This window comes from Gorilla gorilla, chromosome 9 (assembly GCF_029281585.2).
Source record: "Gorilla gorilla gorilla isolate KB3781 chromosome 9, NHGRI_mGorGor1-v2.1_pri, whole genome shotgun sequence".
NCBI lineage: Eukaryota > Metazoa > Chordata > Mammalia > Primates > Hominidae > Gorilla > Gorilla gorilla.
Window position 1 is genome coordinate 122,302,276 of NC_073233.2, and position 141,806 is coordinate 122,444,081.

Consider the following 141,806-nt stretch of genomic DNA (forward strand, 5'->3'; position numbering starts at 1 on the left):
AGTAAACAGTTATGCACACAAATTATTATACACAATCTGAAGCTCAGGGAGATCTGGATTAGAGATTTGATCTGGGAGTCCTCAGCATATGGATGACATTTGAAATAAGAATGAATATGAAGAAACAGAAGAAAAGAGAGCATGGAAGGCTTCTGGGAGGAGGTAATAGCTGATCTAAATTTTTATGTATGATTAGGCGTTAGCCTGGAAAAGGAGCTGAAGATATAAACAGGAGAATTCCTAGGAAGTTAGGATATAAATAAACTACTTGTTTTGATTTGATTTGAGGCTATGTGCATTTCTAAGAATCCCCTAGCTAAATGATAAAGTTCTCAGTCCATCATGTACCTCCTCCAAAGGCTATCCCTGATATTGTGTTAAAAGGATAAATGAAATTACTACATAAAAATAAGCATAAATATTTGTGCTTAATAAAGAATATATATGCAGCAAAAAATTTATTTTTGCAAATAGAAAAATTAGCAATAACAAAGTAATTGGTAATTGGTAACAATGTTCTATACCTCCTCAAGCCCTCTTTCATAAGCCAAGTGGTTGGAGAAATAGGTATTTTCACTCAGCTGCCTCTTTCATTTCTCTTTATGTGTCCTGGTTGCTACATAGAACCTATATTATAAATAAAACTGTAATATTTATATATTGAATGATGTATTAAAAAGTGGCATCAAGAATACCTGGAAAGATTTCAGAGATGAGTTAGATTCTAAGAGTCAAATAAGAACTACAGAGCTAGCAATCAGGGAAAAACGATAGATATTTAAAGTTACTCTGCCATTTGATTAGCCCAAATGGCAAGGGTCTGTGTTCACAATTCCTGTGTTCAATGTTCAACAGAAAAAAAAAGGAATGTGTTTTCTTCTCTGTCACAGTCATGTGAGAAAGGATTAACTCAGCTACCTGACTTTTGAAATTTAATGGATGTATTTATGGAGGGATATTAGAGGTGACTGGTCTTGATTCAAAAATGTTAAATTTCCTAAACCTGGACTATGTTTTCAAAAATTCAAGATGCATTTAGCAAAGCAAGGAAAAATAAATTCAGGCTGCTAGCTTGGCAGCTGGTCTGGATACAGTATTTTGCTCTGTTTACTCTGTCAGGAAGCCAGTTCCATTTGATTAAATTCTGAAATTAGAATGCATGCACTCTGGAAGATACTAAGCAGCTTCATGCTTTTACCCGTATGGAAAACGTGATTAAGGAAATGAACTCAATGGCTGTAGCATCAGAAGAGATCAATGCAACAGCTGTATTCAACTGGGCTCAATGGGCTAGACCTTTACTTTATTAAAATGGATGGCTTTAGCATAGAAACTGTGTCCACATCACAAAACTGCCATATTGCTCTGAACTCAGGCCTAGAAAGGAGCCAAGTGGAACTGCCATCAAATATTATGGCAGCAGTGGAAATGCAGATCTGCTCTCACACCACAAAGCTAAAATTTAGCCAAAATGAGAGATAATTAAAGAATTTATATGCAGTATTTCCACACCAACATATTAGATTGTTTCCGAAACTGCTGGAATGTCATCATTTGGCAAGTTTGCCAGAAATCCCCCAGAAAAATCTTGAAATTTCCTGTGGCGTGGCAACATCTTTTGCTTTGCCTGAAATGAAGTAGCCTATAAATATTAATTTATATGTAAAATATTGTCAGAGGCCAGCTACACCCAGATAACCCAGCAACAAAGACCTCACTGTGTCCATTTACCTAGTTAACAGCAAGAAAGTTGGGATTTTATTGGAAAATACTTACATTGTTGACCTATGATTGCCAAGTCTTCACTTTGGCCATATAGGCTTGTTAATAAGTTGAAAAATGAAATGGAATTGAGGTATTATTGTATCTGTGAAGTGCAGAGGATGTAAAGGAAGTATGACCTAAGAGATGTTGAACTGGAGGATGGTCAAGAAAGGACTTTCTAGAAACAGAAGTGCATTAATATAGACACTGTGCTCGAGGAGCTGATCCTCAAGCTTCAGATGTTAAGGAGCTCTTTGTAAGGGCCTCCAAATATGATGAGGTTCTTTGGAACTGTCTCATACTAACCAAACTGACAAGAAGTTGGTACATAAAGCAGAATGCCAATAACCATATGCTATGGTTTGAATGTCCCCTCCAAAACTGAAGTTGAAATTTAATTGCAAATGTGATAATATTAGGAAGTAGGACCTTTAAGAAGTGATTAGGTCATAAGGGCTCTGTAGTAGTTTGGCACGTTTTTCTTTGTCTCAGCTCTTCCTTGCTCTTCTGCCATGGGATAACACATTGCACAGCATGAAGGCCTTCACCAGATGTTGGCACCATGCTCTTGGATTTCCCAGCCTCCATAACTGTTAACCAAATAAATGTATATTCTTTACAAATTACTCAGTCTGTGGCATTCTGTTATAGCAGCAGAAAATGGACTAAGACACCTTGGGGCTTGGAATGCTCAGATGAACTAAGTACACTCTCTCCCTGAAGACATGCTAGATCGATGTTTGCTTTTACAGCTTGGAGCAAGGGCAAAACAACAACAACAACAACAACAACAACAACAACAACAACCACCACCAATGGGTTTCACTTGGCAGTTTTATCTGGCCAGGCATCCATCTCTACCAATGAGATGTTAATGTTCTCACATTGGGGCACACACTTCCCTCAACAGGAGAAACCCTGGCAAATACTTGCTTATAAGATTGTTTCTTTATAAATACCATGTAGACTACCCTTTTTGCAATAAAATATTTTTGTTTATTTTCCAATTTTATTGAAATATATAATTTATATACAGAGCCAGGTGTGGTGGCTCACACCTGTAACCCCAGCTACTCAGGAGGTTGAGGTGGAAGGATCACTTGAGCCCGGGAGTTTGAGGTTACAGTGAGCTATAATCACACCACTGCACTCCAGCCTGGGCAATAGAGCGAGACCACATCTCTAAGTAAATAAGTAAATAATTTATATACAATAAATGCATCCATTCAAAATGTACAGCTTGATAAGTTTTGACTGTTATATATACCCATGTAATAATCATTACAATCAAACATAGAATATTTTCATCACTTTCCAAACAATTTCTCTGTGTCCTCTCTTCCCAATCAATTATCATCCTCAAGCAAGCCCCAATAAGCTTTTACCTATATACATTAGATTTGTCTTTTCTAGAGTTTCATCTACGTAGAATCATATGTATATAGTCTTTTGTGTCTGGCTGCTTTCACTCAGCATGCTCTTGAGATTTATTGATGTTGTGTGTATATCAGTAAATAATTCCTTTTTATTGCTGAGTAGTACTTCATGGCATAAATATACTACAACTGTTTACCCACAGTAGCCTTAGATAGTACTTTCAGAGTAAGTTTATAAGGTGCACTCCTATTAGAGCCAATTATGAAATGGAACTTAATATAAGATGCAGTTAATTTTTGTTTTTTTTATAGCCAGGGTCTCACTCTGTTGCCCAGGCTAGAGTGCAGGGGTGGGATCACAGCTCACTGTAACCTTGAACTCCTAGGTTCAAGCAAACCTCCTGCCTCAGCCTCCTGAGTAGCTGGGACTACAGGTACACACCACCACATACTAACTTTTTATTTTTTGTAGATACAGGATCTCACTAGGTTGCCTAGGCTGGTCTCAAAGTCCTGGCCTCAAGCGATCCTCCTGCTTCAGCCTCCCAAACCCCTGAGATTATAAGCGTGAGCCTGTGCCTGGCTAGGGTCTATTTTTAGTAGCCACATATAAAGAGGATTTAGTGACATCATCTTAAGACCTCATATATGATTTTACACATGTATATTTTGCACAATGATCAGAATGATGACCTCCCAAGTCATATTATATACAGGCTCACACACATAACTTAGTTTTACAAATATATTTTAAAATGATTTAAAACAAGCATTGAAAAAAGGGCTTCCCAGAATTAAACAACGAAAAAACAAAAACATGATCTGCACATTTTAAATAAGGTTTTATATCTAGGTATTTTATAGATGTAAATAAACACACGTTAAACTAAACAATGCCACCTTCTCCAGTTAATAAAGAGACTACTTGTGCTCAACAAATTCATTGAGTCCAGGGACCATAATCTAACCCACTATTGTATCAATATGAACCATCTTTGTTGTTTTTTTTTTTTTCGAGACGGAGTTTTGCTCTTGTTGCCCAGGCTGGAGTGCAATGGCACGATCTCAGCTCACTGCAACCTCTGCTTCCTGGGTTCAAGTGATTCTCCTGCCTCAGCCTCCTAATAGCTGGGATTATAGGTGCCCGCCACCACACCTGGCTAATTTTTTGCGTTTTTAGTAGAGACAGGGTTTTACCATGGTGGCCAGGCTGGTCTTGAATTCCTGACTTCAGGTGATCCACCTGCCTCGGCCTCCCAAAGTGCTGGGATTACAGGTGTGAGCCACCATGCCCCGCCCAGAAAATACTTCTAAAACTTTAAATTATCTGTAAAATATTTAAATAAAGCTATTACTATTTCATTTCTTTTTTTTTAATTAAAAAAAATTTTTTTTGTAGAGATGGAAGTCTTCCTATGTTAACCAGCTGGTCTCCAACTGCTGGACTCAAGCAATTCTCCTGCCTTGGCCTCCTAAAGCACTGGGATCACCGGTGTGTGCCACAGCACCCAGCCTCTCTTTCTTTTCTTTTCTTTTTTGGAGACAGAGTCTCACTCTGTTGCCCAGGCTGGAGTGCAGTGGCACGATCTTGGTTCATTGCAACCTCCATCTCCTGGGTTCCAGTAATTCTGCCTCAGCTTCCCAAGTAGCTGGGGTTACAGGCATAAGCCACCATGCTTGGCTAATGTTTGTATTTTTAGTAGAGACAGGGTTTCACAATGTTGGCCAGGCTGGTCTCAAACTTCTGACCTCAGGTGATCCACCCACCTTGGCCTCCCAAAGTGCTGGGATTACAGGCGTGAGCCACCACACCTGGCCACAGTCTTTGTTTTGATAGAGTTTAACAATCTTTGTTTGACAGTGTTTAAGAAAAATGATTCAGCAGAGCTAATGCATTTGTTCTTTGGCCTAGGCTGTAGCCCCTATACATAATTTATTATTATTTTGAAATGACCTACTGGGAGGACAATGCAAGAATTGATTGATTTATGTTAAGTAGTTAATAATAGTCTAAACTTAATATGATTAAGAGATACAGAGGCCAGGCATGGTGGCTCACACCTGTAATCCCAGAACTTTGGGAGGCTGAGGTGGACGAACACCTGAGGTCAGGAGTTGGAGACCAGCCTGGCCCACATGGTGAAACCCTGTCTCTACTAAAAATACAAAAATAAGCTGGGTGTGGTGGCTCATGCCCGTAATCCCAGCTACTCGGGAAGCTGAGGCAGGAGAATTACTTGAACCCAGGAGGTGGAGGCTGCAATGAACCAAGATTGTGCCACTTGCACTCCAGCCTGGGCAACAGAGCGAGACTCTGTCTCAAAAAAAAAAAAAAGAGAAAAGAAATAAAGAGAGGCTGGGCACCGTGGCTCATGCCTGTAATGCCAGCGCTTTGGGAGGCCGAGGCAGGAGAATTGCTTGAGGCCAGGAGTTGGAGACCAGCTGGTTAACATAGGAAGACTTCCATCTCTACAAAAAAAATTTTTTAATTAAAAAAAAGATATAAAGAGAAATTGTAATAGCTTTATTTAAATATTTTACAGATAATTTAAAGTTTTAAGAGTATTTTCTGGGTGGGGTGCTGTGGCTCACGCCTGTAATCCCAGCACTTTGGGAGGCCGAGGTGGGTGGGCTACCTGAGGTCAGGAGAGCAGCCTGGTCCAACATGGTGGAACCCCGTCTCTACTAAAAATACAAAAAAATTAGCCAGGTGTGGTGGCAGGCGCCTGCAATCCCAGCTACTAGGGAGGCTGAGGCAGGAGAATTGCTTGAACCTGGGAGGCAGACGTTGCAGGGAGCCGAGATCGTGCCATTGCACTCCAGCCTGGGCTACAAGTGTGAGACTCTGTCTCAAAAAAATAAAATAAATAAAAAATTCTGACTGGGCATGGTAGCTCATACCTGTAATACCAGCGCTTTGCGAGGCTGAGGTCAGAGGATCACTTGTAGTCAGGAGTTCAAGACCAGCCTGGGCAACATAGAAAGACCCCATCTCTACAAAAAGTAAAAATAAAATAAATATGTTTCCTGATTAAAATTTGCAATTATGCATTTGGAAAAATATAATGAGCAAAGTACAAATCACAAAAAATGCCATCACTTAGAAATAACATTTTGGCAATTCTAGTTTTTTAATGCATATTTCATTCATATAGGTAAGATCATATAATACATACAATTTCATATCCAATTTTTATCTTAAATAATATAAATGTAATTATACCACAAATGAGTTCATATTACTAAAATTTCAAAAATATTTGAATGGCTGCATGTTGAACACCATCTTAAATCAGGGGTTGCAGACTCAAATAGCTTCAGGGTCCAGGTAGTAACTAAAATACACAAAATGGATGAGTATAAGATGGCAGGGAGTGATGGTAACCAAAAATGCATGTCCCAGCAAAAGGGATTCAAATTTATTTTATTTCTAAACATGTGCTGACAAAATTCAGTGGGAACAATAAGCAAGTCACAAAAGAATATGTGCAATATAATATATTATGTTGTTTTAAAACGTGTAAAACAATTAGATATTACACTTAGGGATACATCAGGGATAGACACGTAGTTAAAGCTGTTTTTTAAAAAAATAAAGCATGGGAATGCAAAACACCAAATTCAGCACAACGATTATGTTTGGCAGGAAAAAGTGATGTGGGCAGATTATCAAGCTGAGTTAAACCAAGGGGATTCAACATGTGGAGCAATATTTTACTTGAATGGTAAGTATACAGGTATCGGTTGCATTTTACTTACACTGTTTTGTACATATTAAATATTGTGGCCAGGCACAGGGGCTCATGCCTGTAATCCCAACACTTTGGGAGGCTGAGACTGGCAGATCACTCGAGCCCAGGAATTCAAGACTAGCCTGGGAAACATGGCGAAACCCCATCTCTACAAAAAAATTAGCTAAGGGCTGGGTGCTGTGGCTTATGCCTGTAATTGCAACACTTTGGGAGGCCGAGGCGAGCGGATTGCTGGAGGTTAGGAGCTCGAGACCAGTCCGGCCAACATGGTGAAATCCCGTCTCTACTGAAAATACGAAAATTAGCCAGGCTTGGTGATGGGCATCTGTAATCCCAGCTACTGAGGAGGCTGAGGCAGGAGAATCACTGGAACCCGGGAGACGGAGATTGCAGGGAGCTGAGATCATGCCACTACACTCCAGCCTAGGTGATAGAAAGAGACAAAAAAAAAAAAAAAGAAGAAGAAGAAAAAAGAAAAAACATTAGCTGGGTGTGGTGGTGTGCGCCTGTAATCCCAGCTACTGGGGAGGCTGAGGTGGCAGAATTGCCTGAGCCCAGAAAGCCGAGGTTACAGTGAGCCATGATCACTGCACTGCACCCCAGAGCCTGAGCAATAGAGTAAGATCCTGTCTCAAAAAAAAAAAAAAAAAATTGTACAATGCATCTTTTTCAGGAAAAAAAAAAAAAATCCTGTTAGCCACAGAAAACCCCGTGCCAGATCTGCCCACTGGCCACTCTAGCATGGTAAGTGGTATTGCATAGCCAACAAGTAAATACTCCCTCCACCACTACATAGTTAGGCAGTTACTAAAATTCTCTGCAAACTAAGGCCTGAAGGCTAAATCTAGCCCTCTGCTAGTTTTGTAAAGTCCTCCAGCTAAGAATGGTTAGTACATTTAGAAATGGTTGGAAAGTAAAGTGGTACCTTTAACCTGTTACTGAACTGTGAACGGGTTCAGCAATTAGCTTTTGCTGCAGACTTATGTTTCTCAAACCTAAAATTATAAGGCAAAACAGCTCTTACGTGCCACACTTATAGGGTGGTAAAGTCATTTCAACAACAACTTAACATTGTTTGAACACCAGCATCTCAAGCTGCTTTATGCCTTCCTATCTGTTAAAAGTTAAAACAAGAAGCAAGATCTCCGTACCCACACATATTTGCAGTAGATAAATTTTACAAGCTCAAGGTAGAGTTCTAACAGTGTCTTTTAGACCTGGACATAAGTGCAAAGAATATGTTCACAATTCAAAGTCCATTTAACTCTGCAATTGAGGAGCTTCTACTTCAATCGGAAGCAATTAATTTGCAATGTAATGACAGGCTAAAAGGCAAATATCAAGAGAAAAATGTAATAGAATTTTATAAATGCCTTCCCAATGATGAATATGTTCAATTAAAATCATATGCCTGTGGATTCATATCAGTATTTGTCAGTACCTATCTGTATGAAAAGACATTTTGAAGATGAAATACATAAAATCTCATTAAAAATCAGCATTTATAGATGAGCATTCGCTATTGATTTTGATGATAAAGAACACTTAATTTTGTACTTCAGTTAAGTGAAATGGTATCCCTCCAAAAAAGAATTTCATCTTTTCCTTGAAAGCATTAGCACTACAAAAAATTGTATTCAATTAGTGTTATACTTTGAATTTCATTTGAACAAATTTTGTGAAAGTTTGTTTTCTCTCTTGTTATGTAAGTATTTACATAAGAGCTTCGATTTTTACTTGTTGGACCACAAAGTCTAAAATATTTACTACCTAGGTCTTCAGAAAATGTTTGCCAATCCCTGTCATAGCATGATTGTGAGGATTAAATAAAAGAATCCTTGTGAAAGTGGTTAGCAGCAAACTAGAATATAACTTTTTTTCTTTTTGAGACAGAGTCTCGCTCTGTCGCCCAGGCTGGAGTGAAGCCGGTGCAATCTAGGCTCCCTGCAAGCTCCGCCTTCCGGGTTCACGCCATTCTCCTGCCTCAGCCTCCGGAGTAGCTGGGACTACAGGCGCCCATCACCACCCCGGCTAATTTTTTTTGTATTTTTGGTAGAGACGGGGTTTCTTTTCTTTTCTTTTCTTTTTTTTTTTGAGACGGAGTCGCACTCTGTTGCCCAGGCTGGAGTGCAGTGGCACGATCTTGGCTCACTGCAACTTCTGCCTCCCAGGTTCAAGCGATTCTCCTGCCTCAGACTCCCAAGTAGCCGGGATTACAGGCACCTGCCACCATGCCTGGCTAATTTTTGTATTTTTAGTAGAGATGGGGTTTCACCATGTTGGCCAGGCTGGTCTCAAACTCTTGACCTCAGGTGATCCACCCACGTTGGCCTCCCAAAGTGCTGGGATTACAGGCGTGAGCCACTGCGCCCAGCGAGACGGGATTTCACCGTGTTAGCCAGGATGGTCTCCATCTCCTGACCTTGTGATCCGCCCTCCTCAGCCTCCCAAAGTGCTGGTATTACAAGTGTGAGCCACCACGCCCAGCCAGGTATTGACTTTTTTTAATCCATCATCTATTTTGGGCATAGGTTTCCAGGGGTTTTTAAAATTATAAACAGAAAAATGTTAAATGCATTAAATATTTATGTTCATAAATATTTGTCCACATCTTGGATTAGGATCTAACTTTAGGTTGTATTCCTAGCGGCAGGTTGATTTCAAACTGAAGTAATCCTTTAAGAAAAATTTATCTTACCTTGTTACTCTTATTTGCCCAGGCAACTAGATAATTGTAGACCAAAGAGACTACAATTTATGCCCTTGCCTTCCTGACATGTTGTATTTTTGGATTTTGATTCCAAGGAGACATAGCCTATCCATGAAGGTTATTCATTCATTCAACAGGCATTCATTAAATATCTACTCTTTGGGCACAGGATAAATTTAGACATGTTGCCTACCCTCAGGGAGCTTCTACAGAGGAGAGATAAGACATAGATTACACCTCTATCCCTGGAATTAGCAGTGAAGTCTCACCCAAATACTTGAACACAGAGTGAGGAGGTGCCCTCTGCCTTCCCAGCTCTGTCAGTCAATATAGTTCATTTTTTGCTTAACCTGGTTAAAATAAGTGTGTTCTTTGAATGTAAGGAGCCATTTACTAATCTAGATGGATAAAAGTTTAACCAACAGAAAATGAGAAGGACAAGCAATTTAGTTAAGGGGACTAGAATAGGCATTGCCACAGAGGCAGAGAAGAACAGCAACCACCTGGGGGAATTAAGGAGGAAAGGCTGGCAATGCAGCTTGGTCACATTATGGAAAGTCTTAAATGTTTTTGGAGTGTGCAATGTATGAGAGTTGCACTGCTTCAGTGACTCTCAGGTCTTTGGGAAGTTGAAGGCAATATTTTCTTCCTCTGATAGAAGTGCATTTTGAAGTAGGGCAGCCTTCAGATATTCTAGTGAAATAAGGAGCCAAGTAAACTGTTACTTTAAAAAGAAAATACATCATTAGCATTGTTAAGAAACACTTGCACTCACCTGTATTCATCAGTGGATGTTCCTAACGTCTGTCATGAGTAATAATGCCAATTTTGATCCTCAGTGCCTAGGGAATCTGCAGCTGCATGCTTGCCTCCCTTCTCCCACCCACTTGCCAAAGACATTGATAGGTATGGGTCATCATGTGCAGTCAAGATAGGGTTGAACCTTATCAAACCAGGAGTGAGAAAACCAGCCCATCTGCCTAATTAGTAACATTGTTTGTTTAGAAAGAGTCTCCCTCTGTTGGCCAGGCTGGAGTGCAGTGGTGTGATCGTAGCTCACTACATTCCTCCAACTCCTGGGCTCAAGGGATTCTCCCACCTTAGCCTACAGCCTGGGACTACAGGCCCGACCAATCGTGCCCCACTCCTAAAATTCTGGAAGCTTACCAAAGTCTGACACACTATATAAAAATCCATTTCTAGTACCTGAAAAATTGGATCCATTAGGGAGCCAGTGGAGCTTTTTAAGTAAGGCATTTCTAATTATGTTTCTGTAGAAGAGAGGCTCCCCAGGAAGGCAGTAGTATGCAAAGATTTTAAATTTATGGACAAATAAATTTGTGAAACACAAGTTGAAACATCATCAAACAGGTGTCTTTTTCTGAATCTTTAACATGCCCTTACACATTATGACTCCCTAAGAAGGTGATAAAGCATGTGCTTGTCAAATTTATTGGCCTCATGCCTTTTTTTCAAAGGTGTATCTTGTATTTCTAGTGAAAGTTCTGTAGAATATACTTTGGGAAACACTAAAATATTAGTTATGTGATCAGAGATGTGCTTTAGGAATATTAATTTGGAGGCTACACACATTTAGGATGAAGTAGAGAGACAGAGGCAAAGAAAACAGGCTACATGTCCACGTAAATATAGTCTAGGTGATGAGAGTGATTACAAAAAGGTAACATAAATATATTTTGAATTTCAATTGGGCAGGACTTTGCAACTGAATGGAAATAGGCAATGAGGAAAGGACACAGGTGGTACGGAGTCATAGGTATTCAAACATACATTTTGTTGGCTAGAAAAATTGGTACACTCTTCATAGAAATTAAGAAAACAAAAGCTGCACCTTAGTGGGATCTGGATAAACTTACCAAGGGAATGAAAGACATACAATTAATTCTGCTGGAAAGAAAGTTGAATCTTACTCTTTCCTCCTATCGGACTTTTCACCCTCCTTTCTTCTTTTCTACCTTCTAAGTCAGCCCTCTTAAAGTTACCTTTATCACCAGATTGGCTACTGAGGGAAGCAATCTCATTGGTCTTTTTTTTCAATCTCCCAAATGGATATTAAAACAACACAAAACAAAAATAACACAACTCTTCTTTTTCAGAGTTCTTAAAACCGCTTTTTAGGAGTTTTAGTGCTGATGAATAGAGGAAGTAAATATCTTATTAGGGCCCCATTTCAACATATGCTAGCCAGTTGCTTAGTATGATGTAAGAAGTAGAGGCAGTAAAAACAAACTGAAAGTTACAATGGCTTTTTAAAAACTTACAGAAGTATAATTGTTTGGGACAATTCTTAGAAAGCATCTATTTTAGAATGACAACATGCTATGTTTAATCATTGATACTATATAAAAATTCATTTTGTGCACTAATATATGGATGTTTAATAATATGGTCTGCTCTTGGGAAACTTAGTTGTCCCTGCTTTAGATAATTTAATTAAAAAGGGGTTTATGTTGGTTTGTGCTTCTACAATACAGTCTTTGTGACTCGAGGGTCACATTGTAACTTGAATGCTACTGCAGATGTTAAGAACAAGAATTTAGATATCCATTGACTCAGATTTAAAATAATGGAGCATTTATGTGAACAAGGTTCTCTCTTGCCAAACAAAACACAAACCACACCATTTTCTTGTTTACTGCACATACACTATTATTCAACCAAAGCCCTATTCTTGATGACCCCATTCCAGAACAAACAGAAATGAAGTCACTCCCACTTGGTCCTCCCTTGCTCTTGAGCACTTTTGTGCACTTTTGTGTACTTTTGTTCCTTCATTTCACAAATCTCATCCTCTTTTCCCTCATAAGCTAAAAAATATGCTTCCAAGGCATATTTAGTGCTGAATCATTTTGTAGGTGATAATTACATGAGCCAACTGGTCTGCCTGTCACCTCGGCATAACTGATGGCACCCTCTTCCACTCCCAAGTGCCCTCATTTGCTGATATGGTCACCCGATATGTCATACCTAATTTTTCTCTTCTCATCCCCCAACTCCCCATTTCAACTTTAACCGAGTTTATTTTTTAAAGCATAGGATTATATACTAAATGGGAAAAAATGAAGAAGTCATCTAGTCATATTTCGCACTATGAGAATTCCTTTGACAAAATCCTTCACAAGATTCAGCCTCTCTGAACTTTCTGGCAGCTAATTCATTACCTTTTGAGGTGGTATTTTCCACTACTAGGCATCTCTAAGTTTTAAGAAAGTCTTCTTTATCTTCAGCTTTAATTTTATTCTTCTTCCCCAGTCTAACACTCTGTTTATAGTTTGGAATTCCTTTCTCAACCACGGGTTTTTGTAATGCCCAGATTAAGCCATCCCTTGTATATTACAAACTAACTTCTTTTTAGTTATCTGAAAAAAATATTAGTTATATATTATCCTTGGGAAAATTGAGAAAATAGTTACTCAAGTCATTTTTTTTGCATTCAGATGAGGAACCTCATTTGAAAGGCTGCAGGGCTCTATCATTTACTAGCTATATGACCTTGGAAAGTTTATCTCCTTCACGCTGTTTTTTAGTAACAAAATGAAAGTAGAGTACCCCTCTTATGGGCTGCTGTGAGAATCAAATAACATATAAAGTTCCTTAGGAACACATACTTTTATCATGTTTACCACTTTATTCTAAGTGCTTACCGCAGGCAGTAGCAGGTACAGAGTAAGTTCTCAATAAATATCTCTATAAACAATAAAAGTCCTAGCACACTGACTTGCACATAGCACTCAATAAAAGGTAGCTATTACTATTCTTTCAATCATTCTTCCTATGATCTGGTTTCTAGAATTCTCACTATATTAATCACCCTCTTATGGAAGCTATCTTGTTTACTCAACATTCTTCTTAACATGTAGTTCTAACAATTCAATACTATGTGGTGTATGGAGATTTTGCTTTATTTGAAGATAATTATTTTAAGGAAGTCTAAACAGACAAGCGTCTGCTGGGAAAAAGCTAGTCTACCTGCTTATATAAAGAGCTGGCACTTACAAAACCCATTAGCTTTCTCACAATTCCACCCTTTAAACATTGGGAAATGTATGGTTTAAGAGAACAAAAATATCAGCAAATAAGGAGTGATAAGCCAGGTAGGAGAAGAACCAGGATAGTGCAGTATTATGATGAAAAAAAAAAAAAAAAGCCACTGCAACCAGTACTTATGTTTATTGCTGTACCTAATAAACAGCCCAGTGTGGTGATTCCTATTCACTTAGTAGCCTCCCCATCTAGAATATACTCCGTGATCTTTCTTGATGGCCAGACTGTGTAAAATTCATACACAGTGTTTACTACAGGGATCCCCAAATATTGTTAGTTGAATGAATAAACACACATTTCAAGGAGGGCACTACAGTGAGTAGATGAAGTTTTCCGAAGGAGATTGTACAACTAATGTTTTCACCAGTGTATTTTAGGACAGCAGATTCAGATTAAGGCGCTGGGACTGAATGCAAATAGTAAAATTACAAATATAAAGTAAAAATTTGGAATCTTTGCCAAAGTAAGGAATAATAAATTGATTTAATAATTTGAAAGAACTGTAAGGTTTAGGTTTTGTTCTTATTTTTAGTGCGACTGAGATTGGAGTTTGTAGACATATCTGAAAAAAGTGAAGGGGGAGATGGAAGATGGTAAATGCCAAGGAAAAGATGGAAGGATAAATCAGTGTAATAAAAAGGAGCACTTCTTTTTCGCCAACAGAAGTAAAGGTAAAGGTTAAGTGTCTGAGTTAACGAATGGATTGTTGACCTCTGGGGAGGGTGGTCCCATCAGCTCAGCTTTGTGACGACCTAAGAATATCCCTTCCACACCTTTCCTGATCCAATCATTCTGGCTGCATAAAACCACCTAAATCAATCAACTGTTACACTTCCCTTAGTGCTAGGACATATTCATATAACTCCCACGTATTAAATGAAAATACATCCATCTAAAAATAAAACAACAAGATTGCTGCTACACCAAGAAAGGATTTTAAAAAGGCCTATTCACAAGCTAAGTGAGGGCCAGAGGAAAGGTGTTCGTTTAAACTGAAATTCGAGCTGCGATAACACCTCCTAATGCAATCAAACGCTGTTGCAGCACACTTCTTAGGAGATCGGGTTCAACGGCAGGGATTGGGTAAGGTGAGAATCTGGCTTGGCGGCTCCGGCCCCGGCCATCTGGTTCCCTCCCATTTATAAAGCGTGTTGGGCTCCGGCCGCCACCATTCACTCGACGGCTCTCGGCCCGAACGCTTGGTCGCACCGCCTGCCGAGGTCCTGGATGAATCGCTTCAGGCCTGGAAACGAGGAAGCCGTCTCCGGAGACCATCGCCAAAGCTGACGCCCGCGGTCTGAGGTCGCCGTGGGAAGAGCGGTAGGCCACCCTGCTCCTCTGATCACCGGAGGACAGGGACACATTGTTCAGGGCCATATTCAAACACTGCCCGCAGTACTTGCGTTACGTCCCTTGGTCAAGGCAGGCCCTTCGCGGCTCCCCAGATCAGTCCAGCCTGTGTCGGACCCGATGACTAACCACACCAGAACCCATAACTGAGCCTGCGGAAGAGCCAGAAGCCGCCTTGCCTTTAACGAGGGTTACCCTGGCGAGCATGCGCAGACCGTCCGCGCACGTCGTCGCCCGCTGAGAGCAAGCGCAACGGACGTTTACGTTTGTGACGCCAGGGAGCGTGAGGACGTGGGGCTTCCGTGAATGCGCAGTGGGTGCGTCGGCCACGACCTTTTGGCCAGGTTAGGGAGGGGGCGACGCTGAGATGGGGGCGGCGGCGGCGGAAGCGGATCGCACTCTCTTTGTGGGCAACCTTGAAACGAAAGTGACCGAGGAGCTCCTTTTCGAGCTTTTCCACCAGGTAAGCGGCTGGGTTCGGCCCTTTGCCTTTCGTTTTCCGTCTCGCCTAGGGCCTGGCCAGCGGCCACCCCGTTTTCTTTTCGTAGCCGTCAGGGGACCCGACGGGTGGCTGTTTGGGGGTGAAAGGCGGGTCTGGGTTGCGAAACGCTCGCTGGGTGTCGCTTTCCTGGAAGATCTTGGTTCGTTTAGGCCGAAAGTGACGACTAAAGGTGGTGGAGGGATCCTCGATCAGGTTTCCCGTGGTAGAGATCCAGGGGTCCTTAGGAACATAGTGTGTGTGTAGGGTCTTCGTTGAGCAGTGCTTTTTCTTATCCTTCCTGTTCTCATCTTCCCCTTAGGATAATTTGTCTTTCGTTTATCTGACTGGGAACTTAATATTTTAGTTTGTGTCTGTTTTCCCCTAAAGTTTGCTTATCAAATTGCAGCATTATTAAAATATGTAAAATAAAATGGTTAAGTACTCCGTAGAAAAACAGCATTTTAGTGTTGATGTATTAAAAAGTGTGAAAAATTCTGAGTATCCTATTCCCCCCATCCCTATCCCCTAATAACTGGTATTGTTTGATTAATCAATACAAAAGTCAGTTTTTAGTTAAAGAAAATCATTCTCTTGTTCTTGATAAATGTTCATTTTCACGGAGGGGCAAAATAATGGCGATTGGTCACTATGTTAAGCCATACAGTGCTGTGAATTGCAAAAGTGATTGTGTTTCCAGTTCCTTATGGCCCCCTTCCCCAAATAAATCTAATGTTCAGTCATAACTAGGATGTTTACTGTAGCCAAAATGGAAATCCGTGCATCATTTTCAAAAGAAGTTTCTGATTACGTTTCTGTTGTTTTTAAACTTTGTCATATCTTATTTGTAAAATTTGAGTATTTTCCCTTAGTTGCTTTACTTAAATTCTAAACACCTTTTTGTTTGTAGGCTGGGCCAGTAATAAAGGTGAAAATTCCAAAAGATAAGGATGGTAAACCAAAGCAGTTTGCGTTTGTGAATTTCAAACATGAAGTGTCTGTTCCTTATGCAATGAATCTACTTAATGGAATCAAACTTTATGGAAGGCCTATCAAAATTCAATTTAGATCAGGTAACTGCCCAATGAGGTTCGGGGGGCATTGTTTCCTGTTGTTTTTAAATTTATTATTCAGTTTTAAAGAACCTCTTATTTGTAGATGAAACTTCTTTCTTAAGCATTGTGAATAGCAAACTTTATATAGCAAACTTTATATATCCCTGAAAACGGGTAACATTGACACATGGATTTTGAAATTAGAATTTTAAAACTGAGCTTAAAGTTTCATTTTGGGTTAGTGAAAAGAACATAAACTGTATCACTAAGAGAGCTGGGCTTGGGTACTCTGAAAAGAGCTAGGTTTATTTTCTGAAAATACTTCTCCTGGCTGCTTTGTAATTTTATATATTTTGGTTCTTGATCATGTGAGGATGAAACTGTCCATGTATCCAGTCTTACAATTTAGGGTGGAGATCAGAAAATTATGGTCAGATTGGATATTTATGGAGTGCTTTGTTTTGCTTATCTGATATTATACACTTATAATTTTCACCCCGATGAAGCCGTAAAGCAGTCTACAGCAGCTTGAGATTTTTTTTTTTTTTTTTTTGAGACGGAGTCTTGCCCTATTGCCTAGGCTGGAGTGCAGTGGTGCAATTTCAGCTCACTGCAACCTCTGCCTCCCGGGTTTAAGTGATTCTCCTGACTTAGCCTCCTGAGTAGCTGGGATTACAGGTGCACGCCACCACGCCTGGCTAATTCTTTGTATTTTTAGTAGAGGTGGGGTTTCACCATGTTGGTCAGGCTGGTCTCGAACTCCTGGCCTCAAGAGATGTGCCCACGTCAGCCTCCCAAAGTGCTGGGATTACAGGCGTCAGCCACCGCGCCCGGCCAGCAGTTTGAGATTTTTCTCTTTTAGATTGTGTTTACCTTTTTGGAGTGATTTCAAGTGGGGAAGACAAAATTTCAAATTAGATTTTCTATCAAGAATAATTTTTCAAATTGTTTCATTTTAGGAAGTAGTCATGCGCCGCAAGATGTCAGTTTGTCATATCCCCAACATCATGTTGGAAATTCAAGCCCTACCTCCACATCTCCTAGCAGGTAATATTTCTCACTTATTGTTAAGATCATTTATCAGGAATTCTTATAGGGAATAGCCTCAAAACACATGAGGAAATAGTCTCCATTATTCTCTTATCTCTTCATTCTGCCGTTATTACTTGCCTTTTGGGGTTGTTGTTATGTATCTATTCTAAGGGGGCTATAGACAAACACATTGTATATAGTCCCCTTAGAATAGATACGTATATAACTATTTGTTCATTTGTAGCGACATAACCATACCCACATATATGTACAGTACATGTATACAGTTGAAACAAAATTTCTCAAAACATTATTTACCCTCACTACTTGGATTACTTACTATTTCATTTAAAACATTTTAAAATTTATTTTACAGTGATTAATTGGTTGTTACTTACAGTTGAAAAATACCAGTTAGTCAACAGTCTATTGGACTAAGAATTCCTAAAATTGGATTCTAGGTCTGCATCTATCAATTGTGTAATCTTGAGCTAGTCTCCTTTCTTTAGTCCCATCTCCCCATGTGTAAGGAAAATAAGTTGAATTAAATGATTTGTAAAATCTCTTCAGGTACTGAGTATTAGAAAATATCATATTTACTTAAATGATTTTATTTGCTTTGGGGAGGTTCATATTTTACCAGGGACAGTTTTTCCCGGTATATCCATAAAGGTATTTAACAGTCATTTAAGAAAGATTTAATAAATACCTGCCATATGTCAGGTTCTTCACCATATCTTTTACATATATGATTTCATTTATTCCTCACAGCAGTTTTATGAGGGTAGGGATTATTTTTATCTCTACCTCTTATATGAAGGGAAATGAAAAATGGAGGTTAACTTGCTCAGGTTCAGTGGGCTGGGATTCAAACCCAGGCAGTGTAGTGTGATTGAGCCCAGCCACTATGATGTATTATCTAGAGGAGCTCAAAGTCTAAATGAAGACACATATATATTTTTGTGAATACCTGTTCAATTACTGTAATAAGTTCTCTAAAGAAAGAGTACAAAGGGCTTTGAGAACATTTTAAGAGAAGGAGATGATATAGATGAATGTGGAACTGAAAGAAGCCAGTGTACCTAGATCATAATGAATGAAGATGGAGAGCAGTAGGGGATTTTGGTAGATAGGCTGGAGAGGGTCTTTTAAACTATAATCAGGATTTTGAGATTTTACCCTAAAATGGAGTAGGAAGGCAGTGAAATGTTTTAGGTAGGGTACTGATAGGAACAAGTTTATATTTTAAGAGTTGTTTGGTTGCAGTGGGAGAATGGATTGGAGGGGACAAGAGTGAAAATGGAGCAGTGAGGAAGCTTTTGGTAGCAAGGCATTGATGTTGGAAGCTATTGATGGATGAAGTTGATAGTTTAGATTAAGGTGGTGCCATGAACTGGAGAGAAGTGGATGGATATGAAGAGATACTAGAAGGTGGAATAGTGAGCCAGCAATAGTGCAAAAAGTGTACCCTCCCGGTGTTCTTTCTTGCCAGCTGAAATTAATTAACAGTGTTTAAACATTTCTTGGTAAAGTTGGAATTTAAAGCACTTCCAGCCTCTTTAATGGAGTCTTCAAAGGCATCCTAGGTAGAGGAAAATAAAAAGTTTTCCTTCTTAGAATTTCTTGGGGAGAAAAAACCAGGTGCAGTGACCTATTCGTATAGTCCCAGCTACTTGGAAGGCTGTGGTGGGAGGACCACTTGAGGCCTTGAGTTTGGGACTAGCCTAGGCAACATAACAAGGCACTCTCTCTATTTAAAGAATTTCTTTGAAAAAAAAAAAGTACAAGTAAATACTTTGGTTTTAATCAAAGGCTAGAGAGTTTATAATTTTTATACTATAAACTAAATTGTACTCCCCCCCCAGCATACAGATAATATAACCTGATTTGAAAAAACCCAAAATTAAAATATCCAAAGTGTAAGACCAGCCAATTGGTTATTTGATTCTAAAGACATTTTAAAATAATTTAAAACATTTTTAAAGTGAGGTTTTCTGTAGAGCAAGTTATCCCTTTCATAAATAGGGAATAAGGTATAAATCCTCAAAAGTAATATCCTATGTATGTTACAGAGCTCTTAATTCCTTACCTCCCAAAACCTCCTTCTCTTTTCTGTCTCGGGAAATATCTACCTAATTGCTCAAGCCAAGTCTAGATTTGATCCTTTGTTTCTTCCCTCATTCCACATATCCAGTCAATCAAATTCTTTTCATTTTAGTTTTCAATCTAGGTCTTTGCATTAGCTCAGGGACTGACAAATTATTTCTAGAAAGGACCATATAGTTAATATTTTAGACTTTGCAGAAGATACTGTTTCTGTCTCTGCCATTGTAGCACTAAAGTAGCCATAGATAATACAAAAACAATGGTGTGGCTATGTTCCAGTAACACTTTGTTTAAGGAAAACTGAATTTGGCAGTTTGGCCCACTGGCTATACTTGCTCACCCCTGCACTAGTCCTTCAGCTGGGAAGTTTTTGCCTCTAGGTAACCTTGGTGTTCAGTTCTAACTACAAATGTCACCTTTTTAGAAAGGCAGTCGCTCACCAGCTAAAAGATAGGGGAACCTCCTATCTGTTTCACTTCCACTTGATCTTTAATCATACGTTTTATCACTTAAAATCATGAGAAAATATCCTGTTGTCTGTATTCTTATTCTAGCTGCATGAGAGCAGATACCTTTTCTGTCTTGTTCATTCCGACCTTTGAGAAATGTGTTCTGCTCATGGTTGTTAGTTAGTAAATATTTATTGAATGAATGGTTATATGTTGGTTTTCTTTTTAGCAGGTACGAAAGGACTATGGATAACATGACTTCATCAGCACAGATAATTCAGAGATCTTTCTCTTCTCCAGAAAATTTTCAGAGACAAGCAGTGGTAGGTTGACTATTTTTCAACTTGAATTGCCAAAAAAAATTCATCCTTAGTTAAAATGTTCACATTGTATCAAATAACTGGTTTTTAATTAACTTTGTTAAGTTGGGGGTTTTATTCCTTTAGTCCTCAAGGCGTAAGTGAACTTTTTACATAACTTTTTCTCAAATTTTTGTTAGACTAGCATGATTTGTAGATTGAGCACTCATTTTAGTTTTCACTGGGCTGAAATATATACTTAAAAGACTGAAGATAAATAGAAGTAAAACTGCTTTTACATTTGTTTTTCTTTTCAACCATCATTTACTCATTGTCTGATGCTCCTGTACCCTATCCTGAGTGACTTATCATAAACTTGGGTCTTCTAGACCAGTTCCATTTTAAACTTAACCTTTTTTTTTTGGTGGTGGTAACATCATCATGAGACTAGGCTTAAAATCTTAGCTATCTTTTACTGTTTCATCTTTGTCATCATTTGTTCAAGTAGGAAGCTGTTGGTAACTATTTGGTGCCTAAATCATGATCTTGACTTGTAGTCCCCAGGCTTTTGTATTTCATAGGTCTGCAAAATGAAATATAGAAGTCAAAATAAATGTGAGAGACCAGTATAAAGGATGTTAACTTTTATGTACATATTGCCTATTTTTCTAATTTTACCGTAGACTATTAAAATAAAAATGATCATATGCTAATATTTATCCAGAGGCAGAATTTGGGAACCACCGGTCTAGTCAATTATGCCCCCATTTTCCCCTCACTAGTTCATCTTGCACACCATTTCAGAATTAATATTACAATTCTGTTTTGCTTATCTTCCTTGCACATTGACTTTCCATTGTTTGTAAGATGAAGTCAGATTCCTCTAGCCCAATTATTAGGGATTCTTATTGTCTGATTCCAGTAAACCCTGTAGCCTTACCTTTAATTGTTTACTGCTTATTAAGATCTGAAGGCCGGGTGCGGTGGCTCACGCCTGTAACCCCAGCACTTTGGGAGGCTGAGGTGGGTGGATCACGAGGTCAGGAGTTCGAGACCAGCCTGGTCAAGATGGTGAAACCCCGTCTCTACTAAAAATACAAAAATTAGCCGGGCGTGGTGGCACATGCCTGTAGTCTCAGCTACTTGGGAGGCTGAGGCAGAAGAATCGCTTGAACCCGGGAGGTGGAGCTTGCAGTGAGCCGAGATCTGTAATCTGTCTCACATAATTACTTGGTATTCTATGAACCTGTTCTGTGTTTCCCTGTTATTTTTGTTTGTGCAATTTCCTTTTCTTGGCATATCTCCCCCTTAAAATATTAAAATATTCCATCCATTGTTTTAATACCCAGATCATATGCCACCTTCATGAAACCTTTCCTAATGATACTGATCTCCTGATTCTTTGTTTTTTACACAGTGATTTTGCATTATAGTCATTTTGTGTGACTTATTCTGAGTTGCATTCTTGAGGACAAAGAGTAGTATTTATGTATATATATGTATCTTGTAGGTATACATTGGAATGATTGAAGCTATTGTACTGCTTTAGTTGTGGATCCATCTAGGCAAGAGTGACTTTATTTTCTTTCATTATCTGTTAACTGACCAAATACATATTAGCTTTGATATCTAGAAGTATTAACATTTCCACTTTTCCTATTCCTCAGATGAACAGTGCTTTGAGACAAATGTCATATGGTGGAAAATTTGGTTCTTCACCTCTGGATCAATCAGGATTTTCACCATCAGTTCAATCACACAGTCATAGTTTCAATCAGTCTTCAAGCTCCCAGTGGCGCCAAGGTACACCATCATCACAGCGTAAAGTCAGAATGAATTCTTATCCCTACCTAGCAGATAGACATTATAGCCGGGAACAGCATTACACTGATCATGGGTCTGACCATCATTACAGAGGAAAGAGAGATGATTTCTTCTATGAAGACAGGAATCATGATGGCTGGAGCCATGACTATGATAACAGAAGAGACAGTAGTAGAGATGGAAAATGGCGCTCATCTCGACACTAACACATGTTAAAAGGACATTGTTTTTATAGGGTCATTTTAGGCCCTTTGACTAAGTTGATACGGAAATACTTTGTTGAAGAACTGTACAGAGCAGCTTTACAAGTTGTCACATTTCTTTGTACATTTTTTTAAAGCTACAGTTCAATACAAAATGAATTGCGGTGTTATTACATTAATAACCTTTCACCTCAGGGTTTTATGAAGAGGAAAGGGTTTTATGCAAAAGAAAGTGCTACAATTCCTAATCATTTTAGACACTTTAGGAGGGGGTGAAGCAGGTATTTTAATTATTTGTTATCTTTTTGTATTGCAAGAAATTTCTTGCTAGTGAATCAAGAAAACATCCAGGTTGACAGTCTAAAATGGCTACTGGTATTTTAGTTAATTCAAAAATGAAACTTTTCAGTGATTCACTTTACTAACATTCTATTTGAGAAGGCTTATTGGTAAAGTTTGGGGATAAAGGCATTGCTTAACTTCTTATATAATTTAGATATAAATTCTGTGACATGCTCTTGAGCTTTACCCTAGTTGAACATACATGTGTAGATTTACACATACTGTTTCATTCTAAAATTTAGAAATTGTTCATTAAATCACATTTGAGGTATAAGTCACTCAGGAAGTTAAAATATCTCTACACGTATATTTTTACATTAAAAATACAGTGTTAGCATAAATCCCCTTTTCAGGAAGAACAAAAATGTCAGTGCATAGTTAGATAAAATGGTAAAATGTTTTACTGAAAGCATACTTTTTTGGAAAAAAGATTCATGAAGCCTTTAAGTGCTGCTTCTGTCAGTCAAACGTTAAAAACTTTAACATTTTCAAAGTGCCCAGACTGTGTACAAAGACACATGTAATGGAGATTGTACAGGTTGTTTTTTTGTTTGAACCTTTGAAAGAATTTAATCTTAACGTTTTCTAATTTTAAAATTTTAAAATCTTGTTTAACAAAAACTTGTATTAAGATACTGTTTTCATTTCATTACAGAATTGTTTATAAAAGTTCATTTGTTGAAAAATAAGGATCCTTTTTAATACCACAGCATTTGTACTGTTCCTTTTTAATATACTGAAAATATAAAAGGAAGGGTGTGTGTGATTTTTTTTTTTATGTCACTGACTTCAGGGACATTGTACACAAAGAATTACTAACATACTTTTATTCACTGATTGCCTGCTGTTTAGAATATCAGTTCTTTAATTTTGAGCATCCTGAAATACATCTTTTGTACATATAGAGCATGATGTTTCACAATCAGATTTTCAGTGACCCCTCGATTATAGTTTGGAGTACTTTAGTTACCCTCAGTGGTCTCTAGGAGTTAAAGTACACTTAGATTTCCTGTTTATAAATGAATTCAGTTTTTCTGTATCTAAGTAAATGGAGCTATTCAACTACTCACTATAGAATTAAGATAAACAATTTGTTTGCTTAAGCATTTTCACAGAATTTGTTTCCAATGAGATTATTATTTTTGGGTATCTTATCCATATGAAAACTTAGTAGGTTTGTAGATGTTAACAAAGATTAATACTGCATGTTTGTTTTTGTTTGTTTTTTTTTTTGAGACAGAGTCTTGCTACGACACCCAGGCTAGAGTGCAATGGCGGGATCTCAGCTCACTGCAACCTCCATATCCCGGGTTCAAGTGATTCTCCTGCCTTAGCCTCCCGAGTAGCTGGGATTACAGGCACCCACCACCACACCTGGCTAGTTTTTGTATTTTTAGTAGAGATGGGGTTTCACCACATTGGACAGGCTAGTCTCAAACTCCTGATCTCAAGTGATCCACCTACCTTGGCCTACCGAGGTGCTGGAATTACAGGTGTGCGCCACCGCGCCTGGCCTAATACTGCTTTATTACAACGTTATCTGTGGGTCGGATCCTTTCATATTGGTTAACAGATGACCCTGACTCAGAATAATCTTTTTCAATGGCTTTTTGAGGGAAGCTTGTGAAGTTCTGGTGAATCTTCTTTTTCATTTCACTTTCAGTGAGCTGAAAGTAACCAAACTAAATACATGTATTGTGTAAAGGGACAGGACAAGACAGCCTTAAAAAATTGAATACAGTTGGTGAGACAACTCAGAAGTACAGGTTAAGCATCCCTTATTCAAAATGCTTGAGAAGTGTTTTGGGTTCTGGAATATTTGCATTAATGCTTGCTGGTTGAGCATCCCAGGTCCGGAAATCCAGAGTGCTCCAATGAGCCTTTCCCCTGAGTGTCACATCTGTATTGGCACTCAAAAAGTTTCATATTTTGGAGCATTTCAGATTTCAGATTTGGGATGCTTCATCTATATTGACAGCTGCAAGAACAGAAAGGAAGAAGAGATTATTTTTGTGGGAGAACAGTTTCTCCCATAGTGTTTCCTGTGGAATGCTAGTGTCTCATAAGGTGTTCTAAAAAAAAGAAAAAAAAAAATCAAATGTGTGGAAGCCATTTTGTGTTACTGTGTGACTTTCTTTTACTCAAAAACAGCACCATAAAATTTCTGACAAGTAGTATAGGTAAAGAAATCCCTTTATACTTAACCTAGTATTTTCTACCTTTCCCCATCTAAAATAAAATTTTTATACCACTTTCTAATTATGTTGTGTGTGCCCACTTTCCCCATACCTACTGCTACCATCTTAGAGTAGGCAATTTTCTCAAGAGGATTATTCCAAGAACACCCTAATGTTTTCCTGCTTCCAGTCTTCTTTCCTCAGATTTATTCCACACTCTTATCTGTCACTCGCCTGAATAAAGCTTCAGTGGCCTCTGACTTAAGTACAAAATTCTCAACTTAATATGACCCCTATTTGGCATGTGCTACTTCAGTCTCCTCTGATGACTTCCCCACTTTAGTTCTCATAGTAACTGTCCTTCACTGCTCAATCTATGCATTACTTCCTTTAGAAAGCCTTTCCAGAGCTCTGAAATCCAGATTCAGTGCCAAGTTATGTATTCCCCAAATATCTTTTTCTTTTATCATAGCCTTTAGACTGTATTATAATTTTCTTTTTACTTGTCTGTCTCTGTAGACAGCTCCACGAAGACAGACCTTATCTTATTCATCATTGCATTCCCAGGATCCAGTGCCTGGCATATATTTAACAGTGAAACTTTTTGATGAAAGGAAGAACGTCTGTTAATTGAATAAGGAAAAGGAGGATTCAACACATAAAACTTTGAATAGGCTCTCTAAACCTAAAACATTGCATCCTGAGAATTACATGTCACAGTACATGTATTCTAGAATTCTATTTGTTCATTTTGTCAAACTTCAAAAAGTTTCGGATCTGTATTCATGAATAATGTGTGATTTTGTTTTTATTTTATTTTAATTTATTTATGGCAGAGCCTCACTCTGTCACCCAGGCTGGAGTGGAGTGGCACAATCTCAGCTCACTGCTACCTCCGCCTCCTGGGTTCCAGTGATTCTCTTACCTCAGCCTCCCGAGTAGCTGGAATTACAGGCACCCACCATCACGCCTGGCTAATTTTTGTATTTGTAATAGAGACGGGTTTTCCCCATGTTGGCCATGCTGGTCTTGAACTCCCAACCTCAGGTGATCTGCCCAACTCGGCCTCCCAAAGTGCTGGGATTACAGGCGTGAGTCACTGCACCAGCCTGATTTTGTTTTTTAATTGTATTATCTTAGTTTGGTTTAGGAGTATGGTTCTGCTAGCCTTATAAAATAAATTGGCAAGCTTATCATTTTCTATGCCCCCCCCCAAATTTGAATAATAAAGGAATTAGCTGTTTCTGCAAGATGTGTTGAACTCATTTATACAACTATCTGGGTTTGCTTTAGAAATAGCTCTTTGATTCCTTTATCAATTTCCTTTAGAGTTATCTTTTTAGGTTTGCTACTTTCTCAGGAAACAATTTGGATAATTTATACTTTTCAAGAAAATCAACCATTCCCTTTTTCTGAATATATTGCTATACAGTTGTACATAGTATTTCTTATAATTTTTGTAAAACTCCCAATATTGTCAATAGTGCAGTTTTAGTTCCTGATGATATATTTTACCTTCCCTCTCATCCTCAGATGAGACTGGCTGTGCTGTTTTGGCATACATCTTACATTTATATATGTTATAAGCCCCACACTACCTTGTTTTTGTTAGGCAGATTCTTAAATAATAGAAAATTATATATAATAATTAAGAAAAAATAGGAAAAAAAATCTTACTATTTACCCCCATAGTTAACATTTCTGGAGCTCCTCATTCCTTTGTGTTACATCCATTTATCTATCTGGTATTATTATTCTGCTTGAAAGACTTCCTGTGGTATTTCCCATAGGGCAGCTTTGCAGGTGATGAAATCTTTTAGCTTTTGTGTATCTAAAAAAGTCTCTTTCAGCGTTTTGAAATATATTTTGAAGAATATTTTGAAATATATATTTAAATAAATTCTAGGTATAGAATTCTAAATTGATGAGGTTCTTTTCTTTCAATTCATAAAAATAGTTGGTCCATTGTTCTCTTGATTATTTCCCATAAGGAAATCTTATACATAATGTGTCATTTTTCTCTAGCTGGTTTTGAGCAATTGATTACTATGTGCCTTGACATAGTTTTCTTCATGTTTCTTGTGCTTGGGGTGCATTGAGCTGCATGAATCTGGAGTTTTCACCTGATTTGAAAACAAATTTAGACATTTGAATTTTTTAATACCAATTTTCCTCTCCTTTGGAAACTCCAATGCATTTATATGAGGCTGCGTGATTTTGTTATATAGCTCTCTGGTAAGTATAAAATGTTATTTTATTTATCTTTTGAAATTTCATTTATTTATAGACAACGTCTCACTCTGTCACCCAGGCTGAGTGCAGTGGTGCGATCACAGCTCACTGCAGCTTCAACTTCCTGGGCTCAAGTGATCCTCCCACCTCAGCCTCCCGAGTAGCTGGGACTACAGGCACATACCACCACGCTTGGCTAATTTTTTATTTTTAGTAGTGTAGAGATGGGGTCTTGCTATGTCACCCAGGCTGGTTTTGAACTCCTGGACTCACACAAGCAATGTGATCCACCTCAGCCTCGCAGTGTTGGGATTACAAGCGTGAGCCACCACAACTGGCCTATTTATCTTTTTCTTAGAGACAGGATCTCCCTCTGTTGCTAGGCTGAAGTGCAGTGGCACAATCATAGCTCACTGTGGCCTCAAACACCTGGGCTTAAGTGATCCTGCTGCCTCAGCCTCCCCGGTCGCTAGGACTACAGGAACGCACCATCATTCCTGGCTAATTTTTTCTAAAAAAAATTTGTTTCCTGGCTGGTCACTAACTCCTGGCCTGAAGTGATTCTCTTGCCTCAGCCTCCCAGAGAGCTGGGATTGTGGGCATGAGCCATCTTGCCTAGCCTAGTACAAAGTTTCTAAAATTACTTTTTCTCTTTTTGTTCATTGTGAATAGTTTCTAATGCTATGACTTCATCTTTACTAATCTTTTCTTTTGCAATGTCCAATTAGCGATTTTCAATATAATCTTCATTTTAGACATTGTAGTATTCCTCATAACTTTTTTGGGAGGATCTTTTTAATGTCTTTTTTCTTTTTTTAAATTTCAAGTTATTTACCTGATCATGGATCTTTTTTTATATCTTTGTTGTCTCTACCTACATTTTGAACATTTAAAATATACTTTATAGTAATTTTTAATGTCCTCATCTGCTAATTCTAGTATCTTTGTTGGTTCTGGCTTGGTGTCCCACCCTCCTCATTAGTAGATGTGTTTTTTGTGCTCTTTATATGCTTTATAATTTTAATTGTATGCTGGGCATTCTGAATTTTACCAATAAAGTAAAATTATTATACTATTTGTATTTCTATAAATAATCATGAGTTTTGTTCTGGGACACAGTTAAGTTACTTATAAACAATTGTGTCCCTTCCCTAACCCTGACCCTGACCCTGACCCTAACCCTAACCCTAACTCTAACAATTGTGTCCCTTCCCTAACCCTAACAAACCTTAAATGAGTATTCAAGAGTCTTGCCTCACTAATGGGGTGAATTAACCCAAGACTAAATACTTGTCAAATGCCACCTAACAAACCTTAAAAGCAAGTCCTTAAAAGCAAGTCCCCTAACCCTAACCCTTACCCTAACCCTAACCCTAACCCTGCCACCATGGCAGTATGGTGAGACCCTGTCTCCATTATTTTAAAAAATTGACAGGCTTTACCCGGGAAGGATTATACACAATTTAAACACCCCTCATAGTATAAGAAAGTGCCCATTTCACTGCACCTTTGCCAGCACAGGGTATTATAATTTAGTAAGTCATTTTTTGTTTGATTATTTTAAATAGACAAAAGATCTCATATTACTTTACTTGTCACATTTCAACATCTTTCCTTAGCTTATTAGCTCTATCTCTTTTCTGTCTGTAAATGGTTGTTGTTGTTTTGTTCTTTGAGACAGGGTCTTGCTCTGTCACCAGGCTGGACTGTAGTGGCATAATCATGCCTCGCTGCAGCCTTGACCTCCCAGGCTCAAACTTCAGCATTCCGAGTAGCTGGGACTACAAGTGTGCACCACCACTCCCAGCTAACTTTTTTCTTTTTTTGGATAGAGACAGGGTCTCACTGTGTCGTCCAGACCGGTCTCTAGCTCCTGGCCTTAAGCAATCCTCCTGCATTAGCTTCTCAAATTGCTGGAATTTCAGGCATGAGCCACCATGCCTGGCCTGGGCTAGTCCTGTATTCTCTAGAGTTCTCTTTACTTTGTGCTAGCCAATCTCTCATTATGCTGTTCACCTGTTATAATGAATAATTCTCTGTATTAAATGTTACCACTTTAAACTTTTGAGTGGTTTATGCTTCCTGATTGGACTCTGACTACTATGTTAGGAAGGGTCCCAGGAGATAAACCCACACAGATGGGATTTGGGCATAGGTTTGGTTTCCCAGGGGGCAGTGCTGAGCTCTTTGCCAGTGGGAAATGGGATGCTGGCGATTTCCAGGAAGTGACCTCACAATGACTCAAGCTACCACTTACTGTTGATTGTGACGAAATGCCAGCTGAGGCACATGCCTTGGGAGCTAAGTGGTTGCTGCCCTTGACCACTATGAAGACTGGTGTGGGAAGGGTCGCTTTGCATGCACTTGAGCAGGGGTCCCCAACCCCTCAGCCATGGAGCTGTAGGGAGCCACACAGCAGGAGGTGAGTGGTGTCGAGTGAGGGAGTGAGGGAAGCTTCGTCTGTATTTACAGCCACTCCCCTTTGCTCACATTCCCGCCTGAGCTCCACCTTCTCAGATCAGCAGCAGCATTAGATTCTCATAGGAGAACGCACCCTGTTGTGAACCGTGCATGTGAGGGATCTAGGTTGCACTGTCCTTATGAGAATCTAATACCTATTGATCTGTCACTTTCTCCCATCACGCTCAGGTGGGACCATCCAGTTTCAGGAAAACAAGCTTAACACGCCCACTGATTCTACATTATGGTGAGTTCTATAATTATTTTATTATATATTACAGTGTAATAATGGAAATGAAGTGCCTAATAAATGTAAATGTGCTTAAATCTTTTGGCCCAGCTCCTACCTCCCGGCAGCCTCGCCAGGCCCAGAACTCTCTCCAGTCAGCCTCTACAGACCAAGCTCATGACTCACAATGGCCTATTTAGGCCCATACCCTACCTCACGGCAGTCTCCGCAGATGAGCCTACTGCCTCACAACAGCCTCCACAGGCACAGCTCCATCGTTACAATGGCCTCTTTAGACCCAGCTCCTGCCTCCCAGCCTTCTCTCCAGGCCCTGAACTTTCTCCGTAAGTTCAGGTAGCTGGGACTGTAGGTATACATGACGATACTTGGCTAATTTTTAAATTGTTTTGTAGACATGGGGTCTCACTTTGTTGGCCAGGCTGGTGTCAAACTAATGGCCTCAAGTGACCCTTCCACCCCTGCCTCCCATCCTAGAGGTATGTGCCACCACAAGGAGCACTTGTTCAATTTTCTAAAGAAAAAATTTCTAAAGTAAGGCTGTGGGATGATGGCAGGAAGATAAAAGAAAAACAGAATAAGTTAAAATGACTTATTCACACATATTCTTTTGACAGCAAGAAGAACTTCTAGTATATACATTCCTTACAAACAAACAAACGGCAGATAAACAATGTTGTATAGGAACTTCAACACACACTGTACAATATTGCCACTTTGCTGACATAAGTTATGGAAATTTCGTGGTTTACTTGAGTGTCGCTACCAGTATTTTGCTTCTCTGATGATTTTTATCAACTTCCTCATCTGTTAACTTCTCTCCAAGGTATGTCATGTCACGACATACTGCCTCTGCAGGAACATGGCCAGTGTCTTCCTATTAAACATGTAGAATGCTTTCCTAATTTCTCTTTTTACTCTCTGTCTTTGTGTTTTGCATTTTCCTTACTTTTATTGTCAGAAACTCCAGAAAGTCAGTCGTACTAATTTATCACGATTTGCTTTATTAATTTATACTTTGCTTATATGGAATTTTGCCCAACAGACCTCATTACAATTTCTAACCTGTTTTATTTTGTTTTTTTTTTCTGAGACAGGGTCTCCCTCTGTTGTCCAAGGCTGGAGGGTAGTAGTGCTATCGCAGCTGACTGCAGCCTCAACCTTCCAGGCTGAAGCGATCCTCCCATCTCAACGTCCCACGTGGCTGAGACTACAGGTGCTTGCCACTATGCCCAACTAATATTTGGAATTTTCATATACGTGGATTCCAGAGGGGTGACAGTGAAACGTGAGTAAGCATGGATTTTGGCATATGCAGAGATGGGGGGCTGGAACTAATTCTGTATACTGAGGGATGGCGACTGTATATGTTTTTACAATTATGCTGTAGGATACATACTGTTGCATAGCCTTGAAAATAATAATTTTTAATTGAGTGGAATAATAATAATAATATTGCTAAAAGTAGCAGCTGGCCAGGTGTGGTGGCTCACACTGGTAATCGCAACACTTTGGGAGGCTGAGGCAGGAGGATGGCTTGAGGCCAAGAGTTTGCGATAGGCCTTGGAAACAAAGGGGGAGTCACCATCCCTACAGAAAAATACATGAATTAGCTTAGTGTGGTGGCATGTTCCTGTAGTCCCAGCTACTTGGGAGGCTGAGGTGGGAGGATCACTTGAGCCCAGGGAGGCTGAGACTGCAGTGAGTCATGATCAGGCCTCTGCACTCCAGCCTGGGTGACAGAGTGAGACCCTGTCTCAAAACAACAAAAAAGTAGCAGCTAACATCAACTGACCTTTTATACCAGGTACCTATTGATATCATAGTTTAATTTCTTAGAACTGTTTCTTATTTCACTTACCAACTCTGTCTTCAGTTACTCCCAGATTTTTACTGTGTTTGTGCAGATGACGTTTTGTTTAGATTGAATTGTCTCCCCAGAAGTAAGATTACTGTGAGACATGGTGAATGGACATTCTCATTACCCTTGATGTAAATTGACAGGGTTTTGGGTGCCTCCCAGCTATAATCTTAGCACTTTGGGAGGCTAAGAGAGGAGGATTGCTTGAGGCCAAGAGTTGGAGGAGGCAGTATGGCAGTATGGTGAGACCCTGTCTCCATTATTTTAAAAAATTGACAGGCTTTACCCGGGAAGGCTTATACACAATTTAAACACCCCTCATAGTATAAGAAAGTGCCCATTTCACTGCACCTTTGCCAGCACAGGGTATTATAATTTAGTAAGTCATTTTTTGTTTGATTATTTTAAATAGACAAAAGATCTCATATTACTTTACTTGTCACATTTCAACATCTTTCCTTAGCTTATTAGCTCTATCTCTTTTCTGTCTGTAAATGGTTGTTGTTTTGTTCTTTGAGACAGGGTCTTGCTCTGTCACCAGGCTGGACTGTAGTGGCATAATCATGCCTCGCTGCAGCCTTGACCTCCCAGGCTCAAACTTCAGCATTCCGAGTAGCTGGGACTACAAGTGTGCACCACCACTCCCAGCTAACTTTTTTCTTTTTTTGGATAGAGACAGGGTCTCACTGTGTCGTCCAGACCGGTCTCTAGCTCCTGGCCTTAAGCAATCCTCCTGCATTAGCTTCTCAAATTGCTGGAATTTCAGGCATGAGCCACCATGCCTGGCCTGGGCTAGTCCTGTATTCTCTAGAGTTCTCTTTACTTTGTGCTAGCCAATCTCTCATTATGCTGTTCACCTGTTATAATGAATAATTCTCTGTATTAAATGTTACCACTTTAAACTTTTGAGTGGTTTATGCTTCCTGATTGGACTCTGACTACTATGTTAGGAAGGGTCCCAGGAGATAAACCCACACAGATGGGATTTGGGCATAGGTTTGGTTTCCCAGGGGGCAGTGCTGAGCTCTTTGCCAGTGGGAAATGGGATGCTGGCGATTTCCAGGAAGTGACCTCACAATGACTCAAGCTACCACTTACTGTTGATTGTGACGAAATGCCAGCTGAGGCACATGCCTTGGGAGCTAAGTGGTTGCTGCCCTTGACCACTATGAAGACTGGTGTGGGAAGGGTCGCTTTGCATGCACTTGAGCAGGGGTCCCCAACCCCTCAGCCATGGAGCTGTAGGGAGCCACACAGCAGGAGGTGAGTGGTGTCGAGTGAGGGAGTGAGGGAAGCTTCGTCTGTATTTACAGCCACTCCCCTTTGCTCACATTCCCGCCTGAGCTCCACCTTCTCAGATCAGCAGCAGCATTAGATTCTCATAGGAGAACGCACCCTGTTGTGAACCGTGCATGTGAGGGATCTAGGTTGCACTGTCCTTATGAGAATCTAATACCTATTGATCTGTCACTTTCTCCCATCACGCTCAGGTGGGACCATCCAGTTTCAGGAAAACAAGCTTAACACGCCCACTGATTCTACATTATGGTGAGTTCTATAATTATTTTATTATATATTACAGTGTAATAATGGAAATGAAGTGCCTAATAAATGTAAATGTGCTTAAATCTTTTGGCCCAGCTCCTACCTCCCGGCAGCCTCGCCAGGCCCAGAACTCTCTCCAGTCAGCCTCTACAGACCAAGCTCATGACTCACAATGGCCTATTTAGGCCCATACCCTACCTCACGGCAGTCTCCGCAGATGAGCCTACTGCCTCACAACAGCCTCCACAGGCACAGCTCCATCGTTACAATGGCCTCTTTAGACCCAGCTCCTGCCTCCCAGCCTTCTCTCCAGGCCCTGAACTTTCTCCGTAAGTTCAGGTAGCTGGGACTGTAGGTATACATGACGATACTTGGCTAATTTTTAAATTGTTTTGTAGACATGGGGTCTCACTTTGTTGGCCAGGCTGGTGTCAAACTAATGGCCTCAAGTGACCCTTCCACCCCTGCCTCCCATCCTAGAGGTATGTGCCACCACAAGGAGCACTTGTTCAATTTTCTAAAGAAAAAATTTCTAAAGTAAGGCTGTGGGATGATGGCAGGAAGATAAAAGAAAAACAGAATAAGTTAAAATGACTTATTCACACATATTCTTTTGACAGCAAGAAGAACTTCTAGTATATACATTCCTTACAAACAAACAAACGGCAGATAAACAATGTTGTATAGGAACTTCAACACACACTGTACAATATTGCCACTTTGCTGACATAAGTTATGGAAATTTCGTGGTTTACTTGAGTGTCGCTACCAGTATTTTGCTTCTCTGATGATTTTTATCAACTTCCTCATCTGTTAACTTCTCTCCAAGGTATGTCATGTCACGACATACTGCCTCTGCAGGAACATGGCCAGTGTCTTCCTATTAAACATGTAGAATGCTTTCCTAATTTCTCTTTTTACTCTCTGTCTTTGTGTTTTGCATTTTCCTTACTTTTATTGTCAGAAACTCCAGAAAGTCAGTCGTACTAATTTATCACGATTTGCTTTATTAATTTATACTTTGCTTATATGGAATTTTGCCCAACAGACCTCATTACAATTTCTAACCTGTTTTATTTTGTTTTTTTTTTCTGAGACAGGGTCTCCCTCTGTTGTCCAAGGCTGGAGGGTAGTAGTGCTATCGCAGCTGACTGCAGCCTCAACCTTCCAGGCTGAAGCGATCCTCCCATCTCAACGTCCCACGTGGCTGAGACTACAGGTGCTTGCCACTATGCCCAACTAATATTTGGAATTTTCATATACGTGGATTCCAGAGGGGTGACAGTGAAACGTGAGTAAGCATGGATTTTGGCATATGCAGAGATGGGGGGCTGGAACTAATTCTGTATACTGAGGGATGGCGACTGTATATGTTTTTACAATTATGCTGTAGGATACATACTGTTGCATAGCCTTGAAAATAATAATTTTTAATTGAGTGGAATAATAATAATAATATTGCTAAAAGTAGCAGCTGGCCAGGTGTGGTGGCTCACACTGGTAATCGCAACACTTTGGGAGGCTGAGGCAGGAGGATGGCTTGAGGCCAAGAGTTTGCGATAGGCCTTGGAAACAAAGGGGGAGTCACCATCCCTACAGAAAAATACATGAATTAGCTTAGTGTGGTGGCATGTTCCTGTAGTCCCAGCTACTTGGGAGGCTGAGGTGGGAGGATCACTTGAGCCCAGGGAGGCTGAGACTGCAGTGAGTCATGATCAGGCCTCTGCACTCCAGCCTGGGTGACAGAGTGAGACCCTGTCTCAAAACAACAAAAAAGTAGCAGCTAACATCAACTGACCTTTTATACCAGGTACCTATTGATATCATAGTTTAATTTCTTAGAACTGTTTCTTATTTCACTTACCAACTCTGTCTTCAGTTACTCCCAGATTTTTACTGTGTTTGTGCAGATGACGTCTTGTTTAGATTGAATTGTCTCCCCAGAAGTAAGATTACTGTGAGACATGGTGAATGGACATTCTCATTACCCTTGATGTAAATTGACAGGGTTTTGGGTGCCTCCCAGCTATAATCTTAGCACTTTGGGAGGCTAAGAGAGGAGGATTGCTTGAGGCCAAGAGTTGGAGGAGGCAGTATGGCAGTATGGTGAGACCCTGTCTCCATTATTTTAAAAAATTGACAGGCTTTACCCGGGAAGGCTTATACACAATTTAAACACCCCTCATAGTATAAGAAAGTGCCCATTTCACTGCACCTTTGCCAGCACAGGGTATTATAATTTAGTAAGTCATTTTTTGTTTGATTATTTTAAATAGACAAAAGATCTCATATTACTTTACTTGTCACATTTCAACATCTTTCCTTAGCTTATTAGCTCTATCTCTTTTCTGTCTGTAAATGGTTGTTGTTGTTTTGTTCTTTGAGACAGGGTCTTGCTCTGTCACCAGGCTGGACTGTAGTGGCATAATCATGCCTCGCTGCAGCCTTGACCTCCCAGGCTCAAACTTCAGCATTCCGAGTAGCTGGGACTACAAGTGTGCACCACCACTCCCAGCTAACTTTTTTCTTTTTTTGGATAGAGACAGGGTCTCACTGTGTCGTCCAGACCGGTCTCTAGCTCCTGGCCTTAAGCAATCCTCCTGCATTAGCTTCTCAAATTGCTGGAATTTCAGGCATGAGCCACCATGCCTGGCCTGGGCTAGTCCTGTATTCTCTAGAGTTCTCTTTACTTTGTGCTAGCCAATCTCTCATTATGCTGTTCACCTGTTATAATGAATAATTCTCTGTATTAAATGTTACCACTTTAAACTTTTGAGTGGTTTATGCTTCCTGATTGGACTCTGACTACTATGTTAGGAAGGGTCCCAGGAGATAAACCCACACAGATGGGATTTGGGCATAGGTTTGGTTTCCCAGGGGGCAGTGCTGAGCTCTTTGCCAGTGGGAAATGGGATGCTGGCGATTTCCAGGAAGTGACCTCACAATGACTCAAGCTACCACTTACTGTTGATTGTGACGAAATGCCAGCTGAGGCACATGCCTTGGGAGCTAAGTGGTTGCTGCCCTTGACCACTATGAAGACTGGTGTGGGAAGGGTCGCTTTGCATGCACTTGAGCAGGGGTCCCCAACCCCTCAGCCATGGAGCTGTAGGGAGCCACACAGCAGGAGGTGAGTGGTGTCGAGTGAGGGAGTGAGGGAAGCTTCGTCTGTATTTACAGCCACTCCCCTTTGCTCACATTCCCGCCTGAGCTCCACCTTCTCAGATCAGCAGCAGCATTAGATTCTCATAGGAGAACGCACCCTGTTGTGAACCGTGCATGTGAGGGATCTAGGTTGCACTGTCCTTATGAGAATCTAATACCTATTGATCTGTCACTTTCTCCCATCACGCTCAGGTGGGACCATCCAGTTTCAGGAAAACAAGCTTAACACGCCCACTGATTCTACATTATGGTGAGTTCTATAATTATTTTATTATATATTACAGTGTAATAATGGAAATGAAGTGCCTAATAAATGTAAATGTGCTTAAATCTTTTGGCCCAGCTCCTACCTCCCGGCAGCCTCGCCAGGCCCAGAACTCTCTCCAGTCAGCCTCTACAGACCAAGCTCATGACTCACAATGGCCTATTTAGGCCCATACCCTACCTCACGGCAGTCTCCGCAGATGAGCCTACTGCCTCACAACAGCCTCCACAGGCACAGCTCCATCGTTACAATGGCCTCTTTAGACCCAGCTCCTGCCTCCCAGCCTTCTCTCCAGGCCCTGAACTTTCTCCGTAAGTTCAGGTAGCTGGGACTGTAGGTATACATGACGATACTTGGCTAATTTTTAAATTGTTTTGTAGACATGGGGTCTCACTTTGTTGGCCAGGCTGGTGTCAAACTAATGGCCTCAAGTGACCCTTCCACCCCTGCCTCCCATCCTAGAGGTATGTGCCACCACAAGGAGCACTTGTTCAATTTTCTAAAGAAAAAATTTCTAAAGTAAGGCTGTGGGATGATGGCAGGAAGATAAAAGAAAAACAGAATAAGTTAAAATGACTTATTCACACATATTCTTTTGACAGCAAGAAGAACTTCTAGTATATACATTCCTTACAAACAAACAAACGGCAGATAAACAATGTTGTATAGGAACTTCAACACACACTGTACAATATTGCCACTTTGCTGACATAAGTTATGGAAATTTCGTGGTTTACTTGAGTGTCGCTACCAGTATTTTGCTTCTCTGATGATTTTTATCAACTTCCTCATCTGTTAACTTCTCTCCAAGGTATGTCATGTCACGACATACTGCCTCTGCAGGAACATGGCCAGTGTCTTCCTATTAAACATGTAGAATGCTTTCCTAATTTCTCTTTTTACTCTCTGTCTTTGTGTTTTGCATTTTCCTTACTTTTATTGTCAGAAACTCCAGAAAGTCAGTCGTACTAATTTATCACGATTTGCTTTATTAATTTATACTTTGCTTATATGGAATTTTGCCCAACAGACCTCATTACAATTTCTAACCTGTTTTATTTTGTTTTTTTTTTCTGAGACAGGGTCTCCCTCTGTTGTCCAAGGCTGGAGGGTAGTAGTGCTATCGCAGCTGACTGCAGCCTCAACCTTCCAGGCTGAAGCGATCCTCCCATCTCAACGTCCCACGTGGCTGAGACTACAGGTGCTTGCCACTATGCCCAACTAATATTTGGAATTTTCATATACGTGGATTCCAGAGGGGTGACAGTGAAACGTGAGTAAGCATGGATTTTGGCATATGCAGAGATGGGGGGCTGGAACTAATTCTGTATACTGAGGGATGGCGACTGTATATGTTTTTACAATTATGCTGTAGGATACATACTGTTGCATAGCCTTGAAAATAATAATTTTTAATTGAGTGGAATAATAATAATAATATTGCTAAAAGTAGCAGCTGGCCAGGTGTGGTGGCTCACACTGGTAATCGCAACACTTTGGGAGGCTGAGGCAGGAGGATGGCTTGAGGCCAAGAGTTTGCGATAGGCCTTGGAAACAAAGGGGGAGTCACCATCCCTACAGAAAAATACATGAATTAGCTTAGTGTGGTGGCATGTTCCTGTAGTCCCAGCTACTTGGGAGGCTGAGGTGGGAGGATCACTTGAGCCCAGGGAGGCTGAGACTGCAGTGAGTCATGATCAGGCCTCTGCACTCCAGCCTGGGTGACAGAGTGAGACCCTGTCTCAAAACAACAAAAAAGTAGCAGCTAACATCAACTGACCTTTTATACCAGGTACCTATTGATATCATAGTTTAATTTCTTAGAACTGTTTCTTATTTCACTTACCAACTCTGTCTTCAGTTACTCCCAGATTTTTACTGTGTTTGTGCAGATGACGTTTTGTTTAGATTGAATTGTCTCCCCAGAAGTAAGATTACTGTGAGACATGGTGAATGGACATTCTCATTACCCTTGATGTAAATTGACAGGGTTTTGGGTGCCTCCCAGCTATAATCTTAGCACTTTGGGAGGCTAAGAGAGGAGGATTGCTTGAGGCCAAGAGTTGGAGGAGGCAGTATGGCAGTATGGTGAGACCCTGTCTCCATTATTTTAAAAAATTGACAGGCTTTACCCGGGAAGGCTTATACACAATTTAAACACCCCTCATAGTATAAGAAAGTGCCCATTTCACTGCACCTTTGCCAGCACAGGGTATTATAATTTAGTAAGTCATTTTTTGTTTGATTATTTTAAATAGACAAAAGATCTCATATTACTTTACTTGTCACATTTCAACATCTTTCCTTAGCTTATTAGCTCTATCTCTTTTCTGTCTGTAAATGGTTGTTGTTGTTTTGTTCTTTGAGACAGGGTCTTGCTCTGTCACCAGGCTGGACTGTAGTGGCATAATCATGCCTCGCTGCAGCCTTGACCTCCCAGGCTCAAACTTCAGCATTCCGAGTAGCTGGGACTACAAGTGTGCACCACCACTCCCAGCTAACTTTTTTCTTTTTTTGGATAGAGACAGGGTCTCACTGTGTCGTCCAGACCGGTCTCTAGCTCCTGGCCTTAAGCAATCCTCCTGCATTAGCTTCTCAAATTGCTGGAATTTCAGGCATGAGCCACCATGCCTGGCCTGGGCTAGTCCTGTATTCTCTAGCGTTCTCTTTACTTTGTGCTAGCCAATCTCATTATGCTATTCACCTGTTATAATGAATAATTCTCTGTATTAAATTTTACCACTTTAAACTTTTGAGTGGTTTATGCTTCCTGATTGGACTCTGACTAATATGTTAGGAAGGGTCCCAGGAGGTAAACCCACACAGATGGGATTTGGGCATAGGTTTGGTTTCCCAGGGGGCAGTGCTGAGCTCTTTGCCAGTGGGAAATGGGATGCTGGTGATTTCCAGTAGGTGACCTCACAGTGACTCAAGCTACCACTTACTGTTGATTGTGATGAAATGCCAGCTGAGGCACATGCCTTGGGAGCTAAGTGGTTGTTGCCCTTGACCACTGTGAAGACTGGTTTGGGAAGGGTCGCTTTGGATGCACTTGAGCAGGGGTCCCCAACCCCTGAGCCATGGAGCCGTAGGGAGCCACACAGCAGGAGGTGAGTGGTGTCGAGTGAGGGAGTGAGGGAAGCTTCGTCTGTATTTACAGCCACTCCCCTTTGCTCACATTCCCGCCTGAGCTCCACCTTCTCAGATCAGCAGCAGCATTAGATTCTCATAGGAGAACGCACCCTGTTGTGAACCGTGCATGTGAGGGATCTAGGTTGCGCTGTTCTTATGAGAATCTAATACCTATTGATCTGTCACTTTCTCCCATCACGCTCAGGTGGGACCATCCAGTTTCAGGAAAAGAGACTTAACACGCCCACTGATTCTACATTATGGTGAGTTCTATAATTATTTTATTATATATTACAGTGTAATAATGGAAATGAAGTGCCTAATAAATGTGAATGTGCTTAAATCTTTTGGCCCAGCTCCTACCTCCCGGCAGCCTCGCCAGGCCCAGAACTCTCTCCAGTCAGCCTCTACAGACCAAGCTCATGACTCACAATGGCCTATTTAGGCCCATACCCTACCTCACGGCAGTCTCCGCAGATGAGCCTACTGCCTCACAACAGCCTCCACAGGCACAGCTCCATCGTTACAATGGCCTCTTTAGACCCCGCTCCTGCCTCCCAGCCTTCTCTCCAGGCCCTGAGCTTTCTCAAGTCGACCTCACCAGGCCCAGCTCATGCTTCTTTGCAGCCTCTCCAGGCCCAGCTCCTGCATCTTGGCCCCTCCAGGCCCAGCCTCTGCCTCCCGTCTGCCTCTACAGTCCCAACATCTGCCTCACAGCAGATTCTTCAGGCCCAGCGTCTGCCTCACTGTGGACCCCCCAAGCCAAGCTCCCAACCTTTCAGCAGCTTCTACACACCCAGCTCCCGCCTGCCAGTGGCCTCTTCAGGCCCATGGGGCTCATTCCTCACAACAGCCTTTCCAGGCCCAGTTTTTCCCTTCCGGTGGCCTCTCCGGGCCGAGAACCTCCTCAAGTCGGCCTCTCCAGACCCACTTGCACCCTCCGGGCGTCCTCTCCAGGCCAAGGTCCTCTTCCTGGCTGCGTCTCCAGGCCCGACTCCTGCCTCTCAACAACCTCTTTGGACTCAGTGCCTACCCATCTCCTGGCGTCCTTGGTCGGCCCACAGCTTCCTCAAGCCAAGCTCCCCAGGCCCAGGTCAGGCCTCACGGTGGCCTCTCCAGGATGAGCTCCTGCCCTCCGATAGCACCTGCAGGCCCCAAATGGTCTCCGGTCGGTGGGCTCCTCCACGCCAAGCTTGGGCCTCCCGGCGACCTCTGCAGGCCCAAGTTGTCCTGAAGTCGGCATCTCCCGGTCCTGCCTCCCAGCAAGTAAGCAAGCTCTTTTGGCTCAACTCCTGCCCAGCTCCCAACCGCCTTTGTGGGCCCCGAACTTTCTCTAGCCAAGTTCTTCGGGCCTAATTCCTGCCGCCCGGTGGCCTGTACGGGCCCAGCAATGGTTGGAGAACGGCCTCTGCAGGTCCCGCTCTTGCCTCCCAGGGGCCTCTCCAGGCCCAGCTCTTGCCCCCACGGCGGCCTCCCGGGGCCAAGTCCCTGCCTGCCTCCCAGCAGCCCGCGTGCGGCCCAGCTCCTCCCTCACGGTGGCCTGTTGATGCCCATGCCTCTGGTACCCTGCCCAGAGGCATGATCCCCTGCCACACACTGGCTCCTCCCACGCTGAGAGAGGTCAGCGTGAGCCCTTGCCTCACACCGGCCCCTCCCACCCTGAGAGAGGTCAGCGTGAGCCCCTTGCCTCACACCGGCCCCTCCCACCCTGAGAGAGGTCAGCGTGAGCCCTTGCCTCACACCGGCCCCTCCCACGCTGAGAGAGGTCAGCGTGAGCCCCTTGCCTCAGACAGGCCCCTCCCACCCTGAGAGAGGTCAGCGTGAGCCCCTTGCCTCACACCGGCCCCTCCCATGCTGAGAGAGGTCAGCGTGAGCCCATAGCCTCACACCGGCCCCTCCCATGCTGAGACAGGTCAGCGTGAGCCCTTGCCTCACACTGGCCCCTCCCACGCTGAGAGAGGTCAGCGTGAGCCCTTGCCTCACACCGGCCCCTCCCACACTGACAGAGGTCAGCCTGAGCCCCTTGCCTCACACCGGCCCCTCCCACGCTGACAGAGGTCCGCGGGAGCCCCTTGCCTCACACCGGCCCCTCCCACGCTGACAGAGGTCCATGGGAGCCCCTTGCTTCACACTGGCCCCTCCCACGCTGAGAGAGGTCAGCGTGAGCCCTTGCCTCACACCGGCCCCTCCCACGCTGAGAGAGGTCAGCGTGAGCCCCTTGCCTGACACCGGCCCCTCCCACGCTGAGAGAGGTCAGCGTGAGCCCTTGCCTCACACCGGCCCGTCCCACGCTGAGAGAGGTCAGCGTGAGCCCCTTGCCTCACACCGGCCCCTCCCATGCTGAGAGAGGTCAGCGTGAGCCCTTGCCTCACACTGGCCCCTCCCACGCTGAGAGAGGTCAGCGTGAGCCCCTTGCCTCACACCGGCCCCTCCCACCCTGAGAGAGGTCAGCGTGAGCCCTTGCCTCACACCGGCCCCTCCCACGCTGAGAGAGGTCAGCGTGAGCCCCTTGCCTCACACCGGCCCCTCCCACGCTGAGAGAGGTCAGCGTGAGCCGCTTGCCTCACACCGGCCCCTCCCACGCTGAGAGAGGTCAGCGTGAGCCCTTGCCTCACACCGGCCCCTCCCACGCTGAGAGAGGTCAGCGTGAGCCCCTTGCCTCACACCGGCCCCTCCCACCCTGAGAGAGGTCAGCGTGAGCCCCTTGCCTCACACCGGCCCCTCCCACCCTGAGAGAGGTCAGCGTGAGCCCCTTGCCTCACACCGGCCCCTCCCACCCTGAGAGAGGTCAGCGTGAGCCCTTGCCTCACACCGGCCCCTCCCACGCTGAGAGAGGTCAGCGTGAGCCCCTTGCCTCACACTGGCCCCTCCCACGCTGAGAGAGGTCAGCGTGAGCCCTTGCCTCACACTGGCCCCTCCCACGCTGAGAGAGGTCAGCGTGAGCCCCTTGCCTCACACCGGCCCCTCCCACGCTGAGAGAGGTCAGCGTGAGCCCTTGCCTCACACTGGCCCCTCCCACGCTGAGAGAGGTCAGCGTGAGTCCCTGCCTCAACAGGCCACCGTGAGGGAGGAGCAGGGTCGCACGCGGGCTGCTGGGAGGCAGGCAGGGACTTGGGCCTGGGAGGTCGCCGTGGGGCGAGAGCTGGGCCTGGAGACACCCCTGGGAGGCAACAGCGGGGCCTACAGACTCTGTTCTCCAGCCGGAGCTGGGACTGTTCAGGTACTGGGAGGCGGGATGTGGGTCTGAAGAGCTTGGTTGCAGAAACTTCGGGGTCTACAAACGCAGGCGGGAGCTGAGCCAAAAAAGCTTGTTTGCTGGGAGGTGGGAGATGCAGCCAGGAGGAACAGCTGTGCCTGCAGAGGCCGCCATGCGGGAGGCGGAGGCCGGGCCTCCTCAAATCGGCCTCTCCAGACCCACTTGCAGCCTCCCGGCGTCCTCTCCGGGCCCAGCTCTTCCTCCCGGCTGCGTCTCCAGGCCTGACTCTGGCCTCCCAACAACGTCTTTGGACTCAGCTCCTGCCCAGCTCCCAGCGGCCCTGGTAGGCCCACCACTTCCCGAAGCCAAGCTCCCCAGGCCCAGCTCCGTCCTCTCGGCGGCCTCTCCAGGTGTAAAACTTCGAGTCAGCCTCTCCAGGCCCAGCTCCTCCTGCCTCCCAGTGGCCTCTTTCAGCCCAGACCAGCTCATGGCTCTTGGCGGCCTTCCCAGGCCCCGCTTTTGACTTTTGGTGGCCTCTTCAGGCCCAGAACTTGACCTCCAGTGGGCCTTTGCAGGCCCGGCCTCCTGCCTCTCGAAGGCCTGCACGGGCCCGGACTCACAGCGGACTCACAGCGGACTCTCCATGCCCAGCTAGCTCTTGCCTCATTGCGGCCTCCCTAGTCCAAAGCTCCTGCCTCTCAGCCGCTTCGGCAGGCCCAGCTCCCGCCTGCCAGTGGCCTCTTTAGGCCCAGCTCATTCCTCACAACGGCCTTCCCAGGCCCCGTTTTTCCCTTCCGGCAGCCTCTTGGCCTCTAATTTGTTTATCTTTTGTGTATAAATCCCAAAATATTGAATTTTGGAATATTTCCACCATTATGTAAATATTTTGGTAGGTGATTTATTTGGAGTGAGTTTCTGCACCAAGCCCGAATTTTTTATTTTATTTTCCTTATTATTTGATGTTAAACAGGTTTAATGACGGTCATGGCAACTTTTTGGCACAATGAAAAATATCGCCCATGATCAACGTGTTCTGTTCTGGGGAAGGGGGCAAAGGCAGGGTGAATCACTTTCTTAAAAAGTATAGCTCAAGTTGGGAGTGCAGAGGGAATGGGGAGAAAACCCTCCCGCTGCCTGTGTCGAAGTGCAGGAGCCCCCACCCCCATACTCACCTGAGTCCAGCCCCTCTGGGGAAAGAAGGGGTGCATGAACTCCCCCTAGTCCACGGGCACCTCCCTGTGGCCCAAGGCCCTCTTCACACTCCATCTTGTAGCCCCAACAGGAGCTATTTTCCAAAAAGTGAAAAGTGAAAAGCTCTGAAGGTCCCACAATTCATGGTATGTACAGGGGCTCGGAGGAGGGAAACTGCCCAGCTTTCCCCCGGCACAGCTGCAGGGGTAGGGGGTATAGATAAGAGGAGCAGGCCTTGGCCAGGCGTGGTGGCTCACGCCTGTAATCCCAGCACTTTGGGAGGTGGAGGCAGGTGGATCACGATGTCAGGAGATCAAAATCAGCCTGGCCAAGATGATGAAGCCCCGTCTGTACTAAAAATACAAAAATTAGCCGGACGTGGTAGCGTGCACCTGTAATCCTAGCTACCCGGAAGGCTGAGGCAGGAGAATGGCGTGAACCCGGCAGGAAGAGGTTGCAGTGAGCCAAGATCGCACCACTGCACTCCAGCCTGGGCGACAGAGCAAGACTCCATCTCAAAAAAAAAAAAGAGGCAGGCCTTATTCCGTCCCAAACTGAAAGGATTAAATGGCTTTACCTGGGAGAAGATAACCATCCTACCCTCCATTGCTACCCCCACATACTGTCCATGTTCTCAGGGGGTACTGTGAGTCCTGGGATCTTCTTTGGGGTCGCCCACCTGCCTGTGGTAGTTACGGAGACCCCCAGGTGTTGAGGCAGGGCTGGGGTGTCCCCTTCCAGCCAGGCTGTCAAGGCCCCAACTCTGAGGCAGAGGCAGTGGCAGGGCAGCCAGGGTTGCACCAGAGCCTGAGCAGGGTGAGGTGGGGTCAGGCAGGGCTGGGAGTCAGGGCAGGGGCAGCAGCAGTGGACCCGCTATGCACACATCTTCTTCTCCAAGGTTTGTGTGCAGAACCTCCTGCCCATGCTGCCCCAGCAGCTTCAGTTGGCACCTGCCCCAGTCCAGCCTCTGGGACCCATGCAGCAGCTCCCAGCGGCCCTGCACCCACCACCAGCATCCGTTTCACCTGCAGTTGAAGATCCGTGAGGTGCCCAGAAGATCATGCAGTCATCCGTGCCACGGAGCAGCCCGCGAGGCTGAGGCTCCTCCCACTGGACCGCCCCCGAACTGGCACCACTGCTGCCCCTGCCCCTACTCTCAGCCTCACGTGACTCTCAGGCAGAGGCAGTGGTGGGGCAGCCAGGGCAGCGTCAAGAGTCTGAGCCAGGTGAGGTGCGGTCAGGACCCCCACAGGGCTGGGAGTCAGGGCAGGGGCAGAACAAACCTTGGAGGGGAAGATGTGTGCATAGTGGGCCTGGAGGGCGGCTGTGGCCTAGTGGATGGGAAGAAGCAGTGGGCCGGGAAGAGCTGCATGATCAGGGCCGGCACTGGTCCAGGGCGCATGCAGTGAAGAGGACAGCGCCTTCTCGGTCTCTGGTTCCCTGAGCCTGTCATCAGCTTCTCCACCTGTACAGGCAAAGGGGAAGCTGTCCCCATCACACATGGCACACTTGGGGGTGTTGGGCTTTGGGCTGCAGCTGGAGCATCTTCTCATCTTGCATTTGGGCGTCGTGGGGTCCTCCAGTGTGGGATCCATGTCCGTGGTGTTCCCTCTGCCCCGACCCTGAAAGCCCAGTCAGTTTCTCTTCAGGCTCTGCCCCCCGGGTGGCTCAGCCCAGCTCCTGCCTAGGAAAGCCTTAGTGTTGGGAGGGACCCTGATGACTGAGGAGCGTGGTGGCTCCAGGTCACCCACACTTTCAGGTCTCTTGCACCAGAAGGTGGCAGGATCCATTGGGAGGAAACAGGTCGCCTTGGAAGGCGTCCGTGGGTCCCCATCCCCAGGGGTAGGGGCCACAGGGGGCCTGCTCTGCTGCCTTGACCATACTCCTGGGCTTTGAAGGCTCCTGGGCCCAGTAAGAAGGAGGTGGGTGCCAAGGTTGAGGAGGAAGCATCCGAGTATGTGTAGGAGGAGGACAGGGTGGGACCATAGACTTTGCGAAAAGCTGCAGGTGGATCGGGGGACCCTGGGGGCTGGTTAGGGTTAGGGTGAGGGTGAGGGGTTAGGGTTAGGGTTATGGGTTAGGGTGAGGGTGAGGGCGAGGGCGAGGGTGAGGGTTAGGGCTAGGGCTAGGGCTAGAGCTAGGGTTCGGGGTCAGGTTCGGGTTCGGGTTAGGGGTTAGGGGTTAGGGGTTAGGGTTAGGGGACTTGCTTTTAAGGACTTGGTTTTAAGGTTTGTTAGGTGGCATTTGACAAGTATTTAGTCTTGGGTTAATTCACCCCATTAGTGAGGCAAGACTCTTGAATACTCTAATAGGTAGATGCCTCATGAGTTATGAAATGTCCCATTCTGGCTAGTGGGAACAGACACTGATTGTGGTCATATGTGAGTGCTGAGAAGTATTCCCTCTAGTTCTTTTGGGACATCCTTTCTCCATCTTTAGGTAGTTTCTTCAAACCTGTATACTGATCAGCTGTCTCATGAATACGGGAGAAAACCTGCAGGTCTCCGGGAGTTCTCTCCCTGTGCAACTTATCGCTTTTCAGTGCTGTGTACCGGCCATTCCAGCTGCCTTTGTTTCGCTGGACTCTCAGCTGTGTCTTCTGAACTCAGTGAGTTTGCCAGGCTCTGCCTGCCCTGTCCCCCAACCCCACACAATGCCGCCTAAACGTTCCCTCAAGGTAGCACGCAAGGTAATCATGCGACTCACTTCATTTGTTTTCTGTTCCTCTGGGATCACTGTCCTTTGTTCTTGATGTCCGTGGTCTTGTTTTACGTATTTTGCCTTTGTATTGGGTGGTTCAGGCAGGAGGGTAAATCTAATCCCTATTACTCCATCTTGGCCAGAAGTTGAAGTTAACCTATGGTTTTTGATTTGTAATGCACTCACTCTTCTTCATTTTTAATAGTCTGTATTTTTAGTTTTGATTTTTCTCTTTTAACTAGATATTCAGAGGAGTCTTTATTTCTAAATGACCTTTTTTCTCCATTCTTCTGTTGTGATTTCTAATTTCATAGCTTTGTAGACAGAGAATGTAACCTATGTAATAAAAACCCATAAAGAGACAAACCAGATTGCTAACAGGTTGATAACAGGATTTTTCTAGGTTGCCTGGCAATGAGTTAGCTAGGCTGAACCGCTGCTCAAGCACACCTCTCCAGAAGATGCCAAGAGAGTCTAGGCCCACATCCAACCTCCCTGGCTGAGTCTGTCATGCACTGTGTGACTCCGGCATGGCCTCACATTAGTTGCATGGTATTTGCTTCATGATTTCTTTTCCCAACTTCTATAATGGTTTCATGGATGTTTGAAAAAGATTTGTTTTCTCTGTGTCAAAATTTTATCTTTACAAAATGCTCTCTTACCTGATAAGATTTGTAAACGCAAAAGTCAGACTGAGGGGTCATTTAAAAAATAAAACATTTCTATGCATTTTATTTTAATGTAATACACAAAAATATACATTCAGTTGTCAGTCTTTTGATGCAGGGCCAGGACTTTTTTTAGTCTTTTAAAAAAAATCCTGAGTACACTGATTGGAGTTCAGTCTGCTTTCTTGTAGAAATCACTACCAGACTGCATTGCCTATGATTTCTAATTTGGGTTTCTTTATGGTGCAAGGCAAATGTAGAGAAACTGGTGGAGTATTCAAGTTTTCCAAGATTCTCTCTCAAATCATTTTATAGTTGTTTTATGCATACTTATCTGACAACAAATTTCAAAACGATCCATCTTTATTGAATCTTTACAAAGTATTCAACTAGTTTTCTAGAAAGAACTACTATTTTTTACCTTCATATTTTATTAGTTTGCATAATATTTAAAAATAAATTATTAATAAGATCTGACATTAGAAGGTCTGGAATAACTTAACTGGTGAGAGAAAAAGTGGGTGAATATACGAAAGTGGCTTACTCCTCTAGCCTTCGCATGTCAAGGGCATTGGCATTTGTTATAGAAAGAATACAGAACATCAGTTAATCCAATGAATCAGGTATGTGGCATTAAAAGAGCTTCTAATATGATACATAAGGCTTGTTAATTATATTTTTCAAATTCTTGATTTTTTTCTCTTCTTAATCTCTTAATTCTGAGAGAGATGATTTTACTTTCTCATTTTTCTCTGAGTATGTCTGTCAGTTTTTGCCTTGTGTAACTCCAAGCTATGCTAGTTGCAAAAAGAATGATAACATTTCTTCATCATGTACTATAAACTTTATCAATGTAAATACCCTTGGCCCATTTTCATTCTTTTAACTTTTAATTCTATTTTGTTTTATATTACTATCATCATTTCTTTATTTTAATTAATATTTGTCTAATATGTCTTTGTCTATTGGTTACTTTTTAGTACTTCTCTGCCATTTGAATTCAGGAGAGTCTCTTATGTTCTGATGTATTCCTGCTATGCTTTCTTCTATGTGTATGTTTGTGATATTGATCACCTTTCTTTGTTCTTTTTCTTTCATCTACTGCAGCATTTCATAACTCTGAGTGCAAGCTGTAATCACCTTTCAACAAGAAAATAGTGCCTAAACTTTACCCCAAAATCTCAGAGGAAGAGAGTGATACCAGTATTTTTTTTAAAGACTAATATTCTGTTAGGGCTGAGAACTCTAGTATCATACTATTTTTATTCCCATGGTGCTTCCCCTTAAATTCTCAGCAATCACAAACTTGTCATTTTCTATCAATGGACAGACTGAAACAGTTGTATCAGTCAAGGTCAAAATCAGAGAAGCAGAACAAAGAGTGATCTAGAATAAGAGTCTGATTCTAGGGATTCAAACATTATGCCACTGGGATTGCTGGTGGAGTAATCTGCTGGACTGTATGTGGTGCTGGGCCTGAAGTCACCGTGGGTCAGCCAGACCAGGAGTTGGGAAGGAAAGGTGAACAAGAACAAAAGCAGGAACCAACCAAAAACTTCTAGAAAAAGATGGAGCTTACATCTGTCTTTCATTACTCCACCTTATGTGACTTGGATGGCCTGAGGCCTGCAGGAGTAGCTGGCACCTCTAGCTATAGGGCTGCACATATCTTTGGCCCAGAACACGGAGAAGTTTGAGGAGATGTGTCAGCAGCTGGAGGAGCTGCGGGTTGGGTGCTGCCACATGCCAACAAGGTGAGTCAACGAGGTGAGCCAGGGGATCAGCAACAATGTGCATGAGGTTCCACAGTGCCTGGCATCCTGCATCAATCTTCCAGAGGGTAAAAATTATGGCTGCTACTTCCCTGTGACTTCCAAATCTCAAGCAAATTTCTCTTGTGGTCAGCGGCATTGCAATTCTGACACTAACTGCTTGGAGTTAGGCCAAATTTCACAGGCTAAGGGCTCAGTCCTCTATGAGACTGCTCTCAATTCAGACATCCACCGCATGCTCAGGGATTCCCAGGCCACCCAGACTTCTGGCCAACTGGCTACAAATTCAACAGTTTCCACTACTTTCTTAGGTTTAATAACTTGCTAGAAAGACTCACAGAACTTTGGAAAAAGCTATACTTAAGGTTACAGATTTATTAAAGCAAAAGAAAACACATCAAAACCAGCCAAAAGGGGAGATGCATAGAGTGAGACCCAGGCAGGTCCTGAAGGTGAAACTTCTGTGTTCACTCCCTGTCACTGTGTATTATCAGCCTGGAACCTTATCCAAGCTTTAATAGCCAGAGTTTTTACTGGAGTTTCATTACATATGCATCATTGAATCCTTGGCCATGTGATTGAACTCAGTCTCTGGTCCCCTCCAATCCCAATCAATATCAGACTGATACCACATGGCATAAAGCCCCAACCCTATAATCATGTGGTTGACTTTTCTAGCATGGCCTGGCCTCATCCTGAAATATCTAGGGACCCTATAGAGGTCATCTTTGTAGCATAAATGATCAGGGCTCACCAGGAATAATAAAGACACTCCTGTCACTTGGGAAATTCCAAGAATATAGAGGTTCTCTCCCAGGAACCAGGAACAAAGGCCAGTCAAATCCTGGCGTTTGTTGGCATTGGTGTACAACACCAACTCTAAATGGAAACTAGACAGAGAAAGGAATTCTGGGAACCATAGTTCCACCTCAGCTAAGTAGACATAGTACAAAGCCACTACAACAGTATTTATTATATCTGTCTCCCCTGCACTCCACCAAGAAAATACCTTCAGCAAACTCTATTAGTCCATTCTCATGCTGCTATGAAGAGACATCTGAGACCTAAGACTGGGTAATTTATAAAGGAAAGAAGTTTAATTGATTCACAGTTTAGCATAGCTGGAGAGGCCTCAGGAAACTTACAATCATAGTAGAAGGGGAAGCCAATACATTCTTCTTCACAAGGCAGCAGGAGAGAAGAATGAGAGCTGAGCAAAGGGAGAAGCTTATAAAACCATCAGATCATGTGAGAACTCACTATCACAAGAACACCAGCATGGGGATAACCACCCCCATGATTCAGTTACCTCCCACCAGTTCCCTCCCATGACACATGGGAATTATGGGAACTACAATTCAAGGTGAGATTTCGGGGGAGACACAGCTAAGCCATATCACATACCTTCACATTCCTTGCTGCTTCTCTTCTGCCTCTCACATAAAGACCACCTCTACTGCAGGGCTTTAACACAATCACTTAGATTTTAGTTTCACATTGTCATTAATATTTTAAAACATTATCCCATCTCATCTAAAAAAGTTGAACTCATAGAAGTAGAGAGTAGAATGATGGTTATCAGAGGCTGGTGGGGTAGACAGGGAAAGGGGAGGCATTGATCAAAGGGTACAAAGTTTTAGTTAGACTGGAGGAATACATTCTGGTGTACTATCGCATAGCATGGTGATCACAGTTAATAATAATGTATTATGTATTTCAAAATAGCTAAAAGAGGAATTTTAAATGTTCCGAAGATCAAATTCTAAACTATTATGTTTATTTTAATTATGTGTGGCAGCATTGAACATAGACAAAACTGCTTTTGTGGCTTGATTTATGAAATTCTTATGTTTTATGCTTAAAATAAAAAATTGTTTAGTTTTTATTATTTTGGTAATTTTCTGTCTGTAAATGATAATAGCAAAAATGCCAAGGGCATAACTACTTATGCAACAATTACAGTTATATGTAGTTTATATTCTCAGTAAATGAAAAGCCAAATTGAACAGAATCATTGTTATATTTATCTTAGTATTGACTTTTGAAATACAAAGCTCTATTGATATACCATTTTAAAATTATTTGTGTTGCTTTTACAATTTATTTCTTAGAATAGATAATACATTTGTGTGGTTCAAAAATCAAAACAATATTAAAAGGTGTATTTTGCGAAGTATTCCACTCAATCCTGTTCCTGTCAGCTCATTCCCTACCAGTTCCCAGTAAGGAATCATTTTCTTAGTTTGTGTCTTTCTACTGTTTCTTTATCAAATATATTTTCATGTTCTCTATTTTTTTTCACATGGTGCTTTTTGCACTTAATATAACCCAGAGGTCTTGAGTTGTGATTATTTGAATGCAATTTTTACGGATCTGATAAGAACATTTTTCAGGAAATTTGCAGATTACCATTTTATGTGTCTTATTGCTTTCCTTTATTTTGGCATCAGGGTACAATATACTTTCTTTTCTAAAAAAAAATAATGTTTCCTTAAATAAACATTAATATTTCTTTGCCTAAGAAATAAGAGAGTGACCCAGTTCCTAGCAGTGAAGGTAAAAATTCATTTGTTCTAATTATCTATTGCTTTTTAACAAACCACCCTAAATCTCACTGGCTAAAAAAACAATCATTTGGCCAGATTCAACAGGGATGGCTCTTCTCTGCTCCACTTAGCATCACTGAGGTGACTTAATGGGGGCTGAAAGATCCACTTTCAAGGTGGCTTACTCACATGGCTATCAACTTGGGGCTGGCTATTGTCTGGGTGCTCAGAAAGGGCTGTGAGCTGGGTGCTTTGGTTCCTCTCCATGTGGGCCTCCTTGGGCTTCCTCACAGCATGGTGTCTGGGTTCCAAGAGTGAGCATCCCTAGACAGCCAGGTGGAAATACAGGGTATTTTATGATCTAGCCTGAGAAGTCCCTTCTCATGTACTTTATTGGTCAAAGCAGTCACAATCGTCTATTTTTAAGGTGAGCGGGCACAAAGCCTACTATTCAGAGGAATTTCAAAGTCAGATTGTAAGAGAAGAGTGTCAGACAGTAGCTATTGTTTTGATCATCTTTTAAAAATTCAATCTGCTGGCTGGGCGCAGTGGCCCACGCCTGTAATCCCAGCACTTTGGGAGGCCAAGGCGGGTGGTCCACCTGAGCTCAGGAGTTCAAGACCAGCCTGACCAACACGGAGAAACCCCATTTCTACTAAAAATACAAAATTAGCCGGGCATGGTGGTGCATGCCTATAGTTCCAGCTACTCGGGAGGCTGAGGCAGGAGAATTGCTTGAACCTGGGAGGCAGAGGTTGTGGTGAGCCAAGATCATGCCATTGCACTCCAGCCTGGGCAACAAGAGTGAAACTCCGTCTCAAAAAAAAAAAAAAAAAAAAAATTCAATCTGCCACACCATTGTTCCAGGACCTGGATTCTGCAAAAAAGAAAATCACCAAAACTAGTTGCTATTGTTTTCTTCGAGCAATTTTATTTTTAATTTTTCCCATTTAGATGCTTAATCCATTTAGACTTTATTTTGGTATAAATTGTGAAGTCAGGAGCCATTTAAGATTTTTTTCCAAATAACTACCCAATTGCTAATAAAATTTATTATTAATCCATCTTTTCCCCAGGCTACTTTTGGGGAATGTTTGTCCACTCCAAAACTCATGTTAAAATGTAATTGTCAACGTAACGGGATTGGGAAGTGGGGTCTTAAGAGGTGATTAGGTCATCAGGGCTCCACTCTCATGGGTGTGTTTAATGCCTTAATAAAAGAGCTTTTAAAAGTGGGCTCTCTCTCTTGGCTCTTTTACCTTCTGCAATGTGAGAATACAGCCTTTTTCTCTTCTGGAGGATGAAGCAAGTAAGGTGCCATCTTGGAAGAAGAAAATGGCGTCACCAGAAACTGAACCTGTAGGCACCTTAATCTCAGACTTCCCAGCCTCCAGAATTGGGAGTCAATATATTTTTGTTTGTTATAAATTACCCAATCTCAAGTATTCTATTATAAATAGGAGCACAAATGGACTAAGACATCCCACTTATATAAAGTGGTGTCATTACCATATTCTAAATTCCCCCATTGTATTAGGTCTATTTCTGGACTTTATGTGTAAATATTTGACTGTTTATTGCCTAGAACCTAATTATTGGAGGACTTACCCCACACCCATGCCATATGCCATCACTCTTCTTTTTCAGAATTTTGCTAATTATTACATGTTTATTTTTTTTTCTTTTTCTTTTTTTTTTTTTTTGAGACTGAGTCTTGCTCTATCACCCAGGCTGGAGTGCAGTGGCATGATCTCGGCCCACAGCAACCTCCGCCTCCCGGATTCAAGCAATTCTCCAGCCTCAGCCTCCTGAGTAGCTGGGATTACAGGCATGTGCCACCATGCCCAGCTAATTTTTTTGTATTTTTAATAGAGGCAGGGTTTCACCATGTTGACCAGGCTAGTCTTGAACTCCTGACCTCAAGTGATCTGCTTGCCTCGGCCTCCCAAACTGCTGGGATTATAGGTGTGAGCCACTGTGCCTGGCCCTGTTTTTCTATATAAACTTTATAATCAGTTTGTCTAGTTTTTAAAGTCTATTGGTATTTTAATCAAAGTGATAACTATTTTAAAATTTCTTTTATTATTAATGAGTTGGATATTTTTGCTTCTATGTACCAATTATATTCCTTCATGAATTCTGTGTTCCTATCCTTTGTCCATTTCCTTATTAGAATTTTACATTCCTCTTATTGATCCTCAAAAGCTCTTCGTATTTAAGAATACCAGAACATTGTTTGAAATGTTTCTTCTAAATATTTTCCCTGGTTAATTTTGTTTCCAATGCTTTTTGAAGTCTTAAAATAAATAGTAAATGTCCATGTTGTGTGTGCATGGAGGTAGAGGGGTGAAAGTTAACCTTGTTTTCTTGTGTGGTTTCATTTGCTCTTTTATTTATTCTTAATTTTTGTGGGTACATAGAGTATATATTTATGGGTGTATATATTTATATACATGATATATTTGATACAGGTGTGCAATGCATTATAATTACATCAGGGTAAGTATGCATCACATCAAATATTTATCCTTTGTGTTACAAACAATTCAGTTATACTCTTTTTAGTTATTTTAAAATGTATAATTAAATTATTTTTGACTACAGTCACCCTATTTTGCTAGCAAATACTAAATCTTACTTTTTCTTTTCTGGGAGCCTTTTTGTTGTTGTCATTTTCGGCTCTCTACAAAAGGAGGAATAGAGAGTTTTTATTACAGCTTTGATCTCATTACTTGGTATTGGTCTGTTCAGCTTTTGGATTTCTTTATGGTTCAATCTTGGCAGATTGTATGTGTCTAGGAATTTAACCATTTCATCTAGATTTTCCAATTTATTGGCTTCTGCTTTCTTATAGTAGCCACTAATGATCCTTTGAGTTTCTGTGGTATCAGTTGCAATGTCCTTTTTCATCTCTGATTTTATCTATTTGAGTCTTCTCTCCTTTTGTATTAGTTGGTCTCGCTAATGGTTTGTCAATTTGTTTATGTATTGAAAAAACAACTTTTTGTTTCATTGATCTTTTGTTTTTTTTAATTTCCATTTCATTTATTTCTGCTCTGATTTTTATTATATTCTTCTGTTACTTTGAGGTTTGGTTTGCTCTTGCTTTTCTAGCTCTGTAAAATGCATTGTTAGGCTGTTTGAGTGTTTTTTTTCCTTTTTGATTTAGGCCTGTGTAGCTATAGACTTCCCTGTTGATATTGCTTTCACTGTATTGCATAGGTCTTTGGTTTGTTGTGTTTCTATTATCATTTGTTTCAATAAATTTTTCAATTTCCTTTTTAATGCCTTCTTTGACCCACTGGCTGTTCAAGAGCATATTATTTAATTTCTATGTGTTTGTATAGTTTCCAAAGTTCCTCTTTTATTAATTTCTAGTTTTATTCCATTGTGGTCAGAGAAGATGCTTTATATAATTTCATTTTTTTGAAAGTTCTAAGACTTGTTTTGTGGCCTAACATATGGTCTATGCTTGAGAATGATCCATGTACTAAGGTGAATAATGTGTATTCTGCAGCTGTTAGATGAAATGTTCTGTAAATCTCTATTAGATCCATTTGGACTACAGTGGACATTAAATCCGATGTTTCTTTATTTTCTGTCTAGATGATCTGTGCAATGCTGAAAGTAGGGTGTTGAAGTCTCCAGCTATTATTGTATTAGAGTCTATCTCTTTCTTTTGCCCTAATAATATTTGCTTTATATATCTGGGTGCTCAGTGTTAGGTGTATATATATTTACAATTGTTATATCTTCTTGCTGAATTAACCTCTTTATTATTATATAGTGACCTTCTTCATTGCTTCTCATTTTTGTCTTGAAATCTATTTTGTCTAAGTATAGCCACTCCTGCTCTTTTTTTGGTTTCCATTAGCATTAAATATCATTTTTTCCCCTTTATTTTCAATCTGTGTGTCTTTGTAGGTGAAGTGTGTGTCTTGTAGGCAACAGATCATTGGGTCTTATTTTTTATCCATTCAGCAACTCTGTCTTTTGATTGGTGAGTTTAGTCCATTTACATTCAATGTTATTATTAATAAGTAAGGACTTACTCCTGCCATTTTGTTATTTGTTTCCTGGCTCTTCTGTGGTCTTCTCTTTATTCTTTTTTTCCTTCCTGCCTTCCTTTTATGAAGGTTTTTTTTCTGATGGTATGCTTTCATTTCTTGCTTTTTATTTTTGTGTATCTGTTGTATGATTTTAAATTTGAGGTTATCATGAGGCTTGCAAATACCATCTTATAACTCATTTTTTATTCTGATAACACTTTGCATAAACAAACAAGCAGAAAGAAAACTAATAAAAGCTCTACACCATAACTTTGTCCTCGCACTTTTTAACTTTTGGTCATTTTTATTTATATCTTATTGTACTGTCTATGTCTTGGCAAGTTGTAGTTATTACTTTTGATAGGTTCATCTTACAGTCTTTTCACTTAAGAGTAGTTTACATGCCATAGTTACAGTGTTATAATATTCTGTGCTTTTCTGTGTACTTCCTATTACCAGTGAGTTTTACACCTTCAGATGATTTCTTATTGCTCGTTAACCTCCCTTTCTTTCAGATTGAAGAACTCCATTTAGCATTTCTTCTAGGAAAGGTCTAGTGTTGATGAAATCCCTCAGCTTTTGCCTACCTAGAAAAGTATTTATTTCTCCTTCATATTTGAAGGATATTTTTGCTGCATATGCTATTCTAGGGTAAACAACTTTTTTCCATCAGCACTTTAAATATGTCATATCACTCTCTCCTGGACTGTAAGGTTTCCACTGAAAAGTCTGCTGCCAGAAATATTGGAGCTCCATTGTATGTTGTTTCTTTTCTCTTGCTGTATTTAAAATCCTTTCTTTATCCTTGACCTTTTGGAGCTTGATAATTAAATGTCTTGGGGTAGACTTCTTAGATTAAATCTGCTTGGTGTTCTCTAACCTTTTTGTGCTTGGATATTAATTTCCTTCTCTAGGTTTGGGAACTTCTCTTTTATTATCCCTTTGAATAAATTTTCTATCCCTATCTCTATCTCTATCCTCTCTTTAAGGCCAATAACTCTTATATTTGCCCTTTGAGGCTATTTTTTAGAACCGGTAGGCATTCCTCATTTTTAAGAAATTCTTTTTTTTGTCTCCTCTATGTATTTTTAAATAGCCTGTTTCAAGCTCAATAATTTTTCTTCTGTTTGATCAATTCTGCTATTAAGATACTCTGATATATTCTTCAGTATGTCAGTTGCATTTTTCAACTCCAGAATTTCTGTTTGAGTCTTTTGAATTATTTTTAAAATGTATCTGATAGAATTCTTGATTCCTTCTCAGTGTTATCTTGATTTTTTTTTTTTTTTTTTTTTTTTTTGCATTTCCTCAGCTATTTTGAATTCTCTGTCTGAAAAGTCACATATTTCTGTTTTCCCAGGATTGGTCCCTCATGCTTTATTTAGTTCATTTGGTAAGATCAAGTTTCCTGGGTTTTTTTGATGCTTGTGGATGTTTGTCTGTGTCTGTGCATTGAAGGGTTAAGTTCTTATTGCAGTCTTCACAGTCTGGGCTTGTTTGTTCCCATCTCTCTTGGGAAAGCTTTCCAAGTATTTAAAAGGACTTGGGTATTGTGATCTAAGCTATTTCTGCATTAAGGGTCACCCCAAGCCCAGTAACACTGTAAGTTCTTTCAGACTCATAGAGGTACAACCTTCATGGTCTTAGATAAGATTCAAAACAATTCTCTAGATTACCAGGCAGAGACTCTTGTTCTCTCCCCTTACTTTCTCCCAAACAGGGTCTCTCTCTGTGCTGAGCCACCTGGAGCTGGGAATGGGGTGACAGAAGCACCCTTAAGACCACCACCATTGGGACTATGCTTGGTCACACCTGAAGTCAGCACAGCACTGGATCTTGCCCAAGGCCCTCTGTAGCCACTATCAGGCTAATGTCCATGTTTTCTCAAGGCTCTAGGGCTTTACAATCAGCAGATGGCAAAGCCAGCCAGGCTTGTGTCCTTCACTTCAGGTCAGTGAGTTTCCCCAGACTCCATGCAGGTCCAGAGATGCCATCCAGGAGCTAGGGACTGTTCAAACACCTTAGAAACGTATGTGGTGTTCTGTTGTTCTGTGGCTGGCACTCAAACTATGAGACAGTCCTTCCTACTCTTGCCTCCACTTTCCACAGGCACAGGAGCTTCACCCCATTGCCACCACCACTACAGACTCATGAGGAGTACTGCCAGGCTACCGCCAATATTCACATAAGGCCCAAGGTCTCTTCAGTCAGCTTGTGGTGAATGCTGCCAGTCGTGGGATTCACCCTTCAGGGCAGTGGGCTCCTGTCTGGCCCAGGGTAGGTCCAGAAATGCTGTCCAAGAGCTAAGGCCTAGAATCTGGAACCCCAAGAGCCTGCTTGGTGTTCTATCCCCCTGTGGTTGAGCTGGTATCTGAGGTACAAGACAATGTCTTCTTTACTTTTCCCTCTTCTTTTCCCAAGCAGGAGAAGTCTCTCACCATAGCCACCACAGCTGGAAATATGCTGGGTTTCACCTGAAGCTAGCATGTCTCAGAGTGTCACCCAAGGCCCGTGGTGTAATGTCCATGTGTCACTGCTGGTTATTTAGGGCCCAAGGGCTCGTTAGTCAATAGGTGATATGTCCTGCCTGAACTGCGTGCTTCCTTTCAATGTAGTAGATTCCCTCTGGGCCTAGAGTGTGTTTAGAAATGTCTTCTGGGAGCTAGGGCCTGGAATGGGGGCCTGAAGACTCTGACTGGTGCCCTACCATACTGTGACTAAGCTGGTATCCAAGATTCAAGGCAAAGTCCTCTTTACTATTCCTCCCTCTTTCCCTTCTCTTCTCAAGAATAAGGAAGGGGTCTCTTTTGGACCTGCGATCTGTGCTGCCTGGGGCTGGGGGAGGGGTGGTGAAAGCACTCCTTACCTGCCCTGGCTAGTGTCTCAGTAGGTTGCATGCCTCTGAAGGCCACTGGCTCTGAGCCCAGCTCAGCACTAGGACTTGCCTAAGACTTGCAATCCTTGTGGCCTGAACTGCCTTTCATGTTTAGTAGGGGCCCAGGGCATGTTAGCCTACGTGGCATGGCTTACCAGAACTCAAGTTCTGACCACTGAAATGGGCTGCTGGGATGGGCGATTCCTGGCTAAGGCTTGTCTAAATACTCCCTCCGTGGGCTTGTGTCAGCTAAGCTCAGCCCAGTTTTGCTTTCTGCTGTGACTGGGCATCACTGAGTTAAGTGAAAAGTCTCACAATCTCTGTGCTCTCGCTCTCCCAAGCCATGGATTCTCTCTCTGCACCACATGGTTGTTGGGGATGTGGGAGGCATGCTGTTGGAAATTCAAAACTATCTTTTCTATCATCTTTAGTGCCTCTTGCAGCAATATGAAGTTAAAACCAGGTACTTTGAGTGCTCACCTGATTTTTGGTTCCTATGAAGGTACTCTTTTTCTGTAGATAGTTGTTACATTTGGTTCTCCTACAGGGGGTGAGGATGATGGATAGAGCCTTCTTTTTGGCCATTTTGCTCCACCCCTCTCCTTCTGCTCTTTTGAGATTTATACATTCCTTTCCTACCCCCCCGCAAAAAATTCAATCATATGTTTGCACAATTTTTCATAACTTTTTTATATTTAACTGTTTGATCAATCTAAAATTTATTTTAGTAATTTGTATGAATTCTAGTTGAACCAATTCTTCCCCTAGTCAATTTCTCCAACACTATTAAACAAATGCTTTCATTTATCTAATTTTTCAGAGCTCAAAATTGGATTAAAACACTACTTTTCAAGTTTGAAGAAAAATTCAATTATGATTTTGACTGTGATTGTGTAAAGCCTCAAAGTAATACAGGAAGAACTGGCAATATAGCTTGAGTGTGAATTTAATGTCCTCTAGTTTATATTTTAAGAAGATTATCCCAAATTTGATGATCTGCAAGTTTTAAATTAAAATTTAGAATTCATTTTCATTATGAAATAATTCTATTACAATTTTTCATTGGGTTAAAATATATGTAACCTAAAATTGGCCATTTTAACCATTTTAGGGTGTACAATTTAGGAACATTTAGTGCATTTACAAAGTTGTGCAACTATCACCCTAAAACTTTTTCATCACCCCAAACTGTGTACACGCTAAGTATGGTAACCTCCAGTCTACTTTCTGTGTCCATAAATTTGCCTATTCCAGTTATTTCATATACGTGAAATAATGCAATACAGTCATGAACCACATAATAACATTTCAGGCAATGACTGACTGCATATGTCATGACAGTCCCATAAGATTATAATACCATATTTTATTGTACCATTTCTGTTTAGATATATTTAAATACACAAATACAATTCTGTTACAATTGCCTACAGTATTCAGTACAGTCACGTGCTGTACAGGTTTGTAGCCTAGGAGCAATAGGCTATAACATATAGCCCAGGCATGTAGTAGGTTATACCATCTAGGTTTGTGTAAGTACACTCTGTGATGTTTGAACAATAATGAAATCGCCTAAGGACACATTTGTCAGAGTGTATCCCCATTGTCAAGTGACAATGATTGTATTTGTCTTTCTATGTCTTGCTTATTTCACTTAGCATAATGTTTTCAAGGGCCATCCATATTGTAACATGTATCAGAGCTTCATTTCATTTTATGACTAAATAACATTCTGCTGCATGTGTGTACCACATTTTGTTTATCCATTCATCTGTTGCTGGACACTTTGGGTTGTTTCCACCTTTTGACTATAGTGAATGGAAATAATTCTATTTTAATCAACCACTTGGTTATCTATCACCAAACTTTCACATTTTCTTTCCTAAAGAAATAAATAGGTGATTAGTTTTTGAGCAGCTCTTAAAAACAACTGACCTAAAAAAAATTAAGCAGGTTAGGAGTGGTCCAGTGCCAAGAGTTCTTGAATATATGTATTGTTCTGTTTCCTGTCTCACTGAACTAACTTTTTCAGAAACATAATTCCAAAAAAAAAAAAGAGGGGGAAGCATAGCAGTTTTTGAATTGCCAAATGTCCTGTTCTCTGTTGCTATGCCGTTGGAGAATTTTAAGAACCTAAAAAGAAAAAGGAATATCTATTAAAAAATTCTCAGATATCTGCCAAAATGTATTTTCTGAGGGAGAAGCAAATATAATAAAATAGTTTTCATTTATTATTTAATTATAATTATAAATAATTTCATTCATTTATCATAAGATGTGGCTGACACATGAGCTGATGTAATCTTCACAGTAATTTCAAAAAGTAGGGGATAGTTTTTTTTCTTTTTAAATCATAAATGGAGGAAAAAGCAATTAGATAGGTTTTATTCCTAGTCCAAGGTCACGCAGTGATCAGTAGAGTCAGAATTTGAATGTCGATCTTTCTGACTCCTAAACCCATGGTGAAACACTGAGGTACCACATATTCTCTCTCTCCAACCCCCATGAAATGTTTGGCTTTGGAAACAATTGTTTATATGTGGCAAAAAAACATAACATTAATTTTTTTATGTCTGTCATTTTTTATTCCCTATTTTTTCCCCTTGGAATAAAATTATTAATAGACCACTTTGAAGTCAGTGTCAAATTAGAAGATAGGAAATGGGAGATGTCCTCCTGCTTAGAATGTTTAGGATTAGTAATCAAAGTGTTTTCTAAAGTGAAGCACATATTTCTTATTGCTTTAAAAGATGTATTTTTTAAGGACACATAATAAACATATTTTGGGTGTAGATGCAATAAATTAATACATTCATATAATTCGTCTTATTGATTTTTATAGGAAGCAAAATAGAGACAATACGTGGAATGAAATAGTATTGAGGAGTTTGTAGAGTCTGCGTTTATGGGAATGCCTAAGTTTAGCATTATCACCTTTATAATTTTTGTAAAACAAAATGCAATTAGATGAAACAAAAAAATATTATTAAAAACTTCAGTTGTGGCACAAAATGGGGACTGAAATTTAGAGGTACATGGTAAGCTCTGAAGAGCATTTGATTTCCTGAACATGCTTCTGCTATATTAATTTACTCTCAGTCTATTCTTTATCAATTACAATTTAAAAAAATAGAAGGCCCATTTAAGCTAATTTTGTAGTTTCCCCAACAACTGCGTTTCCATATGAAGACTTTTGTTGTTGTAAAATCTTTTCCTGTTCAATATTAAATACTGAGTGTTGTTATGCTTATTTAAAATGTAATGCAAGTATTTGAAGATGGTACTTAATTTACCAGGTAGAAATAAAATTACTGTTGTCAGCACTTACATTTGAAAAACATTTTGTCAGTGAAACATAATCAGTGAATATAAATCAATAAAAAATAATCAGTGAAAAACAGTTCATTCAAAGGAGAAGATTCCTTTATAAAAATGATAATTCTAAGGCTTGTCCAATAGCTGTGCATCTGTACCTATGGTTTTGTTCTTTCAGAATCTTTTGCATATATCCCTTTCTAAGTTTTATTCCTCTCTCCGCCTCTTTCATTTCTTAAGCTTTTTCTTTTGGCTGCAATATACTCTTTACTCTTAGCGAAGTTTGTTCCTTTACTACTTTTCTTTCGTTCTCCCTAAGATATCAAAAGAGAACATTTATTTCCTGTGTTTTATCAACTTGCAATTCTCTTGTTTCTCAAGCTGCAGTAGAATTTTGCTTCTAGTGAGAAATACAATGACATCTTTTGAGACCTCATCCTGAGTCTAATACCAGTGCCTTCACATCTTCAGTCAAACTTTCTCTTCCTTTAATTTTGTAAGGCTGCATTTTCTTGAATCTCTCCCTCCCATTCTTACCAACAGCTATTTGTTTCCTTTTCTGAGTTCTTTTCCTTACTCACCATTTAAATATAGGCACTCTCCACAGTGAGTTCTGTATGAGTTAGAAATTGGGTTAGGTGGTAAACATAGTGGCTTAATCTACTAGGGATTTTCTTTTACATGACTTAAGTTTCCAGTTAGAATGAAGGCTCCCCTGAGCCACCATCAAGAGACTTAGGTGGTTCTTTTCTGCTTCACTGTCTTCCACTGTCCTCACCACTAGTTTCATTCTCAAAATCACATCATGTTTCAATATAGACACTGGGGCATCATTGCCAAGCCAAAATTCCAGATATCAGGAAGGGTAAAGGAGCACTTACTTTCTCTTTTTCTTAGAGATGGGGTTTTGCTATGTTGCCCAAGCTGGTCTTGAACACCTGAGCTCAAGTGATCCTCTCACCTAGGCCTCTCAAAATACTGGGATTACAGGCAAAAGAACCCGGCCACGGGAGCATTTTCTCAACTAAATCAACTCCTTTTAAGAAACCTTTTGGAAATCCCATAATTTCATAGGCTAGAACTTAGTCACATGACCATACCCAGCCACAAGGATGTCAAAGTGCCCAGCTAAACACCAAAAATATGTTATTAACGAAGAAAGAGGTGTATTTGATACGTAATTATCAAGTCTCTGTCACAATTTGTTTTCTCAAATGTTGGCTACATGATGAGAAGTGATCAGTGTTTATAATTGTTCAGTGGAGTGGGCTTATTAAATAATAATAAGTGATTTATTTATACTACTTATTAAGAACCTACCATGTGCCAGGCATCATGTTGCTGTCACAAATATTATCGCAAATTTTTACAATCATTCTTCAAATGAAGTAGTGCTTTAACTATTTTTAAAAGGAGTAAAATGAATCCCAAAAAGATTAGAGTGTTTGTTTCTGGCTGCTTTTTCCTTTAGCTGAGTTTTCTCCCAGGGCACTCCTTTTCCAAGAAACAGACTTTAGGCAGGCTTTTTCACCAGTTTGTTCTATATGTGCCAACATGTACACCTTAAATTGAAGATCTACTTTATATGCTAATTAGTTTGCAAGTGTCAACCTGTTTGAGGAAATACAGATATAAAGTAGCTGAGATAGGGCTTGAATGCAGCTTTGTTTTGTCTCCAAAGCCTATTGTCTTTTTTTATTATACATGGCCTGCACTGAATCTTTATTCACACCTATCTCCTTTTGTCCAATAATCATTTAGATTACTCTAGTTTGATGTCATAATTTCTCATGGAATTAAAACTGGACTCTTCAAAATGATAGAGTTGTCTGAATTTGGCTGCAATGCGAACTACTAATCGATTCAAGCTTGTTATCAAGACACCTAGAGATCACCAGGTAAGTTGGTAGTATGGGAGGTGGTTAAATCTCAATAGCATGTGGGTGCAAGTGTGTGATACCACATTGACAGAAATAACTCTCTGATGTCCCCCACCTGAATAACACAGGATAACTGCTCTCTCCAAAGCCTCCTGCCCAAGCATTTCTAGGATTCCTAAAAAGTTCCCGTCAGGACACTGTCTTTGCTTTGGTTGGCAAGTATACTAGAATTCTCACAATGCCACTGTTTCAGTGTGGTTCCTGGTGAAGTGAGCAAGGATGTAGTTGGATTTTTCCTTTAGTGAGGAGTGGTTAGAAAAATAAAGATGGCACTAGATTGCCCATGTCTAATTTGTGTCCCAAATCTTGATGTTTACTTCACCTTTTTACAGGGGAACAAGAGAAGCCAGGTGCAAGGGGCCAGGAATGTTATGCTAGAGGCACTTCCTCCACATGGAAGGAAATATCAAAAGTGAAGAGGAAACATTCCTCTCTGTTCCCCAGTCCTGCTACTGCCTTGCGTCAGTTTTATCTGTTTTAAAAATTGTGCTACCAGAGAACTCAGTGTTGTGTGATACATTATTATATGTGCTTTTTATTGAAAAAGCCCTTTTAGAAAACCTGCAGCTCTCTGTCTGCCATTGGCCTTAGACATGAGTCCAGTAAGGACTAGGCTAGGAGACAAATCAACATGACAGTTGCTGTGCTGTCAGAATGATTCTCTCCTTCCCTCCAACTTAGCTATCATGCTGTACAATGCTCTTTGCTTCTGGCTGATTTTTCCTTTAGCTGAGTTTTCTCCCAGGGCACTCCTTACTTTTGCAAGAAATAGACTTTAGGCTGGCTTGCTTCACAAACAATTTGTTCTATATGTGCCGATATGCACAAATTAAATTGAGGATCTGCTTTATGTGCTAATTAGTTTGCAAGAAATAAAATTCTCAAGGTTAAGATGGGTCTATAGCTGCACTTTTTAGACAACTTGCAATTGCTTTACCTCCCATAGCTTCAGGTATCTTCTCTATGTAGTCGCCTTCTAAGCGCAAGTCTCTATCCCTGCCCTCTTTCCAGCTGCCTGCTAGATATCCCCTTGCAGATCTCCTCTGGAAACACAATTTCAGTCTTTCCAAAACTGAACTCATCAACTCTTACCTGTTCTTCCTGTTCTTCTCTTTCACTTAAAGGCACAATCATCCTAGTTGCTTAGGTCCAAGGTATTCTATCGGTCTGGGATATTGTTACCCACAGCAATTGTTGTCATAGTTCTCTTCTTTCAAGAGCTAACCCAGTTTCATCCTCCTGTATCTCTTCAGTCAAAATGAATCCCCTTTTCCTTTATTCCTATAGCACTCTATAATTATTTAAAGCATTGGCACCATCTCCTTTATATTGTCTTGTATCTCCTATTTGCTTAAAGAAACAAAGCAAATGAGCACCTATTACGTAATGTATACAGTGTTCTATACGTTTTTAATCATCATATAACCCATTTTACAGATGGGAAAATTAAAGGCGTTTCCTTATCTGTAAAACAAACAACTCCAAGTTCATAAATACTTAAATACCTATGGTGTCCAGTATAATAAATATCAGTTTAACAGATGTATTTTTTTATTGTTGTAGTCTAGCATAGTGTTGGATACACACTAAGTACTCAGTAATTCTTTGTTGAACTGAATTGAGAAGAACTTCAATTCAAATTTCATAAAAACTTTTAGAGTATCCATTTTGTACAAGGTGGATTTTTGAAGATTACAAATTTGGCCACTATTTTTATCCTGCGTTTTTACAGTGACAGAGGGTAAAGCCAAAAGATCTGTCATCCTTTATTCCTTCCCAGACCACTGGAGGGATGTAAACAGCAGTTATCAGTTATCAGCAATAAACCCTTATATCAACATTTATCAAGATAAAGTTTCACAAAACAGGAAGAGAAGAGATATCATTATTAACCAGTGAGTATTCATTGGGTACCTACTGCATATTTTTAAATGCTTTTAAACCATAGGACAGCTTATAGGCATGAGATAGTTTCAGTACTTTGGTGACCACTAACCAGTACTGCCAACGTTACTACATGGCTCTATGCTAGTACTATAAAAGTATAAAATAAATATATTCTGTAAATTAAACTCTAGTTTAATAGAATGGTGATAAAGTATATCAGATAAAGTTCCCAAAGAACATAATTGTAACAATGTTAGGTTTATGAACTTCCTGTAACAGTTAACATGAGGAACCAGGGGCCTCTCCTAAGAGAAAGTAGGGAAGGACTTTTTTCCTTTTCTTCCCCTCCAGAGACAGAATCTCACTCTGTCACTCAGGAGTGCAGTGGGGTGATCGTGACTTATTGCAGCCTTTAACTCCTGGGCTCAAATGATCATCCTGCCGCAGCCTCTTGAGTACCTGGGACTAAAGGTGTGTGTCACCATGCCAGGTGTATTAGGCTATTCTTGCATTGCTATAAAGAAATACCTGAAACTGGGTAATTTATAAAGAGGTTTAATTGGCTCATGATTCTAAACGATGTACAGGAAGCATGATGCTGCTATCTGCTTGGCTTCTTGGGAAGCCTCAGGAAACTTACAATCACAGCGAAAGGTGAAGGAGGAGCAGGCACATCACATGGCCAGAGCAGGAGCAAGGGAGTGGGTAGTGCCACACACTTTTAAACAACCAGATCTTGCAAGAACTCACTCACTGTCACAAGAACAGCATCAAGGGGATGGTGATAAGCCATTCACGAGAAACCCACTCCCATGTTCAAATCACCTCCCACCAGGCCCCACCTCCAACATTGGGAATTACAATTCAACATGAGATTGGGTGGGGACATGTATCCAAACTATATCATTCCACCCCTTAGAGTGGTGGTTGGAGCCCAAGCAGCTGGATGTAAGGAGCAATGTCTCAAGGCTGCTTTTATTTTCTACCACACGGTCAGGCTGCAGGTTTTCCTGACTTTTATGCTGTTTCCCTTTTAAATATAAGTCCCAACTTATTTCTTTGCTCCCACATCTGAGCATAGATTGTTAGAAGTAGCCATGTCACCTCTCGAACACTTTGCTGCTTAGAAATTTCTTCCAGCAGATACTCTAGGTTATCATTCTCGCATTCAAAGTTCCACATATCCCTAGGGTATGGACACAATCCTGCTAAGCTCTTTGCTGAGGCATAAGATGCATGACCTTTGCTCCAGTTCTCAATAAGTTCCTCATTTCCATCTGAGATCTCCTAAGCCTGGCCTTCACTGTCCATATCACTATCAGCATTTTGGTCATAACAATTTAACCAGCCTCTAGGAAGTTCCAAACTTTCCCTCATCTTCCTGTCTTTTCTGAGCCCTCCATACTCTTCCAACCTCTGCCTGTTATCCAGTTTCAAAGCTGCTTCCACATTTTTAGGTTCCTTTATAGCAATGGTCCACTCTCAGTAGCAATTTTTTATATCAAGCTATTTGTGCACTGCTATAAAGAAATACCTGAGACTGGGTAATTTATAAAGAAAGGAGGTTTCATTGGCTCATGGTTCTGCAGGCTGTACAGGAAACATGATGGCATCTGCTTCCGGGGAGGCCTCAGGAAGCTTACAGTTATGGCAGAAGGCAAAGGGGGTAATGGCATGTCACATGGCCAGGGAAGGAGCAAGAAAGAGATAGCAAAGTGCCACACTTTTAAACAGCCAGATCTTGCGAGAAGTCACTCACTGTCATGAGGACAGCACCAAGGGGATGGTGCTAAACTCTTAATGAGAAAATCCACACCCACGATCCAATCACCTCCCACCAGGTACCACCTCCAATACTGGGGATTACAATTCAACATGAGATTTGGGCAGGGACACAGATCCAAACCATATCACCTGGATAATTCTTTTTTTAAAATTTTTAAGTTAATTTATTTATTTTAGAGATGAGATCTTGCTTTGTTGCTCAGGTTGGTCTCAAACTCCTGGTCTCAAGTGATCTTCCCACCTCAGCCTCCCAAAATTCTGGGATTACAGGTGTGAGCCACCGTGCCTGGCTGAGAAGGACTTTTAAAGATACGATTTGGGATAACTCTAAAGAGGGACAAGGGAAGTGGGTGGTCACTTGTGGATTGATTATCACAGTGATCTTTGTTCAGAAGTTGGGAAGAACAAAACTGGGCTGGGAAAGTCACTGGTAAGAAGGGAGCAATAAAAAATAAAATTAGGGCTGGGAGCAGTGACTGATGCCTGTAATCCCAGAACTTTGGGAGGCTGAGATGGGTGGATTGCTTGAGCCCAGGAATTTGAGACAGCCAGAGCGATGTGGTAAAACCTCATCTCTACAAAAAATACAAAAATTAGCCCAGTGTGGTGGTCTGTGCCTACAGTCTCAGCTACTTGGGAGGCTGAGGTGGGAGCATCACTTGAGCACAGGCGATGGAGGTTGCAGTGAGCTGTGATCATGCCACTGAACTCCAGCCTGGGTGACAGAGTGAGACCCTGTCTCAAAAATAAAATAAAATATAAAAATAAAAATTAAAATTAAAAACCATGTAAATATTCACAATAGCCACAGGGTGGAAGCAACAAGAGTGTCCATTAATGGATTAATGTATACAAAATGTGATACATACATACAATGAAATATTATTCAGCTTGAAAAAGGAAGAACATTCTGACACATGCTACAACATGGATGAACTTTGAGGAGATGACAGTAAGTGAAATAAGCCAGATATGAAAAGACAAATACTGCATAAGTCTACTTGTAAGAGGTACATAGAGTAGTCAAATTCTTAGAGACAAAAAGTAGAATGGTGGTTGTCAGGGGCTGGGAGTAGTGGTTGGGTGGAGACGGGGAGTTAATGTTTAATGGGATGGAGTTTCAGTTGGGAAGATGAAAAAGTTCTGGAAATAAATGGTCGTGATGGTTGCACAACAATGTGAATGTACTGAATGCCACCATGCTTTATACCAGTGGTCCCCAACCTTTTTGGCACCAGGGACCGGTTTTATGAAAGATAATTACTCCATGGATGGGGGTGGGGGAGCAATGGTTTCAGGATGAAACTGTTCCACCTTAGATCATCAAGCATTAGTTAGATTCTCATAAGGAGCACGCAAGCTAGATGCCTCGCATGCACAGTTCACAACACAGGGTTTGTGCTCCTATGAGAATCGAATGCCACTGCTGATCTTACTGGAGGCGGGGCTCAGGTGGTAATACTTGCTCTCCCGCCCCTCACCTCTGGCAGAGCAGCCCCATTCTTAACATGACGCAGACTGGTACCAGTCTGCACCGATCTGCAGCCAAGGGGTTGGGGACCCCTACTTTCTGTGGAAAATGGCTAAAATTGTAAATTTTTATATTATCTATATTTTATCACAATTTAAAAAATAAAAATTAAAAAATATGTAAAAAAGAAGTAGTTATCTCTCAAAAGAGGGAAGGGTTTGTGTGTCCTTAGCCATGTCATGTTAGAAACATTATTCCAGTAGTAAAGTCGAAAAAAATGGTGTTCTTTAAAATTTTAAATACATAATACTTTAAGAAGATAATAAAAAGCCCAACTGATAAAGTTTTCTGTACTTCAGCTGACTCTACTTTTTTTTTTTTTTTTTTTTGAGACAAAGTCTTGCTCTGTTGCCCAGGCTGGAGTGCAGTGGCGCGATCTCAGCTCACTGCAACCTCCGCCCCCTGGGTTCAAGCGATTCTCCTGCCTCAGCCTCCTGAGTAGCTGGGACTACAGGCGTGCGCCACCATGCCCAGCTTATTTTTGTATTTTTAGTAGAGACGGGGTTTCAGTATGTTGGCCAGGCTGATCTCGAACTCCTGACCTCGTGATGTGCCTGCCTCAGCCTCCCAAAGTTCTGGGATTATGGGTGTGAGTCACCATGCCCGGCCTCAACTGACTCTACTTTCTATGAATCGAGTTTAAAGCTAAGAAAAAACTAAAGAAGAAATGCAGACCATTTTTTATAAAGTAGGCCACAAATGAGTAAAAAGGTATAGCAAAACAGTGCGACATCAGGCAATGCAGGTAAAATATATACGCATTGTGCACAGTAAGTCTTTACGTGTATAATCTGTGCATACCTTTTGATGGCCCTTCAAAGAGTTTCTCTAGGCCCTTGCAGGTGGTGGGTTGGGTACACAAAATCAGTAGAAGGTGAAATCCAGTACCCTACACTTTCCTTAAAGCTCCTATTAGGCAACAAAGTTTCTCTCTCATAAAACCAGGTAGGATGGACCACAAGCTCTGTAATGAGTAGCAATATGGCTTTCAGAAAAATACATAGAGGTTATAATTCAAAGCCGAGATTGATATTTGTGACAAAGTGGCACTCTGCCACAAATTTGTTACTGAATAGCCAAGATTTAAGAGACTCACAAAATTTGACACTCCAGGGCCTAAAGGTCCTGATGCTGGCCACCTGGACTAGAAATGATAGACATTATAGCAGTCATTGCAGGAGATTAAAGACACCTGGATCAAAGCCCAAGAAGATGGCAGAGCAGGCAGAACTGTTTTAGTTCATTTTAAGTTAGTTTGCTGCATAGATTTGTTATAGGAGGACGATATTTAACTTTGAGAACTTTTAAGAACAGAGTAGCAAGTTGTCATCATGCAGACACCTAATAGGTGAACTGAAATGCAGGCGGCATTTCATAAGAAATAAGGGATTATCCTTGGCCAAATTGTCAGAGGCATTTGAAGAGTAACCCTATCTTTAATAGGGGCTGGGTAAAATAACACCGAGACCTACTGGGCTGCATTCCTAGGAGGTTAGGCATTCTAAGTGCCAGGAAGAGATAGGAGGTCAGCATAAGATACGGGTCACAATAGACTTATGCTGACAAAACGGTGCTGTAAAGAAGCTGGCCAAATCCCATTAAAACCAAGATGACAAAGTGACCTCTAATCATCCTCACTACTCATTATACAGTAATTACAATACATTAGCATGCTAAACGACACTCCCACCAGCGCCATGACAGTTCACAGATGCCATGGCAACCTTAGGAAATTACCCTATGTGATCTAAAAGCGGAGAACCCTCAGTTCCCGGTATTGTCCACCCCTTGTTTAGCATATAATCAAGAAATAAGTGTAAGTATACTCAGTCGCCCATGCTCCTGCTCTGCCTATGGAGTAGGCATTCTTTTATTTCTTTACTTTTAATAAACTTGCTTTCACTTTATGGACTCGCCCTGAATTCTTTCTTGCAGGAGGTCCAAGAACCCACTCTTTGGGTCTGGATCTGGACCCCTTTCCCATAAGAAAACGAAGGAAGGTAACTAACTTTGACTGAACACCTGATACGTGCTAAATGATTTCTCAGACAAGATCTTATTTAAATATTTCTAAATGATTTGATGATAATGTTAATGGCCTTGTGGCCCCCAAAAGCACACTGCCTCTTGGTCCCAAATAAATGAGGAAAATATCCAGTTTGTGGAATAGAGGGGCAGGTAAGTAAAAAAAGAAAAAGAAATGCAAAGAAGGAAAGATATACATGAAAAAAATGTCATACAGAGATAATCAGCTCTTTTCCAACCAACCAAAGTAAGAGTTCTTTTTTAACTGCGCGGTTACAACTAACCAAAACTCAGGAAATAACTCCTGGAAGCAAACAAACTTAGCAGTGAAAAACAAGCGCGTCCAGTAACACCAGAAAAACACGTGGCGGGGGTGGCGCATCCGGTCGCAACCGCAGGTGAGACTCTAAGTCCCATCATTCCCTTCGGCAGCCAAGCCAGGCTGTTGAGGGCGAGCCTGCGCACCGCACGCTGGGACGTGTGGTTTCAGCTCGTGCGCCTCTCCGTGGGTTTGCGACGTTTAGCGACTATTGCGCCTGCGCCAGCGCCGGCTGCGAGACTGGGGCCGTGGCTGCTGGTCCCGGGTGATGCTAGGCGGCTCCCTGGGCTCCAGGCTGTTGCGGGGTGTAGGTGGGAGTCGCGGACGGTTCGGGGCCCGAGGTGTCCGCGAAGGTGGCGCAGCCATGGCGGCAGGGGAGAGCATGGCTCAGCGGATGGTCTGGGTGGACCTGGAGGTGAGTGAGGTCGGTGGGGGGCTTGGGGAGGCGAGTGAGGTTTCGCTCGTGGAACCGAGGAGCCGAGCCCGTCCTGGGAGAGCGTTGGGGGTCTGGGTCTCAGGTGTGGCAGGTGAGCGCGGCCGGCCACGGGCGGTGCAGGGCAAGTCCGGAGGCAGGAGTCCTGCGGGTGTTGGGCGCCGTGCTGCGCTGTAGGGCTTCTTTCCACAAGGGAGGAGTCCACCGTGTGGCTTCCTCTCCTCCCTACCCCTCCGCCCAGATGTGGACTTTTCCTAACGCTCTGGCGTCTCTGGGCTTGGGTCACTAGAGTGGGGGCGGGGGCAGCGGCTCTGTTCCCAGCTTCCCCCAACTAAATCCTTGAAGGACCCTAGGTTGTTAGGGCCAGACGGGACTCCGGAGATGACTCAGCCTTACCCCTCATTCCATAAGTGAGAACATTGAGGCCCACAGAAAGGATTCAACTCATTCAAGGTCGTGCTGTTAGTGAGAGTCTGAGTTGAGACCAGAACCCAGTTCCTATCCCTTCAGGCTTTCCATGCCCGAAACAAGGGCTCCTCCCTCCGTTGAGCCTCAGTTTATATGAAGTGAGGATAATAACTGTAGTTTTTCCATTAGATTGTGAAGATCCAGTGGTGTAATTAATGTGAAAACTTTGTAAACTCTGCAGAGACGTGGTGGTGGTAGTTATCCAACTCTTCCAAAATTGAGTGATGTCAGCACTCAGTTTTACTTACTTTGCATCTGTCCCGGAGTAGAATCTCAGTGCTTGACAAATAGCAGGCCCTTGGTAAATGTTTGTTGAATAAACGAGGACTCGTGTTTAGTACCTTCAGTAGTTGCCCGAGGAGCATTCTTCTCTTCTGTTTCGGCTATGGATTACAAGCTGACTATGTTTGAGGGAATTCCTGTTAAATAAACTTGGGTAAAAGAGGCCAGAATGATGGCTTTGTGTGTGTTATATATTTATTTTTAATTGCAGATGACAGGATTGGACATTGAGAAGGACCAGATTATTGAGATGGCCTGTCTGATAACTGACTCTGATCTCAACATTTTGGCTGAAGTACGTGATGCCATGTAATACAGTCATACTTTTTAAAGGGCACTGGAAATATAACCATCATTTTTTCCAGCTTCTTTATTTAAAAAATAAGAAAGTTGAGGTCTATATGGGTTAAGGTAATGTGCTAGGTCATGGTAGGGGTGGTACTAGAACCAAAGTAATCCATCTCACAGCCTAGCGAAAATTAAAAATTAAACATTATTTTTTAATTAACCATGCCAGAAATGTACGGAAACATAAATTCTATCGTTTACTGAGAGCTTACTGTATGCCAGGTACAGTTTCTGTGTGCTTTATATGTCTTTGTTCTTAGTTCTCACAGCAACTATAAGTTAGTTATTGTTATAATGCTCATTTGATGGATGAGGACACTTGAGCATAGAGATGTTGGGTAATTTGTCTGAGGCCCCAGTGGCTATTTATTGGGGGAGCCAATGGTTTAACTCAGGCTGTCTCAGTAAGGTGCTCCTAACAAGTAGGACAGCCAGCTGTCCTCCCATCAGATTTGGTGACTCGTGCCACTGTTTGCGTCTTTATATCGTAACCTTGACTTTAACTTGACTCCATATTTACAATTCTGCCTTTTCAACTAGGACATGTGATTCTTCTAGATCAGTATTAAGATTTTAGAATTTCTGTTAATGCACACCCATAAAGTGTTCTGTTGTTGACAGATTGGGCATGATTAAGGTTTTTGCATGCTACTTCCAACTGAAACATTTAGCAAAACAAATAAAACACACCTGCTGCATTTCAGCCACTCATGAAACATTTAATAAGGATGTGACACCATCTGGTAGGGGGTGAAATCCCTGACCCTGAATAATTCTGTTTTATACTGTCAGCAGTATTCAGAGCCAGAAACTCCAGAATAGGAACAAAGTAGGGATGTTTGTGGAAAAGAGTCTTGTTAAAATAAGTTCCTAGAGGGTAGCATTGATATGTTACTGGCACTGGATACATTTCGTAAATCTGCAGTTAACACTTTTGTTTGTTTTGCTGTGTAGGTAAAAGAGGTGAGGATGTATTTCTAGATTAATGACTGCGTTTGTGGAGTACCAGGCTTATCCTCCCCACATATCAACTGTAGGAGAATCATGAGACTTTGTACTTTTCATCATAACAACTTTTTTTAACTTTGTATAAATAAAGCCCTGAGTTTTAGATTTGGTTGTTTTTTTCTGTTACTTGGGATTTACTGGAGATGAATAGTGAAGAGAAGTGTCTTTATTTTACCAGTCTAACTTACCCTTGGCTGAAGAAGAGTGTTTCCTTTAGACTGTTGATATAATGAGAAATACTGACAGTTTAATGGACCCGTAGCTTGATATGTACCCTGGAGGAAATTTGGGTATGTATTCACACAGCTGCAGATGAATGCAGCATTTGTAAATGGACTAAGTCAGATGAGGATAAAGATGTTAAAAAAAAAAAAAAAAAGCTTAGGGGCTATCAATTCTGCAGTATGTTTTATTCTTTTATAAGAGTCTGAGAAAAATGTTTTATGCTGGTAGAAGAGCAGGCATCCTACTCTGAAAATTTTTCTGTAGGTGTGGTCCCTTGGCTTGCTAAATTGGGATCTAAAATAGTTTGTAGCAGTAGTTTGTAGTAGTTTGATTTTTCCATCATTGTTAGTATTTTTTTTAATTGTATGAGTATTTTTTTTCATTTTCATAGGTTTGGGTTTTCTTTTTCCTTCGTGACTATCATAAAACATCTGTTATCCGAGCAAAATTTTTTGTTTCTTCGCAGAGATTACCAACACCAGTTTTCTTGTTTGGCTAAATCTCCTTTTTAGTAGTAGGATGTCAGGCGTATTTTAATTAAATTCTAGCCATTTCTTTCAGTGATTGTGAACTGTTTTTACCACCTTAGTAGTAATAATACCTTGGATTTATGGAATACTTTTCTACCAGAGAGTTCAAAGAGCTCATATCTATAATTTCTTTTATCCTGTTAACATTTCTATGAGGGAAGGGGTACAGTTTATTATTATCACTATCTTACAGAGGGAGAAGCTAAGGTGACTTGCTTTAATGCCGTAGCTACTGTTAACTGCCAGGACTTATCTGAGAGACTCACACTTGGGTGTTCTATGAAATGGAGCTGAGAATTTGAGGGCTACTTTGTGTTTTGGATATCAACAATTACCTCTTTAATTTTTTTTAAATATAAAAATACTGTTAAAACAGTGTAACTATCCAAAGTATGTGTGTAGTGAACTATTGGATTTTTGTCCTGTTCTATTGCTCCTTCTTACTCCAAGTTTATGTATTGTCTTGATATTTTGTATGCTTATATAAATGCGTGTTTTTTTTAAACAAGTGTAAATGAAATCATACCTATACATATATGGTTTTGCAATTGTTTTTTTCACCTGCAATATAGATACTTTTTTTTTTTAAGAGATAGGGTCTCACCCTGTCACCCAGGCTGGAGTGCAGTGGCATGTAGCTCACTGTAACCTCGAACTCCTGGGTTCAAGTGATCTTCCTGCCTCAGCCTCCTAAGAAGCTAGGACTGTAGGGGTGTGCCACCAGGCCCACCTAATTTTTTTTTTTTTTTTAATTTTGTAGAAATGAGGTCTTTCTATGTTGCCTGGACTGGTCTTGAACTACTGGCCTCAAGTGATCCTCCCACCTTGGCCTCCCAGAGTGCTGGGATTACCATGCTTGGCCTAGACACTTTTCAAAATGAACTCATAATCAAGGGTTGACAGACTTTTCTGGAAAGAGCAAGTTATTAAATTGTTTAGGCTTTGAGTGCAGTCATATGTTCTTGTCATATGTTCTTTTTTTTTTTAAACAATCTTTTACAAATGTAAAAATCATTCTTAGCTTTCTAGCTATTAATAAATAGCTGAAGTGTGGGGCCATAGTTTGCTGACCCTTGATAGATATCTGTGTCATCTATTTGTAGGATTAGAGTTTTCAGTGGTGTGTGTGTGTTCGTATGTTCTATTTTGCCTTAATGAACAGTGCTGGAATGAAGGAGGAACACTTTTAAAGTATCCTTATCTCTTACTTTCTCTGATATGTATATTTAGTCCTTAAAACAGCTTAAGCTTTCCCTCTGAAAGTAAGGTTATTCCTGTTGGTTCTTGGTGACTGATGGCGTTTCCCATCCACAGGGTCCTAACCTGATTATAAAACAACCAGATGAGTTGCTGGACAGCATGTCAGATTGGTGTAAGGAGCATCACGGGAAGGTAACATTACCAAATAACAGGATTGCTGCTTTGGGGATCAGTAACAAGCTTTTTGCTCCCACACCTGAATCCGATACCATTGTTGGATGGTATTTTAAAAAGGCTTAGAGAAGATTGCATGGCAAGCCTGGGAAACTGCTTGCTTGTTTACTTTTCATCTTTGGGACCTCTCGAGATCATCTTCTCCTGAATGTCCTCTTTTTTTTCTCTCCTACATTCAGTCTGTCGCGAACGCATTGTGGATTGTCAAGTATTACTCAAGTCAGTCTTTTGGATAAGGTTAGACATCAACTTTCAGAGAAGGGGGATTGCTGCTCTCCTGTTAATAGTTGTTTCTTCCCAGAGGTTAATATCCTTGGACTTTGAACACCGTCTTTTTTGACTGTGGATATGCTATTAACAGTCAGGATCATAACTAAGTTGGCTTGGATTCTTTAAGAAAAAAAAATGGTGCAAAGATGGCAGTTGCAATTTGAACTTGAGCTCTAAAAATGGTCTATTCGTGGTTATATTTGCCCATTTTAAAAGTGAAGTTTCATTTCTGGATGCCTTTGAAAACTGACTTTACATGTGTTTTTGGTGGGGGGCTGGGGATTCTCTCTTGCAGTCTGGCCTTACCAAGGCAGTGAAGGAGAGTACAATTACATTGCAGCAGGCAGAGTATGAATTTCTGTCCTTTGTACGACAGCAGACTCCTCCAGGGCTCTGTCCACTTGCAGGTAAAATCCAATCCTATGTATATCTTATAGTCTTCCATATGTAGTGGTTCAAGAGACTGCAGTTCCAGAAAGACCAGCCGAGCCCATCCATGTCTTCCACTTAACCCTGCTTTGGGTTACACATCTTAACTTTTCTGTTCAAGTTTCTCTGTGTAGTTTATAGCATGAGTATTGGGAAAATGCCCTGAAACCTGACATGAGATCTGGGAAACACAAACTTACTCAATAAAAATTTCTCCCATATTTTTATGATGGAAAAATTTCACATGCACAGACGAGTGGATGTAGTAATTGTTAACCTTGTGTCGTATTTGTTTTACCTATTTTTTGTTGGACATTTTAAAGGAAATTGCAGGCATCAGGACACTTCATTCCTAAATACTTCATCAAACATCTCCTAAGAATAAAGACATTTTCTTATGTAATACAATGTCATTTCATTGAAGATAATTAAACATTATTCAGTATCATATGATATCTAGTCCACATTAGATGTTCCCCAAAATATTTGTTTTTGAACCAGGATTCAGTCAAGGCTCGTGCATTTCATTTAGTTATATTTCTTTAGTCTCTTAATGTAAAAATTTCCACCTATTATTTTTCCCCTGTGTCATTGACTTTCTAAAGAGACCAGGCCTGTTCTACCAGGATTTTTAAAAGGGTGACATTGCCAGAGGGAAGTTAATGTTTCTCTGAAGGTATATGTGCATTTGTATATGTAAGTTGATGTGGTAGCTAATACTGTTCTTAAACATTTATAAAAATAAGTTTTGGCATTAAGTACTAGAGCATATATTGTGTAAATGTTTCCTCCAGCCAATGTGGCTGATATCTATTTTAAAGGTCTCATTTAAAATTTAGTGTTTTTAGTATAAGTTACTTTTTGGGGACATAAATATGCATATGATTTGTTTAAAAATTTGGATTGTAAATAAAGGTTTATCTACCTATGTGATTCAGTTAAATTTTTAGTGTTAGTGGTGTGAATTTTGTGACACTGGGAGAAAGTTTGCGTATCAGGTATGACCTTAGAAAGTAACAAATAGATTTGTGCATTACATCAAGCATGTGGAATGACAGATTTGTCCTTCTGTTCATGAGAGGTCATTTACACATTTATAAGGAGCTAAACTGACTAAGTACTTGGAAATCTGTACTTGTAAGCTAATCACATTTACCCAAACGTGATTTAGAAATATAGAGGTACTTTTAGGAATTGTTTGAATTTTAAAAAATCATCTCCATTTCAAATACGATTTATGAATTTTGATATCCTGTTGTATAATACTAGAAATATAGAGATGCAGTATGCTTCGTGTCTTTCTAGGAAATTCAGTTCATGAAGATAAGAAGTTTCTTGACAAATACATGCCCCAGTTCATGAAACATCTTCATTATAGAATAATTGATGTGAGCACTGTTAAAGAACTGTGCAGGTAAGGGCTATATTTAGGATCCATTAAATTACCTCATTTAGCATGTTTTAATTGAGAATTTGTGGAAAGTAATTGCATAGAGCTGTAGAACTAAGGCTACCAAGTGGGTTCATGTCTTCCTCATCCCATTCTTGCTTGTATAGGACCTTAACTTACCCTGGACTGGTGAGAATTGGGAGAAACAACGTCAGACATGTTCCCAGTAAATAAGCCAATGCCTGGCACAAAATAAGTGCTCGATACGTTTTCTGGATTAACTAATATTATGTGGAAGTCTTCTGACTGGGAACATATAGATGAAAAGCTCTTAAGTACTTTAGAAAATAGTGGATCGACATATGTGTAAAAAAACGCACCCTAAAAATATACTCTCTGATGACTCCTATAGTGAAAATGTGCGTATGGACTACTGAGGTCACAAGGGAAGCAGCATCTAACTGTGCTGGAGCAAGAGGAATGGGGAGTCAGAGAAACCTTTACATAGCAAGGAAATAGCTTTGAAATTGAGATGTGAAGAAGAGTGGAAGTCTTGCAGGCATTTTATTGAGGAGAGAGCATTCAGAGAGAGCAGACAGAAGTATAAGAATGTGAGGGAGCAGGAAGCTAAGGCAAAATGTGTTAAATGAATCCCAAAGCATTCATTAATGCTGGAGTGCAATGCATGAGGTTGGAGAAGGTGGGAGGTGGTTCTAGGGCCTCAAGAGCTTGCACACCATGCCAGTGAAGTTCACTATGATCTTGCAAGGAATGGGGTTCCTTTGAGAAAGTGTAGGTAGAAGAGTGAGTGATACGATCGTTCTGATTCGAAGGTGGCAAGAAAAGTGGTAGAGAGATAGAAAGGAGGCTTTTCTGCCATCTTGGAGAGAAGGATGAACTGGAGAAAGGGCAGGGCATGGAAATGAGGGGCTTGTATGATAAAAATGTGAGAGGGTCAGTTGACAGACACTCAGTGTTTGAATGAGGTGGTGTGAAAAGGAAGAGGTATAATGTTATTCTGATGTTTGTAGTTTGAGCAGCTTTGGTGGATGATGGCAGTGTTCAAATAAAAAGGAGAAGAGGAAGAGTAGATATGGTGGATGGGGCAGGGGAGGTGCTGACAGTGGTGGGTGTGTTTTGATGTATGTTGAATTAGAAGTATCTGGTAGATTTTTAGATGGAGATATCTAGTGGGCAGTTGCATATCCATGACAGAAACTCTAGGGAGGGCTGGGCTGGATTTCCAGATTTGGCAATCTTACACACTGATGAGCTTGCTCATAGAAAATATATAGAAGAAAGAGAGGAGAGGGTAGAAGATAGAGGCCCCGGCAAAGAAGCAACTTGAGAATCAGGACTCAAATGCCATTTTCAATGCTAATGGATTACTTGAAGGAGGTAATTGTTCAGTGTATTTGAGACAGCTTCCTTTGAGAGTTCCATTTCTGCTGTGTATAGACGCTGGTATCCAGAAGAATATGAATTTGCACCAAAGAAGGCTGCTTCTCATAGGTAAGTTTGAGTTCTACCAAGCGTTTTCCAGTCTGACACACACTTAACTCCCAAATTCCTGACTGCTTGAAATAATGTCCCTTAACTCTTTTTTCTCAGGGAAAAGATAAAGTTCAACTAGCATAAACATAACATTCTTTTACTGTTAGGAATTCTGGTCAGGATTCCAGTGTTCCATTCTGAGAGGGTTATATAGCCTTTATTGCTGTTTTAAAACTCTTAGATAGCTTGGTTTATAGGTATGATGAAACAATCTGTAATCTTTCTAGTAATGAACCGTGTTAACTTTCTTCCCACAGAAGATATGGACTTGCCGCGTTTTGAAATTAGAACACTTTTTGTGTGCAATTCTATAATATAGTTGCCTACTTTGACACTTGTTATAGTTTTTCTGATTGTTTCTCTTATGTCTGTAGCCTTAGGTACAAGTAGACAAGGAATTTAAAGATCTTGTATATTCATGTGTCCTGTACTGGTTCTTTTCTTTTTGATTTTGTAGTCTTTCAGCAGAAACATGAAACCTGATGGGAGGTTTAGCAGCTGGCTTCTAAGGGTAGCCTTTATTAAGCCATTTACTGAACCCCTACGATGTACCTTGCACAGTTATAGGCAAATAGAGAAAGACCAATCCCTAAAGAGTCTGGCATTCTTACGTTATTTTGTTGAGTGTATGTAGACTGTAGCACAGGCATACAGGCCTAGACTACCTTATCTGAAACAACTGGGGTATGTTTTGGATTTCAGAATTTTTCAGATTTTAGAAAGGTGATACTACATCTGTATTGTTTATTATCTTGTAGCATCCCTAACAAGGTTTGAGAAGCAGCCCATAATAAAACACATAGGTATTCTGCAGTGAAACATGTGTATATTCACACCAAATGGCATAAGTAATGATGACTGTCAATAGCCTCACATTAAGATTGCTCAGGTTTTGCTACATAATAGGTTCTGTAAGTACTGTGGGTTTTCAGGTGTGTTTTGGATTTCAGTTTTGTGGATAAGATATTGTGTGCCTTTATTTAGCCAGAGGCTATAATTTTGGCAGCTTCAGCTCTGACATGTATCCACGTCCTGGGAAGAAAGCAGATGGTTGCCTTAGCCGCACAAATAATTGTCATAAAACTCTTGCACTAAAATTTGTGCAGGGAATTCTCTAGAAGTGGCCCTTGGCCCATGATTCAGAGTTTATTGATTTACTTGCACACTGTTCTAATAATCTTGGTTACCTGATTTCTCAGACTACAACAGATGAGAAACAACATGTTGGAAGAAAAGAAAGGCTCTTAGATGGAGGCAGGCTGCCACTGATTATAGCACAAATCACCATGAGAGAGGAGGTAGATCCTCTGGTATGGTTAGGTACTGTTTGATAATTGATGTTTATTATGATGACTGAGTCATGACTTATGTTCAAGTGTGTCAGTCTGTTTTGTTCAGGGACATCATCAAGTATTGGGCAATGTTTCTCAAACTGTGTTCCATGAACTGTTTATAAGTATTCTACAAATGTGGTCGATTAAGTTTTAGAAAAACTAAAATTTATTAATTTTAGAAAATTTATTAATTTTAGAAAATTAATAAATATATTAGAAATATAGGACAGCTTCCTTTTGGGAATTCATAATACACATTAGTATATTAAATGCTTTGCAACTTTTTGTTTCAGTAAAAAGTTTACTCTAGTTTTTCCTAAACTTATTTGACCGTGGAATTATTTTTTCTCCCTGTGGAACATGTCGCCATCTTATGGAACAATTTGGGAAACTTTAATCTTTTATATTTTACAAATGTTTTTGTCAAACGTTTTTAAAAAACAAAGCATTTAAAGAAAATTGCTTTTCTGAAATGTTTTGATGATGCTAGACAGTGACACTTACAGTAACATCCATTGTTCTTAAGTCGTTTTTTAAAAGTTGTACTTTTAAAATGATTTTCATCTCCTGGTTTTGGACAGTTCATTCATTGTGGTATGTTTGCTTATAGGGCACTTGATGATATTAGTGAAAGCATCAAAGAGCTTCAGTTTTACCGAAATAACATCTTCAAGAAAAAAATAGATGAAAAGAAGAGGAAAATTATAGAAAATGGGGAAAATGAGAAGACCGTGAGTTGATGCCAGTTATCATGCTGCCACTACATAGTTATCTGGAGGCAACTTCTGGTGGTTTTTTTTTCTCACGCTGATGGCTTGGCAGAGCACCTTCGGTTAACTTGCATCTCCAGATTGATTACTCAAGCAGACAGCACACGAAATACTATTTTTCTCCTAATATGCTGTTTCCATTATGACACAGCAGCTCCTTTGTAAGTACCAGGTCATGTCCATCCCTTGGTACATATATGCATTTGCTTTTAAACCATTTCTTTTGTTTAAATAAATAAATAAGTAAATAAAGCTAGTTCTATTGAAATGCAAACCTTTTTGTACCATCTATTCTTTAGTAGTTTAATCATTGGGAAAAGATGGCTTTTTCTTTTTTAAGTGGTATGGCTAATGTTTAAACTCTTGTAATGCAATTAGGAATCGGTTAATAAGTTCATGTCAAACAGGAAGTGAATATGTTTTGCTTTAGAATAACTGCAGATAAGTTTAAAGAAGCAGATTTGGGCTCGTTGTTAGAGTTATTGAATTAATAGCACTGGACTAGGCTACTCTGCTACATTCAGGAAATTCAATTCAGACGGATTCTGTAACTAAGGTTTATTGCAAGTAATAATTAGGGCTTATTTATATGCACAGCAGTGACTGCTTGGTTTACAGAATGTAAATAGCTTGCTGCCCTAGTTCTAATGGTCAGTAAGTAGCTGAGAAAGGATTTCAATTCGAACATACTAATTCCTAAGTTTACGTATTCTAGACCACAGTACTAAGGTGATTTCCTAGCCAGAGTGTGCAATAGAATCATCTGTAGAACACATCTCATTGCTTTGTGCACCTGATTCTGACAAATTCCCCTTGAAGACCAATCAGAATTGGGAAAGGCCCACAGGTTACTTTCCTTTCCTTGAGAACCACTAGGTGAGAAGACTTCTGTGGTGATGTCAAATTACGTTTCATATTACAGATATGAACATAGTAGCGTGATCCTGATGTGTGATAGTTACAGATAGATCACTAGCTAGTAGATCAGAATAACCCCATAATATTTTCATTTGAGTAACATTTTAACATGTACTAAGTTGTGTTACCTGCACTACAGCTGTATCAGTGGAAAGAGGGATTGTAGTGTAACTTTTTCCAAATGAGTGAATTAAGACTGAAATTCATGAGTCTACTAAGAATGAATTTATGAAAACATAAGTCTGCTGATCTTTTTGACCACTTCTTTCTGGAATGGCATGGGTTTTAGCTTATGCACCAACTTCAGTGGCTTGGAAGGCAGGATTGGGTAGTACAGTTGACCGTTGGACAACACAGGTTTGAACTGCAGAGGTCTACTTACATGCAGATTTTCTTCTGCTTCTGCCACTCCCGGGACAGCAAGACCAACCCCTCCCCTTTCTCCTTCTCAGTCCACTAATGTAAAGATCATGAGGATGAAAACCTTTATGATGATCCACTTCCACTTAATGAACAGTAAATTTATTTTCTCTTCGTTAAGATTTTCTTAACATTTTCTTTTCTGAGAGCTTACTTTATTGTAAGAATATAACATATATATTGTTCCTGATGTTTGTATAAAAAATATATTATCTATTACATATAACATACAAAATCTATGTTAATTGACTGTTTATATTATCGGTAAGGCTTCTGGTCAGTAGTAGGCTATTAGTAGTTAAGTTTTGCGGGAGTCAAAAATTATACACAGATTTTTGGCTGCACAAGGGTTTGGCACCCCTAACCCCCGTGTTGTTCAAGGGTCAACTGTAGTTAAGAACAGGGCTCTTGAATCAAACTCTTAATTCAAGTTCAGGCTACTGACATACTGAGTGACTTTGGCAAGTTGCTTTTCTAAGTCTCAGTTTCCATGTCTGTAAAATGAGGTTAATAACGTTACTTAATGAATTGTTAGAATTAATTTAAATGCTATTCATACAGTTCTGAGCTCAGCACAGTGAGCATCGTGTAATGATAGCTAATGAATATTGATAATAAAGGGTACTATGATTAGTTATGAGGCTGGAAGCATTATCTTAAATCAGTGTTCACTTAATGCCTATGACTGCCTACATTGTGCTGAGGACTGTAGTAAACTTCACTAATAGTGTGACCTTGACTTGGTTTAGTGTTTCCAACTAAATTTGGCTAAAGCGTCTTTGCCCTTACTTGGCTTTCAGGAATGTTAAATTCTAATGTGATGATAGATAAGAAAACACTGGGCTTAAGAAGGGTTCGTAGGAACCAGATACTGCTGTTAATGCCTCAAGGTTTCTTCCACACAACTGGCTGGTTTATTCACCTGTTTAACTGTTTAAGCCAGTTTAAAAATTTTTAACTCCTGGTGTTACTGCTTTAATGCTGTCTTCTATATCTTAATTGTGTAGCTAATTCTATTGTCCTTTAGTGGAGCTTGTGTTGAATTTTAGTAAAATAACTGGCAGCCTGTGAGTTAAGCAAAACCAGTCTAGCGCAGGTATATATGAAGACATGCTGGTTCAGTGATTAGTTCATTATTTTTAAGTTAAGTTTAAATTTGTAGTGCTGGTATTTAGGATTTCACAGGGGATTCCTGAAGCTATGAAGTAATTTCTGTGAAATGAACTGCAGTGCAAATTGGTTTAAATAGAACTACAGCTTGAAAAATGATCAGCATATTTGCTTAGTAGAGCTTGCCATTCTAGTGCTCTTGGGGGGCCTCTCATTTGCTGGTTCGTTTGGTGCAGTAATTGTCCTGCAAGCTATGTTCTTAGGATCGTCCAGGTGTATTTCCCCCCTATTAAACTCAAGATGAATGAATCAGTACAGATGCATTTTGACTTACAGTGTGGTTACATCCCAACAAACCCATTGTAAGTTGAAACTATTAAGTAAAAAATGCATTTAATAAATTTAGCCTACCAAACATGTTAGCCTAGCCTACCTTAAATGTGCTCAGATCACTTACATTAGCCTATAGTTGGGCAAAATCATCTTAACAGAAAGCCTATTTTATAATAAAGTGTTGAATATACCATGTAACTTAATACTGTAGAGAAGGTGAAAAGCAGAACGGTTGTATGGGTAGTCGAAGTACGATTGAAATAGTATGAGCAGACTTGTGCTCTCGCCAAGACACTGAACAGCAGTGCTGCCTCCTGCACCCAGAGTGTTTGCTATTACCTGACCTAGAACATCTGGAGCCCATAGATCCTAAAGAGCAGCTTTTTGAGGAATGCAGGGCTGTCCTGGATACTTAACTTCCCTGGTTCCAGAGAGATTTTGTGGATCTGAGGACAGACTCCAGTAACTACCTACCTATTAGAGTCATGCAATGGAACAACTTCGTCCAAGCTCTTGGAAAGACAAAGACAACTTTGTACAATGCCCTGTTGAAGCACTCAAGTGAGAAGAAAGGAAGCTTCTCACGCTAGAAGAAATCCTATTCTACCAGCCTGATATATTGTTCCTCCAAGAGGTAGAACAGTATTTTGAAACCTTCCAACCACTCCTCAGGAGGCTGGACTATCAAGGCACATTTTTTTTCCACCAAGCCCTGGTCATCTTGTCTAGGTATAGAATACAACAGTGGACCAGACAGCTGTGCTTAATTTTTCCTCCAAAACCAAATCAAGCTAGTGAACAGTGCCAATATTAGGCTGATGGCCATGACATTGAAAACTAATCAGGTGGCCATTGCACAGTTCCTAGAGTGCAAGGAGTCAGACCAACAGTTCTGCATCAGTGTCACCCATGTAAAAGCACACACTGGCTGGGCGTGATTTTGATCAGCTCAAGGCTGTGACCTTCTTCAGAACCTGCAAAATGTCACTCAAGGGCCAAGATTCCCCTTGTTGTTTGCGGGGACTTCAATGCAGAACCAACACAAGAGGCCTAGAAACACTTTGCTTCCTCCAGCCTCAACCTGAACAGTGCCTACAAGCCCCTGAGTGCTGGTGGGCAGTCAGAACCCCCATATACTACCAGGAGGATCTGGACCCCAGGGGAGGGCAGGCACACCCTGGATTACATCTGGTATTCTAAGCATGCTCTAAATGTAAGGTCAGCTCTTGATCTGCTCACCAAAGAACAGACTGGATCCAACTGGCTACCATCTTTCAGACCACTGGTCTCTGGTGTGTGACTTCAGCTTTAATGAGGAATCTGATGGACTTATATAAACACTTGTTTTTGTCTTTTTAATCACAAGAGTCTTAACCAGGGATGTTTCAGGAAACTGAAATAGGATAACAAGTTGCCTAACGAAGGATAGAAACATGGGAAGTTTTTGTCATTTCATTTTTTATATTTCTAGCATGCCCTTGGGAAAGGATCCCATTAGTTTACAAATCTATAGCAAAAAGGTTTTTGCTTTTGCACTCCAGTTTTGGCTTGTATTGTTTTATTTTCCTTAGCATTACATTTTGATTGTTTAAGGGCATTAAATTGGCTTGTTTTATTTGGGCACAGTGGCTCATGCCTGTAATTCCAGCACTGTGAGAGGCTGAGGCGGGAGGACTGATTGAGGCCAGGAGTTTTAGACCAACCTGGGCAACATACCAAGAGCTCGTCTCTATTTCTTAAATACATAAATAATTTTTAAAAAAATGGCTAATTTTGAAGGTTTTTCAGTTTGAGGATGCTATAAAAACTCAGAATTGCTTGAATCCTCCATAATTAATAAGTATATAGGAGCAGTTTCTCTAGACAGCATGTCAGGGTATTTGTGAGTTAAAGAAATGTCAACAAGGCCAGGCGTGGTGGCTCACGCCTGTAATCTCAGCACTTTGGGAGGCCAAGGCAGGAGGATCACGAGGTCAAGAGATTGAGACCATCCTGGCCAACATGGTGAAACCCCGTCTGTACTAAAAATACAAAAAATTAGCTGGACGTGGTGGTGCAGGCCTGTAGTCCCAGCTACTCGGGAGACTGAGGCAGGAGAATCACTTGAACGTGGGAGGTGGAGGTTGCAGTGAGCCAAGATGGAGCCACTGCACTCCAGCCTGGTGACAGAGCAAGACTCCATCTCAAAAAAAAAAAAGTCAACAAGATAGGCATGGAGGTATTTTTTAAAAAAATTCACATAAAATTAAGTAACAAATTATAGCATTATGAACATTTTAGAACCATGCAAGACACAAATTATAGAGAAAGTAGTTTACGGTAATTTTCTTAAAGCTTTAAAATATTTTCATTTGGGCTTTAATAAAATGTGTACAAAAGAACTATTTAGCCTGAGGGGGTTTTGTTTGTTATTTAGGTGTAAGTAAGTATCAGGTCTCCTTCATACATTATAAATAATCTTTGCTGTGCCTCCATGTTCCCCATTATTGTATTTCTGGAAGAGATTCCAATTAGTTTTCAATTATTTAAACACTGGTAGTATCTAAGCTTTTTCACTGGAATAATATTGGTATACACTTGAGGTCACTCAGTGTCATCATTATTGGAATGTGCTTCTCACAATAGGTTATTTACGAGCTGAATGTGGTAGTGGCTAAGAAAGTCAGTAGGACTACTTTTCAGTGATGGGAAACTTTCTGGAAAGCCTGTTAATGGACTGTCATTGACATTTCCTAAGATAGCCAGATACTGTGGTTCAAAACATCTACAAAAGAGAATGTAAAAAGTTAGAAAGGTAATGTCAAATTCTCTCCCATTGGTAATAAAAGTAGTAAAGATAACAGTTGAAGCCTCTTTCAAACAAAATTACCTGTTGGTATTAAATTGATAAATATTTTAACCCATGAGTCATAAATACTTGAAATTAATAAATGGTCTTTTAAAGCTTAAAAAAAAAAAAAAAACAGAAAAGTTGTAAGTCAAACTGTTTGTAAGTTGGGGACCATATATCCTTTCCTGATAGTCTCAAGTCAGTGTTCTTTGAGTGCTCTTAGCCATGGTATTGAGTATGTGGGCAAGAAAGATCTCCATTTTTTAGCAGTTTAGCCATAGGAGAGGAGAATGAATCCTGAGACATCTGTGTTTTCTCATTTACAAAACAATATATCTCTGTTAAGAAACCAGCTTACAAATTTAGAGGGAAATTGATAGTTTGCTTTGCGTGAAGTGCTGTTCTTGTATGTGTATGCCTTGAAGAACAAATAATAGTCGTAATGTTCAAGTGCAGTTCTGTCATATTGATTGCTTTGTGGTAGTGCATCAATGTCCCAGGTTCACTCAAATGCTGTAACATTTTGAAAAATTAATAAGTAGCAGGGACAATGGAAAATTGGTTGTTGCAAGGATAAGCCTTATGTAGCAGATTGATGAGGGCAAAAACTGTTATGTTTCATATCTGCTTATGAAGACAAAGGCTATTATGTTCTATATCTGCTGATGAGGACAAAAGCTATTATGCTAGATATCTATTGATAAATACAATCGTCCCTTGGTATCCATGGGGGATTGGTTCCAGGACCTCCTGCAGATACCCAAATCCATGGATGCTTAATTCCTTGATATAAAATGATATAGTATTTACATAAAACCTAAGCACATAGTCCTGGATACTTTAAATCATTTCTAGATTAGTTATTGTATAATAACGAATACAATATAAATGCTATGTAAATAGTTGTGTTAGTGCATTGTTTAGGGAATAATGACAAGGAGAAAAGTCTACATGTTCAGTACAGACAAAATTTTTTAGAAAAATATTTTCGATCCACAAATGGTTGAAGCCACGGGTGTGGAACCTGCAGGTATAGAGGGCCAGCTGTATGCTATATGTCTATTGTGAAAATTAGTTGAGTTTTAATTATTTGAACAAAGCATTTAATTTTATGTGGCTCATAGTGAAGTATAGATAGCCATGGTGGTAACATAAATGAAGAATTCTTCTCTGGTCGAGCATTTTCTATTGTGTAAAGGACTGCTGTGGCTTCAAGATTTCTTCATCTCTATAAAAGCAACCCCCAAAATTAACTGGGCATAGTGCGCTTGTAGTCCCAGCTATCAGGAGGCTGAGATGAGAGGATCACTTGAGCCTGGGAGGCTGAGGCGAGAAGATTTCCTGAGCCCAGGAGGTCAAGGCTTCAGTGAGACATGATTGCACTGCTGCACTCCAGCTTGGGTAATAGAGTGAGACATTGTTTCCAAGAAAAAAAAAATCGTGGGAGGATTTTAAGTTTTCATTCCACTAGAACACAAGCATTTCACAGTTGACATGTCAAGTTGAATGCACAGGACCTAAAACAACTTGGTCTTCAGGGTAATTTAATCAGTTTAGCAATTTAATCACCCAGGTTATACCACTGGCTAGGCTACAGCAAACAAGTCTGTGGAGCAGGTGCTCCAAGAGTGTGGAGCAAAATATGTTATTGTACAAATGAAAGCATACCATGAGCAGCCTGCAGAATCCTTGGGGATCCAGGATAAGAAACATGATTTTGGTTATATAACAGTGTAACTGTACTTAATGCGACTGCACTGTACCCTTAAAAATGACAAAAGGGTAAATTTATGTGATGTGTATTTTGTCACACACACACCCGTACATGTGCACACACAAAGATGCATAATTTTCCATGATCCATTTTCAGAATGATTCTGTTTTAGGACCAATATGTAATGGGACCAGCTTGGAGGAACTGATCTCTGGGACCCTTGCTTGTGCCCTTAGGAAGAGTAAATTCCTTTTGTTTCTCAACGTGGAGTAACAGGAAGTGGACAGTTTAGGGAGGTGCTTTCTTTTATGTCATCGTCAAAGTGGTATAAGGAATTGCAGTTTTGGTTTACAGATAAAGGAAATTTAACAAATTAATACCTTTTAGGAGCATCTTGCCTTCTTACCTCCACATTTGGTCATGAAATGGGGAAAGAGATGCTGCTGAATTCTGAGTTAGGTGTACTCCTTGGATAATCTAAATTAATAGGCCCATGTAGGTTGCCTTGGAACCTAGCCCTGTTTTGTTTCTGTGGAAAAACTTCCATTTTGAATTTCACTTAAACAGCTTACAATTCATACTGAGCAATAGAATTGTTAAATTAGAGACTGCGTGCAGTTTTATACTTTCAGTCATCTTGGTTACACTATCTTTCTCCAAATCATTTGTTTTTCATATGCATTTTCTTATCTTTACCATCCTATGGGCTCTAAGATACCTTGTTACATCATTCTACCTTATTCTGTCATCAAATTTTTTTGTGAAAATAGGTTGACATGATAGCCCAATCATTTTGTTTATAAGTAACAGCTAGCAGACAATTTCAGAATTGAAGGATAGCATAGATCTTAAGGACACTATGAAGAAAAATCTTAGCCTCACTAAAGTGGAATAGGAGCAAAGGTTGCCACTGTTCAGCTATTTTTGTTGAAATATAAGCTTCCAGAAATGTGGGACTGGCATTACATGCCTCAGGGCCAACTCTTCCTAGAAAACCTTGTTCCTTCTTTAGGCCATCAATATTTGTTTTACACAGCTTTGGGTTTTATGAATAGTACTTTTTTAAAACATTATTTGGGTACTCTCTAGAAGTTGCCAACTTTTATTTTGCCAAATAAGTATGTTAAAAACACCACCTGCTATCCCCATCATTTCATAAAAGAAAAGACATTTTAAAACACACAAAGGACAGAACTTCATAATAAAGGACAGGCACTTTAAATTGAATACATTTAGTGTGAAAAATTCAGCTATGTCTGTATTTTCTACATAAAAATCCAATAATGTTCTTTAAATTGATTTAAAAACACTCAGATTTCGTCTGGGGCATATATCAGTCCCTCTGTTGGAGTTTGGGACTCAGTGGTGTATTTATGCCTGGGACTTTTGTCTGAAACCCTCTCTTACGGCAGCAGAAGAGAGAGAGAAATGACATGCTATACTACTAAAATTATTCTTGTTTTGCAAGTTGTTAAATGAAAGCACTTCAGAAATATTGAAAAAAGCCTTGCAGAATCTAGTTTAATAAGATTATACAGTCTGTTAATGATCAGAGCATAAATGAAGATGTCTTGTTCATGTGTTTCACACTACTGCTGACTTTATACAGTCTTCTAGGAATGCTGCAGATTCTTTGGTTATTTGACCTTTGGTTTTCCACTTTTGATGTTCTGAAGTGGTTAATTGTGACCTTTAGCCATGAAGCCTGATGTTCAAACATTGCTTTTCTGAGGATGGATGGGGAGAATGGACAGGTGGGTTTTAAAATTATTTTAGAGTTTCAGATATTATCTGAAAATTTTATAAATAATTTTATTTGAATTAAATCCTAAATCTAGTTTCGGTTTGAATAATATAGGTATGTGTTTCCTGTCGTTAATACCAGTTTTTGAGAAAAGCATGACATATGCTTTTATACACTGAGTTACTGAAAGACCCTTGGAAATGGGATGTTGTAGACAATTGATTTTTAAAAAGTTCTAAAGTTATATGGGAGAATGGTCCATGCTTTGGAAATTTCTTCTTTGAAAATATATAGCTTAAACTACTTAAATAGGATAGCACACACCCAAATTTCTGCAGAATTAAATTAGATATTATTTGATTGAAAATTTATGATTAGGAATTCATTGTTTTACTTAATTCATATTTATTGAGGATTCTAGTTTGTGTTGAGTATTGTTGTAAAACTTAGGGATCTAGCAATGACTTAGACATATCCCTGCCCTCACAGAGTTTATGTTCTAATGAGCAAGCTAGACAATACATAAGTAAATAAAGAATTGTGATATTAAACAGAAAGATGTTGTGGTAAAGACAAATGATGGTGGATGCTGAGGAGGAGAAAGGCTACTTTAAAATGGATGGTTAGTGCAGGTGCCTTGATTAGGTGACAGTGTAGTCCAGGAACATGGGAAGAAGGCTGTAGGAGGCACAGAGAACAATGGCCTTGTGGTAGCAAATAACTTAGTGTATTCTTGGAACTATCAGAAAATCAACTTGGATGGAGCATGGTGAACTAAGAAAGGGGACACGCTAGGCTCTAATAGGGCCCTAGTAAGTGTTTGTTTAGTGAATGAGTAAATAGATGAGTGAAAGATTTTTACGGTCTTAATTCTGGCCAATGCTTATTGCAGATAAGAGTAATGATGAATCAGGGATAGATATCATTGAGGGTGATGGGCCAACTGGTCAACTCAGAGACTGTAAAGCAGCATCTCAGTTGGTGCCTAAATTTTAGGCTTCATGCTACAGGCCCAGAAGTTTGATTTCAGTATATCAACAGTGGTCTAATCCCTTGAGGAGGAACTTATTCCAACCAAACACACAGGGACTGATGTATTAATTCAGAATGCTGATCAATTTACATTGAGATCTTCTTTTCTAATGACCAAAATACCATATTAATGTATGTTGTAGGGAGCATTCCTTTTTCCAGCGTGAGGGGACTGGCAAATTGAATTAGTAACCAGAAGCTCACTCAGTAAATTTAGAAGAGGATCAAGATCTTTGGGAGTATTTTGTGGGGGTCAAGTTGATGCTGGATGAAATATCCTTGCTCCACAGTGAAGAATAATATTACAAGTGCATGTATTTTTTTTGTAGGTCACTTTTTTCCTGATCATAAAATAACAGGTGAATACCTTAGAAAATAACAATTCTGTACAGAGAAGACCATTGTTAATATTTGTAGTTCTCTACATCAAGATCATGAAGATAATCTATGTAAACTTTTATTTGCTTTTTATTTTACTTTTGCTTTTCATGTTTTGGTTTTAATACATCTGAAGTCCACATTCAGAGATTATGTGAGGTAAGGATCCAACTTAATATTTTCCAGGGAGTATACCAATTTTCCTATCACCATTTCCAAAATATTTATCCTTTCTCCACTGGCTTGTGATATGACCTGTATCATGCACCAGGTTTTCATATGGGTCTCTTTCTCAGCTTTTAAATTCTATTCCATTAGTCTTTGATCATATGCAACTGTTTTTCTTATTGTGATTTTTGTACTGTGCCTTAATTTTTTAATAATGCCTTTTAGTTGGATGGTAATTATCCTGGGTTTTCTATGTGGATTATCAGGTCAGCTTCAAATAATGAACACCCTCTCTTCTCTTCCAATTGTTTTAACTTGTTTCTTCTTGTCTTATATTAGCCAGAATGTCATATAGTATATTGAACAGTAGCTATGGTGGTGGCGTTTTTATCTTATTGGACTTAAAAAGAAATACATCAAAAGTTTCTCCATTAATTATGATGTTTGCTATAGGGCATTGATAGATAGCCTTCAAAAAGTTAAGAAAGTTCTTTTCTTTCTAGTCTTCAAGGTTAAAAAGTTTTTAAAAATCTTAATTGAATGTGAACTTTATCAAATGCCTTTCTTATGTCTATTGAGATAATCATGTATTTTCTTCTTTAATACATTCCTGTGGTGAAATATGTTAATAGGTTTTCTGATATTAAATTATCTTTGCATTTCTAGAATAAAACCTAATAAGTATTATTAGGGTTATTTTTCTCAAACACCTGATTGGATTCTGTTAGCTCATATTTTATTGAGTGGATTTCTTTCTATGTTTGTTAGTGAAATTGGCCTATAATTTTCTTTGCTGTCCTCATCTGATAGTTTTAAAGATTGTACCAAACTGAAAAATGAATTGGGTAGTTTCCACAATTTTTCTAATTTTGGCTAAATTTATATAACATAGAAATGCTCTGTTTCAGTTCAGTGGGACACCCTGTAAGATCATTGGGTAACACTATTTCAGTTTTTCGTGGTTGTCTATTCAAGTTTCCTATTTTATGTTATGCTAATTTTATTGGTAATATAATTTTTCATTCTATTTATTGTAGGTTTTCAAAAATATTTGGCTATAGGTGTTTTATAATAAAACTACTTTTAAAGTCTTTATTATAGCTATAATTTGTTCCCTTATTTATTTTGTTTGCTTGCATTCTATTGTTATTTTGTTAAACTGTTATTTCCTGAGGTTATCAACAATAGTCTTTTTCTAGAAGAAGCTTCTGATAGTATTAACCTTTTTTTTTCCTATACCGTTCCATTATTTTTTCTTGGGTTCTACCTTTTATTATTTTCTTTCTTTCTGTTTGTTTGGGTGTACTCTGTCTCTTGCTTATGTCTTCAGTTGTGCTTATTTTTCAGCTTTTCCTATTTTCTAATACATGTATTGAGAACCAATAATTTCCCTCTAACGAACTTGTCCTAATGAGTGTACACATAGAGCACTGTCTCCACCAAGTTGAAGATAAACCTTCTTTTCAGGCACATGATAAAGAATTATAACAAATATTAGTAAATTGGAATCATTCAGTGTTATGAGAACAATGCAATTAAGCTATGACTCAACAATTAAAGAGTAATTTGAAAAATTTTATATGGTTTCAAATAAAATTCAGGTCACAAAACAATTTAAATAGAAATTAGAAAATATTTTAAACTGAAGGATCATGGAAACGCTACAGATAAAAACTGTTAGGGTGCAGCTAAACAGGACTTTGAGGGAAAATTATAGCTATAAATCCTATATTAGGAAGGAATAAAAGTGAAGAGAATGTTAAAGTCATGAGCAAAAATTAATGAAATAGAAAATGAATATTCAGTAGAGGGTGTTCAGTAGAGAATAGCAAGTAAGCTAAAAGGAATAATAAAACTGAAACTTTTGGCAAGATGGCTGAAGGAAAAAGAAGACGTATAACCAGTATCAGGAATGAAAAAGATTCAAGTGCTACAAACAGGGAAAAGATAAGAAAATAATGTGAACAACACATAACATCAGGCTACAGTATGACAACCATTTCATACCTATCCCAATGTCAAAAATCAAAGGTCTGACAGTACCAAGAGTTGGAGAGGATGTGAATCAGCCGTATCACACAGTTAGTTGGTGGGAATGTACATTGGTGCTGCCATTTTATGAGACAGTTTGGCATGATCTTCATAGTTAACCATTTGTATGTTCATCTGCCAAGCACGTCCACCTCTAGGTTCAGGAGAAACTTGAAAATATATGCTAGGAGAAATGTACAAAAAGTTCATAGCAGCATCATTTGATAAAGCAGAAACCTGGAAATGATTCAGATGCCCATGGACAGGGGAATGGATAAAGCAGATTCTCAAGTGAATATTATATGGCTACAAAATGATTGAACAACATCTATATTCAAAAATTCTGCTACATAAAATTGAGTGAAATAATTAAGTTCCAAAAGGTCAAATATGCTTAATATTCAAAGAGCAACTTAAACTAAGCCACATACTCTTCAGGAATATATCTGTGTGCATATCTATTATTTATAGAGAGACATATAGATATATGATGAGTGATTGCAAAATTCAGGAAATATTTTGAATGTGGGAGGTGGAGGATGGGATGGAGGGAAGCTCATAGCTGTATAAAAATGTCAGTTTTCTAGTTCCTATATTGGGTTCACAGTGTTTATTATTAAAAAAAAAAAAGATGGCTTGTATGAACCAATGATCAGAGTGTTACAAAGCAAGGATTTTGAGGCTGGGCATAGTGGCTCACGCCTATAATCTCAGCACTTTGGGAGGCCAAGGCAGGCGGATCACCTGAGTTCAGGAGTTTGAGACCAGCCTGGCCAACATGGCGAAACCCCATCTCTACTAAAAATACAAAAATTAGCTGGGTGTGGTGGTGCATGCCTGTAATCCCAGCTACTCGGGAGGCTGAGGTAGGAGAACTTTTGAACCTAGGAGGTGGAGGTTGCAGTGAGCCGTGATTGGGCCACTGCATTCCAGCCTGGGAGACAGAGCAAGACTCCATCTCAAAAAAAAAAAAAAAAAAAAAAAAGGATTTTGAACTCAATAAATATTAAAACATCAAATTAACATATTAACATTCTAAGGGAGAAAAATCGTATGATCATCTTAATAGATGCAGGAAATCATTTGTTAGACGTCACCATCCATTCGTGACGAAAGGAAAAAGCAAACAAATTAGGAATACAAGGCAATTTACTTAAACCTGGCAAGGGGTATCTACAGACAATAATACTGCAGACATCAAACATCATTCTTAATGGTGCAAGTTCATAGCATTCCCAAGACTGAGGAACTTGTCAAGGATGGCTACTACCAATTCTGTTGGTCATCATACTGGAGTTAGCCCACATAGTCAATAAAGAAATTAAAGATATTAGGACTGGGGCAAGTGATAAAACTCCTCCATAGATGATTTGATTATCTACATGGAACATTCCAAAATAACTGTATACATATTTACGTTTTTTTTTTTTCTCAGACAGGGTCTTGCTCTGTTGCCCAGGCTGGAGTGGAGTGGCACAAACATGGCCTCACTACAGCCTCCATCTCTTGGGCTCAAGCGATCCTCCTGCCTCAGCCTCCAGAGTACCTGGGACCACAGGCACACCACTATGCTTGACAAATTTTTTAATTTTTTGTAGAGATGGGGTCTCGGCGTGTTTCCCAGACTGAAAATATTTTTTAGAAATAAGAATTTGGCAAGTTAGTTGGATATGAAAATCACTACTGACCATCCTCAACCTACAGTGGTTTGACTTAGTTTTTTGACATTATAATGGGTTTATTGTGGTATTAAATGCATTTTTGACTCATGATATTTTCACATTACTTTAGGTTTATCAGGACATAACCCCATTGTAATTCAATAGTATGTAATCTGCATACAAAAATCAGTTGCATTTTAATATACCAGCAGATATCAGTTAAAAATGAAAATTTAAAAATATACCATTTACAATAGCATAGAAAAATATGAAATACATAGGAATGAATTTAATGTATACACACATGTACACATGAGCACATAGCATAATGGAAATGACTAATAAATTCAGTTGCATTAATATGAAGAATTTCTTTTCTCTAAATCTACCATAAAGACACAAGTCACAAACTAGGTGAAGATAATTGCAAATTATATAATTGACAAAAGCTCATACCTAATATACAAAAATATTTCCTACAAAAAAAATGAAAAAAGAAATCCAATAGACAAATGAAGAAAGCATGAGAACAAGTACTTCATAAAAGAGAAACTTGAATGTCCAATAAACAGGAAAAAAATGTTCACCTCATTATTAATCAGGAAATTCATATTAAACTACAATAAGAAATTTATATTCCCACCACATTGGCAAATACAAAGTGTGATCATACCTGGGGTTAAGAATGTGAGTCTTAAGCACTTACTGGTGAGAATGTATATTGGTTCAACTACTTCGGAGACTCACGTGACATTACTTAGTAAATTTAAACGTGTGTTCATCCTAAGATCCAGTGGTTCTACTTCTAGATATTTAAAGTAGAGAAAATCTTACACATATGCACAAGAAGACAAGTGTGAGGATATTCATAACAGTCCTACATGAAAATAACTCCAGTATTTATCATCAGTAGAATTCATAATTAATTTTGTTTATATGATACTGCAATAAAAAGATCTGCAGCTACATGCAGCAACATGGATGACTTTTACAGACAATTGTGCAAAATAAGCAGGCTACAAAAGAATAATACCATATGATTTCATTTAAATAAAATTAAAAGAGCTGACAAAGCTAAGCAATGTATTTTTAGGGTGTACATAAGTGGAATGATTATGAAGGAAGGGCATCAAAATCAGGATGGTGGCTTACCTTCATGAGGGAGGAAGGGTATGTGATTGGAAGAGGGCTACGCAGGAAGTTTCTAAGGTTTTGGCAATATTTCCTTCACACTAAAAATGTGTTTACCCATGTGTTTGCTTTATTATCTTTATCCTTTAAAATACACATGTGTTTTATTTCCATAGTTATTTATTTTACAATAAAAATACAATAACGTAGTCCCAGCTACTTGGGAAGCTGAGGCAGGAGGATCATTTGAACACTGGAATTCAAGGTCAGCCTGGACAGTATAGCAAGACCCTGTCTCTAAAAAATAAATAATAAATTTAAAAGTTTCAATGTGATAATGTATGAAGAACTTAACAACGGTGTGGCGCATAGAACATACTCAATAAATGTTTATTATTGTTTTGTTATTAATATCAAAATGTTTCCCTCTACATCTAGTTATAGCTGCAGCCCATACATTTTTCAAGTACTGCTTTTATTTAGTTTGAAGTCTTTAACAAATTTCCCTCCTACTCTAAAACAAGTATTATTTAGTAGACTATTTTAGTTTTCAGGCGTATAGGATTGTTCAATCAATCTCTCTCTTTGTCTTATAATACTGCTGCATTAGACTCAGAAGATGTAGTCTGTATGAAGGTAATTTTTCTGACAGTTATTGAATAAATTTATTTGTAGGTTGAAAAAAGAAAATGTACTTAGATGAATAAAAAATACCTTTGTTGAAATTCCTGCAGTGAAAATAATTTTGGTACTGCAATTCTGTAACTCTCTACTCTTCCTTTCTCTATTACAGTCTTGATTTTAATATCTCGATTTTTGAAAACCCAAGCCTCCTTAGTATTGTAACCATAATGATATTACAGAATAGACTATGATTTTGTGTTGATATTTATTGTTTAGTATTAATTTATACTACCACCAGCAGTGTAAGAGAGTGCCTGTTTCCTTGTCCCCTGGTGAGCAGCATTGGATAATATTTAAAAATAATTTTTGGCAATTGGATTTTTTTCTGTTACATTTATTCCTTTACTTGTTAGTAAACTTTAATTTCTTGAATATATATATAGTCCAATTTTCATTCTGTGTGAATATTTATGTCCTTTACTAATTTTCTATTGTGAGAGTAGTGTTTTTGGTTTATTTTTTCAAAAATTAATTTGTAAAACCAGTTTATATATTTAGGATGCTATCATTCCTTGTTGCAATTTTCTTCTCCCCAGTTTGGAACTGGCTTTAAAATTTCAACTTATTCTTTTTTACCTATCGTCTTTTCTTCCTCTTCTTCAGGAGCAAATATTCCCAGCCTTTTCTTCTTATTTCATGTAGAGCAGTTTAGTCTTCTTTTATTGCAGGGGGAAGATGGTCATTTGGCAGTGATGATGTGGCCCCGATTGCAGAATTGAGTTGGAGGCTGAAGCATGTGAGCTCTGATCCTTGCCAGTTCCGTAAGTCAACAAATAACACATCTATTTAGACAGCTTCCAGACAACAGATAGCTGTGAAATATAATCTCCTTTATGATACAGTAGTGATCCTAAGTTTAAGTATGTCAAGCATTTATAACCTTCTGACTCCTTGCAAAATTTTATCTCAAGTGATTTCAATGTACTGTGCATACTTTATCAGGCAATCCAAAGGAAAACATCTATCTGTAGTGAAAGCATAACACTGACGTTTGTCAAAGGTCAAAGATTCAGAGATTTAACTTATTAATAAATCTATAAGCTGTTAGTATTTTTATACTGTGGTGGTAAAAAAATTTGCAGGATTTTTAAAAACATGTTTTAGTTCCTACCAGGAGTTCCTAAGTACATTGTTTTTCTAGTAAAATCCAGTTTGTTCCACATTTTTGACTGAGAAAAGCCAAATCTTTACTTTTGGGAAGAAAAGGTCAGTTTTTAAGGAGATCTAGTCCTAAAAATATCAAGGATAGAGACCTAGGAAATATGTAAGCCTCCACAGACTTCCGCACATTCCCGAAACTACTTAAGATGATCCCCAAATAGGACCAGCCCTAAATGAGCCCTGGAAATACGGAAGAAGGCTATCTGTATGCCTCAATACTAGGGACCATCTACTTACTGTCACCAGGAGGAGTTACACTGAAAGGGGACATTAGAACTGGCCTGCAATGTCGCTTTTTCAAAACTATCGGCGGGTGCAGTGGCTCATGCCTGTAATCCCAGCCCTTTGGGAGGCGGAGGTAGGCAGATGGCTTGAGTCCAGGAAGTGGAGGCCAGCCTGGGAAACATGGTGAAACCCCATCTCTACAAAAAATAAAAAAATTTTGCCGGGTGTGGTGGTGTGCACCTGTAGTCCCAACTACTTGGGAGGCTGAGGTTGGAGGATGACTTGAACTTGGGAGGCAGAGATTGCAGTGAGCCGAGATCGTGTCACTGCATTCCAGCCTGGGTGAGAGAGAGACACCCCATCTCAAAAAACAAAACAAAAAACCAAAAAAACAGATCCCTAAGAAATAAGTAGAAGAAATTATGGGAGAACCTGATGATACCCCTTCATTTAGAGCAAGGGTGTCCAGTCTTTTGGCTTTCCTGGGCCACATTGGAAGAAGAATTGTCTTGGGCCACACATAAAATACACTAATACTAATGTTAGCTGATGAGCTAAAAAAAAAAAAAAAAAAATTGCAAAAAAGTCTCATTATATTTTAAGAAAGTTTATGAATTTGTATTGGGCTGCATTTAACACCATTCTGGGCCACAGGTTGGACACATTTGATTTAGAGGGATGAGAGCTAGAGGTGGGGTGGGCTTGGGACAGAAAGTGAGCTCTCTGTGCTGTGAATCAACAGCATCTGAAGCAGTGGGCTGGGAGACCCCAGGGTAAGTATGGCCACATCAAGTAGTAGTCTGTGGCAATGGGGCTTCTGACATACCACTGGGCTTTTGCATGGTGCAGTGGCTAGTGGCCCAGAAAGGAGAAGGGGTCACATAATAATTGCCACAGAACACTTATTTAACAAATGCTTAGGTAGCCTTTATTACCTCCCAGGGATTGTTTTAAATTATTGGTTCTTAACTGGAGGTGGTTTTGCCCCCCAGGGGACATTTGGAAATGTCTGGAGATATTTTTGTTGGCACAACTGGGGGGAGACTGCTACTGGCATCTAGTACATTAGAGACCAAGGATTCTACTGAACATTCTAAAATGCACAGGTTAGTCCCCACAACAGATTATCAGTCCCCAAATACAGTGCCAAGATGACAAAGCCCTGCTTCAAATATTTAATAAATATTAACTTATTTAATCTTCATAGCAACCCTGTGAAAGCTGCTTGTTTTTCAGGTAAGGAAATGGAGGCAGATAAGTAACTTGCCCAGTTCATATATCTGATGGAGACTCCAGGCCAAAGGGAAATATGCATGTCTGAAAAATGCAAACATTCTAGAGAAGAGTGGTGACATTACTACTAGCCTGAATAAAATTTAAGGTGAAATGATTTACACACAGGGTAATTTTTTAACAAAAAGGCAAAATTCACAGTGGAAATAGTTATAAAACTTTGGATACTAAATAGTATAACGCTGAAATATATAAAACAAAATCTGTTACAATGTAAGGAGTAATTTAAATACAGTGCTAGCTTTTTTTTTTTTTTTTTTTTGAGCTGGAGTCTTGCTCTGTCGCCCAGGCTGGAGTGCTGTGGTGCGAAGACTCACTGCAAGCTCCGCCTCCTGGGTTCATGTCATTCTCCTGCCTCAGCTTCCCGAGTAGCTGGGACTACAGGCGCCTGCCACCATGCCTGGCTAATTTTTTGTGTATTTTTAGTAGAGACAGGGTTTCACCGTGTTAGCCAGGATGGTCTCGATCTCTTGACCTTGCAATCCGCCTGCCTCAGCCTCCCAAAGTGCTAGGATTACAGGTGTGAGCCACCGCGCCTTGCCACGGTGCTAGCTTTTTAAGAATAGCTTTATTGAAGTATAATCAACATACAATAAACTGCACAAATTTGAAGTATAAAATTTCATACTTTTCTTTTTTTTTGAGATGGAGTCTCGCACTGTCGCCTGGGCTGGAGTGCAGTGGTGCCATCTCGGATCACTGCAACCTCCGCCTCCCGGGTTCCAGCAATTCTCTTGCCTCAGCCTCCTGAGTAGCTGGGATTACATGCAACCCCCCATCACACCCAGCTAATTTTTTGTATTTTTAGTAGAGACGGGATTTCACCATGTTGGTCAGGCTGGTCTCGAACTTCTGACCTCGTGATTCGCCCACCTCAATATATGTCTGTGCCTGTGAAATAATGCCACAGTTAACATAATGAACATTTCCACCATTCCAAAAGTCTCCTCGTGCCTGTTTATAATCCCTCCTTCCACCCACTTCGTGCCCTTTCTCCAATTCTGTCAACCAGTGATCTTCTTTCTGTCTTTATAGATGAGTTTGCATCTTCTAGAGTTTTATATAAGTGAAATTATGCAGCATATACTCTTGTTTTGTATGTATTCTTTCACTCAGCATATTTATTTTGTGATATCCATGTTTTTGCAAGTATCAACAGTTCATTCCTTTTTATTGCTAAGGAGCATTTCATTGTATGGATATACCACAATTTGTATATCGATTTACCTTTTGATGGACATTTGGGTTCTTTCTATTTTTGGCTATTATAAATAAAGATGCTGTGAACATTCATGAACAAGTCTTTGTATGGACATATGTATTTTTTCCCTTGGAAGAATACCTACGAATGGAATGGCTGGGTTATATGGTGAGTATGAGTTTAACATTTCAGGAAACTGCTAAACTGTTTACTAAAGTTATTGTTCCATTTTATATTCTCACCAGCTATGTGAGAGAATTCCAGTTACTCCATATCCTTGCCAACATTTAATATGCTTACTCATTAGGATTTTAGACATTTAAATAGGTGTATATTGGTGTCTCATTGTAGTTTTAATTTGCATTTCCCTAATGCAAATGGCTGATGATGTTGAGTATCTTTTCATGTATTTATTTGTCATCTGTATGTCTTCTTTGGTGATATGTCTGTTCAGATCTTTTGCTCATTTAAAAAATTGGGTGTGTAATAGGGTTCTCCAGAGAAAAAGAGTTGACGTGTGTGTGTGTGTGTGTGTGTGTGTGTATACAGAGGGGTACTTGTTTAAGGAATTGGCTCACATTATTGTGGGGGCTGGCAAGTCCAAAATCTGTAGGGCAGGCTGGCCACTGGAGTCCTTGGGAAGAGATGATGCAGTCTCAAGTCCAAAGGCTGGAGGCATAATTTCGTTATCTTTGGGCAACCTCACTGTTTCCTCTTGAGACCAACATCTGATTGGAGGAAGTCTATCTACGTTATGGAGAGTCATCTGCTTTACTCAGAGTCTACTGATTTAAATGTTATTTACATCTAAAAAATACCTTTACAGCAACATCTAGACTACTGTTTGACCAAAAACTGAGTACAATGGCCTAGCCAAGTTAACACTCGAAAATTAACCATGACTGGTTGTTTGTTTTCTTACTGAATTTTGGAAGTTTTTATATTCTGGATTCTAGTCCTCTCTAAGATTTGTGATTGGCAAATCTTTTCTCCCAGCCTGGGTTGTATTTTCATTCTCTTAACAGTGTCTATCTAAGAGAATGTCTTAATTTTCATGAAGTCCAATTTTTCATTTTTGTCTTTAATATATCAGGCTTTTGGTGTCATATCCAAGAAATCATTGCCCGGCCAAAGGCATAAAGATTTCGTCCTTTTATTGCTCTACAAGTTTTACAGATTTAGGTTTTACTCTAGGTCTATAATCTATTTTGAGTTAATTTTTGTATATGGTGTGAGGTATGAATTGAAGTTCACTTTTTGCCTATGGGTATTTAGTTCTTCCAGCACCATTTGTTGAAAAACAATAGTAGTTTTTTACAGATCAAGTATGCAAAAACACATATAAGGGTATAAATAACAGAATTAATAATATACCCTCATTTAAAGGCTAAGGATTCTTGAAAGATTTATGGAGCATTTATAAAAATTGACCTTATTAGCCATATATAAACTCTTGATTTGAGCCACATAACACAATAAAACTGGAAATTAATAATTAAGTGTAAACAACAAGAAGCACAGAAAACCTCCATGTCCTCATCTCATTCTAATATAGTCAAGAAAACCCGTTTAATCAAGGCAGCAGAACAGCTGCTGCCAATGGTCATTTCCCATTGGTTGGTATTGAGCCTTGGGTTATTTCCTCCAAACGTCTTGTCAGTATTTAATGCTAGCCTTGGTAAATGACGTATATGATAATCAGCCTGTACAAAATCTTAGTTAAATTACTGGGGCATGATGCCTTTGAGGAAATGTAATGTTTCCTAGGGACTGAATAGAATAAAAAATAGAATAAAAGCAAAAACAAGCAACCAACCCGCCTAAAATATCAGAAGCAGTGTATACTTTATCTTACAGTTTTGCCAAAATTAGGGGTAACTCCCACTTTCTGGTCTTAGCATTACTTTGATCCCTTTAATCCCCTATTATTTGGAGAATTCAGGGCACCAAGATAAATCAAAGAGTTTAATAAGTTTGATTCCCAATAAAAGGTGATGCTAAACAACATTTGGCCTCTAGCCCCATGGCTACCTCTAGCATATACAGAGTCTGTGTGCAAATTGCAAGGAGGCACACGTTCCTCTGGGCTGAAGCAACCTCACATTAGGCTTGGAAGACAGGATACAGGAAACACATACCGAGCACAAACTGCAGAGTTTTATTTGTTGGCTTGGTCTAGCCCTCTCCCACTGTTTTAATTGTCCTAAAGCAGGGGTGTTTAATCTTTTGGCTTCCCTGGGCCACTTTCAAAGAAGAAGAATTGTCTTGGGCCACACATAAAATACACTAACACTAATGATAGCTGATGAGCTAAAAAAAAAATCACAAAAAATCTTATAATGTTTTAAGAAAGTTTACAAATTTGTGTTGGGTCCCATTCAAAGCCATCCTGGGTCACATGTGGCCCACGGGCCATGGATTGGACAAGCTTGTTCTAAAGAATGATGAGACTATGTCTTAGTCTGTGCAGGCTGCTATAACAAAATAGCATAGACTGGATGGGTTATAAACAACAGAGATTTATTTCCCACAGTTCTAGAGGCTGGGAAGTCCAAGATCAAGGTGCTGTCAGACTTGGTGTCTGGCAGGGGCCCACTTCTTGCTGGTCCTCACATGGTGGAAGGAAGAACTAGCTCTCTGTGGTCTCTTTTATAAAAGCACTAATCCCCATCATGAATGTTCTACGTAATGGCAGGCAACTGTTTCAAATGAAGCAAGTGAAGACTTTTCTTGTTTTCTCATGGCAAACATGGGTTCATGATGTCATCCTATCATAACCGGCTTTCCTTGTTTGGGAAATGAAGGTGGGGGTGTTGTTTTGTTTTAAATGTGTTTCTAATAAAAATGTTAGTACAGTCTTCAAAGAGGTTTTTGAGCAAGTGATTTTCAAGTGCAATTTTTTTTATCTTTCAGTGTTGAACATCTGGAAAAGAGACACATAGGCATTGCACAACTGAATAATAACAACAATTATAATCTGCTTATTTAATCTCTTTCTCTGAGAAAAGAAATGTTATTAGATGATGAAGGTTGTCAGGATTTTTCTGAGGGTCTCCCCAAATACCGCTTTCCCCAAGTCAGTCTTGGGATAGTGATGAAATCAGATTAGATTAGATCAAGCTTATCCAGTTTTCTTGCCTCCTTGCTGAGAAAATTGCTTTTGATTTTCTCAATATTTCCTTTTTGAGAATAAGTTCTTTGCCTCATCTTTGCAACATGAAAGAGTGTTTTTGCCACAACGATCAGTGTGTTAAGGTGATTTCAATCATCTATTTCTAGAGAAGAATAAAAACTACATGTAGTTTCTAAATAACAAATTTCCTTACTTCTAGTTCTCAAGATTTCCAAAAAATTGGAATTTACTTTTCGCTAGGGCATTCCTTTATAATGGATAAAACGTTGTGATACACTGAGTTTTTAAAAAACAAGAAACAGAAAAATATCTCAATTTTCAAGAATAATATATACAAACACAGAGGTTATAAAACTGAAAAACTTCATTACAGACTGTGTTTTGGTTTACAAAGCTATGTTTTGTATTAGGTATACATTTACTTACTGAATTGTTTCATTGGAAGAAATGTTAGAAATTGTTTAGTTTTGTCTTTATCAAAAGCATTCTTGAAATTAGACCTCAATATTTTGGAATCCTTCAGGACTCGAATTGAGGAAATTGCCATTTAAAAACTCTAAAGCAAGCCTAGCTGGTTTTCAATTTCAGTTCTGCTGCAAATTAATTCTGTGACCTTGGACCAGTAAATAACTTTTTCATGGCTCGGTTTCTTTACCTCTAAAACGGGAATAGCTCAGAGGTTGACAGAATATGCTGATGACTTAAATGTGTGTTTGAGAGTGTTGGGATGGAAGAGAAGGCTGGGGTGGGGTGGAGGGCAGGAAGGATGGGGGCGAGAGAGAGAGAGTTAAAGATATATTCAAGGTTTCCAGTAAATTAAAGTATCGTTTATGAAGTAGAGAAAAATAAAGATGAAGAGGTCTGGGAAGGAACATCAATTTGCTTTTGCACAGTTAAGTTTCAGTTGTCTAGTAGCCACCATAAGGAGAGATATAGAATAGATAGTTGAAGCTACAAGTTTGGATTTCAGGAAAAAGGTCAGACCTGGAGGTAAAGATTTGGGTCCATCCGTATATGAATGGCATTTGACATCATGAGAATGGATGAGGTCAACAAGGGAGTAATTGTAGTTAGAGAGGAGATCCAAAGGTTGAGCCCCAGGGCACTCTGACATTTAGATGTCAGGCATTTAGGTGTCAGAGAGAGTAGTGACTAGCAAGCAAATGGAACCTTTTCCCATAGGATCCTATAGGAAACCTGATCCTGTAGGATTAGCCTATAAGGTAGGAGGAAACCAGGGGAGGGTGGTGTTTAGAAGTCAGTCTTTCTTGATTAATTGAATTAAATGCTGTTGTCAAGTGTATCAAGTGAGACTTACAGTTATCACTGGATTTAGCCATTCAGCAGTGATTGATGACTTTGATGAGAGCAGTTCTGGTGGAGGGATGCGGACAAAGCCTGATTGAAATGATTTCAAGAGACAATGGAAGGAGCAAAATAGGAGCAGCAAGTATAGATATAAAAAAAAGAAGCTTTGCAATAAAGGTGAAAAACGGTATGTAATATCTTTGAAACGATAGGTGACATATATTGAGTACTTACTGTGTGACAGACACCGTTTCAGGTACTTGTATTTTGTTTAATGAGGAATAAAGAATTGAGGCAGTCCTTTCTTTGCGTGATAGCAAGGACCATGCAAGCGAAAACTATGCAAAGCAATCTTCATAATCAGTGGGAAGGATTATGATTGTCGTGTGACCTTTAAAAATTTTTGTCAAAACATTCAAAACTCTATAACTGGTGATTATTCATGTATTTGGAAGTGAAAAAATAGTAAAACTAATATTTATAGTACACTGTAATTTATGACATTAGAAACATTAAAAATTAAAATATTGCATTTTATTCTAAAAAACTTAGGAGAAATGTGAACATTGCTTGCCTTCTCATCATACAGCTTACTGTATGAAGGAAGCATCATTTCTATGTTTGGGTCAGTTTCCAACACTTTATCCTTTCGTCTTTCAATGTTGTGAAATGTCTCTGAGAATACATTTAATGTGAACTGTTTTTTTTTTTTTTTTTTTGAGATGGAGTCTCGCTCTGTTGCCCAGGCTAGAGTGCAGTGGTGTGATCTCCACTCACTACAAGCTCCACCTCCCGGGTTTAAGTGATTCTCCTGCCTCAGCCTCTCCAGTAGCTGGGATCACAGGTGTGTGTCACCATGCCCGCCTAATTTTTGTATTTTTAGTAGAGATGGGGTTTCGCCATGTTGGCCAGGCTGGTCTCGAACTCCTGACCTCTTGATCACCTCGGCCTCCCAAAGTGCTGGGATTACAGGCATGAGCCATCACACCTGGCCTTAATGCGAACTTTTTGCTGGCATCAGTTCCTCTAGGGCATCTTCATCCTTTTTGCCACAACCACTTCGCTCATTTATGTCCTTAAGTTTGCCTTCATGATGTCCCTCAGGCTGCATATCTAGAGTCTTTCCAACAGCGGCAGTGTCAACATTTCCATGGTTAGCTCTCTCTTCTGTAACCCCATTTATGTTCAATTTGAATGTCATTTCCAGTGACATCACTTTTTGTTTCCTTGCTGCACTTTCATCTTTTTGGTCAATTCCCTCTTTCAGTTGTCCAGTTTTGTAAAATGTCACTTGGATTTATTACTGGGAGAGAAGGAGGTAACACAACTACACACTTGGCCATCTCTGCCTGAACTGAATAACACACACACACAGTAGCCAATCACCAACAGACTTGGGAAGAAATGATGTGACTGGTCACTGATCGTGATGCCCATCTGTTACTTACATGGTGATTTGTGGACTGAAGAGCTAGCAGTGAACTTTATATTGTATGCAATTACTCACATTTAATTCACATGGTGACTGAAATTTGAACCATGTTGTTGAGGGATTGGTGTTAATTAAACTATGGTAACTGAAATTTCTGCATATTAGAATGGTGTACAGAACCTGTGCACAGTGAGGACCACCTGTAGTAATAGCTTTAAAGTAAAATATTGATAAAAAAGTCTTCTTATGTGTAAAGACTTTACTTAAAGTCACATTTAGGTAAAACCTGACTTGAAGTTGTATACATATCTCTCTATAATGCTGCAAATTAATTACACATAAACATGTACACTCAAATTAGCTCTTCAGGAGACCCATTGCAACATTTCCTCTTCTTTCTACCTTTGTTCCTCTCTCCACAAATATATCCTCTTCTTCCAGTTATAAAATTAAGACTCTTATGTATTTAAATTGAAACAAAGCATAATAGTTGTATTAGTCCATTTTCACACTGCTATAAAGAATACCTGAGACTGGATAACTTATAAAGGAAAGAGGTTTGTTTAATTGACTCACAGTTCCTCATGGCTGGGTTAAGCCTCAGGAAACTTACAGTCATGGTGGAAGGCGAAGGGGAAGCAAGCACCTTCTTCACAAGGTGGCAGGAGAGAGAGAGAGCGAAAGCAAAAGGGGAAGAGCCCCTTATAAAACCATCAGATCTCTTGAGAACTCACTATCATGAGAACAGCATGGAGGAAACTGCCCCATGATCCAATCACCTCCCACCAGGTTCCTTACCCAACACCTGGAGATTACAATTTGAGATGAGATATGGGTGGGGACACAAAGCTAAACCATATCAATAGTGTGTGTGGAGGTAGGGGGTATTGAAGGGAGGACGAGCTGGTTGTGGAAGAGGTAATTGCTTATAACCAAAAGAAGCCCCCTAAAGCTATTAAGTTATATTATTAAATTAAATGTACATCTACCATATGACTGTATCATTCCACTTCTAGGACAAAGACTTGCACATGAGTGTTTATGATAGCTTTATTTGTGATAGCCCTAAACTAGAAACAACCAAAATGTCCTTCCACAGGTGATTAGATAAATATATTGTGGTATATTTATACAATGGAGTGCTGTTTAGCAATGAAAAGGAATGGACTTATATATGGAATCCAAAAAGTCAAACTAATAGAAGCAGAGAGTAGAATGGTGGTTGTCAAGGACTTGGGGCAAAATGAATGGGGAGATGCTGGTGAAAGAGTACAAATTTCAGTTAGACAAGATGAGAAAGTTCTGGAGACCTATTGTACAGATGGTGACTATAGTTAATAATATTTTGTATACTTGTAAATTGTTAAGATATTAGATATTTAATGCCCTCACTACAAAACAATAAGTATGTGAGGCGATGGATATATTAAATAGCTTAATTTAATCATTTCACAATGTATACATATATCAAAACATTACATGTACACTGTAAATATGCATATTTTAAATTTGTCAGGTATACCTTAATAAAATGGTGGGGGTACAAAGAAAGACACCACCCTCCACAAAAAAAAGGAAAGAATACTCAATAGTAAACCTGAAATTTTGGAGTTCTGTGGGAGGAAAAGTGTATGAATAGTATAATAAAGATATTGCAAGAAAAACGAATGGCTACTGACATGTGCAGCAATATGGGTGAAACTTCAAATACTATGCAGAGTGAATGAACCCAGACCAGGAGTAAATACTCTATGATTCTACTTATATAAAATTCTAGAACATGAAAATATTGGGTAACCCAATTCAAGTATTGTTATCTGCTTATGTATAAAAGAAAAAGAATCCCTTTCTTTTTCTTAGAGCATAGTAAGTTGGTTTGGCTAAAAAGGACGAAGTTCTTGATAAGTAAGGTATTGCTTTGCCTTTGGTGATCGGAGTGATCTTAACAAAGAGTGGTACCTAGTAAAACAGTTTCATATCCCTCAGTGTTGCATGGAAACCTTTAACATACCTAAATATCTATGGACTAGAGTTCCTGCTATATCTGCTGGCCATTGTTTGACACTGCCCCCTCCCCCACCCCAAGTATGAAAGAGGTTGTAGTAACACCATTTGTCACACACACATAGTTCATCCTAGATTCACCAGGTAATGAGGGTCGACATTTGTGTTTGGTAATTGCTTTTACCCAAAGGAATAATAGTACCTCTCATATTTCTGTGACGGGGAGGTAGTTACAATTTGGAGCCAGATACTTAAATTAACTCTCATGGAGTCTGGGAGATAGGGGCACTCTCTTCCTTGATGTTTACATTTCAAAGAGATGGCTTCCAGGTCCTTGAGAAAGACATTGCTTGGTTGTAAAGCTGGCAAGAAGGTTTGTTTGGCTTTTGAAAAGATTTACAGACATCTCAAAGAATTTACAGTTGCAAATTTTCTAAAAGAAATGCTCCAGGATAAGGGAGAGGAGGTGTCTTTCCCTTTCTCTCCCTTTTTACACCAGGATTTTTATATTTTTATTTTTTTGGATTTGGGTTTACTCTTACAGTACTTATAATCTGAAATTCCTTGCATGTGGTCCAAAGTATATTTCTGTTCATTTGATCTCACTGGAGACTAGAGAAGAGTCTCCAAATATAATTTAACTTTGAAAAGTAAACTTTCTCCTTCAGGCCACTAATTAACTTACTCCAATTATTGTTATCCAAGCCGTTTCTTGGTTTGTTCACTATCTCAACAAAGGAAGGCATTTTTAGGTAAGTTTAACCAACCCTGCTTTGGAGAAAGCCCTTCAAATTCAGTTCTTTTTTATTCTGGCAATGCCAATGAATGTTAAATGTCAGATGTTGTGCCTGTTGTCCTGGGCGCCAGGGACAAATGGTAAAAAAGACAGGCATGCTTCTGTTCCCTCTGGAGTTTATGTTCCGGCAGGGAATGAGACATTTAACCAGTGGTATTACCAGCAGGAGCCAGTGCCATGAGTGTGACTCATGGAAAAGCACAAAGTGCCATCTATAGGACAATATTGTGAAATGTCCTAACCTGGAACTGCAAGAGGTCAAATTACGGAGGGCCTGCAAACCTTAATAAAGATTTAGGATTAAAAATTCAGTGCCTTGAGCCTGTTCCTAGAGCTTTTGATTCTTTGGGTTTGGTGCAGCTCAAGAGCCCATACTTTAACAAGCTCCTCTATAGGATTCTGATGCAATTAGTCCCAGTACTTTCCTTTGGACACTCTGGGCTATAAACCCTTTGAACGTTTTAAAGCCAGAGATTGGTATAATTGGATTTGATTCGATTGATGGAAGGATGGGGCAAGAATGGTTGTAAGGGATTTAGGGAGCTACTATAGTAGTTAGGCAAAGAATGAGGGTAGCTTGGACTGGTGGGCATATAGAGAAGGGACATCTATGTCACTAAGCATTTGAGAAATATTTAGGAGTGGAATAGGATCTTGTGATTGTTTAAATGTGAAAGGAGTTGCTGAGGGAGAAGAAGGAATCAAGGATGACTCCCAGGTTTCAGACTTGAGTAATGGGCTGGGTGGTGGTGTCATTTCCTGAGATGGTGAACACTGGGAGGAACAGCAGTTGGAATTGAGGTATAGGAAGGAGGAGTTAATATTTTGGACACTGAGTCAGCCATGCAGAGATGTTTAGTAGGCGGTTAGATCCAGCAGTTTGAAGCTTAGGAGACAGGGCTGGAGTTTGCATGTAGATTTGAGAGTGGACAGCTGAGAGATGGCAATTGGAGGGCAATGGATGAGACCCCACGGTGTTAGTTCATTTTGCATAGCTATAAAGGAATACCCAAGCCTGAGTAATTTATAAAGAAAAGAGGTTTATTTGGCTCACAGTTCTGCAGGCTGTACAAGAAGCATAGGAGGACATCTGCTTCTGACGAGGGGGTCAGGAAGCTTATAATCATGGTGGAAGGTGAAGAGGGAGCAGATGTGTCACATGGAGAGAGAAGGAGCAAGAGAGACATCAGGCTTTTTAAAATAACCAGCTCTCCTGTGAACTAATAGATAACTCACTCATTACTGTGGGGAGCACACCAAGCCATTTGTGAGGAGTCCAACCCCATGACCCAAACATTTCCCACTAGGCCTCATCTCCAACACTGGGGATCACATTTCAACATGAAATTTGGAGGGGGACACACATCCAAACCATACCACCGCCCAAAGAAAGCCTCTAGATGGAGAAGGAAAGAAGATCCAGAAGGAAGCCAGAGCAATGTCAGACTATGTTTTGGTCAAGGAAGAGGAAGAAGAGCCAGCAGTAGATACTAAAAAGGAACAGCTAGGAAGATGGAAGGAAAGCTATAATCCCTTGGCCAATCACTTGGCCAAGTGATTGGCTCAGGGGTGGCCACATGGCCCATACAGATTTCTTTCTAGGATAGGTAAATGAATGTTGGGGAGAAAATTCTTTCTTTCCTATTGTGGTTGCTAAGCTAAAAAGACGTTAATCTGGTCCCTGAGCAGCCACCTTTCCTGCTGTATGTGAGAGCTTTTCTGAAGAAGGAAGCTGTTGTACAACCAGAAGCAAAGTTGAAAAATGGAGAGCGATGAGCTCTGATGACACTGTGTGAGAGGTGATTCTAGCTGTTATTTTGAATCCCTTATTTACCAGTTACGTGATAATGACCTTTCTTACCTAAGCTAATTGACTTAAGCTTTTGTCATTAGCAACTGAAAATATCCTAATTAATACAGTGACCGTTGGTTAAAGTATTCACTTTATTGTTGTGGGAGACCCTTATTAAATACCTTTACGGGCCTGAAGCCCACTATTCCTATCCTTCTGCAATTACCGTAACAAAAAATAGGATAATTAATTTGTGACTTTTTAATTTTAAGTTACTTCAGAACAGTATGCTCCTTTTCAGGAAAATAAATTATATTACAACAAGGGAAGGCAGTATTTGCTAGATTCCTTTGAGAAATCTCTAGAGATTATGCTTGCTTGTTGTTTTAATGTTTCAACTAGGGGATGGAGAGGGACCTGCCTCAAATAAGATACCAGAGTTATGACTGGATTTGTCGAGGTCCCTTTATTTCTATCCCAGGGGATAAATAAAAGGAGGCAGAACCCTTGTGCTGTTGTGTCCACAAAACTTGGGTGTTTAACCCTCAGGACCAGGTCAGTTCCTAGCTTAGTGTGGGGCAGTGGGATGAAGGTTTCCCACTTTTGACAGAAGGCTTAAAACTGTGATGTAATATTTGAATAATACTTAGTGTTGCCTGAGGAGAATGATCAGAGAGCTTTGATTGGTCTTTTGTGTCTTGCTGTCCTGACAGGTTTCAAAGTAAGCCAAGCACAGAGAAGGAACTCATCTCAGATTTTGGTAAGGTTTTAAAACACATACGATAATTTAATTTAGAGCATTGTTGCCTAAAAAGAGCAGTACATTATCTCAGATAAATTAAAATGGCAACAATAGCGCTTTCCTTAGAACATGTGAAGAGGGCAGATACTTTTAATTTTTTGTGTGTGTGTGAAAAAGGAAGTGAAATTTTAAAAATAAAAAATACAGATCTAAAAGGTGAATGACACCTGGTAAGAACAACAACACAGATCATATTTAAGGAAGTTCATAAAATTAAACTTGAATTTTAAAGTTAAGTTAGAAGACATGTAATTTAAAAACCTTTGGGAAGTAGTAAATCTACTGGTGCAGTGTAGAAATCTCCCATGTAGTAATTCAGTTTCCTTTTCAAATGGTCATTGATGGCATTTAATTCTGTCTGTTGGCAAATTTTTGAAATCTATCTCCCTTCTAAAGGGAACTGAGGACTTCATCTCAATTGTGTACTTTTCATTCACCTTTTCACTCTCCAGTAAAACAAATACCCCTCATAAGCAATATTCAACACCACTATGTTTATACACCACCCTTCCTATACACTTGCAAGTAACTGTAGCGAAAGATTCAACCATCTTTTCCTCCTACCTCGGCATTGAAGGAACATAGCACAAGTACCATTAAGAATAGCCATACACAAATTGAGAGAGGCTTTAATCCATCTTTCAACTGAAATGTATGAAAGATGGATTAAAGCCTCTCTCATTTTGTGCTCCTGGGCAAGTGGTGGCTGGCACGCACACATTTATTGAGTGCCTGTACCGTGTCAGTAGCTATGCAAGGTTGAGAGGATACAGAGATGGAAAAAATATATTTCCTGCTCTTAAGTAGTTCACAGCTTATTGTAAATCCAAATACAAAACACAGCAGTGTATAGGCTCCTCAGCATTGAGGCTGAGGTTGGGAATGCAGCTGTTAGCTCCAAAACAAGGCAGTTGGCTGACCTGGGATCCACATTCAAGACACTGGCCTTGTCAAAATTGCAGTTTAACAAACTGAGTTAAGCAACTAGAACTATCTGTTCAGTCTCAGTGTTACCCTGAGTACTCATGAAAGAATTTCAGAAAAAATTCCTAGGCAATTTCCTCTTTACAGACAAAGCAATCCTAACATGATTTTTTATTTGGGATTTAGAGCATATTTTTCATTAGTTTTAACTATATTTTCAACATTTACATATCCTCTTTCTCCCTTCCTCCCTGCATAACAGTCAATTATGTTTCTTCAGTTATTCATCCCTGTTTGAAAGCAGGTGCAAGGTGCCTTAGTTAATACAGCTGCAACTACTAAGGTCTTGCATGGCCACCTTAGCCCCATAATGCCATCAGCTACTATCACATTTGTCTAATCTGTCAATCCCATGTGTTCCACCACTGTATTTTGAATCTGAGTACACTAAGACTTTCTCCAACACTTCTCTACTCTGTATGTGTGTCATTTCATAAGAAGCTTTGTTCCCATAGGAGGTGTGGTTGCCTGGAGAGATCTGCGAATGTACAATCAATCCACAGAGTTTTTTTCAGCCAATTGTTAGTTGTAATTTCTCATCATTGGATTACAACAATTAGGTTCCTCCCACTGCTCCCAGCATCCAGCTACTAATAATTCTACTCCTCCTTCACTTCCTAGAGTTTATCATTCACAAAGTTTCTACTTAGGAAACCTTGCCAAACTTACTTTATATTCTCTTTGCTTTTCATTTTTCATTTACTACTACCCTAATCTGTAGTCTGTATATTCCTTTTAAACATAAGTTATGAAAGCAACAGTAAGATTTTACAATTTCAATATATAGATTTGTTAAAATACTTAAATTGTTTAAGAAATAGCAGCTGACATATTTGAGCCAGACTGCTTTGGTTTAAACCCCAGCTCTGCCACTCGCTGGTTGGGCTACTCATTTGGACTCTTTAAGCATCTGAAAAATGAGTATAATAATAACATATAGGTAGTATTACATAGTGGTTAGAGTGAGAGGATTCTGGCATTGTGTTCAAATCTTAGCTCTGTCACTTATTTGCTGTCTAATCTTGATCAAATTTACGTAAGTTTTCTAAAGCACGGTTTGCTCTTTTATGCAAGGATAATGATAGCACCTGCCTTAGGAGATTGTTGTATAAATGCAAGGCCTTAAGCCCAGTGCCTGGCACATCTTAGTACTAAACACATGGTCGCTGTTCTTAGGAAAAACACATAACAGAGTTAAAATTGATCAACTAAAACTCAGATATGTAGCTTTCTAACTTTTCTGTGTCTGGCTTAATATTGTTCCTGTTGTTGATGGTGTAGGGGAAAAAGTAAAAGTTCCCATCCCAGGCTATAGTCTATTACAGTTTAAGCGGATATCTTTCAGATGACTCCCACATTTCTTTTGTTGGTAGAATGGAAAGTCTTAGAGGATTCCTCTCCCTGCCATACCCCTGTGATCACACTCCCTTCCTTCTCTTTCCCTGATTGGTCTCTGGGCAGAGAAAGAAGCTTGCATCACCTCGTGGTAGTAGGAGTTCCATGCCAAGAGGACTGTTCCTCTGCTGGTTCCCACTGACCCCTGGCTGATGTGCAACTCATGCTACCTCACCTTTGAGTGTCTGATGCTATTCTTTCTGCATCTACCACTGATGCTTTTATGGGTTGTGTAGCTTGTGGCCTGTTTTCCAGTCAAGGGAAATGAAAGATGGTTGCTCTTCCATGGAGAACTTGGGAAAGTTCTCCGTCATGTCTTCCTGATGACTGAGCCCCCACTGGGCTCCTACTGATGCCGATGACCTAATGTGACTCAGCAGCTCTCCTCTTCCATACCCCTCCCCTATCCCTTTGTATTGTTCAACTCTGCCGTCCTTTCCAATTGACTAATGGAATTATATATCCTGCAAGTTATTCACTTATCAAAATTCCAAGCGGAAAGTGAAATTCAAGTCCCCTCTTTGCTTTTGGCATAGCCTCAAACTATTCGGGGTATTTTTATTGCACTTTCCCTAAGTTTGGGATGTGGGGGGTAGAATTGAGGACGTCCTTGATTACTGCATGTGCTCTCTCCCTCTCTCTTTTTCTTTCTCCTCTCTGGGCTTGTTTTCCCAGTGCCCAAAGGGCTTTCCACCTTTTGTCTCTAGGTAGTGGGAATGCCATATCTTTTTTGTTGCCTACTCCGTGGCTTTTTGTAAGATTCTGATCAAGTTGGCCAGACTTGACTCTCTTGATTTATGATCTACAATATATGAAGGGATATTAGAAATCCCCGTTATTCTCCTTAAAAAACAAACCAAGTTAGCTTTCACGTCTTTTCTGTTTCTGCAGGCTAGAATTCTGGTTTGAACGTGTAAACTGAGCAACACTTCTCTTTCCACCTGAAATGATGAACATTGTTGATTAGGTAGGTGGGACTTGCAGGATAACATGACATATGGGAAATGAAATTTATATCACTTTAGTCTTTCAAAAATATTCTTATTTCTATTTGTTTATAGAATGATAAAAAAGCAGAAAAATAATCATTCATAATTCCATCTCCAAGACATAGTCACTGTTAATAGTATTTCCTAGCTGGGTGCTAACTGGGTGACTTAGAGCAAGTTAATTTATCACTTTGATCCTTAGTGTCCTTTTCTGCTAAATGGGAATAACTCTTCCTCCTCCTCCCAGAGAGGGTTGTTTTGATTCCAAATGATATTTTTTTTAATTTCAAATTTTTGTGGTAACATAATAGGTGTATGTATTTATGGGGTATATGAGATATTTTGATATAGGCATACAATGTGTATTAAACATATCAGGGTAAAAGGGGTATCCATCACCTCAAACATTTATACTTCCCTTGTGTTATGAACAATTCAATTATATATTTCTAGTTATTTTTATTTTTTGAGACAGTCTCTTACCCTGTTGCCCAGGCTGGAGTATAGTGGCACGATCTTGGCTCACTGCATCCTCTGCCTCCCAGGTGGAAGCAATTCTCCTGCCTCAGCTTCCTGAGTAGCTGGGATTACAGGTGCCTACCATCACGCCTGGCTAATTTTTGTCTTTTTTTTTTTTTTTTTTTTTTTTTTAAGTATAGATGGAGTTTCACCATGTTGGCCAGGCTGGTCTCGAACGCCTGACCTCAAGTGATCCTCCCACCTCGGCCTCCCAAAGTGTTGGGATTACAGGCATGAACCACCATGCCTGGCCATTCTAGTTTTTAAATGTACAATACATTATTGTTGACTATAGTCACCCTGTTGTGCTATCAAATAATAAATCTTATTTATCCACTATATTTTTGTACCCATTAATCATCCCCACTCCCCAAACACACTACCCTTCCCAGTGTCTGGTAACCATCCTTCTATCCCCATGAGTTCAATTGTTTTAAGTTTTTAGCTCCCACAAGTAAGTGAGAACACGTGAAGTTTTTCTTTCTGTGCCTGGCTTATTTCACTTAACATAATGACCTCCAGTTCCATCCATGATGTTGCAAATGACAGGACCTCATTCTTTTTTACGGCTAAATAGTACTCCATTGTGTATATGTACTACATTTTCTTTATTCATTCATCTGTTGATGGACACTTAGGTTGATCCTAACTTTTGGCTTTTGTGCTGCAATAAACATGAGAGTGCAGATATTTCTTTAATATACTGATTTCCATTTTTGGGGGTATATACTTAGCAGTGGAATTGCTGGATTGTGTGATAGTTCTATTTTTGTTTTTTTGAGGAACTACCAAACTGTTCTTCATAGTGGTTGTACTAATTTACATTCCCACCAACAGTGTACAAGGGTTCCTTTTTCTCCACATTCTCACCAGCATTTGTTATTGCCTGTGTTTTGGATAAAAGCCATTTTATTATAACTGGGGTAAGGTGATAGCTCACTGTAGTTTTGATTTGCATTTCTCTGATGATCAGTAAGGTTGAGCATGTTTTCATATACCTGTTTGCCATTCATATGTCTTCTTTGTAGAAATGTCTGTTCATATCTTTTGCCCATTTTTAAATTGGATTATTAGATATTTTCCTATAGAGACATTTGAGCTCCTTATATATTCTGGTTATTAATGCCTTGTCAGGTGAGTAGGTTGCAAATATTTTCTCCCATTCTGTGGGTTGTCTCTTCACTTTGTGGATTGTTTCCTTTGCTGTACAGAGGCTTTATAATTTGATATGATCCCATTTGTCCATTTTTGCTTGGTTGCCTGTGATTATGTATTATAGTCAAGAAATCCTTGACTACTCCAGTGTCCTGGAGAGTTTCCCCAATGTTTTCTTCTAGTAGTTTCGTAGTTTGAGGTCTTAGATTTAAATGTTTAATCCATTTTGATTTGATGCTTGTTTATGGTGAGAGATAGGGGTTGTTTCATTTTTCTGCATATGGATATCCAGTTTTCCCAGCATCATTTATTGAAGAGACTGTCCTTTCCCCAATGTATATTCTTGGTACCTTTGTCAAAAATGAGTTCATTGTAGATGTATGGATTTGTTTCTGGGTTCTCTATTCTGTTCTATTGGTCTGTGTGTTTCTTGTTATGCCAGTACTATGCTGTCTTGTTTGCAATACGTCTGTAGTATAGCTTGAAGTCAGGCAATGTGATTTCTCCAGTTCTGTTCTTTTTGCTCATGATAGCTTTGCTATTCTGGGTATTCTTTGTGGTTCTATGTACATTTTAGGATTTTTTTTCTATTTCTGTGAAGAATATTATTGGTATTTTGATAGAAATTGCATTGAATCTGAAGAATTGCTTTGGGCAGTATGGACATTTTAACAATATTGATTCTACCAGTCAATGAATATGGAATATCTTTCCTTTTTGTATGAAAAAAGTTTCTTGCATCAGTGTTTTATAGTTTTCATTATAGAGAGCTTTCACTTCTTTGGTTAAATTTATTCCTAGGTATTTAATTTTATTTATAACTATTGTAAATTGAATTACTTCCTTGATTTCTTTTTCAGATTGTTTACTATTGGTATACAGAGATGCTACTGATTTTTGTATGTTGATTTTGTATCCTGCAAGTTTACTGAATTTTCGTATCAGTTCTAATAGTTATTTGGTGGAGTCTTTAGGTTTTTCCAAATACAAGCTCACGTCATCTGCAAACAAGGATAATTTGACTTCTTCCTTTCTAATTGCTATAAAATTTCCTTTCCAGTTTGGATGCCTTTTATTTGTTTCTCTTGTCTGATTGCTCTAGCTAGGACTTCCCATCCTATGTTGGACAACAGTTGTAAAACTGGGCATACTTGTCTTGTTCCAGATCTTAGAGAAAGGGCTTTAAGATTTTCTCCATTCAGTATGATACTAGCTATGGGTCTGTGGCACATTACTTTTATTGTGTTGAGGTCTGTTCCTTCTATACCCAGTTTTTTTAAGGGTTTTTATCATGAAGGGATGTTGAATTTTATCAAATGCTTTTTCATCATTAATTGAAGTGATCGTATGGTTTTTGTATGAGATATGATATATCACATTGATTTGCATATGTTCAGCCATCCTTGCGTCCCTGGGATAAATCCCACTTGGTTATGATGAATGATCATTTTAATGTATTGTTGAATTCAGTTTGCTAGTATTTTGTTGAGGATTTTTGCATCAGTGTTTATCAGTGATATTGACCTTTAGCTTTCCTTTTTTGATATATTATTATCTGGTTTTGGTGTCAGAGTAAAACAGCCTTCATAGAATGAGTTTGGAAGTATTCTAACCTCCTTTATATTTTGGAATAGTATGAGTAAGATTGCTATTCATTCTTTAAACACTTGGGAGAATTCAGCAATGAAGCCATCAGGTCCTGGGCTTTTCTTTGCTGGGAGACTTTTTATTATGGCTTCAATGTTATTACTTGTGATTGGCCTGTTTAGGTTTTGGATTTATTCATGACTTAATATTGGGAGGTTTTATGTGCCTAGGAATTTATTAGTTACTTATTGGTTTTCCAATTTATTGGCATGTGGTTGCTCATAGTAGCCTCTAGTGATCCTTTGCATTTGTGTAGTTTTGGTTTTAATGTCTCCTTTTTCTTCTTTATTTATTTAGGTCTTCTCTCTTTTTTTCTTAGTTGAGCTAAACGTTTGTCAATTTTGTTTATCTTTTGAAAACATCAACTTTCCTAGTTGGAAGTAAAGCACTCCTCAGCAAATGTAAAAGAACAGAAATTATAACAAACTGTCTCTCAGACCACAGTGCAATCAAAGTAGAACTCAGGATTAAGAAACTCACTCAAAACTGCTCAACTACATGGAAACTGAACAGCCTGCTCCTGAATGACTACTGGGCACATAACGAAATGAAGGCAGAAATAAAGATGTTCTTTGAAACCAACGAGAACAAAGACACAACATACCAGAATCTCTGGGACACATTCAGAGCAATGTGTAGAGGGAAATTTATAGCACTAAATGCCCACAGGAGAAAGCAGGAAAGATCCAAAATTGACACCCTAACATCACAATTAAAAGAACTAGAGAAGCAAGAGCAAACACATTCAAAAGCTAGCAGAAGGCAAGAAATAACTAAGATCAGAGCAGAACTGAAGGAAATAGAGACACAAAAAACCCTTCAAAAAATCAATGAATCCAGGAGCTGGTTTTTTGAAAAGATCAACAAAATTGATAGACTGCTAGCAAGACTAATAAAGAAGAAAAGAGAGAAGAATCAAATAGACGCAATAAAAAATGAAAAAGGGGATATCACCACTGATCCTCCAGAAATACAAATTACCATCAGAGAATACTATAAACACCTCTACGCAAATAAACTAGAAAATCTAGAAGAAATGGATAAATTCCTCGACACATACACCCTCCCAAGACTAAACCAGGAAGAAGTTGAATCTCTGAATAGACCAATAACAGGCTCTGAAATTGAGGCAATAATTAATAGCTTACCAACCAAAAAAAGTCCAGGACCAGATGGATTCACAGCCGAATTCTACGAGAGGTACAAAGCGGAGTTGGTACCATTCCTTCTGAAACTATTCCAATCAATAGAAAAAGAGGGAATCCTCCCTAACTCATTTTATGAGGCCAGCATCATCCTGATACCAAAGCCGGGCAGAGACACAACAAAAAAAGAGAATTTTAGACCAACATCCTTGATGAACATCGATGCAAAAATCCTCAATAAAATACTGGCAAACCGAATCCAGCAGCACATCAAAAAGCTTATCCACCATGAACAAATGGGCTTCATCCCTGGGATGCAAGGCTGGTTCACCATACGCAAATCAATAAACATAATCCAGCATATAAACAGAACCAAAGACAAAAACCACATGATTATCTCAACAGATGCAGAAAAGGCCTTTGACAAAATTCAACAACCCTTCATGCTAAAAACTCTCAATAAATTAGGTATTGATGGGACGTATCTCAAAATAATAAGAGCTATCTATGACAAACCCACAGCCAGTATCATACTGAATGGACAAAAACTGGGAGCATTCCCTTTGAAAACTGGCACAAGACAGGGATGCCCTCTCTCACCACTCCTATTCAACATAGGGTTGGAAGTTCTGGCCAGGGCAATCAGGCAGGAGAAGGGAAGAAAGGGCATTCAATTAGGAAAAGAGGAAGTCACATTGTCCCTGTTTGCAGAAGACATGATTGTATATCTAGAAAACCCCATCGTCTCAGCCCAAAATCTCCTCAAGCTGATAAGCAACTTCAGCAAAGTCTCAGGATACAAAATCAATATGCAAAAATCACAAGCATTCTTATACACCAATAACAGACAAACAGAGAGCCAAATCATGAGTGAACTCCCATTCACAATTGCTTCAAAGAGAATAAAATACCTAGGAATCCAACTTACAAGGGACGTGAAGGACCTCTTCAAGGAGAACTACAAACCACTGCTCAATGAAATAAAAGAGGATACAATCAAATGGAAGAACATTCCATGCTCATGGGTAGGAAGAATCAATATCATGAAAATGGCCATACTGCCCAAGGTGATTTATAGATTCAATGCCATTCCCATCAAGCTACCAATGACTTTCTTCACAGAATTGGAAAAAACTACTTTAAAGTTCATATGGAACCAAAAAAGAGCTCACATTGTCAAGTTAATCCTAAGCCAAAAGAACAAAGCTGGAGGCATCACGCTACCTGACTTCAAACTATACTACAAGGCTACAGTAACCAAAACAGCATGCTACTGGTACCAAAACAGAGATATAGACCAATGGAACAGAACAGAGCCCTCAGAAATAATGCCGCATATCTACAACTATCTGATCTTTGACAAACCTGAGAAAAACAAGCAATGGGGAAAGGATTCCCTATTTAATAAATGGTGCTGGGAAAACTGGCTAGCCATATGCAGAAAGCTGAAACTGGATGCCTTCCTTACACCTTATATAAAAATTAATTCAAGATGGATTAAAGACTTAAATGTTAGACCTAAAACCATAAAAACCCTAGAAGAAAACCGAGGCAGTACCATTCAGGCCATAGGCATGGGCAAGGACTTCATGTCTAAAACACCAAAAGCAATGGCAACAAAAGCCAAAATGGACAAATGGGATCTAATTAAACTAAAGAGTTTCTGCACAGCCAAAGAAACTACCATCAGAGTGAACAGGCAACCTACAAAATGGGAGAAAATTTTTGCAACCGACTCATCTGACAAAGGGCTAATATCCAGAAACTACAATGAACTCAAACAAATTTACAAGAAAAAAACAACCCCATCAAAAAGTGGGCGAAGGATATGAACAGACACTTCTCAAAAGAAGACATTTATGCAGCCAAAAAACACATGAAAAAATGCTCATCATCACTGGCCATCAGAGAAATGCAAATCAAAACCACAATGAGATACCATCTCACACCAGTTAGAATGGCGATCATTAAAAAGTCAGGGGACAACAGGTGCTGGAGAGGATGTGGAGAAATAGGAACACTTTTACACTGTTGGTGGGACTGTAAACTAGTTCAACCATTGTGGAAGTCAGTGTGGTGATTCCTCAGGGATCTAGAACTAGAAATACCATTTGACCCAGCCATCCCATTACTGGGTATATACCCAAAGGATTATAAATCATGCTGCTATAAAGATACATGCACATGTGTGTTTATTGTGGCACTATTCACAATAGCAAAGACTTGGAACCAACCCAAATGTCCAACAATGATAGACTGGATTAAGACAATGTGGCACATCTACACCATGGAATACTATGCAGCCATAAAAAATGAAGAGTTCATGTCCTTTGTAGGGACATGGATGAAGCTGGAAACCATCATTCTGAGCAAACTATCGCAAGGCCAAAAAACCAAACACCGCATGTTCTCACTCATAGGTGGGAATTGAACAATGAGAACACATGGACACAGGAAGGGGAACATCACACTCTGGGGACTGTTGTGGGGTGGGGTGAGTGGGGAGGGATAGCATTAGGAGATATACCTAATGCTAAATGACGAGTTAATGGGTGCAGCACACCAACATGGCACATGTATACATATGTAACAAACCTGCACATTGTGCACATGTACCCTAAAACTTAAAGTATAATAATAATAAAATAAAAACATCAACTTTCCATTTTGTTGATATTTTGTATTTTTTGTTTGAATTTTATTTCTGCTCTTTATTTCTGATCTTTATTATTTAAGAGCATATTGTTTAATTTTCGTGTATTTTTATAGTTTCCAAAAATCCCTCTTGTTATTGATTTGTAGTTTTATTCCATTGTTTTCAGAAAGATACTTGATATAATTTCAGTTTTAAAAAAGTCTTTAAAGGCTTTTTTGTGGCCTAACATATGGTCCATCCTTGAGAATTATCCAGGTGCTGAGAAGAATGTGTATTCTGTAGGGACTGGATGAAATGTTCTCTAAATATCTGTTAGGTCAACTTGATCTGTAGTGCAGATTAAGTCCAATGTTTCTTTTTCTTATTTTTTTTTTGACACGGAATCTTGCTCCATCGCCCAGGCTGGAGTGCAGTGGCACGATCTCGGCTCACTGCAAGCTCCGCGTCCTGGGTTCACGCCATTCTCCTGCCTCAGCCTCCCAAGTAGCTGGGACTACAGGCACCCGCCACCATGGCTGGCTAATTTTTTTGTATTTTTTTTTTTTTTTTTTTTTTTTTTTTTTTGAGACGGAGTCTGGCTCTGTCGCCCAGGCTGGAGTGCAGTGGCGCAATCTCAGCTCACTGCAAGCTCCGCCTCCCAGGTTCACGCCATTCTCCTGCCTCAGCCTCCCGAGTAGCTGGGACTACAGGCGCCCGCCACCACGCCCGGCTAATTTTTTGTATTTTTAGTAGAGACGGGGTTTCACAGTGTTAGCCAGGATGGTCTCAATTTCTTGACCTCGTGATCCGCCTGCCTTGGCCCCCCAAAGTGCTGGGATTACAGGCATGAGCCACCGCACCCAGCCTAAGTCCAATGTTTCTTTGTTGATTTTCTGTCTGGATGATCTGTCCAATGCTGAAATTGGGGTGTTAAATTTTCCAATTATTATTGTATTGGGATTTTTGTTCTCTTTAGCTCTAATAATATTTGTTTTACATATCTGGGTGCTCCAATGTTGAGTACATATATATTCACAATTGTTATATCCTCTTTCTGAATTGACCATTTTATTATTATATAATGCCCTTCTTTGTCTCTTTTTATAGTTTTTGTCTTGAAATCTATTTTATTTGATATAAGTATAGCTACTCTTGCTATACTTAAAAACGTTTTTGGTTTCCATTAGCATGTAATGTCCTTTTTCATCCCTTTATTTTCAGTCTATGTATATCTTATGGTGAAGTATGTTTCTTGTAGGCAACAGATTATTTTGTCTTTTTGTTTTTATCCTTTCAGCCACTCTGTTACTTTTGATTGAAGAGTTTAGTTCATTTACATTCAATGTTATTATTGATAAGCAAGGGCTTACTCTTGCCATTTTGTTATTTGTTTTCTGGTTGCTTTCTGGTCTTCTCTTCCTTCTTTCCCATCTTCATGTCTTCCTTTTAGTGAAGGTGATTTTCTCAGGTGGTATGTTTTAACTTCTTGCTTTTTATTTTGTGTAACTGTTGTATGTTTTTTGATTTGTTATTGTGAGGTTTTCAAATAATGTAACCCATCATTTTGAACCGATGACAACACTGATTGTGCAAACAACAAAATAACAAGCCAAGAGTAAACTAATGTGAACACTACACTTTATCTTCTTGCTTTTTAACTTTTTATTGTTTTTATTTATACTGTATACTGTCTATGTCTTGAAAAGTTGTAGTTATTATTTTTTATTTGTTCATCATTTAGTCTTTCTACTCATGATATAGTTTATACACTACAATTACGGTGTTATAATATTCTGTATTTTTCTGTGTTTTTACTATTATTAATGAATACCTTCACATGATTTTATATTGCTCATTTACCCCCTTTTTTTTCCAGACTGAAGAACTCCCTTTATCATTTCTTATAGAAAAGGTCTGGTATTGATGAAATCCTTCAGCTTTTGCTTGGGAAAGTCTTAGTTTCTCCTTCATATTTGAAGGATTTTTTTGCTGGATATACTATTCTATGGTAAAAGTTTTTTCCTTCAGCACTGAATATGTTATGCCACTCACTCTTGGCCTGTAAGGTTTCCACTGAGAAGTCTGCTGCCAGACATATTAGAGCTCCATAATGTGTTACTTGTTTCTTTTCTCTTGCTGCTTTTAGGATCATTTTTAAATCCTTGACCTTTGGGGGTTTGATTATTAAATGCCTTGAGGTCATCTTCTTTGGATTAAATCTGCTTGATATCTTATATCCTTTTTGTACTTGAATATTGATATATTCCCTAGGTTTGGGAAGTTCTTTGTTGTTATCCCTTTGAATAAACTTTCTACCCCTATCTCTTTATCCACCTCCTCTTTAAGGCTAATACCTCTTAGATTTGCTCTTTTGAGACTCTAGATGTTGTAGGCATACTTTCTTCTTTTTTATTCTTTTTTTTCTTTTGTCTCCCTGGCTGTATATTTTCAAATAGCCTGTATTCAAACTCACTAATTCTTTCTTCTGCTTGATCATTTTGCTACTAAGTGACTATGATGCAGTTTTCAATAGACGAATTGCCTTTTTCAGCTTCAGAATTTCTGCTAGATTCTTTTTAATTATTTCAATCTCTTTGTTCAATGTATCTGATATGATTCTGACTTTCTTCTCTCTTATCCTGGATTTTGTTGAGCTTCCTTAAAACAGCTGTTTTGAATTCTCTGTCTGAAAAGTCGATTATCTCTTCCTCTCTGGGATTTGTTACTGGTGTATTTAGTTTATTTAGTAAGTTAATGTTTTCCTGAATGTTCTTGATGCATGTGGATGTTCTTCAGTGTCTGGGCATTGAAGAGTTAGGTATTTATTGTAGTCTTCATGGTCTGGGCTTGTGTGCACCTGTCCTTCTTGGGAAGGCTTTCCAGGTGCTCGGAGGGACTTGTGTGTTGTGATGTAAGTCTTTGGTCACTGCAGCCATATTGGCTTTAGGGCACACCCTAAACCCAGTAATACTGTGGCTCTTGCAGACTCAGAGGTACCACCTTGGTGGTTTTGGGTGAGATCTGGGAGAATTCTCTGGATTGCCAGGCAGACATTTTTGTTCTCTTCCTTTACTTTCACCCAAGCGAACAAAAGTCTCTGTCTTTATGCTGAGTTGCCTGGAGCTGGGGGAGGAGTGACACAAGCACCTCTGTGGCCACCACCAGTGGGACGGTGCTGGATCAGACCTGAAACCAGCACAGCACTGGGTCTTACCCAAGGCCTGCAGTGACCACTGCCTGGCTACTGCCTATGTTCACTCAAGGCTCAAGAGCTTCTACAGTCAGCAGGTGGGAAATCCAGCCAGGCTTATGTCCTTCCTCACAGGGCAGTGAGTTCTCTCTGGCTGCTGGTGGGTCCAGAGATGCCATTCAGGGGCCTGGGCCTATAGTTGAGAACCTTAGTGCTCTGTTCTACTGTGGCTGAACTGGACCCAAACCACAAGACAAAAGTTTTCTCCACTCTTTCCTCAAGCAGAAGGGTCTCTCCTCATGGCCGCCCCTACCCCAGGAGCCCACTTGGTGCTCTGCCCCACTGTAACCAAGTTGGTACCCAAGCTGCAAAACAAAGTCCCCTTTACTCTTCCTTCTTTCCTCAAGCAGAAGCAGTATCTTCCTATAGCCACCACAGCTGAGAATGTGCTGGGTCACACCTGCAGCAAGCATGGCTCTGAGTCTCACCCAAGGCCTGAAGTGAGTACTGCCTGACTACTATTAGCTTATTCAGGGCCTAAGGGCTCTTTAGTTAGTAGATGATGAATTTCACCAGGACTAGCGCTTTCACTTTAACGCAAGGGGTTCCCTTATTCCCCAGGGTGTGTTTAGAAATGTCTGGGAGCTGGGATCTGGAATGGGGGCTGTAGGATTCTGCCTGGTGCCTTATCCTACTGTGGCTCATCTGGTTTCCAAGTTGCAAGACAAAGTCCTCTTTACTCGTCTCTGTCCTCTCCTTGAGCGCAGGAAATAAGTCTCTCCTGGAGCTGCAAGCTGCACTGCTTGGGGTTGGGAGACAGATGACACAAGCACTCTCCTGGCCACAGCAGCTGGTATCTCACTTGGTCATGTGCACCCCAAGTCAGCTGACTCCAAGCCCAGCATAGCACCAGGACTTGCCCAGGAGTTGCAATCCCTTTGGCCTAGATTGCCTTTCAAATTAATTTAGGACCCCACCCCAGAGCTTTTTAGCCCATGGTGGTGGGTCTTGCTGGAACTCAGGTCCTTATTTCTGGAATGGACAACCTGCCTCTCATTAGGGCTGGTCTAAATGCTCCCTCTGTGGATGCCAGCTGAGTTCTGTCCCATGTTGCTTTCCAGGGCAGGACTTAGTTTCAATGCCATGTCCCACAATCACTGTGCTCTCCCTTCCCAAGTGCACAGATTTTCCCTCTATGCCATGCCACTGCTGCTGGGGAAGGGGTGGCATAGGCAATTCAAGACTGTCTTTCCTACCCTCTTCAGTTTCTCTTTCCTTAATATGATGTTAAAACCAGGTACTGTGATATCCCTCATCTGATTTTTGGTTCTTTAGGTTCTTTATTGTATGGATAGTTGTTCAATTTGTTGTTTCTGCAGTGGGGAGGATCACAGAAGCCTTCCATTTGGCCATTTGGTTCCACCTCCTCAACATTTTGTTTTGTTTTGTTTTTTAATCATAGAAGTAGTTCTTATATATAATTGGTTCTGATTCTTGATTTTCTATCCCTATTACAATACCCAATTACTCTAATATGCGTGTCTTTATAGTACATTTTGATAGTCACCTGCTGTGTAATGTTTTGATGAACAACAGATCACATATATGATGGTGGTCTCTTAAGATTATAATGGAGCTGAAAAATTCCTATTGCCTAGTGATGTAGTAGCTGTCATAACATTGTAGTGTAATGTTACTTATGTCTTTGTGCTGATGCTGGTGTAAACAAACCTGTGCTACCAGTCATATAAAAGTATAACATACACAATTATGTATGGTACATTATTGATAATGATAATAAACGATTACGTTACTGGTTTATGTATTTACTGTATGATACTTTTTATTGTTATTTCAGAGTATACTTTTTCTACTTATTAAAACAGCCTCAGGCAGGTCCTGCAGGAGGTATTCCAGAAGAGGGCATTGTTATTATAGGAGATGACCCCCCCATGTTACTGCTGCTGCGCACCTCACTGTCAGACAGGATGTGAAGGTGGAAGACAGTGATATTGATGATCCTGACCCTGTGTAGGCCTAGAGTAATGTGTGTGTTTGTGTCTTAATTTTTAGCAAAATTTAAAAAGAAAAATAATTTAAAATTAGAAGAAAGCTTATAAAGATATAAAGAAAAAAGTGTTTTCGTACAGCAAGTGCAAATGTTTATAAACTTTATAATAGTGTGTATAATGTCCTAGGCCTTCGCATTTACTCACCACTCACTGACTCAGTCAGAGCAACTTCCAGTCCTGCAAGCTCCATTTATGGTAAGTGCCCTATACAGGTGTACCATTGTTTATCTTTTATACTATATTTTTACCGTACTTTTTCTATATTTAGATATGTTTAAATACACAAATATTTATCATTATGTTACAGTTGCCTACAGTATTCAATACGATAAATGCTGTACAGGTTTGTAGCCTAGGAGCAATAGGCAATATCATATAGCCTAGGTGTGTGGTAGGCTATGCCATCTAGGTTTGTGTAAGTACACTCTTGTACAACAACAACATTGCTTGATGCATTTCTCAGAATATATCCTTGTTATTAAGCAATGCATAACTGTATTTGGTAAAACACAGAGATATTCCACATATTTTATTATGCTATTAAGCATTGTTTAAAATAATTTATGTCAGTTATAACTTGTTTATTCTTTCACATGAACATTGAAATCACTGAGTTTACTTCTTAAGCATTTCATTGGTATCTTCATTTAAATTGCCTTATGTTTATGTTATTAAACATACTAATAAACAGGTTTTCTTTTCTGGGCCTCAGTGAAGTTTGGTAGTTTTCATTATATAAGACGTTTTGCATTTCTTGTTAGGATGTTTCTTATGTATTGCATGTTTCTGATTATTGTTAAAGATGGAACTTTTTTCCTGTTAAATTTCTTAAGTGATTACTGTTGAGATCTATGTCTATATCTATTTTCTGTATCGATGTCAATATCTATATCTATATTGCTGATTTTTGTATCTTTTTAAACTAGTTATCTTACTGACTTCTACTAGTACATTTTCATTTTATTTACTCCGGTTTTTCCGTATAGAGAAGAATCACTTGAAAATAGAGACACATTTGTCCCCATTTAACAATAATTTATTGTGTATATATTTTAAAATAACTGAACAAATGGAATTGGAATGTTTCTAACACAAAGAAATGATAAATACTTGAGGTGATAGAGATCCCAATTATCCTGATTTGATCATTAGACATTGTATGCTTGTGTCAGTATATCACATGTACTACATAAATGTGTGTAACTATTATGTATCTGTAATAATTAATAAAAAACCATCAATTAAAAAATTATTGTCCTTTATTACATTGGCTATAACTTACAGAAAAATGCAAAAGAGTAATGAGCACACTGCTCTTCTTCCTGAATTTAATGAGAATGCACTCTGCATTTTATCATTAACCATAATATTGGCTATCAGTATGCAATAACTACTCTCTATTAGATTAAGGAAGTTTTCTTCTATTTTCAGGCAGCTTTTGTATTTATTTTAATATTGCTTTCATTTTAATTATTTTTAATCTTCGCAATTATTGAAATAATTATTTTTAATCTTCAGAGGTATTGATGTGACTAATTAATTGACTGGTGTTTTTAACATGCTAGTGGATTAGCATGTTATTTATATTAATAGTGAGATTAGTTTGTGATTTCCTTTTTTTGTGCTGTATTTATGTGTGGGCTTTGGTATTAGAGTATTGGTGGTTTGGGAAAATGAATTGGAAGTGTGCCATCTTTTTCTCTGCTCTGGAGCAATTTAAATTGCATGTTAATTATCTTTCCTTGAAGCTTCAATAGGACTCACTTGTAAAATTGTCTGGACATGATACAGCTTTTGGAGTTATTTCTTAGGCAAAAATTTCAACTTCTCCCATGGTTATTGATATCCAGATGAACTCTTTTCTCAAGTCATTTAAGTTTATGTGTTTTTGGAAAATCACGTGTCTCATCCTTATTTTCAGGATTTTTAGCTTAGATTACTGTGTTTAAATTTCTTACACCATTATAACATACTTCTATATCTGTGAATAAAGCCTAATTCTTGCTTTTAATGTTTTGAATGTGTTTTCTGTTGTTTAAATCTGCAAGAGGCTTGTCCATTTTATTGATATTTGCAAAGACATTAGCTCTTGGATGTATTTATCAAATCTATTTTTATTTTCTAATAATTTCTCTTGATCTCTTAGGTTTTTCTCATCTTGTTTTTTGCCATTTTTCAGATTCATTTTCATTTTCTATTTTTAAAAATGAATATATTTAAGGCTATAAAATTTCTTCTGAATATATTTGTCCCCATATCAATTTTGATTTGTAGATTTTGCTGTATTTATAGATTTAATAGCCTGTAACTGCATTTTTAAGCTTTTGTAACAAATAAGTATAATTTACAAGCAATAAAATACATATCTTAAGGGTACAATTAGATGAATTTTTTAATGAAGTAAAATTTATACAGAGTGAAATGCACATATGTTAATTGTGCAGTTTGGTGAGTTTTGACAAATACATATGTCCGTGTAACCAACACACCACCCAAGACACAGAACACTTTCACTACCCCAAATGTTCTCTCATGTCACCTTCCAGTCAGTTCCAACTCCTCATGGACAATTGCTGCTGATTTCTGTCCCTACTGATTCATTTCATTGATTGTTGGGCTTTGTGTATATGAAATCTTACAGTATGTGCTCTTTGGTGTCTGGCTTCTTTCCCTCAGCAAAGTGATTTTGAGGTTAATCCATTGTGTTGCTTATATCAGCAGTTCATTTTTTTTTTTTTAATTGCTGAGTAGCATTCCATGGTATGACTGTACCACAATTTGTCATTCTGTCTCTAGATGAACTTTTGGGTTGTTTCCAGTTTTTTGGCTATTATGCATAAAGTTGCTATAGGAATTCCTTTAAAAATCTTTCTGTGGGCATGTTTTCATTTTTTGGGGGTGCATATTTAGTGGAGTTTCTGGGCCAAGGGGTATGGTTAATTTTATCAGAAACTGACAAACTGTTTTCTAGTGTTTGTACCATATATATATTCCATACAGAAATGCATGAGACTTCCAGTTATTCCACATCAGTATTAATAATTGGTATTGTCAGTCTTTTAAGTTTCAGCAACTTTATTGGGTACAAAGTAGCATATCATGTGTTTTTAATTTGTATTTGCTTGATGGATAATGATATTGAACATCTTTTTGCATACTTATTGGCCATTCATATACTTTTGTATGGTGAAAGGTTAATTCAGTCCTTTTGTTCAGACAACCCATTAAAAAAATGGGTTGTCTGTTTTGTTTGTTATTTGAGTTGTAAGTGTTCTCCACATATTCTGGATATAAGTTGTCAGATTTACGTATTGTAATATTTTCTTCTAGTCTGTGATTTATCTTTTTTACAGTGTCTTTTGAAGAATAGAAGATCTTAGTTTTAATGCAGTTCATTTTTATCACTTTTTCTTCTATGGTTATTGCTTTTTGTGTTTTACTTAAGAAATCCTTACTTACCTAAATATTGTAAATTTGTTTTCTTCTTGCAGCTTTATAGTTTTGTGCTTGATCCCATCATTCATCCCAAATTAATTTTTATATTTGGTGTGAAGTGGTGTGAATTGGTATGAAGGAGAGGTCAGGGTTCATTATTTTTTCTCCCTTTTGGATATCCAGTTGTTCCAACACCATTTGTAGAAAAGACTGTCCATTCCTTATGGAATTATTTTGGTGGCTTTGTTGAAAATCAGTTGAGTGTGTTTTGTGGGTCTTTTTCTGGACTTTCTATTCTGTTTCTATACTTGCAGTTTGAAGTTTCTGTATTTGATACTCTCTTTGACCCATGAATTATTTAGGAATATGCTGACATCTTTAACGACAACTCTGACTTATGACACAGAAAACCATTATTTTAGGGCCATGTCAGCAATGACGCCGAATAGTTATTCACCTGGGTAGGAATGTCCATCCTTTAAAGTAGTTCTGAAACCTAGCAGTATACATGGGGAGTTTTTTAAAACAATGCAGATTTTGGAACGCCACCCCAGACCTAATTTTCACTGTAGAAACTGGATAGTTTCTGTTTTTAGAAAGCTCTTCCAGGTGATTCTGAGACATCCAGTCAATTTGGAAGCCATTGCTCTAAGCACTACCCCTTACAGCAAAAAGCTGTTACTCTCTAAGCCCTCAGTGGATTCAAAGCTTTTCATTATTTCAATGTACAGAATCAACCCTCAAGAAAGGGGAAGAGATAATTAGCCTGTTTTTCTCTCAAGCATTGAAATCACCACAAATCTCAGGTTATCTTTGAATGACCTTTTGACTTGAGAGAATATAATATTTATGGTTATTGTAGTATATTTAAGGTATTTTACAAGTTACAAAAACCATTGAATTCTGAATGACTGTTCTGCTGTTCAAATATAGTGACTTAAAAATTCATGGAGGAATCTTTGGGACTATGAAAGTCAGTGTCTTACTTATTTCAAGGCTAATGGATCAGAAAAGCTCCAAGAAGGCCAAGAGAGCTGTCAAATGAAGTGCACTGTAGCTCAAGATCAGAGAGAAGGGCTTTGGAGGTGAGAAGGGCTTTGGAGGTAAGAAGGGCTTTGGAAGAGACTTAGTATCTCAATGTATCAGTGAGAACATTAAAAAAAAAACAACCTGTAGCTTCTCAGTAGATATTATATACACCAAATCACCATCTTCTGTTAGACCAGTGGTTCTCAGCTAGAGGTGATTTTATATTCTAGAGGATATCTAGTTTTTGTTTTTCACAGTTAGGAGGCGTGCTAACTGGCATTTAGTGGGTAGAGACCAGAGATGCTGCTAAACATGTTACAATGCACAAGACAGCTTCCCACAACAAAGAGTTTTTCAGCCCAAAATGTCAATAGTGCAATGGTTAGGAAACCCTGTCTTAGACAAATAATGTGAAAGAAGATTTTTCACAAGGGACTACTTGGCACCTACTTTTGACAGCACAGAGATTTCCCAAAGCAAAATGTCCCATATCAAGTTCATGTTCCTTCCAGCCAAACCCTGGACTTCTTTTATTATTCTCTGTCTCAGGAAAAAGTACCAGCATTCATTCTACTGTGAATACAAGAAATATGTGACTCATTTTATATCTCTTGGGTGTTCTGTACTGTGCCTAGGTGTAGATTTACTTCTGTTTATGCTGCCTGGGACTCATTGGGAATCTTAATCTAAGTGTTCACATATTTCTTCTAGAAAATTCTTAATTATCTTTTCAAATTCTTCACTCCCCCCACAAAAGGCTCATTCTAGACTTTCTCATTATATACTTCATATCTCTAGCCTTCTTTTTATATTTCCATCCTCTTTGCACTATATTCTGAGTAATTTATTCAGGTCTATCTTCAGTTTCACTGTTTCTATCTTCATCTTTGTCTAATGTGCTGTTTGACCCATCCACAGAATTTATAAGATTAGGGACTTTCTAAGATTATGAGACTTTATAATATTACTGTTATTTGCTATTTTAATGACTATATTTTTCATATCTGGAAGTATACTTTTGCCAACCTGTGTGATGTTTTTCCTAGTTTCTTCTTTCACATATATTTGATTCTATTTTGTAATTTTAAATGCTTATAGTTTTCCATGATGACTCTCATATGAATTCCTTGGAGATCTAATTCCATGAAATCCTTATATTTTTGCTTATGGCAGATGGTTTTCTTGTGTAATTCTAGATTGTGATCTTATGATTGGTAGGACATTACCTATGAAAAACCTATGTGGTTTGGCTTTTGTGTGAGAATTCAGAAAGAGTTTGATTTGTTTCTTTTAAGTTTCCCTGGGAGAATTATTATCCCCAGCTTGCTTACTTATTTATTTACTCTTTTAGCCACTAGGAGTGGCTAGGAGTGGAAAAGCAGTGAATACTGAGTCACAGTGGAGAAATGTGTCTTCAAGTCTCCCAGATAAAGTGGTCATGGCACCTATGATTGGGCCTGAAAGATCACACATAGGATTTTGGCTAGGAGCTGCACTCCTCGGAGGTTAGATACCTTTTTTTTTTTTCATAAGAAATTGAGCAGGCCAAGAAAAAAGCTTCAGATGCTGCTATTTGGGAGTGTAAGTCCTGATGAATAGACCTGTTTGCCACCTTACCACTGCACAGTGAGATTGCCCTATTAATCAGTCCCATCCATATACATAGAGCATCCAGGTGGCTTTTTAAGTGAATATCATAATGGTATGAGGAGATGGCTAAGGATTTCGGGTATTTGATGAACATTTCCTGTGTGAAAGAGAAACTGAATAGTCACACAGATAAAAGGAACCTAGAAGAGACAGAGACAATTTCAAGAATAAAATAAAACTTCAAATAAAATGTGTATTAGTAATAAAATGAATATATTCATAGAAATCAGGGAAAATGTTGTATCCAGGAAACAACTGAATTCTGTGAAAAAGAACATTCAGAGAACAAGTAGGATCTTTTTAAGATGAAAAAAATTGATGACTAAAAAAAAACCATCAATAGAAGTGCCAAAAGATATGTCAAGATAATTTTGCAGAAAATATAGCAAAAATATAAAGAGGTATAAAGTTTAAAAATTAAGAAGCTTAGAAGATAAATCCAAGAGATATGATATTGAAGTATCAGGAATTACGGAAGAAGAGAATAGAGAAATTGGCAGGGAGGCCGTTATCAAGGAAATAATAATACAATATCTCTGAAATTAAGAACACTGGTCTCTAGTTTGAAAAGGTCCATAGTGTATCCAATACAATAAATGAAAAAGTCCCTACTGTCAGACCTGATCTCTGCAGGGTAGTCTTGCACATCAGACAGGGCTGGTCTAACCTGAGCACTCTTTGGTCTACTGGCCTCTCCCAGGGCCCCAGCCTGGCCTTGCCTGATTACAGGGCAGTCTTGGGGGGCTCTGGAGGCCCACACCGTAGCTTCTGTGCCTGTGGACTGTGCCTGACCAGTGGAAAGCTCCAGAGAGGTGGCCTCTGTGGCCACACATCAGCCTGCAAGTTTCCCCCTATACTGCAGCTTCCCCTGAGCCCATGGCAACTCCCCACATCACTTCATTGATGTGTGTCTGCAGGGGTGGGTTTTGCTTCATTTGCCCTGCCACTAGCAGTGCAGTATGCATCCCCCCAACCCCCAGTGATGGCTGTTGCACACAAATCTTTGGCCGGCACAGAGCCAAGAAGCCCCACCTAGCCAGTGCCCCACCCTTGCACAAATCCTGTACTGAAAACATGGGATCCTCTTACACCCTGAGTGATCACTCCTGCTTATGGGGCACAGAGAAGGCATCCAGACCTGTGCCACCCCAAGCCAATGCCACCTCCAGTGCAACAGCACACACAGTCTCCAGCAGGGCCCCCCACACCCTCACCAACTGCCTTGCCTCTATCGCTGTGGTGAATGCCCACCAGGGAGGCAGGTACCCCCACATTCTCTAGCACTATGTTGTTGCTGCCACACCCTGGCACCCCCAGCACAGTGGACTCCAAACCTTGAGGAGCCAGAGAACAAAGTCAGGCCCAATACAAGTCCCCTACATTAGAACATGCACTCCAGGAGTTGGGAGCTGAGTGTTGCCCCCCTAAAATCTCTCAGAAATGAAGCCAGCTGGCTTAATATGCCTTATACCACAATCAGACCCTCAAAATCATCAAATAGGACAAAGGAAAAAAATTCAAAGATTGAAGGTAGATAAGCCTACAAAGATGAGAAATAATCAGCGCAAGGAATGCTGAAAACTCAACAAGCTCGAGTGCCTTCTTTCCTCCAAAGGATAGCATCATCTCTCTAGCAAGAGTTTGAAACCCAGCTGAGGCTGAGATGGCTGAAATGACAGAAGTAGAATTTAGTATATGGACAGGTATGAAGTTCAATGAACTACAGGAGTATGTTGTAACCCAATACAAGGAAGCTAAAAATTATGATAAAGCATTGCAGGAACTGACACACAAAATAGCCAGTATACAGAAGAATGTAGCTGTCCTGATAGAATTGAAAAACACACTATAAGAATTTCATAATGCAAGTATTAATAGCAGAATAGACCAAGCCGAGGAAACACTCAGAGCTTGAAGACTGGCTTTCTGAAATAAGACAGGCAGACAAGAATAGAGAGAGAAAAAAAGGAATGAACAAAACCTCTGATAAATGTGGGATTATGTAAAGAGACTGAATCTACAACTGATTGGTGTACCTGAAAGAAATGGGGAGAATGGAACCCAGTTGGAAAACGTATTTCAGGATATCAGCCATGAGAACTTCCCCAACCTAGCTAGAGAGGCCAACATTCAAATTCGGGAAATGCAGAGAACCCCAGTAAAATACTTCACAAAAAGATTATCCCCAAGACACATGATCATCAGATTCTCCAAGGTCAAAATGAAAGAAAAAATGTTAAAGGCAGCCAAAGAGAAAGGCCAGGTCATATACAAAGGGAAGCCCATCAGACGAACAGCAGACCTCTCAGCTGAAACCCTACAAGCCAGAGGAGATTGAGGGTCAATATTCAAATCTCTTAAAGAAAAGAAATTCCAACCTAGAATTTCATATCTAGCCAAACTAAGCTTCATAAGTAAAGGAGAAATGAGATCCTTTTCAGACAAGCAAATGCTGAGGGAATTTCTTACCACCAGATCTGCCTTACAAGAGCTCCTGAAGGAAGCAATATGGAAAGGAAAGACTGTTACCAGCCACTACAAAAACACACTGAAGTACACAGAGCAGTGACACTATAAAGCTACCATATAAACAAGTCTGTGAAATAACCAGCCAACATCATGATGACAGAATTACATCCCCATATACCAATAATAACCTTGAATATAAATGGGCTAAATGCCCCATTTAAAAGACACAAAATGGCAAGCTGGATAAAGAACAAAGATTTATTGGTATGCTGTCTTCAAGAGATCCATCTCACATGCAATGACACACATAGGCTTAAAATAAAGAAATGGAGAAAAATCTACCAAGCAAATGGAAAACGGAAAAAAAGCAGGGGTTGCAATCCTAGTTTCTAACAAAACAGACTTTAAACCAAGAAATATTAAAAAAAAAACACAAAAAAGACAAGTTAAAAAGTTCAAATGGTAAAGAGTTCAATTCAACAAGAAGATCTAGCCAACTTAAATACATATACACCCAACACAGGAGCACCCAGATTCATAAAGCAAGTTTTTAGAGACCTTCAAAGAGACTTAGACTCTCATGCAATAACTGTCGGAGACTTTAATGCCCCACTGACAGTATTAGACAGATCATTAAGACAGAAAATTAACAAAGGTATTCAGGAACTGAACTCAGCACTGGATCAAATAGACCTGATAGATATTTATGTAACTCTCCACCCAGAAACAACAGAATATATATTATTTTCATTGCCACATGGCACATACTTTTAAATCGATCACATAATTGGAAGTAAAACACTCAGCAAATGCCAAAGAACTGAAATCATGAAAGACAGACTCTTGGACCACATCACAATCAAATTAGAAATCAAGACTAAGAAATTCACCCAAAACTATACAATTACATGGAAATTGAATAACCTGCTACTGAATGACTTTTGGGTAAATAATGAAATTAAGGCAGAAATCAAGAAGTTCTTTGAAACTAATGAGGACAAAGATATCACATACCAGAATCTCTGGGACACAGCTAAGGCAGTGTCAAGAGGGAAATTAATAACACTAAACACCCATATCAAAAAGTTAGATAGGTCTCAAATTAACAACCTAACATCACAACTAAAAGAATTAGAAAACCAGGAGCAAACAAATCCCAAAGCTAGCAGAAGGCAAGAAATAACCAAAATCAGAGCTGAACTGAAGGAGATTGAGACACAAAAAAACCCTGCAAAAGATCAACAAATCCAGGAGCTGGTTTTTTGAAAAAATTAATAAAATAGACCACTAGCTAGACTAAGAAAAGAGAAAAGATTCAAATAAACACAATCAGAAATGACAAGGGGAATATTACCACTGACCCATAAGAAATACAAACGATCACCATGGAATATTATAAACACCTCTATGCACATAAACTAGAAAATCTAAAAGAAATGGATAAATTCCTGGACACATACACACTCCCAAGACTGCACCAGGAAAAAACTGAATCCCTGAACAGACCAGTAACAAGCTCTGAAATTGAGGCAGTGATAATAGCCTGCCAACGAACCAAAAAAAAAAAAAAAAAAAAAGCAGCTCAGGACCAGACAGTTTCATCGGTGAATTCTACCATATGTACAAACAAGAGCTGGTACCATTCCTACTGAAACTACTCCAACAAATTGAGGAGGAGGGACTCCTCCCTCATTCTATGAGGCCAGCTTCATACTGATACCAAAACCTGGTAGAGAGACAACAACAATAAAAAAATAAAACTTCAGGCTGATATTCCTGATGAGCATCGATGCAAAAATCTTGAACAAAATACTTGCAAATCAAATACAGCAGCACATCAAAAAGCTTATCCACCATGATTAAGTAGGCTTTATCCCTGGGATGCAAGGTTAGTTCAACATACACAAATCAATAAATGTGATTCATCACATAAAAGAGATAAAGACAAAAACCACATGATTATCTCAATAAATGTGGAAAAGGCTTTTCGTAAAATTCAACATCCATTCATGTTAAAAACTCTCAGCAAACTAGATATTGAAGGAACATACCTCAAAATAAGAGCCATATATGACAAACCCACAGCCAACATCATACTGAATGGGCAAAAGCTGGAAGCATTCCCCTTGAAAACCACCACAAGACAAGGATGCCCTCTCTCACCACTCCTATTCAACATAGTATTGGAAGTCCTGGCCAGGGCAATTAGGCAAGATAAATAAATAAAGGCATCCAAATAGAAAGGGAGGAAGTCATACTATCCCTGTTTGCAGACAATATGATCCTATATCTAGAAAACCCCATAGCCTCAGCCCAAAAGCTTCTTAAGCTGTTAAAGAACTTCAGCAAAGTCTCAGGTTACAAAATCAATGTGCAAAAAATCACTAGCATTCCTACACAGCAAAACAGTCAAGCCAAGAGCCAAAACAGGTACAAACTCCTATTCACAACTGCCACAAAAATAATAAAATACCTACGAACACACCTAACTAGGGAGTTGAAAGATCTCTATAAGGAGAACTACAAAACACTGCTCAAAGAAATCAGAGCTGACACAAACAAATGGGAAAACATTTCATTCTCATGTATAGGAAGAGTCAATATTGTTAAATGGCCATACTGCCCAAAGCAATTTATAGATTCAATACTATTCCTATTCAACTACCATTGAGATTCTTCACAGAACTAGAAAAAACTATTTTAAAATTTGTATGAAACCAAAAGTGAGCCTGAATAGCAAAGGCAATCCTAAGCAAAAAGAACAAACTGGAGGCATCATGCTACCTGACTGCAAACTATACTACAGGGCTACAGTAACCAAAACAGCAAGGTATTGGTATAAGAACATACACACAGACCAATGTCACAGAATAGAGAACTCAGAAATAAGACTGCATACCTACAACCATCTGATCTTTGACAAGTCTGACAGAAACAAGTAATGGAGAAAGGATTCCCTATTCAATAAATGGTGCTGGGATAGCTGGTAGCCATATGCAGAAGATTGAAACTGGACTCCTTTCTTACACCTTATATGAAAATTGTCTCAAGATGGATTAAAAAACCATCTTTAAATGTAAAACCCCAAACTATAAAAACATTAGAAGAAAATCTAGGCAATACCATTCACGACATAGGCACAGGCAAAGATTTCATGATGAAGATTCCAAAAGCAATTGCAACAAAAGCAAAAATTGACAAATGGGATCTAACTAAACTAAATAGCACAGCAAAAAACAAAAACAGAAACAAACCCTATCAACAGAGTAAGCAGACAACCTACAGAATGAGAGAAAATTTTTGCAAATGATGCATCTGACAAAGGTTTAATATCCAGCAATTATAAGGAACTTAAACAAATTACAAGAAAAAATCAACCCCATTAAAAAGTGAGCAAAGGACATGAAGAGACACTTTTCAAAAGAAGACACACTTGTGGCCAACAAACATGAAAACAAAGCTCAACATCACTAATCATTAGAGAAATGCAAATCAAAACCACAATGAGATACCATCTCACCCCAGTCAGAATGGCTATTACAAAAAGTCAAAACAAACAAACAAATAAAAAACAACAGATGCCAGCAAGATTGTGGAGAAAAAGGAATGCTTTTACACTGTTAGTGGGAGTGTAAATTAGTTCAGCCATTGTGGAAGACAGTATGACAATTCCTTAAAGATCTAAACATAGAAATACCAATCGACCCAGCAGTGCCATTACTGGGTGTATACCCAAAGGAATATAAATCATTCTGTTATAAAGACGCATGCATATGCTCGTTGTGACACTACTCACAATAGCAAAGACATGGAATCAACCCAAATGCCCATCAGTGATAGACTGGCTAAATAAAATGTGATACATATACACCAGGGAATACTATGCAGCTATAAAAAAAATGAGATCATGTCCTTTGCAGGGACTTGGATAGAGCTGGAGGCCATTATCCTTAGCAAACTAACACAGAAACAGAAAACCAGATACCACATGTTCTCACTTATAAGTGGAAGTTAAATGACGAAGACAC

At 39.6% G+C, this 141,806-nt stretch overlaps 4 protein-coding genes, 2 long non-coding RNA genes and 1 pseudogene across 10 annotated transcripts; 6 read left to right on the plus strand and 1 right to left on the minus strand.

The window, feature by feature from the left end:
• Positions 1-14,221: 14,221 nt before the first annotated feature.
• RBM7 (RNA binding motif protein 7) lies at positions 14,222-23,559 on the plus strand. Of its 2 annotated transcripts, none has more exons than XM_031015885.3 (5): positions 14,222-15,480; positions 16,406-16,568; positions 17,510-17,597; positions 20,367-20,460; positions 22,104-23,559. In XM_031015885.3, the coding sequence occupies exons 1-5, from the start codon at positions 15,385-15,387 to the stop codon at positions 22,464-22,466; spliced, it is 804 nt and encodes a 267-aa protein (XP_030871745.1). In that variant the 5' UTR covers positions 14,222-15,384; the 3' UTR covers positions 22,467-23,559. The 2 variants fall into 2 exon arrangements, with proteins under 2 accessions (XP_030871745.1, XP_030871746.1); XM_031015886.3 differs by having other exon boundaries at positions 14,806-15,480; positions 20,370-20,460.
• Positions 14,580-15,044, minus strand: C9H11orf71 (chromosome 9 C11orf71 homolog). Its single transcript, XM_004052163.5, has one exon. It carries the CDS (start codon positions 15,042-15,044, stop codon positions 14,655-14,657), a length of 390 nt encoding a protein of 129 aa, XP_004052211.4. The 3' UTR covers positions 14,580-14,654.
• A 3,311-nt stretch (positions 23,560-26,870) lies between the features above and the next one.
• LOC134756478 (uncharacterized) lies at positions 26,871-30,079 on the plus strand. Its single transcript, XR_010129199.1, has 3 exons — positions 26,871-29,636; positions 29,864-29,921; positions 30,015-30,079. It is a non-coding gene; the product is annotated as an uncharacterized lncRNA (long non-coding RNA).
• A 31-nt stretch (positions 30,080-30,110) lies between these two features.
• Positions 30,111-43,967, plus strand: LOC129525556 (putative uncharacterized protein FLJ44672). Of its 2 annotated transcripts, XM_055356520.2 has the most exons (8): positions 30,111-30,247; positions 33,273-33,330; positions 33,424-33,656; positions 36,685-36,742; positions 36,836-37,094; positions 37,840-38,030; positions 40,095-40,152; positions 40,246-43,967. In XM_055356520.2, exon 8 carries the CDS (start codon positions 40,322-40,324, stop codon positions 41,243-41,245), a length of 924 nt encoding a protein of 307 aa, XP_055212495.2. In that variant the 5' UTR covers positions 30,111-30,247; positions 33,273-33,330; positions 33,424-33,656; positions 36,685-36,742; positions 36,836-37,094; positions 37,840-38,030; positions 40,095-40,152; positions 40,246-40,321; the 3' UTR covers positions 41,246-43,967. The 2 variants fall into 2 exon arrangements, with proteins under 2 accessions (XP_055212495.2, XP_055212493.1); XM_055356518.2 differs by lacking the exons at positions 36,836-37,094; positions 37,840-38,030; positions 40,095-40,152 and adding an exon at positions 34,428-34,546 and having other exon boundaries at positions 40,610-43,967.
• Positions 43,968-46,509: 2,542 nt separating this feature from the next.
• Positions 46,510-65,497, plus strand: LOC109028892 (uncharacterized). 2 transcript variants are annotated; one of them, XR_008669946.2, is made up of 4 exons: positions 46,510-46,884; positions 48,752-49,398; positions 63,963-64,099; positions 64,474-65,497. It is a non-coding gene; the product is annotated as an uncharacterized lncRNA (long non-coding RNA). The 2 variants fall into 2 exon arrangements; XR_002007891.3 differs by lacking the exon at positions 46,510-46,884 and having other exon boundaries at positions 48,633-49,398.
• Positions 65,498-71,774: 6,277 nt separating this feature from the next.
• Positions 71,775-82,437, plus strand: REXO2 (RNA exonuclease 2). 2 transcript variants are annotated; one of them, XM_004052161.3, is made up of 7 exons: positions 71,775-72,103; positions 73,083-73,166; positions 76,297-76,374; positions 76,982-77,093; positions 78,421-78,529; positions 79,964-80,017; positions 82,004-82,437. In XM_004052161.3, the coding sequence occupies exons 1-7, from the start codon at positions 71,957-71,959 to the stop codon at positions 82,131-82,133; spliced, it is 714 nt and encodes a 237-aa protein (XP_004052209.1). In that variant the 5' UTR covers positions 71,775-71,956; the 3' UTR covers positions 82,134-82,437. The 2 variants fall into 2 exon arrangements, with proteins under 2 accessions (XP_004052209.1, XP_018892739.1); XM_019037194.3 differs by lacking the exon at positions 79,964-80,017 and having other exon boundaries at positions 71,828-72,103.
• Positions 82,438-85,213: 2,776 nt separating this feature from the next.
• LOC129525557 (nocturnin-like) lies at positions 85,214-87,917 on the plus strand (annotated as a pseudogene).
• Positions 87,918-141,806: the final 53,889 nt, after the last annotated feature.

Coding starts and splice junctions, on each gene's coding strand:
- RBM7 (XM_031015885.3), top strand. CDS start 15,385: ATGGGGGCGGCGGCGGCGGAAGCGGATCGCACTCTCTTTGTGGGCAAC. Junction 16,569..17,509: donor CAAAATTCAATTTAGATCAG/GTAACTGCCCAA, acceptor GTTTCATTTTAG/GAAGTAGTCATGCGCCGCAA. Junction 17,598..20,366: donor ACCTCCACATCTCCTAGCAG/GTAATATTTCTC, acceptor TTTTCTTTTTAG/CAGGTACGAAAGGACTATGG.
- LOC129525556 (XM_055356520.2), top strand. CDS start 40,322: ATGGCCTATTTAGGCCCATACCCTACCTCACGGCAGTCTCCGCAGATG.
- REXO2 (XM_004052161.3), top strand. CDS start 71,957: ATGCTAGGCGGCTCCCTGGGCTCCAGGCTGTTGCGGGGTGTAGGTGGG. Junction 73,167..76,296: donor ATCTCAACATTTTGGCTGAA/GTACGTGATGCC, acceptor TCCCATCCACAG/GGTCCTAACCTGATTATAAA. Junction 78,530..79,963: donor ACTGTTAAAGAACTGTGCAG/GTAAGGGCTATA, acceptor TGCTGTGTATAG/ACGCTGGTATCCAGAAGAAT.
- C9H11orf71 (XM_004052163.5), bottom strand. CDS start 15,044: ATGGCCCTGAACAATGTGTCCCTGTCCTCCGGTGATCAGAGGAGCAGG.